Here is a 121896-nt window from a genome sequence, read left to right on the forward strand (position 1 = left end):
GGCTGAGTTGTTGTTGCAGTTGTGGTAGTAGGTGTTGCGGTTGAAGTAGTAGCAGGTATAGTACTTGGTTTTACAGTAGAAGGTGTTGGACACTCACAACATTTGAATTTAATCTCATAATCAAAACACTCTTGCTGAAGTCCTTGTTGTTTGTTGTTGCATATAAGACCCACATTCTTATTGCAAGTCACAGCTTGTCCCACATTGGAGATGGCAAGATGGGGGTAAATAATGGCTCTGCACTGGACTTCTTCTGGAGCTGAGCAAATGTGATAACCAGCAGAGATTACTTTCTGGATGGATTCAACATCCCCACCACTAGGGCCTGGTGTGGGCTCACCAAGATTGATCCAATTTGACCAAACACATTTCATATCATGTCCCCCAGGGCATGGTCCAGCTGTAGGTGCCCTGGTGGTGGTAGTTGTTTCAGTGGAGGTTGAAGTAGTTGTTGTAATTGGCCGAGTTGTTGTTTCAGTTGTAGTAGTAGGGGTGGTGGTCGTAGTAGTAGTTGTTGGTGGCTGAGTTGTTGTTGCAGTTGTGGTAGTAGGTGTTGCGGTTGAAGTAGTAGCAGGTATAGTAGTTGGTTTTATAGTAGAAGGTGTTGGACACTCACAACATTTGAATTTAATCTCATAATCAAAACACTCTTGCTGAAGTCCTTGTTGTTTGTTGTTGCATATAAGACCCACATTCTTATTGCAAGTCACAGCTTGTCCCACATTGGAGATGGCAAGATGGGGGTAAATAATGGCTCTGCACTGGACTTCTTCTGGAGCTGAGCAAATGTGATAACCAGCAGAGATTACTTTCTGGATGGATTCATCATCCCCACCACTAGGGCCTGGTGTGGGCTCACCAAGATTGATCCAATTTGACCAAACACATTTCATATCATGTCCCCCAGGGCATGGTCCAGCTGTAGGTGCCCTGGTGGTGGTAGTTGTTTCAGTGGTGGTCGTAGTAGTAGTTGTTGGTGGCTGAGTTGTTGTTGCAGTTGTGGTAGTAGGTGTTGCGGTTGAAGTAGTAGCAGGTATAGTACTTGGTTTTATAGTAGAAGGTGTTGGACACTCACAACATTTGAATTTAATCTCATAATCAAAACACTCTTGCTGAAGTCCTTGTTGTTTGTTGTTGCATATAAGACCCACATTCTTATTGCAAGTCACAGCTTGTCCCACATTGGAGATGGCAAGATGGGGGTAAATAATGGCTCTGCACTGGACTTCTTCTGGAGCTGAGCAAATGTGATAACCAGCAGAGATTACTTTCTGGATGGATTCATCATCCCCACCACTAGGGCCTGGTGTGGGCTCACCAAGATTGATCCAATTTGACCAAACACATTTCATATCATGTCCCCCAGGGCATGGTCCAGCTGTAGGTGCCCTGGTGGTGGTAGTTGTTTCAGTGGAGGTTGAAGTAGTTGTTGTAATTGGCCGAGTTGTTGTTTCAGTTGTAGTAGTAGGGGTGGTGGTCGTAGTAGTAGTTGTTGGTGGATGAGTTGTTGTTGCAGTTGTGGTAGTAGGTGTTGCGGTTGAAGTAGTAGCAGGTATAGTACTTGGTTTTACAGTAGAAGGTGTTGGACACTCACAACATTTGAATTTAATCTCATAATCAAAACACTCTTGCTGAAGTCCTTGTTGTTTGTTGTTGCATATAAGACCCACATTCTTATTGCAAGTCACAGCTTGTCCCACATTGGAGATGGCAAGATGGGGGTAAATAATGGCTCTGCACTGGACTTCTTCTGGAGCTGAGCAAATGTGATAACCAGCAGAGATTACTTTCTGGATGGATTCATCATCCCCACCACTAGGGCCTGGTGTGGGCTCACCAAGATTGATCCAATTTGACCAAACACATTTCATATCATGTCCCCCAGGGCATGGTCCAGCTGTAGGTGCCCTGGTGGTGGTAGTTGTTTCAGTGGAGGTTGAAGTAGTTGTTGTAATTGGCCGAGTTGTTGTTTCAGTTGTAGTAGTAGGGGTGGTGGTCGTAGTAGTAGTTGTTGGTGGCTGAGTTGTTGTTGCAGTTGTGGTAGTAGGTGTTGCGGTTGAAGTAGTAGCAGGTATAGTAGTTGGTTTTACAGTAGAAGGTGTTGGACACTCACAACATTTGAATTTAATCTCATAATCAAAACACTCTTGCTGAAGTCCTTGTTGTTTGTTGTTGCATATAAGACCCACATTCTTATTGCAAGTCACAGCTTGTCCCACATTGGAGATGGCAAGATGGGGGTAAATAATGGCTCTGCACTGGACTTCTTCTGGAGCTGAGCAAATGTGATAACCAGCAGAGATTACTTTCTGGATGGATTCATCATCCCCACCACTAGGGCCTGGTGTGGGCTCACCAAGATTGATCCAATTTGACCAAACACATTTCATATCATGTCCCCCAGGGCATGGTCCAGCTGTAGGTGCCCTGGTGGTGGTAGTTGTTTCAGTGGAGGTTGAAGTAGTTGTTGTAATTGGCCGAGTTGTTGTTTCAGTTGTAGTAGTAGGGGTGGTGGTCGTAGTAGTAGTTGTTGGTGGCTGAGTTGTTGTTGCAGTTGTGGTAGTAGGTGTTGCGGTTGAAGTAGTAGCAGGTATAGTACTTGGTTTTACAGTAGAAGGTGTTGGACACTCACAACATTTGAATTTAATCTCATAATCAAAACACTCTTGCTGAAGTCCTTGTTGTTTGTTGTTGCATATAAGACCCACATTCTTATTGCAAGTCACAGCTTGTCGCACATTGGAGATGGCAAGATGGGGGTAAATAATGGCTCTGCACTGGACTTCTTCTGGAGCTGAGCAAATGTGATAACCAGCAGAGATTACTTTCTGGATGGATTCATCATCCCCACCACTAGGGCCTGGTGTGGGCTCACCAAGATTGATCCAATTTGACCAAACACATTTCATATCATGTCCCCCAGGGCATGGTCCAGCTGTAGGTGCCCTGGTGGTGGTAGTTGTTTCAGTGGTGGTCGTAGTAGTAGTTGTTGGTGGCTGAGTTGTTGTTGCAGTTGTGGTAGTAGGTGTTGCGGTTGAAGTAGTAGCAGGTATAGTACTTGGTTTTACAGTAGAAGGTGTTGGACACTCACAACATTTGAATTTAATCTCATAATCAAAACACTCTTGCTGAAGTCCTTGTTGTTTGTTGTTGCATATAAGACCCACATTCTTATTGCAAGTCACAGCTTGTCCCACATTGGAGATGGCAAGATGGGGGTAAATAATGGCTCTGCACTGGACTTCTTCTGGAGCTGAGCAAATGTGATAACCAGCAGAGATTACTTTCTGGATGGATTCATCATCCCCACCACTAGGGCCTGGTGTGGGCTCACCAAGATTGATCCAATTCGACCAAACACATTTCATATCATGTCCCCCAGGGCATGGTCCAGCTGTAGGTGCCCTGGTGGTGGTAGTTGTTTCAGTGGAGGTTGAAGTAGTTGTTGTAATTGGCCGAGTTGTTGTTTCAGTTGTAGTAGTAGGGGTGGTGGTTGTAGTAGTAGTTGTTGGTGGCTGAGTTGTTGTTGCAGTTGTGGTAGTAGGTGTTGCGGTTGAAGTAGTAGCAGGTATAGTGGTTGGTTTTATAGTAGAAGGTGTTGGACACTCACAACATTTGAATTTAATCTCATAATCAAAACACTCTTGCTGAAGTCCTTGTTGTTTGTTGTTGCATATAAGACCCACATTCTTATTGCAAGTCACAGCTTGTCCCACATTGGAGATGGCAAGATGGGGGTAAATAATGGCTCTGCACTGGACTTCTTCTGGAGCTGAGCAAATGTGATAACCAGCAGAGATTACTTTCTGGATGGATTCATCATCCCCACCACTAGGGCCTGGTGTGGGCTCACCAAGATTGATCCAATTTGACCAAACACATTTCATATCATGTCCCCCAGGGCATGGTCCAGCTGTAGGTGCCCTGGTGGTGGTAGTTGTTTCAGTGGAGGTTGAAGTAGTTGTTGTAATTGGCCGAGTTGTTGTTTCAGTTGTAGTAGTAGGGGTGGTGGTTGTAGTAGTAGTTGTTGGTGGCTGAGTTGTTGTTGCAGTTGTGGTAGTAGGTGTTGCGGTTGAAGTAGTAGCAGGTATAGTACTTGGTTTTACAGTAGAAGGTGTTGGACACTCACAACATTTGAATTTAATCTCATAATCAAAACACTCTTGCTGAAGTCCTTGTTGTTTGTTGTTGCATATAAGACCCACATTCTTATTGCAAGTCACAGCTTGTCCCACATTGGAGATGGCAAGATGGGGGTAAATAATGGCTCTGCACTGGACTTCTTCTGGAGCTGAGCAAATGTGATAACCAGCAGAGATTACTTTCTGGATGGATTCATCATCCCCACCACTAGGGCCTGGTGTGGGCTCACCAAGATTGATCCAATTTGACCAAACACATTTCATATCATGTCCCCCAGGGCATGGTCCAGCTGTAGGTGCCCTGGTGGTGGTAGTTGTTTCAGTGGTGGTCGTAGTAGTAGTTGTTGGTGGCTGAGTTGTTGTTGCAGTTGTGGTAGTAGGTGTTGCGGTTGAAGTAGTAGCAGGTATAGTACTTGGTTTTACAGTAGAAGGTGTTGGACACTCACAACATTTGAATTTAATCTCATAATCAAAACACTCTTGCTGAAGTCCTTGTTGTTTGTTGTTGCATATAAGACCCACATTCTTATTGCAAGTCACAGCTTGTCCCACATTGGAGATGGCAAGATGGGGGTAAATAATGGCTCTGCACTGGACTTCTTCTGGAGCTGAGCAAATGTGATAACCAGCAGAGATTACTTTCTGGATGGATTCATCATCCCCACCACTAGGGCCTGGTGTGGGCTCACCAAGATTGATCCAATTTGACCAAACACATTTCATATCATGTCCCCCAGGGCATGGTCCAGCTGTAGGTGCCCTGGTGGTGGTAGTTGTTTCAGTGGTGGTCGTAGTAGTAGTTGTTGGTGGCTGAGTTGTTGTTGCAGTTGTGGTAGTAGGTGTTGCGGTTGAAGTAGTAGCAGGTATAGTACTTGGTTTTACAGTAGAAGGTGTTGGACACTCACAACATTTGAATTTAATCTCATAATCAAAACACTCTTGCTGAAGTCCTTGTTGTTTGTTGTTGCATATAAGACCCACATTCTTATTGCAAGTCACAGCTTGTCCCACATTGGAGATGGCAAGATGGGGGTAAATAATGGCTCTGCACTGGACTTCTTCTGGAGCTGAGCAAATGTGATAACCAGCAGAGATTACTTTCTGGATGGATTCATCATCCCCACCACTAGGGCCTGGTGTGGGCTCACCAAGATTGATCCAATTCGACCAAACACATTTCATATCATGTCCCCCAGGGCATGGTCCAGCTGTAGGTGCCCTGGTGGTGGTAGTTGTTTCAGTGGAGGTTGAAGTAGTTGTTGTAATTGGCCGAGTTGTTGTTTCAGTTGTAGTAGTAGGGGTGGTGGTTGTAGTAGTAGTTGTTGGTGGCTGAGTTGTTGTTGCAGTTGTGGTAGTAGGTGTTGCGGTTGAAGTAGTAGCAGGTATAGTGGTTGGTTTTATAGTAGAAGGTGTTGGACACTCACAACATTTGAATTTAATCTCATAATCAAAACACTCTTGCTGAAGTCCTTGTTGTTTGTTGTTGCATATAAGACCCACATTCTTATTGCAAGTCACAGCTTGTCCCACATTGGAGATGGCAAGATGGGGGTAAATAATGGCTCTGCACTGGACTTCTTCTGGAGCTGAGCAAATGTGATAACCAGCAGAGATTACTTTCTGGATGGATTCATCATCCCCACCACTAGGGCCTGGTGTGGGCTCACCAAGATTGATCCAATTTGACCAAACACATTTCATATCATGTCCCCCAGGGCATGGTCCAGCTGTAGGTACCCTGGTGGTGGTAGTTGTTTCAGTGGTGGTCGTAGTAGTAGTTGTTGGTGGCTGAGTTGTTGTTGCAGTTGTGGTAGTAGGTGTTGCGGTTGAAGTAGTAGCAGGTATAGTACTTGGTTTTACAGTAGAAGGTGTTGGACACTCACAACATTTGAATTTAATCTCATAATCAAAACACTCTTGCTGAAGTCCTTGTTGTTTGTTGTTGCATATAAGACCCACATTCTTATTGCAAGTCACAGCTTGTCCCACATTGGAGATGGCAAGATGGGGGTAAATAATGGCTCTGCACTGGACTTCTTCTGGAGCTGAGCAAATGTGATAACCAGCAGAGATTACTTTCTGGATGGATTCATCATCCCCACCACTAGGGCCTGGTGTGGGCTCACCAAGATTGATCCAATTTGACCAAACACATTTCATATCATGTCCCCCAGGGCATGGTCCAGCTGTAGGTGCCCTGGTGGTGGTAGTTGTTTCAGTGGAGGTTGAAGTAGTTGTTGTAATTGGCCGAGTTGTTGTTTCAGTTGTAGTAGTAGGGGTGGTGGTCGTAGTAGTAGTTGTTGGTGGCTGAGTTGTTGTTGCAGTTGTGGTAGTAGGTGTTGCGGTTGAAGTAGTAGCAGGTATAGTACTTGGTTTTATAGTAGAAGGTGTTGGACACTCACAACATTTGAATTTAATCTCATAATCAAAACACTCTTGCTGAAGTCCTTGTTGTTTGTTGTTGCATATAAGACCCACATTCTTATTGCAAGTCACAGCTTGTCCCACATTTGAGATGGCAAGATGGGGGTAAATAATGGCTCTGCACTGGACTTCTTCTGGAGCTGAGCAAATGTGATAACCAGCAGAGATTACTTTCTGGATGGATTCATCATCCCCACCACTAGGGCCTGGTGTGGGCTCACCAAGATTGATCCAATTCGACCAAACACATTTCATATCATGTCCCCCAGGGCATGGTCCAGCTGTAGGTGCCCTGGTGGTGGTAGTTGTTTCAGTGGAGGTTGAAGTAGTTGTTGTAATTGGCCGAGTTGTTGTTTCAGTTGTAGTAGTAGGGGTGGTGGTCGTAGTAGTAGTTGTTGGTGGCTGAGTTGTTGTTGCAGTTGTGGTAGTAGGTGTTGCGGTTGAAGTAGTAGCAGGTATAGTAGTTGGTTTTATAGTAGAAGGTGTTGGACACTCACAACATTTGAATTTAATCTCATAATCAAAACACTCTTGCTGAAGTCCTTGTTGTTTGTTGTTGCATATAAGACCCACATTCTTATTGCAAGTCACAGCTTGTCCCACATTGGAGATGGCAAGATGGGGGTAAATAATGGCTCTGCACTGGACTTCTTCTGGAGCTGAGCAAATGTGATAACCAGCAGAGATTACTTTCTGGATGGATTCATCATCCCCACCACTAGGGCCTGGTGTGGGCTCACCAAGATTGATCCAATTTGACCAAACACATTTCATATCATGTCCCCCAGGGCATGGTCCAGCTGTAGGTGCCCTGGTGGTGGTAGTTGTTTCAGTGGTGGTCGTAGTAGTAGTTGTTGGTGGCTGAGTTGTTGTTGCAGTTGTGGTAGTAGGTGTTGCGGTTGAAGTAGTAGCAGGTATAGTACTTGGTTTTACAGTAGAAGGTGTTGGACACTCACAACATTTGAATTTAATCTCATAATCAAAACACTCTTGCTGAAGTCCTTGTTGTTTGTTGTTGCATATAAGACCCACATTCTTATTGCAAGTCACAGCTTGTCCCACATTGGAGATGGCAAGATGGGGGTAAATAATGGCTCTGCACTGGACTTCTTCTGGAGCTGAGCAAATGTGATAACCAGCAGAGATTACTTTCTGGATGGATTCATCATCCCCACCACTAGGGCCTGGTGTGGGCTCACCAAGATTGATCCAATTTGACCAAACACATTTCATATCATGTCCCCCAGGGCATGGTCCAGCTGTAGGTGCCCTGGTGGTGGTAGTTGTTTCAGTGGTGGTCGTAGTAGTAGTTGTTGGTGGCTGAGTTGTTGTTGCAGTTGTGGTAGTAGGTGTTGCGGTTGAAGTAGTAGCAGGTATAGTACTTGGTTTTACAGTAGAAGGTGTTGGACACTCACAACATTTGAATTTAATCTCATAATCAAAACACTCTTGCTGAAGTCCTTGTTGTTTGTTGTTGCATATAAGACCCACATTCTTATTGCAAGTCACAGCTTGTCCCACATTGGAGATGGCAAGATGGGGGTAAATAATGGCTCTGCACTGGACTTCTTCTGGAGCTGAGCAAATGTGATAACCAGCAGAGATTACTTTCTGGATGGATTCATCATCCCCACCACTAGGGCCTGGTGTGGGCTCACCAAGATTGATCCAATTCGACCAAACACATTTCATATCATGTCCCCCAGGGCATGGTCCAGCTGTAGGTGCCCTGGTGGTGGTAGTTGTTTCAGTGGAGGTTGAAGTAGTTGTTGTAATTGGCCGAGTTGTTGTTTCAGTTGTAGTAGTAGGGGTGGTGGTTGTAGTAGTAGTTGTTGGTGGCTGAGTTGTTGTTGCAGTTGTGGTAGTAGGTGTTGCGGTTGAAGTAGTAGCAGGTATAGTGGTTGGTTTTATAGTAGAAGGTGTTGGACACTCACAACATTTGAATTTAATCTCATAATCAAAACACTCTTGCTGAAGTCCTTGTTGTTTGTTGTTGCATATAAGACCCACATTCTTATTGCAAGTCACAGCTTGTCCCACATTGGAGATGGCAAGATGGGGGTAAATAATGGCTCTGCACTGGACTTCTTCTGGAGCTGAGCAAATGTGATAACCAGCAGAGATTACTTTCTGGATGGATTCATCATCCCCACCACTAGGGCCTGGTGTGGGCTCACCAAGATTGATCCAATTTGACCAAACACATTTCATATCATGTCCCCCAGGGCATGGTCCAGCTGTAGGTGCCCTGGTGGTGGTAGTTGTTTCAGTTGTGGTCGTAGTAGTAGTTGTTGGTGGCTGAGTTGTTGTTGCAGTTGTGGTAGTAGGTGTTGCGGTTGAAGTAGTAGCAGGTATAGTACTTGGTTTTACAGTAGAAGGTGTTGGACACTCACAACATTTGAATTTAATCTCATAATCAAAACACTCTTGCTGAAGTCCTTGTTGTTTGTTGTTGCATATAAGACCCACATTCTTATTGCAAGTCACAGCTTGTCCCACATTGGAGATGGCAAGATGGGGGTAAATAATGGCTCTGCACTGGACTTCTTCTGGAGCTGAGCAAATGTGATAACCAGCAGAGATTACTTTCTGGATGGATTCATCATCCCCACCACTAGGGCCTGGTGTGGGCTCACCAAGATTGATCCAATTTGACCAAACACATTTCATATCATGTCCCCCAGGGCATGGTCCAGCTGTAGGTGCCCTGGTGGTGGTAGTTGTTTCAGTGGAGGTTGAAGTAGTTGTTGTAATTGGCCGAGTTGTTGTTTCAGTTGTAGTAGTAGGGGTGGTGGTCGTAGTAGTAGTTGTTGGTGGCTGAGTTGTTGTTGCAGTTGTGGTAGTAGGTGTTGCGGTTGAAGTAGTAGCAGGTATAGTACTTGGTTTTATAGTAGAAGGTGTTGGACACTCACAACATTTGAATTTAATCTCATAATCAAAACACTCTTGCTGAAGTCCTTGTTGTTTGTTGTTGCATATAAGACCCACATTCTTATTGCAAGTCACAGCTTGTCCCACATTGGAGATGGCAAGATGGGGGTAAATAATGGCTCTGCACTGGACTTCTTCTGGAGCTGAGCAAATGTGATAACCAGCAGAGATTACTTTCTGGATGGATTCATCATCCCCACCACTAGGGCCTGGTGTGGGCTCACCAAGATTGATCCAATTCGACCAAACACATTTCATATCATGTCCCCCAGGGCATGGTCCAGCTGTAGGTGCCCTGGTGGTGGTAGTTGTTTCAGTGGAGGTTGAAGTAGTTGTTGTAATTGGCCGAGTTGTTGTTTCAGTTGTAGTAGTAGGGGTGGTGGTCGTAGTAGTAGTTGTTGGTGGCTGAGTTGTTGTTGCAGTTGTGGTAGTAGGTGTTGCGGTTGAAGTAGTAGCAGGTATAGTAGTTGGTTTTATAGTAGAAGGTGTTGGACACTCACAACATTTGAATTTAATCTCATAATCAAAACACTCTTGCTGAAGTCCTTGTTGTTTGTTGTTGCATATAAGACCCACATTCTTATTGCAAGTCACAGCTTGTCCCACATTGGAGATGGCAAGATGGGGGTAAATAATGGCTCTGCACTGGACTTCTTCTGGAGCTGAGCAAATGTGATAACCAGCAGAGATTACTTTCTGGATGGATTCATCATCCCCACCACTAGGGCCTGGTGTGGGCTCACCAAGATTGATCCAATTTGACCAAACACATTTCATATCATGTCCCCCAGGGCATGGTCCAGCTGTAGGTGCCCTGGTGGTGGTAGTTGTTTCAGTGGTGGTCGTAGTAGTAGTTGTTGGTGGCTGAGTTGTTGTTGCAGTTGTGGTAGTAGGTGTTGCGGTTGAAGTAGTAGCAGGTATAGTACTTGGTTTTACAGTAGAAGGTGTTGGACACTCACAACATTTGAATTTAATCTCATAATCAAAACACTCTTGCTGAAGTCCTTGTTGTTTGTTGTTGCATATAAGACCCACATTCTTATTGCAAGTCACAGCTTGTCGCACATTGGAGATGGCAAGATGGGGGTAAATAATGGCTCTGCACTGGACTTCTTCTGGAGCTGAGCAAATGTGATAACCAGCAGAGATTACTTTCTGGATGGATTCATCATCCCCACCACTAGGGCCTGGTGTGGGTTCACCAAGATTGATCCAATTCGACCAAACACATTTCATATCATGTCCCCCAGGGCATGGTCCAGCTGTAGGTGCCCTGGTGGTGGTAGTTGTTTCAGTGGAGGTTGAAGTAGTTGTTGTAATTGGCCGAGTTGTTGTTTCAGTTGTAGTAGTAGGGGTGGTGGTCGTAGTAGTAGTTGTTGGTGGCTGAGTTGTTGTTGCAGTTGTGGTAGTAGGTGTTGCGGTTGAAGTAGTAGCAGGTATAGTACTTGGTTTTACAGTAGAAGGTGTTGGACACTCACAACATTTGAATTTAATCTCATAATCAAAACACTCTTGCTGAAGTCCTTGTTGTTTGTTGTTGCATATAAGACCCACATTCTTATTGCAAGTCACAGCTTGTCCCACATTGGAGATGGCAAGATGGGGGTAAATAATGGCTCTGCACTGGACTTCTTCTGGAGCTGAGCAAATGTGATAACCAGCAGAGATTACTTTCTGGATGGATTCATCATCCCCACCACTAGGGCCTGGTGTGGGCTCACCAAGACTGATCCAATTTGACCAAACACATTTCATATCATGTCCCCCAGGGCATGGTCCAGCTGTAGGTGCCCTGGTGGTGGTAGTTGTTTCAGTGGAGGTTGAAGTAGTTGTTGTAATTGGCTGAGTTGTTGTTTCAGTTGTAGTAGTAGGGGTGGTGGTCGTAGTAGTAGTTGTTGGTGGCTGAGTTGTTGTTGCAGTTGTGGTAGTAGGTGTTGCGGTTGAAGTAGTAGCAGGTATAGTAGTTGGTTTTATAGTAGAAGGTGTTGGACACTCACAACATTTGAATTTAATCTCATAATCAAAACACTCTTGCTGAAGTCCTTGTTGTTTGTTGTTGCATATAAGACCCACATTCTTATTGCAAGTCACAGCTTGTCCCACATTGGAGATGGCAAGATGGGGGTAAATAATGGCTCTGCACTGGACTTCTTCTGGAGCTGAGCAAATGTGATAACCAGCAGAGATTACTTTCTGGATGGATTCATCATCCCCACCACTAGGGCCTGGTGTGGGCTCACCAAGATTGATCCAATTTGACCAAACACATTTCATATCATGTCCCCCAGGGCATGGTCCAGCTGTAGGTGCCCTGGTGGTGGTAGTTGTTTCAGTGGTGGTCGTAGTAGTAGTTGTTGGTGGCTGAGTTGTTGTTGCAGTTGTGGTAGTAGGTGTTGCGGTTGAAGTAGTAGCAGGTATAGTACTTGGTTTTACAGTAGAAGGTGTTGGACACTCACAACATTTGAATTTAATCTCATAATCAAAACACTCTTGCTGAAGTCCTTGTTGTTTGTTGTTGCATATAAGACCCACATTCTTATTGCAAGTCACAGCTTGTCCCACATTGGAGATGGCAAGATGGGGGTAAATAATGGCTCTGCACTGGACTTCTTCTGGAGCTGAGCAAATGTGATAACCAGCAGAGATTACTTTCTGGATGGATTCATCATCCCCACCACTAGGGCCTGGTGTGGGCTCACCAAGACTGATCCAATTTGACCAAACACATTTCATATCATGTCCCCCAGGGCATGGTCCAGCTGTAGGTGCCCTGGTGGTGGTAGTTGTTTCAGTGGAGGTTGAAGTAGTTGTTGTAATTGGCCGAGTTGTTGTTTCAGTTGTAGTAGTAGGGGTGGTGGTCGTAGTAGTAGTTGTTGGTGGCTGAGTTGTTGTTGCAGTTGTGGTAGTAGGTGTTGCGGTTGAAGTAGTAGCAGGTATAGTAGTTGGTTTTATAGTAGAAGGTGTTGGACACTCACAACATTTGAATTTAATCTCATAATCAAAACACTCTTGCTGAAGTCCTTGTTGTTTGTTGTTGCATATAAGACCCACATTCTTATTGCAAGTCACAGCTTGTCCCACATTGGAGATGGCAAGATGGGGGTAAATAATGGCTCTGCACTGGACTTCTTCTGGAGCTGAGCAAATGTGATAACCAGCAGAGATTACTTTCTGGATGGATTCATCATCCCCACCACTAGGGCCTGGTGTGGGCTCACCAAGATTGATCCAATTTGACCAAACACATTTCATATCATGTCCCCCAGGGCATGGTCCAGCTGTAGGTGCCCTGGTGGTGGTAGTTGTTTCAGTGGTGGTCGTAGTAGTAGTTGTTGGTGGCTGAGTTGTTGTTGCAGTTGTGGTAGTAGGTGTTGCGGTTGAAGTAGTAGCAGGTATAGTACTTGGTTTTACAGTAGAAGGTGTTGGACACTCACAACATTTGAATTTAATCTCATAATCAAAACACTCTTGCTGAAGTCCTTGTTGTTTGTTGTTGCATATAAGACCCACATTCTTATTGCAAGTCACAGCTTGTCCCACATTGGAGATGGCAAGATGGGGGTAAATAATGGCTCTGCACTGGACTTCTTCTGGAGCTGAGCAAATGTGATAACCAGCAGAGATTACTTTCTGGATGGATTCATCATCCCCACCACTAGGGCCTGGTGTGGGCTCACCAAGATTGATCCAATTCGACCAAACACATTTCATATCATGTCCCCCAGGGCATGGTCCAGCTGTAGGTGCCCTGGTGGTGGTAGTTGTTTCAGTGGAGGTTGAAGTAGTTGTTGTAATTGGCCGAGTTGTTGTTTCAGTTGTAGTAGTAGGGGTGGTGGTCGTAGTAGTAGTTGTTGGTGGTTGAGTTGTTGTTGCAGTTGTGGTAGTAGGTGTTGCGGTTGAAGTAGTAGCAGGTATAGTACTTGGTTTTACAGTAGAAGGTGTTGGACACTCACAACATTTGAATTTAATCTCATAATCAAAACACTCTTGCTGAAGTCCTTGTTGTTTGTTGTTGCATATAAGACCCACATTCTTATTGCAAGTCACAGCTTGTCCCACATTGGAGATGGCAAGATGGGGGTAAATAATGGCTCTGCACTGGACTTCTTCTGGAGCTGAGCAAATGTGATAACCAGCAGAGATTACTTTCTGGATGGATTCATCATCCCCACCACTAGGGCCTGGTGTGGGCTCACCAAGATTGATCCAATTTGACCAAACACATTTCATATCATGTCCCCCAGGGCATGGTCCAGCTGTAGGTGCCCTGGTGGTGGTAGTTGTTTCAGTGGTGGTCGTAGTAGTAGTTGTTGGTGGCTGAGTTGTTGTTGCAGTTGTGGTAGTAGGTGTTGCGGTTGAAGTAGTAGCAGGTATAGTATTTGGTTTTACAGTAGAAGGTGTTGGACACTCACAACATTTGAATTTAATCTCATAATCAAAACACTCTTGCTGAAGTCCTTGTTGTTTGTTGTTGCATATAAGACCCACATTCTTATTGCAAGTCACAGCTTGTCCCACATTGGAGATGGCAAGATGGGGGTAAATAATGGCTCTGCACTGGACTTCTTCTGGAGCTGAGCAAATGTGATAACCAGCAGAGATTACTTTCTGGATGGATTCATCATCCCCACCACTAGGGCCTGGTGTGGGCTCACCAAGATTGATCCAATTTGACCAAACACATTTCATATCATGTCCCCCAGGGCATGGTCCAGCTGTAGGTGCCCTGGTGGTGGTAGTTGTTTCAGTGGTGGTTGAAGTAGTTGTTGTAATTGGCCGAGTTGTTGTTTCAGTTGTAGTAGTAGGGGTGGTGGTCGTAGTAGTAGTTGTTGGTGGATGAGTTGTTGTTTCAGTTGTAGTGGTAGGGGTGGTGGTTGCAGTAGTTGTAATTGGCAGAGTTGTTGTTTCAGTTGTCGTAGTAGGGGTGGTGGTCGTAGTAGTTCTTGTTGGTGGCTGAGTTGTTGTTTCAGTTGTAGTGGTAGGGGTGGTGGTTGCAGTAGTTGTTGTTGGTGGCTGAGTTGTTGTTTCAGTTGTAGTGGTCGGTGTGGTGGTTGCAGTAGTTCTTGTTGGTGGCTGAGTTGTTGTTTCAGTTGTAGTGTTAGGGGTTGTGGTCGTAGTAGTAGTTGTTGGTGGCTGAGTTGTGTTTTCAGTTGTAGTGGTAGGGGTTGTGGTTGCAGTAGTTCTTGTTGGTGGCTGAGTTGTTGTTTCAGTTGTAGTGGTAGGTGTTGCGGTTGAAGTAGTAGCAGGTATAGTACTTGGTTTTACAGTAGAAGGTGTTGGACACTCACAACATTTGAATTTAATCTCATAATCGAAACACTCTTTCTGAAGTCCTTGTTGTTTGTTGTTGCATATAAGACCCACATTCTTATTGCAAGTCACAGCTTGTCCCACATTGGAGATGGCAAGATGGGGGTAAATGATGGCTCTGCACTGGACTTCTTCTGGAGCTGAGCAAATGTGATAACCAGCAGAGATTACTTTCTGGATGGATTCATCATCCCCACCAGTAGGGCCTGGTGTGGGCTCACCAAGATTGATCCAATTTGACCAAACACATTTCATATCATGTCCCCCAGGGCATGGTCCAGCTGTAGGTGCCCTGGTGGTGGTAGTTGTTTCTGTGGTGGTTGAAGTAGTTGTAATTGGCCGAGTTGTTGTTTCAGTTGTAGAGGTCGGGGTGGTGGTCGTAGTAGTAGTTGTTGGTGGCTGAGTTGTTGTTTCAGTTGTAGTGGTAGGGGTGGTGGTTGCAGTAGTTCTTGTTGGTGGCTGAGTTGTTGTTTCAGTTGTAGTGGTAGGGGTGGTGGTTGCAGTAGTTCTTGTTGGTGGCTGAGTTGTTGTTTCAGTTGTAGTGGTCGGTGTGGTGGTTGCAGTAGTTCTTGTTGGTGGCTGAGTTGTTGTTTCAGTTGTAGTGGTAGGGGTGGTGGTTGCAGTAGTTCTTGTTGGTGGCTGAGTTGTTGTTTCAGTTGTAGTGGTAGGGGTTGTGGTCGTAGTAGTAGTTGTTGGTGGCTGAGTTGTTGTTGCAGTTGTGGTAGTAGGTGTTGCGGTTGAAGTAGTAGCAGGTATAGTACTTGGTTTTACAGTAGAAGGTGTTGGACACTCACAACATTTGAATTTAATCTCATAATCAAAACACTCTTTCTGAAGTCCTTGTTGTTTGTTGTTGCATATAAGACCCACATTCTTATTGCAAGTCACAGCTTGTCCCACATTGGAGATGGCAAGATGGGGGTAAATGATGGCTCTGCACTGGACTTCTTCTGGAGCTGAGCAAATGTGATAACCAGCAGAGATTACTTTCTGGATGGATTCATCATCCCCACCACTAGGGCCTGGTGTGGGCTCACCAAGATTGATCCAATTTGACCAAACACATTTCATATCATGTCCCCCAGGGCATGGTCCAGCTGTAGGTGCCCTGGTGGTGGTAGTTGTTTCAGTGGAGGTTGAAGTAGTTGTTGTAATTGGCCGAGTTGTTGTTTCAGTTGTAGTAGTAGGGGTGGTGGTCGTAGTAGTAGTTGTTGGTGGCTGAGTTGTTGTTTCAGTTGTAGTGGTAGGGGTGGTGGTTGCAGTAGTAGTTGTAATTGGCCGAGTTGTTGTTTCAGTTGTAGAGGTCGGGGTGGTGGTCGTAGTAGTTCTTGTTGGTGGCTGAGTTGTTGTTTCAGTTGTAGTGGTCGGGGTGGTGGTCGTAGTAGTTGTTGTACGTGTCTGGGTTGTTCTTGTTTCAGTTGTGGTCGTTGGGGTGGATGTAGTAGTAGTTGTAGGTTTCTCGGTTGTTGTGGTTTCAGTTGTGGTAGTAGGTGTTGTGGTTAAAGTAGTAGTTTTAGGTCGATGAGTTGTAGTTTTTTTAGTTGTCTTTAGGGGCATTTTAGTTGTAGTAGATGATGATACAGTTGGTAAGGCTGTGAAAGTAGTGCTTGTTGGATTCAGCGTTGTGTCGCATTGTACTGTCTTGCAACATTTTACTTTTATTTCATAATTTAAACATATGGGGGGATATTGTAAGCTGTTCTTACACAGGAGGCCTACTTTGTTATTGCAAGTTATGTTTTGTCCTAATTTCTCAAGGGGGGTTGATTCATAGTGCACACCCCGACACTCCACTGCCACTGGATTCTCACAGATGTTATATCCTTTCTGGATGATATGTTTGATGGTTTCATTGTCCCCACCCTGAGGACCATAGTCAGGGTAGTCCGAGTTTATCCAATTTGACCAGAAGCATAATGTTTCCTGACAAGGTGTTCCTGTAACATGTTTTGTTGTGGGATTTGCAGGTGAGGTTGGATGTATTGGTGATGGAGTAGGCTTTGTTGGACATGCACTATAATCACAACACAGAACTCTGACTTGGTAGTTAAAGCACAAGGCCAATGGCCCCGACTGGTCTTCATTTCTGCACATCAGCCCCTTAGCTATATTACATTCCACAATCTGTCCCACATTGTCAATTGTGACATTAGGAAATTTTTCAGCTCTGCATTTGATTTGACTTGGCTTATCACATATCTTGTGTCCAGCCCTTCTAATCTTTTCATAAGTTTCGTCGTCTCCTCCTGGAGTTCCCAGTGTGGGGAAGCTGGAATCATACCATGGCGACCATACACAAGGATTACAAGTGACTGTAACTGGTTCTGTAAACACACATAAAACGGACAATGATTAAGTAGTAAATCTTGCATTATATAGCTGATTACTGTATGTCTTAAATTCCAAAATGTTTACCTTGACCATACATACCTGGTGTGGTTGATGTAAAAACAAACGTGGTTGGAGACTGGCTAGTTGTAGTTGAAGTCACAGTGGGCAATTGTGTAGTTATGGCTGGTACTGGGCATGGGTAAGACTCCTTGTCAATGGTGCCATTTCTACCACATACTGCTGTCATGCAGTTACCATGTCCATCTGTTGTGTTATAGATTGTTCTGCCAGAGGGATATTTGTTTCCATGATATGTGCAACTACAGGCTGTAAAAAGAGAAGATCTTTAATTGACATTTTCACCTCACATACGCTTTTTTTAAACCAATGATCACTCCAAATCTTTGCTTACCTTCATTATCGTAACGACATTTGATGGTCATTGAACTGCATGTACTTAAAGAGAGAAAAACATAAAATTAATAGTCAGATTAGATTCTTTTGTTTAATTTGTATTTGAACCTCCCACAACATTACATTACATCGATTAGCACATGCAAGATATGCAAAACCTACCATGTATAACAGTTTTTGGTTGTTGGCACTTTTTCACCGTTATCATAGTGTTTCCCCTCTTTATCATAGCAGCCACATTGTTCTTTTACGACACATGTCATTGTATCCTCATCAAAGTATGACTGAGCAGTGGGACACTTGGGATAGCAACCTAATTGAAAAAAACAACATCTATTCATACATTGCAAGAGAGGGTACTTTATGGCATTTTTTAAAACCAGGAATACCACCCTTTGAAAGGGGTTAGAATTTCATTTACCCATTCAATTGTGGTGGAATGATTGATATTATTAAGGAAATTATTATATGTAACGGTAAAATGTATTGATGTCGTCAATTGTCGATCTTGATAATCCTTATTTAAATTTCATTAACAGATGAGGTCAAGTTATAAAATCCTTATCCTGTACCTTCAAGAGGAGGTATCTGTGTGGAGCATCTGCCTGAAGGGTTCCGGCAGGTTTTCATACAAGGAGATCCACAAGGCATGTAGTGCCATTCACATTCACCAGGGGGATTGTAGTAATCACAGAAGAGAGCTGAAAAAGAGAAACAACGAATCCAGTTTGCGCATGTGTCAGGCTGGATCTGATGACCTAGATGTGTTGGTGTACATAGCTTTATATTTACCTTTGTACTTGACAGACATGGTACTTTAGTAAGAAATCACAACATTGACATTTTCATGACAATTATTTTGATGTGATTATTTAGCTACTTATGTGTTATGTGAAATTATCTAAAATAGACATAATTCTAAATTAAAATTAGCTCACCAAGAAACCTCTCATCCTGATTACTTACGGCAGATTTTAGGGGTTCTCCATCGTAGACAGACACCAGCTTGATTACACGATTCAGCATAAGCAGCCACAGCAGTGCAGAAACACTCGCAGTCTCCACCAGTGTCACAAGCACATGAGTCGAACACACATGCTTCATAGTATGGAGTAGGATCCACCTGCAGTGTGTGTTGATACATTTGGTGAGTTCAGTTTAGTGTTTAGTAAAGAGCAACTCTACAACACAAAATGGAGGAAAGGTAGCACTTCCGTTTGTTGACATGCAAATAATCTAGTTTTTATTCTACTGCATTTACTGTATGTAGCATGTTTAGTCAGTGTTGTGCAAGTTCACACAGAGTTGGATCAAAGTTCAGTTCATAAAGAATAAAAGGAACTGGTTCATGTTCATCATTCACAATTTACACAGTTCTCTTGGAACCCACATCAACAAGGTCACATTCAAAATCAAGTTTTGAAAGTATGGACATGCCATACCTTTTTTTAACATGTGGAAGCTCAGCTAAGCGCCCATGACAGCAATTTTCCCCCAAACCAAACACAATTCAAACACAATGCACATTGAACAAACACACAAAGCAGGTACCAATGAACATGCTACTTTATGCTTATAACACAAGCCCAGCATCCACAGATTGCACTTGTACTGGTAATTTTGTACTTGCCATAAATACATCTCTGCAGTTTTACCCGTTTATTAGGAATGTGATTGGGTGGCTGACCTGTGGCCACTCCCTATTTAGAATGGCTTCTCATTAGCACAAGATATTTGCCTGATGAAGGTCTAGTACCGATATGTTGCAGCCTAATTGATCACTGATTGCAAATTGGACAATGTGCGGGAGCTCTTTTCATAGTTTTTGATCTACTCGTCGCTCTCCTATGCACCTTTTCCGCCACATGGGGGTGCAAAGCCTTCTTTAGTGTTAGAATAAAATGTGGCTCAGATAAATTGTGCTATGGATTGCCAAAGATTATGTGCTACAATTGCATGATTTCATAGGGGAAATTCACTCTAATGGTGTAAGATTTTGTTTGGCAGAAATTAAACCTGTCACTTTACGCTGTCGTAAAACGGCAGCGTCGTTTAGTCCGGCGAGAGTAAGCGATTGTCACCTTCAGCAGTTGCAAACTGATCCCTTTATTTGACCATTCACCAAAATATGAGCATATTCAATGGACGGTGCTCTTTTGGTGCGTTCATGCACCAGACATGGTATAATAACTAATTACGTTACAAATCTAAATTTTTGTACAGAACATATGATATGCGCAGATTAAATGACACAATGTTAAGGATAAAATTGCCCAACAGTATATTAAATTAAATAAAACACCACAAATATGTAAAGATTAAACACTAGAAGTGCCTTGTTGTCCAGTATTACCTCTACCTAGTACTTTTACTTGTTGGATTTTGTCTTGGTGATTGATTTTTATCTACAGTGTTGCATTAAATACATTTTCCACCTAGAATGTGTGTGCTGATAAATGAGTGAGGACATCTATTTATGATAATATCTAATGTAGCATAAAACAGAACCATGTGCAAGTACAGTCATGCGTTATGTCAACCTCCCTATTAGCTTATCTGTTTAATAGAGTGGAGCATTTGGCCTGAAGGTGCAAAGAGAAAAGCTTAGTCTAACATGGTTATTATTATTATTATTATTATTATCATTATTATCATTATTAATATTAATATTATTAATATTATTATTATTATTATACATGAAAACTTGAAAGTGGCGCTGAATGTAAAGTAAATGTCTTTTTAGGATCCTTCTCTGAGCACCATGGGTGTTCACATGAAATTTCTGCAGTCAGATTGAGAGCTGCACAGAGTGATCTGTGTTGGAGGGACAGAACTGAAAAACTGGCTGACATGTGCATCATTAGACCCTGCTACTTGCAGGACTAAAACAGAAGAAAAACTTATCAACAAACTTAAGTTAAACAACAACTTACAATAGAATGGCAGGTGGAGAAGACATCACTCTGTATGATGCTGCACTGTTTCTGGGCCCACGACTGTCTGTATGGGTTGTCTGTGCAGGGGCTGTTAATGCTCTGAGCATCAGGGCAGCTTGGTAAATCCTTCCAGCTGTTGCCAAACACCAGTGGGCTGACAACCGTTGCATGGCACCTTGTAGTGAAGTCGTTATTTGCATTGTTGTCATAGCTGCCACAAAGCCCACACACCCGACCCTGAAAAAAGAAGGGCTCCTTATCTCATGTTGTTAAACACAAACAAAGCTCATGTTTTTTCACATTTCGACCAGAGCCTTCATTTACACCAGGGTTACCTTATATTTTGGGCTGAGCTTGATGAACAAGGTGGTTTTCCTGTCCCACATGAGAATGAGTCCATTGTTGGCTTCAATTACGAGGTAGTTACCCATAGTGCTATAACGGAATGGAGGTGCCTCTTCATTTCCACTTGAAAGCAACCTGTAGTTTCCTTCTGTTAGAATCAGTTCTGCACTCTGCACAAAAGAGAAGGAAAGGATTATGGTAAGTGTGTGTGTGTGTGAGTCTGTGTGCTTTTGTACAGCTATCTTTGTGAGGACCAGTTTGAGTCTACAACCTACGGAGTGAGGACATTTTGGGAAAGTGAGGACATTTTGGGAAAGTGAGGACCTTTTGGCCGCTCCTCACTTTGTGACCCCCCTTTAATAGACTGTTTGGGGGCTAAGTTTTAGGGTTAGGGTAAGAACTATGTTTAGGTTAGGTTAAGTGTTAGGGTTAGCGTTAGGCATTTAGTTTGGATGGTTAGGGTTAGGGTAAGGGGCTAGGGAATGCATTATGCCAATGAGTCCTCACTAACACACACACACACACACATGTGTGTGTGTGTGTGTGTGTGTGTGTGTGTGTGTGTGTGTGTGTGTGTGTGTGTGTGTGTCTCACAGGTTTAATGGCAAAGGATGTTAATACTTTAGTAAGTATATGTTTTAATAACTTACCCAAATTTATAAACACATGTTTTTCATTTGTAATTATAGGTTATTTAGTGTAGCTTGATGAGACATGTTATCCTTGTAGAATTAAATCAACACAATAACTTGTGTAAGTAGTAGGTGTAAGATGCAGACAGGGAGTGGCTGTACCGGAACATCCGTGCCGAGTATGGGCTATAACTTCCAGATCCAGACTGATAAACTGGTGATGTCTAACCTACTGGACGTCGTGGTGGTCAACAAACAGCAGACAAAGGCAGTTGTGATAGATGTAGCGATTCCCAGGCAACAGTAACATCAAGTAGTAACATATTATGTATTACATAATACATAAAGTATAAAGCAGTAGGATGTGACCAGGACTGAAGGGCTGAAGTTACAATAAGGGCGGATAACATAGAGGATAATACATACGGGTACAAGTATGATACTACAAGTATCTGGGTGTCCCACATGAGAACACAAGATCAGTCAAAACTAAACACCTCCACAGGGTAAGACAGGTGCTGAGAAGCCAGCTCAATGATAGGAATAAGACCCAATGTCTCAACCTGTAAGCCTGTTTAGTCATCTGTTACCCACTTGGAATAGTAAGCAGGCCACAGGAGAAGATAGATGCCTCCAAGGTCAAGACACAAAAATCAAATTGCATGGAGGTTTCCACCCAAAGTTCAGCACCCTGAGACTCCTCAGACAAAGAAAGGAGGAAGGGCGAAAAAAGGGCATAGTAGAGTACCACAATCCAAGGTCAAACAAAGAGCATCCATGAATACATAGGGAAGATGCCCTTACCCCAGGATGACAGTCAAGAGCGTGGGTCAGGCTACAGAAGACAGAAAATGATGAGGAGGAGGGGAAAATAGACGATCTATGGCGGTAATGAGCGTGCAAGTGCACTAAGGTCATTCTCACATGCAACAGATTCTGAATGACTGGTACACAAACTAAAGTGTAAAAGAGAAGTTCTCAAATAAGGTAGCTTGCAGTAGCGCGACAGCGCACGCAGGAAGTAGTGCAGCAAATAGCGCTGCACACCAAGTTAGAGATGTCATATGATATTATGAGGAGTATAGGAGAAAAAAAAAGCTAGAGTTGCAAAAAAGGTGCAGGCTCCACATTATTATGATAAGACATTAAACATTTTTCGATTTATTATGAAACTGTGGCGGGACAAATTAGAATATGGCGGGCAGCCATAGTCTAGATAAATATTGGGAAACACTGTTGACAGATGGAGGAAGTGGGTGACATCAAGGCCAGTCTGAAGGACATCACAGAGGCGGCTCAAGAACTCCGAAGAACTAAATCAATGGAGGCTGCCACAGGAGACTCAAGGGGCAAGCTGTGCAAAGATACCACTGAGACTGTCCAGCACACAGTAGCAGGGTGTAAAATGCAAGTTGTGACAATGCACCTGAGAGACATAACCAAGTGGCTGCATGGGAATGTGTACAGGAACATCGGGAAAGCCTAAGTGCTGATGGGACCCACATCTGAAAGTGGCGGAGAACAACAGAGCTACGATCCTGTGGGATAACCAATAGCTGGCTAACCAACAAGACATATGGGTCGGATGACAAGGAGCAGAAGACAGCGCAAGTGCTATGTGGCAATCCCAGCTGACAGTAACAGGAACAGGAAGGAGCCCAAGATGAATGTCGAGAAGTTCCAGGGGCTGAAAGAACAACTTGAACACGTGGAGATGACCAGAAGTGCAAAGTCCAAGGAACAGAGAACCTTACAGTCCCAGGCCTATGGTTGAGGACCCGAGCTTCAGGAAGACATGCATAGACAGTCAGAGTAAATATGTATATGTATATACTGTAAATCTAAACATCTTCAAGAATCTACACTTCTACATATGTCACATACGTTTATTTAAGTCAAGCTATATTGATTTATTCTATCATTGTGCCAGCAGTTTTTTTTTTCTTATTGATTGTTTACCTCCAGAAAGATCTTGATGGTCTTAGAGCAGGTGGTTCCTGTGGTTCCACACGGAACATTCTCAGTGATCACCCTGAAAGTTCCATTACTCTGAGCGCTGCCACAGTAGTCCTGAGGAAGGGGACACCCACACACGCACACACACAAATAAGTATATTATCTCTTTATTCCTGATATTCACCCTTATATTTCATTTTCATTTGAATAAAATTAATATAAATCTACATGGGCACTTTGTAGAGTGCATACGTCTGCCAAGGCCCAACAGTCTCCTTATGAAACCAAATTTAAATTAAATTCACTAGATCTGGATTTTTGATTATGTTCAACATACTAATCCCCTTTAGTGACAGCTCATTCTTCATACTTCCATCTTTCTGTTTTTCAGCAGTTTTTCTGGCACAGTCATACCTGAGTGAGAACGTATTCACAGCTGCCATCAAAGGTGAAGCGCTTCTGATCAAAGGTCATGTAGTGTCCAGCACCATACACAGAGCAAGTCCCATCACACTGATTGGTTGTACAGATCCACTTTCTGTCTTTACAAGTGCTGTGAGCAGATACACAACAGATGGAATCACGATTATAAAAGGCCTTTTTGTGTTAACATGTCACAGGGGGAAACCTGTCACGTGTTTCTAGCTTCAGTGTCTCAATCTACTTGTGATTCACTTACCAGGTGTTGCAGTCCACCCTGGTGGTCTCTCCAGGCTGGTAGGAGATCCCATTGTGATCACAGAGACAGGCCTCTGGCTTGATGCAGCGTCCTTTACCATCAGATACCAACCCAGGTGGACACATGCAGCCAGAGACACACCCTGTGGTCATCTGGAAAGGAAAGTTAAAATGTACAGTCCACAGTCAGCTTTCATTTCTGCTCCAGCAGAGACAATGTTGAACAACCAGTAGAAACTATTTATCTGTGTTCGCATGTAAATAAATCCTTTATGTTGGGGAACAGGTGACTCACACAGGCCATGTCTAATGTGTTGCAGCTCATCTCACACTCAGTTCCTTTTGCAGCGGGACCATTAGCAGAGCAGTTGAAGAACGCCATGGGAGGAGCACAGGTTCCTGAGAAAAGACAAGTCTGAAATTACTTTACTGTATTTCTAAAGTGAATTTTACTTGTCAGGTTATATTTAACCTGACATCACCTCTGTTTTCCTGATTGACGGAACTGATTGAACTTTTATGCTTGATTAATTGGCTTTTAAAAATATTATTAAGGCAACTACAATAATCTTTGACATGAAAATGAGTCCAATGAATAGCCATCATAGACACTTTTCCAGTAGGCCTAACTGCTTACAGCTGTACTAAGCACAGTGTTACTCTGTTAGATAAGTCACTGTCAGGAAGTAAAGTAGCTCTCACCTTTAGGCGGCTACTTATCAGGTGATTCTGTGTCATGTAACTTACCTGATTGTATTTCTCCAATGCAGCTGAGTTTGCCCTTCTTACAGGTGCTAGTGTAAAAATTACAACAAATATACATATATGTTAATACACAAACATAACCTTACAACACACTGTTTAAAACCCCAACAGGTCTTTGAACTACAGGGACAGAGATTCAGTCATTTTTATTATGATCAATTAAATGAGACAAACTCTTTAATTATATACAAGTCTCTACTCCACATTTTACTGCTAAAATACATTAGGGACTGGGGCTCTAAGGCTACCAGTAGCACAATAAACAAGCTTTGTGTGCGGTTCGACCATGTGTGGCCAATGTGGGAATTTGAGGTTATACAAAGCTATTGTGCAACCGCTATAAAAACAACCATTTTCAATGCAAATTAGCCTAAATCTGCTCAAAAAGTCCCTCATCAAGTCAGTTTTCAGGCTAGTGTCAGCAGCTTTCAGCCTTTTATCTGTTTTCTTCTCTCCTCCTCTCTGTGTTCACATATACGATATAATTCACATCAAAGCTGCTCTTATTTGCACATCTTTCTCTTTCTGTAGAATGAAATAGTGACTGAAACATGAACCATTAAGATGATATTTTTAACAGAAGTCACTTCCACATTGATCACTTGACTCAGAGCCAAAAGGTTTTTCTAAAGCCGCTAGATTTGTCAGCAGATGCTTTTCTGATAAAAAGAAGATCACTGAAGGGTTCTGTAACGTCAGTAAATCTGGTTAAAACACTACCTGTGAATACCTCTGGATGATGAGAAAAAAATGAAGAAACGTTTCGCGCCAATGCGGAACCATCATCACGCAGTTATGTGAAATTTGTTTGACCAATGTTGTAATTTCATCACTATGTCTGTCACTGACACTTCCTGAACTTGCTCTTTTTGCTAATCTGCCAAAAACTTGTGAAATATGTAATTTTCATACCACATGACTCCATCCTTGTTGACCACCTCTCCAGGAGACACCACAGAGCCTTTGTCGTAACAGGGACAGGCCTTAGATGGGACACACTTCCCAGAGTCATCCAGGTAGGTTCCCTCTGCACAGATACAGCCGTCGATGGGTGGGAAGGAGAGGTGGCAGCTGAGATCTGTGGTGCTGAGGCAGCGGCAGGTGCGACTGCTGGCCGTGATGTTGTAGGAGTAGACCATGCTGCTCGGGCAGGAGCTGGCATATTTCCCTGAGGAGGACAAACCACAGGATCAGTGAAAAACAAAGCCTTTTTGGTATAGTGCCACAGCAGCATTTTATTTGTACTTGTGGGTTCATGTGGGGCCACCCTGCAGGACCAAGGCAACAGCATGATTTCCTACAGGAGATGATTCTTATGTGTTTACTTCTATCAATATCAACATCAGATGCAAATTTAGACTACCACTCAACACTTTCCTGTACACTTTTGTTATCAAAATGTGGCCCTGTGTCTCTGATTTAGTCGGCACTGGTATGTGCTGCAGATTCAACAAGACAAATTTGGTGTAAAATCTGCCACTGTGGAGTGTTTTTATGTATAAACATACTGTTTGTGTGTGGGTGGGTGTGTATCTGTGTGTGTGTGTGTGTGTGTGTGTGTGTGTGTGTGTGTGTGTGTGTGTGTGTGTGTATCTGTGTGTATCTGTGTGTATCTGTGTGTGAGAGATAACAAGATGGAAACAGGAGCCCTTTGATCACCAATGGTATCATGCTGCTCTCTAGTGGACTTTCAGAGTACTTTCAGTGCTTTTCTTACTGCCAGTAATCATAGATTACAGCAGTGGTCCAGTGTTTAGAGGAATTTAATTTAATTCTCTGGTTGCTGGTTCAACTCCTGCTTGCTTTTGATATTATAACTTAGTGAATGTTTCAACATTTATGAAATTAAGACAGGAACCCTAGTAGTAGTCATAATCAAACTGCTTTAACAGAGGTTTGAAGAACAGAAGAAAACTTCTCAAGGGCTATCTGGTGTGACATGCTATAAAGGAAAGAATTGTGAGATCAGTTATGAGTGGAAAAACAAACAGTGATTCTCCTTTCAACCAGAATCATGCCGCCCTATAGGTCAGTTCATCGCTCCCCACTACTCACCACAGATGGTCTTCCTCCAGCCATTGATCTGGATCCCTGCAGATGCACAGGCATGCACATAAGAAGAGACTGCAGCACACATGCACTCCTCGCTTTTCTCACAGTTACAGCTGTCATACATGCAGTTCTGTGAGGGGACAAAATAAAGAAAGAGCAGTGTGAGGAGACTGGTCTGGTTGAAGAAGACAGACATGAGTAAAAGTCGTAGCTGTGAGAATTGACCTCTTTGTAAGAGTCAGGACTGATCTCTTGGTGGCATGGGGCAAACACTCCCTGAGGATCACTCAGCATGGAGCACCAGTGCACAGCGTACTTTTCTGTCAGCGACACACAAGACCAAAATAAGTCAATCCGGATGAAACCAACGTGCTCACAGACAATCAAAAAGAGTCAGACCTACCATTGTCCAGACTAAGACTGCAGGGGTTGTCAAAGCTCCTCTTAATATCTCTACAACTGCCATGTGTCTTCCAGCTGTTGACAAATCCAGCTGCTGTGGATTCTGGAACACCACTGAGCTTCAGGAAGTCGTCAGCTTGGTTATTGTTGAAGTTCCCACACAGACCTGCAGGCAGACACTATCATGTTAACAACATCACCTAAGCCTTCATTTTACGATACAATTAAATTATTGTGATCAAGTCACTACAGCTTCATAATTGTTATGCCTTTCTGTCGAAGATTCCTCTTCTTTCCTACTAAAGCACAGAGTGATTTAAAAAAGTTTATAAATGTAAATACATAAAACAGTAAAATTGTTCACCTGAACCATCAAAGAAGCTCTGCTAACTCAGTGGTCAACACATTACATTCCAATGAACTTCTTCACAATAAAAGCAATAAGCCGATTTGGCATTGAAACCATTTAATGTAAAGCAACAACAGTAGAAACAGCATCAATTACTTGCAGCTCTGATACCACAGATCATGATCATTAAAGATGAAAATGAGGCTGATATCTGTATATATATATATATATATATATATATATATATATATATATATATATATATATATATATATATATCGCACCACATCAACTATGGTCTGAATGTAAAAGGAAGCATATAGACCTGCATATTAGGATATTTAGAGATGTACGTCCTCATAAAATAGTTTTGTTCATCACAACACAGAGGGAGTAATGAATTCAACTAATAAGATCAAAGTTTCCAAATGTAACTGCCACCATAAATAAGACTTTTATATTAAACTGATGAACACATAGTCTAAGGTTATAACAGTAAATAAGCTCCTCTGACCTTGTGGAGAAAATAAATACTGAATGAATATATTAAGGGAACCAGCTCTACAGGTTGAATAACCTATGTCACAATCCTTTCTGTCTTTACACCCACTCTTGATTGCATTTATCTTAGAAGTAGAGAATGTGCATTTATGCCTTCCTTAAGTCTTGCTATTTCTTCCTCTAATGGATATATCTGTTGCTACTTATGTTGTAATACAAACTTTAAAGGCTGAAGGAGCTGCTTGTGTTACTTGTCTTGTGTTTTTCCTTTTTCATTTATACATATGCACAAACAGGATTCATTAAAGAATATCACTCATTTCTGTAGGGTGTTTCCAGTCTGAGAGCACATTCTGATTGTTTTGATGCACATACCACAGGTCTTGTCCCTGTAGTCACTGCCCACTCTAATGTAGAGCTGCATGATTGGCTGAAGCTGCACTTCCAGCAGAATGCCGACAGACGTCTGGACCAGCAGGTAGAAAGAAGATGCTCTGAAGGCCGAGATTCCGACTACAGGTACAGAGAAAGGGACAGCGTCTGTTATAAGGGTGGAAGACTGCCATATGCATCTGCCAATTTGGCTAGTGAGAAATACAATTTGCAGTTAGAGAATATTAGATATTCGAAATATTGTTTCCTTCATGCTCTCATTATATCTGGATTAAAAATGATCAAGCTGTTTGGGACAACTGTGTAGAAACAGCCACTGGATGGTTATTGGAATCAGATACTGTAGAAACAGGAAAAATATGATTGTAAATGAATTTCATTACAATTATTATCAAAATATGTATTTTACCATAGAAATGACTTTTCCTGGAGAGTAAACACTAATAGGACACACACTAACGCCCTGTATCATCATGTCATCTCTGTCCCTAGCAGGACCCTGCACCACCCAGTGACTTTAGTTTTGTACAGTGTGTGTGAGTAAACAAGCAGGACATAAACAGAATTATAATGACAGCTCCAACCACTGTGTGGCAGATTTAGTGTTCTCACGAGTTGTTTTACTTTAAAGAATCAAATAACTAAACTATATATACACCAGACTAAGTGATGCTGTGTGTTATTTAAACATGTCGGGGGTGATTACAGATCAGAGGAGTCTCTCACCAGCAGAAAATGGTAACTGAGCGTAGATGCCGTTCACAAAGACCTTGCCACTGGGCTGGATGGTGATCACCTTTATATGAAAGGAAAATGTTATTAAAATATTCATATTTTGGGTCTGTCTTCAGGGATTAAAAACAACAAAACAAACAAGTCATGCAACAATACACAACTTTGATAAATATAATTCATGTAAACATGACATTAACTGATGAGTGATCCAACTCGACCTTCTTACAAGATTGCAGGATAACTTAAAAAATACACTGACTTACATTTTCAACATTCATCCCTTTTGTATGCTTTTTACAATGGTGGGTCCCAAACAAATCAAACAAAACACAATGTCAGGTTTTCCTTCAGTGATATAAATCATGCTGAATATATTGTATATAGGAACAAAAATATTTTGGCACTCAGTAATATTGTATTTGGACTTGGACCTTATTATTATATTCAAGTATAAAATAAAATAATAAATGTACAGCTTCTTCGTTTTCAACAAAAAAAATAAATAGTAACCTCACAAAGATACAGTTGTGTGTGTGTGTGTGTGTGTGTGTGTGTGTGTGTGTGTGTGTGTGTGTGTGTGTGTGTGTGTGTGTGTGTGTGTGTGTGTGTGTGTGTGTCATACTCACATTGGTCGCTCCGGACAGTCCTAGAGTAACAGACTTGAGGCAGGTTTCACTGTCAGTAAGTCCGCACTGTGCCAGTTCTCCCTGTACCACAAACTGGGTTCCATTGCAGTCCTGAACAGATAAAAAGCTGCTGTTCAACTTCTGAACTCAAACAATATGTCTGCTCTGCAGAGTGCAAAGGAAACCAAATGCCATTAAAGTGGGTTCTTCTTGCTTTAAATTTCAATGCTATTGGAAGAGAGGAGGACTGTTGTATTACAGCTGTGTGTGGGAGGAGGTAGGGAGAGGATTATGACCAGAAGAAAAGTGGGTAATATTTATGAAGTATGTGCTTCCTCTGTATTTCACTTTTTTCAATTAGCCTAGTAGTGCAAAGTAAAACAATTTACTATTCCTTTGACTAATTTGTTTCATTGTTGAACACAAACACAAACAGCTCATATTATTAACTTCCTCTTATTTAATAATACACAATACTACCGTAAATCCATCCATTATCTATACTGCTTATCACTTAAGGGTCTTAGGGGGAGCTTGAGTCAATCCCAGCTGACAGGGTCAACATACAGAGACAAACAACATTTCACACTCACAATAACACCTACAGTCAACTTAGACGGTTAACCTAACCCCAATCTGCATGTCTTTGGACTGTGGGAGGAAGCCAGAGAAAACCCACACAAACAAGGAGAGAACAGTGCTAACCACCGTGCCACCTAATCTAAATTAGGTTTAATTTAGTTGTATTAGTTGTTATAGCCCTCTCAATAAATGTGGTCAATCCCTTTGCCTTTTTCAATATCTAAATGAAGTGATTAAATATATGGGATGGTACAGAGATGACAAACATACCTCCGCTCTCTTGATTTTAATATTTACATCTCTTTATGCAACCATCTGCCTATGACGATTTTAGCTGTTTAGGCTTGTGTATGTGTGTGTTTGTGTGTGAATACTACCTTAGCCAGAATGTAGGAGCAGTCCCCATGGAAGGTGTAGTCTTTTCCATCAAAGGTGTTGACGTGAGCTCCTCCCTCCACAGAGCAGGTTCCTGGGCAGTTCTCCTCCGCACACGTCCACTCACCACTCTCACAAACACTGTCAGCACAACATAGTTTAATCTTAACTGCTAGTGAAAAGTTAGAAATAATTAATATGCAATCATTTGCCAAAACTAGGTGGCACTACCCTGGACATACAGTCTATAAGGCCTTTAAAACACACACACACACACACACACACACACACACACACACACACACACACACACACACACACACACACACACACACACACACACACACACACACACACACACACACACACATGCATATTGTATATCATACCATTTTTTGCAGTTACTGGAGTAGGACTCTCCAGGTCCGTAGATCTTGTTGTTGTAGCTGCAGGAGCACTTGCTCAGTGGAACACAACCTTTGTTGTTTAAATCATCCAGCACCATGCCTGAAAGTGATCAATGCATTACTTTGTTAAAGCACATTGAGTGTGTTTGTGTCTGTGAGTGTGTGTGTGTGTGTGTGTGTGTGTGTGTCACTCTGCTGTACCTGCGGGGCAGAAGCATCCATCGATACAGTGGTTGTCACAGGTGTGGCTGGCCTCTGGGTTGGAGCAGGTATCAGCACAGGGACTTCCACACTCCTTGTGCTCCATATTGAGAGGACATAACTTCCCTGTGAATACACCAGATTCTTTCTCACCACTTGACTTACATAACCTCTCAGATAACATTCACATGGCTGCAGCCTTGTTCCTGCCCTTAAACGACCTGCCCACATGTCTGAAGTATCCTCTCCTCAGCTTTGAGCAGGGCTGGGGTTGACCTCATGAATCAGTTCACACTTTCTGACCTCAGTGTTCCATTAATGAGCTGCTAGCTATTAGCTAGCAGCTCATTCCATTAATGAGCTGCTAGCTAAGGAAGTGAATGTGAGATATAATAAAAAGAACAATAGTACAAAAATATACAGTGTTTTATATCTATATTTTAAAAATGTAATATGTGGATGTGATATTCAAACCCAAGATGCAGCATTTTAGGCTTGGAACGTTCAGGTTGTGTCGCTTTTATACTGAGCAACATTTTGGATTGCGTTGTTTGAAATATGCGTGATGTACAATCACTATTAACTGACAGTGCAATCAGAGTATTTGTTTGTGTGTGTGTGTGTGTGTGTGTGTGTGTGTGTGTGTGTGTGTGTGTGTGATGAGTGCACTCACAGCAGAGCTCTTGGGACCTCCAGTTGTGGGGCTTGCCACCAGCATGGACGCACTGTCTGGAGAACTCTGACACAGTGTTACACAGGCAGAAAGGGTCTGCATGTTCATCTGTGCTGTTGCCGCATTGGCAGAGGTCAGTGGTGCAGGCAGAGGTGAAGGCGTCAACATCCAGCAGACTGTGACAGCTGTTGAAGGCCGGCCCCGTGAGGATTTGCTCACACAGAGGTTTCTGCAGGACAGACGGATGGATAGGCAGACAGACAGGGATGGACACAGAGGAGGCAAACAATGAAGGTGCAAGATTAAACACATCTGCCACAGTCAAAATTGTGACAAAAGGTTGAACATATTGTCCAGGGATAAACCTGTAAAGTAACTGAAAACTAAAACTATGAGCCACTCTTGAGAGAACTCTTCAGCTGATATACTAACAATGTTGTTGTTCAAGTCATTCAAATAAATAAGATACTGGCCATGGTACAACAGTGATAAAAGTGTAGTTTTGTGTAGAATGACTTGATTTCCATATATATATATATTTTTTTTTTCTCACCATGTCCTTGCAGCTCTTTATTGGTTCCTGTGTGTAGTCGGAGCAGCTCTCAGTTGGACCGTCCATTTTCCAGAAGTTGGCAAAATCCACATGGGAAATTTGTACACCTGTCAGGAGAATATCACAGTTAAAGTCTGTGGACACGACTACACTGGCCAACATGTTCAAATGTGTCACAGCGTACCGTGACTGTAGAACTCGTTGTATAGCTGGAGCCCATTAAAGTCTCCACAGAGACCACACGTTTGGTTCCTGTATTTCTCATCTAGCTCCACCTGAGAGGACAAAACCACACACACACACCAGTACAGATTAAAACATACACAAATAAAATTAAAAATAAATAATACTAACACAGATACACACACGCAAACAAACAGAAACCCGCAAAAATAAAACTGCTGATTAGTTGATCTTACAATGGCACCTGTTAAGTGTGAGCAGTCATTTCTTTAAGTTGTTGCGTTGGAAGCAGGATAGATGAGCAATGATCTGAGCAAGTCGACAAGAAGCTAGATGTGTCGGTTGGACAGCTGGGTCAGAGCATCTCCAAAAGGATGTATCTTGTGGAATGTTCCTGGTGTACAGTGGTCAGTCTCGACCAAAACTGGTCCAAGGAAGCACAGCCAGTGAACCAGCAACAAGGTCCTGGGCACCTGATGTGCACAGGGAGCAATGGCTGGCTGGTGTGATCGAGTCACACAGGAGAGCTACTGAAGAAAAAATCATGGCTATATGACAGAAGGCTGCAAGAACACAATGCATCACGGACTGTTGCCAATGGTGCCGTGTTGCCATGTACTGGTCAGAGTCCCCATCCGACCCCTGTCCACTGCCAACAGCATCTACAATATGCACATGAGCATCAGAACTGGACGATGAAGCAGTGGAAGAAGGAGACCCTGTCTGATGAATCATGTTTTCTTTTACATTGTATACACGGCTGGGTCCATGTGCAGCCTTTAGCAGGGGAAGAAATGGCAGCTGGGTGCTCCATGGGAAGAAAGAAAGCCCGCTGAGGTAATGCGAAGCTCTGGGCAAAGTTCTGCTGGGAAACCTTGGATTCTGGTATTTATGTGGATGTTACTTTGACATGTGATGTATCCCCTGGGTCCTGTCACTCTGCAAGAACTGATGGTTTGAAGGAATGGTTTGGGGAACATGACAATAGACTTCAAGGTGACTTGGCCTTCAGATTTCGCAGTTCTCAATCCAACCAATTGTCTGTGAGATGAGCTGGAAAAACAAGTTTGATTCATTCAAGGCCTCACCATAAGATGGTGTCTGAGAGAGAGCCACAGTTCATCTAGTAGAGTCCTGCCTCAAAGGTTCAGGCATGGGGGAGACCTACAACAGTTGTGGCCAAGGAGGTAGAGCGGGTTGTCCACTAACCAGAGGGTTGATAAACTCGGCTCATCTAGTCTGCATGCTGAAGTGCCCTTGGACCAGACACTGAACCCCAAACTCTCCCTGATGGCTTTGTATCAATAAAAAATGTGCTGCACATAGAAGCAACGAGTTGTTTATAAGACTAGTTGTTGATTAGAAAAGTGCTTTATAAATACAGATTTCCATAATATCAGGCATATGGTTTAAATGCTGTGACTGATCTGTTTGTACACATAAAGAGTTATTTCTGTGCAGTCCAATAATCCTACCAGAAAAGAGTCCTCCTCGTTCCAGGTAGCAAACAATCCCAAATTTGCTTTGATTTTGATGTAGGTGGGAGTTTTTTCAATAAACACTCCTGAGTGACTGAACGGTAAACTGGCTCTGCAGGAAGAAGAAAAAAGAAGAAACACAGATTATTTTGGATCTTAGGTGTTTTCTAACTTTTGTTCAAAGAGCCAAAGGGAGAGTGTGTGGATCTATTATTTGTATCTACAGTAACTGTGTGGAAAGGTATAAATGCATTGAGTGGTAGTAGACATCCATATTCTTTGGAGAAATGTACTTGAGTTTCTGACTATACTGTTCTAATTATTATCACTTCAGGCTTGAGGCAGTTCTCAAGATCAGGATGAATCAAATATCCCAAAGCATAAAGATGTTTGTTTCCAATATTCCAAATAATAACAAGATTTAATAAACTACTTAACAGATTTATCAGATAACATGCTGTTGTTTTTTTTCCAATTGAATAGATTATGATATATTATCAAATATTTACCATCCAGTCTGATGCATTAATTTATGCAGACACAGTGTTTAGGGCTTTTTAACTCACTCTTTCCCATCAACGACCACTGAACCATTTGAGAGCTCCACCATTGAACCGTCCAGCTTCATCATGATGTGCTTGATGAGGGGATGGCCTTTAATCTCCTCTCTTCTTATCTGGATGTTGAAGTCGCTGTAGCTGCTCCTGCATGAAGAGGTCAGGACGTAGTTGCAGGTGGAGGGCAACTGGAAAACGTCCCCATCAAAGGCCTTGAAGTGGAAGTTTCCCCATGTACTGCAAACCTGGCCATTGTGGATGGGACTCACACCTAGAAAGAAAAATCAGGACGTGATGCCACAAAGACTAAGTAAGATCTTTGTGTTAATGTGATGGAATGCTCACAATTTGAAATAGTTCACAGTTACAGCAACAAGCTCACCTTTTATTTTTCCAGACATCTGGGACATGGAAGAGAACATGTTCACCGCAGACTTTGCCTCTGTTGAAAGAAATAAAAACATTTGTTCAGTAATCAATGATCAAATATAAAACACCATTAAAACACTTTACTCTAGCAATATTTGAACAATTAAATTGTTGATCTGTCCAATGTGTTGTATTTCCCAGGCTTCCTAATGGAGTGTAATGCATGTACCGCTGTGCCAAGCGGCGGCGATGGCAGACAGGGTCAGCCATAGCAACCACTTGTTCGTCATAGCCATTTGTTTCTCCACAGGAACACTGAGGCTGATGGGAGGGAGGTCCAGGTCTTTATACCGTGGGTTGAGCTCTTTGTGCGGCAGGTGAGGGAGTGGCCTCCTCTTAGCTTTACATGGTGATTCATGACGGCTGGTCCTGCCCTTTGGCTGTGGCCCATTCCTTCACTCGCACCTGGTATGAAGGTTACTGAGCGTGAAAAGAGACGCTCACCTCACGTCTGTGATGCACACAAATAGGCTCCTGAAGGTCAATGATGATATATATTGGTGTTTTTTCTCTTGTTACTTCTGATGTGTTGTTGATGCATAACTTTTTGTTTACATTCATAATACAGCAATGAAGTAGAAATATGGTCCAACAAAATATAACATTAAATAAACTATAATATATAACTTATTCACAAACCGTATCTTTGTCATAATGTTTATTTTTTTATGAAAATAAAATGAATTTTTCTGCACAAATGCAGTTTCAAATACTTAATTTATGTGATAAAATCCAAAATTATGGGTTTGATTATCATTTAACAAAAACTGTATTTATATTTTACATTTTGTGGTTCTCCCAAAATATATCCCTAAATATTACTGTTTGTTTTATATATTTGTTTTGTAATACATTAACCATGCTTTGTGATCACAGGGTCACAAAGCATGGTTAATGTAATGCAAAATAAAGGAAAAAGACCTCATACTATAAGAAACACAATCACATTGACCAGTAATAATAATAACAATTTGCTTTATTTATAATTAGTTATAAACTTTATTTAAATGGAACCTTGCAAAACACAGTTACAAAGTGCTTCACAAAACACAAGGGAAGGCAAACAATAGGAAACAATTAAATATAATTGGAGTGTTTGCTTTGCTTTGTCATATTTTGACTCAAGCGATAAAAGCTTGAAAGTATACAAGGTGTGTTCAGATCTTTTGTTCTCTTATCACCAGCAGTCATCTCTAACAATAGCAAAGACTCAGCAGTGACTCACATGAATGGAGAGTGGACATTACTTAAATTCACTTCACTTCATTACAGATCCATTAGTATTGTTTTACCGTCCACCAAAATGAGATAGTGTGGCCAGCTGACGTGAGTCTGCAGTGTGCCTAACGCTCATTGGGTGTAGCCATAGACACCGCAGCACTAATCATAAGCCGTTATTAGCCACAAAAGTCCTGTGACTTTCATAGCAGAGAAATCACACGCATGACAACAGCTCATAATAATGCCTCACCCACAAAATATCAAAACGTCTGACTAACTAACTATTAATGACCATCCAACTTATCGGCTTTACACTAGGCCTGTGTACTGGTAATGGCCCAGGGAAGTGCAGTGCCGAATTTGGTGTGATTTTGATACTTGATACGTTCAATATTAATACAATTTGAATAAACAGACAAGGAGCCATCTGTAGCCATCAGTGGGGGTTGGTTATAGTGCCTTCAGACTGTGGACCAAGTTGGACATGTCTTCTTCTACATCACTGGATAAACCTCAATAGCGGTCAACAACTGGGTCAAACCAGGGGTCAAAATCACCGCCTGATCATTTTGATAGCTTGATCATTTTTATTCTATCATATCAGGCTGAGACAGACAGATTGACCATTGATGGGTGCTAATCTCTGTCATGGCAACAACATTCGTAGAATCACTTCCTTTATATTGAGCTGAATTACAGAGCTTTTATTTTGCAGTGTTGTGAACTTGGGTCCGAAGATTCTGTCAGAAGTCTGAAAGAGCCAACATGCAATGTTTGAAAGAATTACAGCAGTTTAGTAAATCATTCAAACTTAAATATAAACCATGTACATGAACAGTAATAAAATTTAGTTTCATTTTATGAAAAACATTGAACATAAAATCCTCATTGCAGATAAAAGAGGTGGGATGAACACAAAGTTTCTAACTTCAATCACCATAGACTGTTTATAATATCTCCACACAAAATCCTGCACACGAGCAATAAAAAGTGACAGTATATTGTAGAACTGTAGCATTAACTCAGACCAAAAATACAGTCCATCCAAACAGGCAGGTTTAGAATGACCACGGCACTAGTCATACAAATAAAGAAATATAAATAATAAACAAAATCAACAATATTTTAAGACACACAGGGTTATACTTTCTAAAAAAAACATTTTGTTTAGGTGAATGATATTTTATCATCGTGGTGAGATTAAAGGCCTCTATAGTTTCACATTAGTAATGTGTAAATCTAGTGTAACACCCATAGACCGTATATAAAAAGGTAACACCTCTGAAAAGGTGGGTGTAATTACGAAATAATGTGTATAAGCTGTATGGCTTTTCTCTCGAGCAGCAGCTACTGATAAATTAAATCATATCACAGTTAAACAGAACTGAGGTCCATCCAGACAAATTAGTATTAACCTCTAGCTGCTACCCTGTGACTCTACTGCATCAAACATGAAAGCAGTGTGAGTGTTGTCAATCAATCAAATTGTATTTATTATTATTAACAGGGGAAAGAAACGTAAAAACCTCAGAGAGAGAGACACATGTGAGGGATCCCTCTCCCAGGACAGACAGAGGGGCAATAGCTGTCGCGTGTAACTGAGAACATCAACAAAATAAATTGAGAGGAGTATCAATGTTTAATGTGTTTGTGCATGAGGAAATGTCAGAGATGAAGGGAGCAGTAATGACATTTGTAATGATAGAGGTATTGTCAGTAATGGTAGAATATGTGAGGAGGTTATATTGTAGATCTAATCAATCTAGTTGTTGTGTCACCATCCACCATCCATTTTGTGAGTTTGGTACTTGGTGTTGCTCAGTCCCTGCATGCTGCCACCGGGAAATATCATCAAAAACATGAATGATGACAAAAATGTTTTGGGCCACTTTTGGACCATGATTCAAATTTTGATTCGTACATCAGTAATTTCAATGAAACTGTCTGTTATCACCTTTGTTTCTCTCCCTGTCAGATATCGAGAGAGACTTTCATCACCAGCAGGCTTGATTTCTGGAATGCTCTCTTTATACCTAAGGAATCTATAAACAAGCTACAGATCATTCAGAATGCAGCAGCATATGTAATAATAATAATGCGAAACCTAATTCATATAACACTTTTTTCAACAATGTTACAAAGTGCTTTGCAACTAGAAGTAAAACCAAAAAATGTAAATGAAAGACAGAGCAGTTGACTAAAAGGACATTGCAATATGAATATTAAGCAGTAACAATGAGTAAAAAGGAAAATAAAAATAAATAAAAACGGTTAACTAAAAGCTAATCAAACATTCCCAATATAATATAATATATAATAATAATATTTTAGTAATAATAGGTATAAATCTATTTGAAAACTAACAGGGAGCCAGTGTGGAGGCAATCATAGTGGAGTACCAATCAACATTTTATTTTATTTTATTTCTCATTGTATTGTTGTATTGTTGCATTTTATTCTATTGCTGTATTTTAATTGTATCTTGTATTGCAACTATATAAATACAGTATGATTTGATATTGTAATTGTTTTAGTACCTTGTGATATCATGTTTGTCCTAGTTTTAAATTATCATGGAGTAACATACATTATTTGGAAGCTGCAGACAATGAATTTCTTATTCAGCATTCTATTGCAGAGACTGTAATGCTATACATCATGTCCAGATAGGTGGCTGAGTGGGTAGAATATCCATAACACACCTCCATAGGGATCAGCACATCTGCCTCAACTTGCCCAAGAGTCATAAAAGTAAAAAATTATTTCAAGAAACTTCTCAAACCAATAAACAATAGTTTAAGACACACAGGTGAAAGCACACAGTTAATTTAATTGCATAACCTTTAATATAACTGTCTGAGAAGAGATGAAGATGAAGAAGCTTTTACCAGATTAGCAGAGCTAATAATTCAAACATACAGTTATTATTTGTTTTAAACCGGAATATCATGTGGTTTTGATGGTCGTCACGCATCAGTAATTGTGTGTCGAGCTCAACCTTGTGGGGCGGCTGTGGCTGAGAATGTCTGCAGTTCGATCCCAGTCTTACCCATCTTAAGTGTCCTTGGGCAAGATGCTGAAGCCCGAATTGCCCCTCATAGCAAAAAAAGGTGCTGCTAATAGATGCACTGTATGATTGTGTGTGAGAATGGGTAAATGGCTAACTGTGCTGTAAAGCACTTTGAGTGGTCATCAAGACTAGAAAAGCCATTTGATGAAATGGGTGAGGGGCTGATTGAGTGAAATAAAGCTAAAACCTTTAAACAAACCATAGTTGGGACGCTCAGGCATTGGAAACCACTGCACCACAGGTTCAAACAGCTTCAGAGCACACAGAGCAAACATGAAAAATAGCTGAGAACAGTGAGAGCTGACTTAAAAACATGTGGGAGAGGGCACCCATAACAAGGAGCAAGACTGTGGCGTACTAGTGGAAACTTTGGCCTGGTGGTTTTGCTAGAGGAAAGGTCAGAGGGGCATCAACATCATTCTGTGAACTAGGCGATACAGGCGATCATAGCAGAGGTGTGAGCAGGATGACAGATGAGTTGATGTGATGTGAGACATGGATATTGAAGATTCCTCTATTCCACAAGTTCTCTGACAGAGACTGTGACAGAGTAAAACTGAAAGGCAAATGCAGCTCTGGCTCCTGATGTTACAGTGTCTTTAGGCAAGATGGTAAATGGTAAATGGTCTGTATTTATATAGAGCTTTTCTGGTCTTGATGACCACTCTACTTGTAGCAATTTTTTTATGAGGGACAATTCAGGGTTCAGTATCTTGCCCAAGGGATTGGATCTCTCTTATTAATTGTTTCCAGGAGAGACTGACAGAGTCAGCTTTACAACTAAACACTAGAAGTGTCTAGGGTTTGCATAAGGACCAGCGCCGATGTTTTAAAAATCCTCTCTCTAAAACCACCACAAACTTACTGTAAACTGAAACTGCTCAAGGAAACAAAAACTGATCAAATTATTGATATATTGACAATAAAATAGCAGATGCAGCATAAAGAAACACACGTATATGTGAGGAGACTTTGAATGTCACCTCTCTGATGGGGAAGGAGCTGGAGTTGGTGCGAGAGGTGGACACACGAAGCACTGACTCTAGAGCAAAACCCCTGGAGAGGGGATAACCTCAGGGTATGAGGGGACACAGGCTCGTGTCAGGCTGCTGGGAAGGGGGCTCCAACCAACTGTTGAGATCCAGCAGGAGCTGAATGTCGAACACTGGACCAACTCCTTACTTTTCCAAGATGACTGTTGGGGTCATGGGAGTTTGCCCATCTACATATGTTTTGTGGACTTAGGCAGCTTCACAGAAAGGGTGGGTTTTATGTAGGAGGCCCACCAAGGCCATGTCTCAACTCTTTTAATTGAGTATCACAGTTTAAGGCTGTCTGGGCCAGTGGTCTTATTTGGTTTTGGTTTAAGAAGACTTGTAGCAATTGTCCTCTGTAATAACTATTAGTGTCTCTACAGGGAGGCTTTTAAACAACTCATCACATTCTGTCCTGTCATCAATGCTGTTAAATCTACAGTAGAAGTGATTCATGTCATCAAAAAAGGTTTGACTGTTATTTACTGAAACATCAATGTATTTACTGGTTCTGCCCATGAGTGTCCCACACCCTCCTAAAGGCACAGTCACACACACGACATTCGTCTGCATTTGTGTATGTGTAGCTGTCTAGTTATATTGCCAGTTAAAAGTGTATCCTCTAGTCTGTTCTTTAAGTCAGTTTTTGCCTTAGATCATTTCTCCCTAAACTCACTTCTTTTTCTATACAGTCACCAGTTACCAGAGCAGAGCAGAAAGCAGTCTTCAATTGTTTTGACACCCATGAGTTATTATTATGGAATATTTTCAGTTTTGTTTTAGACACAGTGTCCTCACAAAATTTACTATAGGACATAATATTGTATGTGGGGTCTTCTGCATCTTGGAAGGATTTAAAGAAGAGGTCTCAATCCGTTTCCTCAAAGCCTGAGATGTTCTTTAGATTTGTCAGACCACACCTGTATTTGCTTGGCGACGTGGTTTCTCTCTTTTCACAGCTTTATATTTGGGCAAGAGGTGGTAAACACTGTGGTCAGATTTTCCAGCGGGTGGCCTGCTACCCTCTATATAAGTATTGGGGTGATTGAGAATCTGTTCACATATTGCAAAGTCAATTATATGAGTTAAAAACGTTTTGACCAGAAGAGCACGTGAGTGTATCACTGTAACTCTCTGCTATGATATATTACATAAATCACTATGGCTGTATCTGATTTCACTGACATACAGTCAGTAGGTGTGAAAAGCACTTGTAATTGCATGTTGCTCTCTGTTAAGGTTGGAGTCGTTGAAGAACAGCCAACACAGTTTGTCCTTTTTCATGAAGGGTTAGTGAAATGCATAGTCTTGGGTGTGTAGGATACACCTTCAATGCACTTTTGGAAATGTAATGAATATACGGTAAACTTTAGTGAATCTTGTAGGAGACAATATGATGAGAGAACCTTATCATCTCATGGGGCTTTTGGAAAAAGCCATGTGATCATAACCGCTGTGTGTTCAGAGGTAGAGTCGGCGCCGACTTGAATGTAATGTGAAGAAGTTGCTCAATATTGAGATTTTCTGAGTCAGCCTGACAACACATAGAAGTCAGAGTGTGTTTGGACTGCGCTCGCCTCCCTTAACCAACAGTGATAACTGGCCTGAGACTCGGGTGGTTTGGGCCCAATCATAAGAAACCTGCTCCTGTGGTTTGACCTGGATGATTTTGGAGAAACTTGAATGTAATTTTTAATCTATCTGAGGTGACACAGCAAATATTTGCTAAGATGAAAATACGGCTCTTAAGCCTAAATCATATGTACATATTTAAAAAAGCTTCAGAGGTAACACCCCTTTATATCATCCGGACTTATCTTTCATGATCAAATAGTTAAGGAATTTAACAGGTCAGTTTAAACGTATAAGTATAAACTCATTATGTGAATTAAGGTTTGGTGTGACGTGTTGGATGGAACGTATATAGTACTTTAGTACCCGGTTACAATTGGCTTTTTGCAGTGAGATAATGGTTAAATGTTCTGCAAATGTGAGAAAGAAACCTGAATTCGCCAGATAGATTCATCCACGAGAACAATTTGCCATATCAACTGATAAATAGTTTTCGAATTGGCTTTTCAAACACATGACATATGCATGACCAAGGACTGCAGACAGTGAGAGGAGCATTGCAGCAGCTGAATAAGCAGGGATCATGATACACAGTGAAGCATTTTTGGATTTAGAATAACTTCATCCATAATAAATTAACCATAATCCTGGAAATCTGATCATTACGCTCAGATACACTCATGCTGCAAAAAAGTATCTTCAATCAGTGCTACAGTTAGAATAGAAAAAAAAAAGACAGTCAGGGGTCTGGAAAAAAACGGATTACTGACCTGTAGAATGTTTATGCAGGAGCCAGGTTACTACTTTACATTTGAATGTGTTCCTGGTTCCTCCAATTGATCCTTTTACTTATGTGCATTAAGAAGACCAGCTTGCAGTTCCTTCAGTGAATGGAAACTAACTGATATAAGCTGTTTTCAGACATGCAATGAACTCTGGTGATCCTCCAGACTGGAAGAGGCAATGTGAGAACACATCTACATTTAAATAAGAAATGCTCGCTTTTGTATCTGTAAAGACGTTGGCGAATAATTAGTTAAAGTCTACCAGAGAAGATGGAGAAGGCATTAGATCTGTTGCCTAAACTTCTGGGAGCTGATCACTTTCCCCAATGAAACAAAGTAGACCGAGCTCACCGAATCGGCCTCCAGAGAACCGTTTTATTTCTCTCATGGTCTGAGGAATCTGTCCCACCTCTTCTAGACCTATATAAAAATGTGGGAAGCTATCAGGGTATACTATAAATTGGCAGAAAGGTGAATTTATGCCTCTGAATGAGATCCTGAGTTTCTCTGTATACTTCCGCTTAAAATACTGACCATGTAAAGTACCTGGGAACCACTGTTCCTATGCAATCAGACCTGCTTTAAAAACTGAGTTTGATTAATAAACTTGATACTGAATACTGGCGAATACTTTCCCTGTCAATGACTGGCAGAATTAATGCCGTACAAATGGAGACCTTGCCAATGTTTCTTCATTTATTTTTAAAACATACCTATTTTTTGGCCAAAGGCTTCTTTAAAGAATTGGATTCAATCATCATGTTTTTCATCTTTGTAAATCTAAAGATTCAGGGGGACTGGGTTTACCTGAGTTCCGACACTATTACTGGGCAGCCAATGCCTGAGCATTTGTTTACTGCCAGGAGGCATATCCTGAAGAGATTAATGACACAACCCCATCATGGTTGGCTATAGAGCAGGATTAGTGGGGGTTCCCTTCCAGTGCTACTGCATGCTGCAAAAAAAACGCTCAGGTCATTTAAAGGGATTGGTTTTATAGTTTAAAAAAAAAAGTAAGTTATGGTATCAAATAAAGAAAGTGTTCAATTTATCAAACACCTCTACTTTATCCCCCATTTGTTATAATCATGCATTTCTCCCTTCACAACGAGATGCTGTTTTTTTCAATTTAGAGGAGGAAAGGTCTTGCTATACCATCAATGAATAAGAATACCTAAATTTATTGTCCTCAGTTGCTAAGCTTACAGCCAGATTTGTGCTGCAGTCAACAGATTTTTTCAGATATCTGCAAATCAGGAACTATGTCAGAGGAAATATTTCACACTTTGAAACTTATAATTCTCACGATGAACTTCAGTCCCTACTGACAGCTGAACCTGATACCAAAAAAGTGGTCTCTAAGGGCCTGATCACCTAAGATCCCAAATAAAGAGTGCTAAATCGCGTGTGCATTATAACAGATTACACGTTTGGTTGGTGGGCATTTTGCAGGTGATCTACTAAAAATGATTGCGTAAATGATAACAGGTGCAAACATGGTAGAGGCAGTAGTATTCAAAGAGTGTTTTGCGTGCGTTACTGGTTTCAGCCATGGAGCATTACGGAGAGCAGAGCGAAATTTAGTGCCATGGGATTGGAGGTGTTAGTGGAAGAGGCAAACAAAACATGTTGTTGAGCTACAGCCAAGAAATATTAATATAACTCAAAGACACTATATGGAAACTACTTAACAAAATTCTCAAGTACTAAACAAGTACTTCAGAATTGTCATTGAGGACAATACTTGAGTAAGTACTTAGTTACTGTCCACCCATATGAGCAATAATCATCCCTTTGCTGCAGTCGTTGTATGAGCAACACTTTCCATCCAGCACAGTGGCAGAGATAACGCTGTATGTGGTTTCAATTGTTTTAGAGGTGTGACTTGGTGGTGCCACCCAACTCAGAGCAGCACTGCTTCAAATCAATTCATTGTTTGCCTCACCTAAAATTGTTTTGTTGTTCAGTGGTGACGACAAGAAGAAATGCAGGAACAAGAGAAAAACGTTTTTGTATGCCACCCCACTAACCCAACGTTTAATACCAACGGATGATTATGTGTGCACAGTACACAGAAGCAACAGGTATGGTTGAAGTTGGCGTGCAGCAGAGATAAGGCTGCTGTATAGGAGTATGAGCTGTTATCGGTGTGTATCAGGTTAGAGTGATAGCTCTGGGCGATGCTGGGTGCTGCTGTTTGTTTAGCAGGAGGGGTGCCGGACAGGGAGGATGACTGTAGCAGTGAGAAACCAGAATAAATCTGAACTTATTTCAAATAGAATTCAGGAAAAGCACAGGTGGAAACAAACATTATACTTGACTTACCTGTTCAGTACACTATACCCAGGAAGATGGTTTGTTCTGCAGGGAGCACACACTATTCTCTGGTGGAGGTTTTAGAGAGAGGAAAGATGTGGACAGAGATGATTATTTAAAGAACTGCAATTATATGTAGCGTGAGCAAGGATGAACATTTGTTGCAACAACACTACCTGGGGGACGGTTTCAGCTGAAAAAGAAAAGAACTTTATTTAACAAAAATAATTACCAATTCAACAGTAACTTAAATGTAACACCAGGAGTAATTACAGATAAAATGAGTGAGATAAAATTAGCACTTAGGCAGGGTAATGAGGACAGGGCTGGGGCTTAGGTGGCAGGGAACCAAAAATGGGAACGGCCCATAAATGAACCCTTGACACTGCAGACCAACAGAAAAAGGGATCGTGAGGAAAACACCACCACCAGGGATTGGGTACCGCCTTAGGCCCACAGCACCGGTCTACAGAATCGTGTTGCATTCACTTGAAAAAAAAAAAAGTTCTGTTTTTCTGAGATAATTATCTCGGAAATTCCGAGATAAGTTCTGTTTTTCTGGAAAAAAAAAAAAACACAACCTCTGTTTTTCCGAGATAATTATCTCGGAAAAACAGGAAAAAAAAAAAAAATTAGAAAAACAGAGCTTTTTTTACATGCTTTTATTTTGAAAGTGAAGTTCCTGTATAGACGCGGACTTACTGTTATGAATCTGTAACTTCACAAAGGAAAGGTTTAATGTTTTAGCGACCCTCCGAAGAAAACACGGTGTTGTTTAGGGAAGTTTCAAATAAACCTGAAAACATCAGTTGAAAGTCTCGACCATCTTTCGGGGATATGCTGCAGATAGATAAAGGATAGTTTTCATTTTTGTCCATAATTCAAATATTTCGTTTGTTAGTGTAAGCTATTTTATTTAGTGGCTTTATTATGGAAGATTGATGTGTAGTTCCTGTTATAAGCAGGGTGTTGGTTGGGACTCTTGTTTTGAAAGGGGTTCTAACGGAAGAGGGTTCTGTCGATAGAGAAGTTTTGAAGTGTGAAGGAAAGTAACCGGGTGTGATGTCCCGAGTCAATAACCATCTCTCATGTCCTTCTTCGGCTGAGGCCTGTGACAGTATAAGAGAACAACACGCTCGGCTACATTAGTCTTTTGTGGTTCACTGTTATTTATACAGAAGGAGAGTCTGACAGTTTGAAGCGACGCTATACGTCATGGCGCTAATACAAGAAATCGTGCCAAACAAAAGACTGTCTAAGAGCAGCAGCTACATGCAGCCCGCTGAACAAGGGCTCTGTGCGAAACGTCCACGCAACATGTAACTTCATCAAAATACTAGATTACAATTATCTATTGCGTATTGCATACGCTTCCGTATATTAGCGCCATGACGTATAGCGTCTATACAGAAACTTCACTTTCAAAATAAAAGCATGTAAAAAAAGCTCTGTTTTTCTAATTAATTTTTTTTATCCCTTTCAAAAAAAATTAATTAGAAAAACAGAACTTATCTCGGAATTTCCGAGATAATTATCTCAGAAAAACAGAACTTTTTTTTTTTCAAGTGAATGCAATACGCTTCCGTACTACGGTAATCTATCTATCTATCTTTCTTTATTTCTTTCTTTCTATAGAGCATACACTCCAGTGCGATAGGTGGCGCCACACAGCCCTCGAGGTGGTTCGTATCCCGTCGTTAAGGTGAAGTAAGAAGAGCTCTCAGGCTTTGTTCCGGTCAGCAGCGTGTGCGCAGTTTGGTTGCAGAAATCCGAAGTTATTAACGTGTGTTGTATCCTTCGACATGGTGAAGTTATCTGCGGAGCTGATTGAGCAGGCCGCTCAGTACACCAACCCTGTGAGAGACAGAGAGCTGGATTTACGAGGTTAGCTAAACTTTCTTCATCGCTACCTCGTTAGCTTGGTGAGCTTAGCTTGATTTGGCTAAATGCAGGCCCGCGCTCCATTCAAAAACTGAGTTGGTTGGTTAGGCACTTTGTGACTTGAGCAGCAGAGTCTGTACTGTTCGGCTGAGTTACGCTACATTACTTTTTACCGTGTGACTGTTAGCAGTAGCATAGCAATAGCTCAGTGACTGAGAGCAACCCCTCCACATGAGCAGATAATCGGGTCTGTGAGCTAAAGCACTAGTGAGTCAAACACCGGGATCCACGGGGAGTTCTTCCATAAAGCAGCGAAGTTACATGAGGTTTCCATCAGGTGGTCCGTGTAACGTTATCGAGGTACTGGGCCTGCTAGTGTTAGCATAGCTCTCCTACATGCCCTCCACCAAATTGCATGGAGCTTGTGTGGAAGTGTTGACTGAGAGCTGACGCCAGGGACCGTCAGTAAAGCACTGTCTCATTGAAACGTTACCACGGTTTCTCATTGCCAACACTTGCTATTAGAGGATACTAGAAGTTTTTTTATAATATATTAGATAAACACGGTTTTCAGTGTTCCAATTAATGTGACCCTGGTCTAGACACACCCACTTATATTAGGGCTTGAAAGTGTACATGTTATACTTGAAACAGATCTGTGCCAACTTTAAAATGTATTGAGGATCATTCGAAAAAAAGGCTTTGAACTAGAGGTGTGCATCTTAACTAGCCTCACGATTTGATTAAATTCAGATTCGATTCACTACAATGTATCGATGCATTTCAATGTATCACAGCCACAATTATGTTACTGCAAATGGTGGCTTTTTCATCAGTTAATACAATCAGTCAGACAAACATGAACTTTTTTTTTATTTAGAAAGTGCTTTTAAATGTATAATAGACTGTTACTTCTACAATTGTGCTGTAATTTACAAAATATGGTTTTCAATTCAAAAATCAGACTACAACTGTATCAAGGTGGCCCTGTCTGGCCCCCCCTGGGCAGTGCCACTGAAGTGAGGCGCATTACTCCGCTGGTCAACAAGTGACTCTGCTCCTCTGTTGTTTTCTAATCATCACACTTTAGAACTGATCTCATAAAAACGGCTGAATTCATATTTATGTTCCTGGATAAACGGGACGTCACTTCTTCTGCAAGAGTTCAAACACCGCGCTACGTCGTAATCGCAGGAAGAACTTCTGTCTGCTGGAGTGTGTGCGCGTGCATGCATGCTCTTCTCTTCACACAAACTGATAATTACTTGTATTTTGGTTATTAATCAATGATGTCGTATCGTGACTCTGGATCATCCCGCTCACTTAACGATGTCCTGACTACATACAACAAGTCTTGTGTTGTATGTAGCGGTGCACGGTGTGTTTAAACATGTCTCATAAACTCTAGAGTGACTCAAACTAACAAAGTAAAAGTCAGCCCTGTACGTGTCCTAATAATTTGTTATCAGTGATGTGTTAATTGTTTAAACTGTAAAAGTGAGCGCATGTCAGCGGTGTGCTTCTGTCCTGATCCTGAAGCAGCGCTGATTATGATGCAGCGGTGGGACATTGCTAAAACAATGAACGTAGCAGAAAACATAAATCGATTATGTTCTATCACTGCATCGATGCAGTCTTTCAAGTCAGCATCCGATGCATCTAAGCATCGAGAAATTTCCGAACCTCTACTTCGAACATCACACTCTCTGTCTAAGCGGACTGAGCAGTCTTTGTTTCCATCATACCTTTTCGTTGTGCCCAAAGTTTTTTACCTGCTGCTGAATTTTATAACTAAGGAGCACATGTGCTGAGGAGAGTAATCATAATCATGTATTTAAAATGTACACTGTAATTCCAATGCAGTTTTCAATATGTAGTCTACAATGGAAAAAGTGAAAACTGATTAAGCAAGTAAGCCTGGCTCATCTATATTTTATTAGATGATAGAAAATGTCCAATGCTTAATAGAAATTATGAGCCAGGATAGTACATTTATCATAGCTCATTGATCTTTATAGATAAAATTAAATGTCGTTTTTTTTTCTTTTTCTCCATAGGTTATAAAATCCCAGTGCTCGAAAATCTCGGAGCAACTCTGGACCAGTTTGACACTATTGACTTCTCTGATAATGAAGTCAGAAAACTGGATGGTTTCCCTCTGCTCAAAAGACTGAAAACACTGCTAATGAACAACAACAGGATTTGGTAAGTTACGGTTGCATCCTTGTGTAAAACAAAACATGTTAATCTTGAATAATCAAATTTACCACTCCTTGTATACCCTTTTATACAATGTTTTCTCCAGTCGTGTAGGTGAGAATCTGGAGCAATCGCTGCCGAGTCTGTCTGAACTGGTTCTCACAAATAACAACATTCAGGAGCTGGTGAGTACATTTCAACAGCATTTCGTGCAACAGAACAAACTCAACTTTTTGTATTTGAAATTAAAATGTTGACTGCAACATATACGCTGAAATGCTAGAAAAATTGGAATTCTTCCACAGTTTGATATTCTTGTATTTTGTTACTTCCATGGTGATCATTTTTTCTCATAGCAAAATTTTTACAAGTAATTCAACAAAACCACAGGCTCCAAAGTGTAGATGTATTTTAATGATGTTTTATTGGGTTAAATGGCTTAGTTTTAGTTTCAATGGTATTTTGTATAAAATATCACTCATCTGGACCAATGCTCTTTAATGAATCTCTCCTTTTATAAGTTTTTTAATTAATTTGGTAACTTTGCCTCAATTTTTAAGTGAAGTGAAATGTAGTGCCGGGAGGCAGGGCTGAAGACATGCCTGTGGTGGTTTTTTTGTTGTAATGTCATTCTTTTCTTTTTAAGGGTGACTTGGACCCTCTAGCCTCAGTGAAGACATTGTCCCTCCTCAGGTTAGAATCATCAGTACTCAACTCTGTCTTGTGCACTGCCTTATTATCATTGTACATGTTCTTAATAATTACTTAAAATTCCAGCCTGTTAAGGAATCCAGTGACCAACAAGAAGCATTACAGGCTCTATGTCATCAGCAAAATCCCCCAGATCCGTGTGCTTGACTTCCAGAAGGTAAAGCTTAAGGTAAGTGCAAGTGACCGGGTATATTGTGCCTATTCTTCAAAGTCAGATTGTAAATGTTATGTAATGTGGGGACATTAAGCTATTGACCAGTCCTCAGTGACTTTATTACAGTATTGGAGATGGAGGCTAAAAAGTACAGTACAGACTGGTTAACTTAAAGGGGACATAGCATGCCCATTTTACCACAAGTTGATATGGTTCCTTGGGGTCTTAATGAAATGTCTGTAACATACTTTGGTCAAAATACCACAAGGGGGGAGGCGGGGGGGTGGGCCAAGGCCATGTAGGGAGACTTCCAGTGCCTTGTTACGACACAAAACCCAGGAAGCTCAATCGAGTCACTCAAGCATGACGTTTCTGACTTAGAGGAACCATAACAAAACGCGCAAGTGTTTTTTTTCCCAGAGTTTTTGGGTTGGTAGACATGCCAGATACCCACATTAACCTGTAGAAGCACTAACAAAGTGGAATTTGCATGCTATGTCCCCTTTAAACTTTGCACTGGATACAAATAATGAGTTGTGGTGAATTGTGTTTTTTCCTGCCTGGCCTTGTCCCCCCTTGGATCAAAGCTCAGTGTGTGATTAACAAAGGTTTTCAATTAAACTGTGATATCATCATAGGAGCGCCAGGAGGCGGAGAAAATGTTCAAAGGCAAACGAGGTGCTCAGCTTGCAAAGGATATTGCCAAGCGAACGAAAACGTAAGATAAAAGTCCACATAAGACAGCAGCTCCTCAGAACCGCTGGATCCTGGCTGGTGGAATGGGTTAACTAATCAATAAAAAACACTGTCAAAACTTGTATGTTTGTGTACTTCAGAATACACAGTGATTGACAAACATACAGGAATTGGAGGAATCTGCTTTATTTGTTCCCCTCTGGCTATGTTTAGATGGTCCAGCTCAGTATTTGGATGGCAAATATTTCTTGTTCTTTAGCACATTCAATTTAAAACAGCTGCACTGACTGGTGAGTTGATAATAAGCTTTCCCGGATCGAGTTGTTTGTTTCTTGTCAACTGTCAAGAGAAGACCTCAAACAGGCCAGTTTTCAGTTCATAAAATCAGTGTCAGAATTCTGGGACAAAGTTTATTTGGACCAGTAAAACAACCTTAACCAAAATAATGGGAAGAAAAAATTGTAAAGACCAAAGGAACTGCTCATGACCTTAAAGCGACCAGGCAGTATTTATGTTAAATAAAGTCACAACTACATGACTCTGCAGGAGCTTTTTAATTTGAAACGATGGCCACGGGAGAGAGAGAACAAGAAGAGAAATAAAGGCAGGTATTAAGGGGCAATGTCAACAATAGCATTACAGCTGTTTATTGAACAATATACCCGAAAACATTTCAAATTCAAGAATCAAAATTAATTTCTTTACTTGATCAAGAGCACACAGGTCTTTCTATGTTATATTGTATCATTACTATTTTAAATTGAATGTGCTGAAGCTCAAAGCCTTTAGAGCAGAAACCATGCAACTGTCTAAATACTTGCAAGGATTAAAGTTTCAAATGACTTCAGAGTATTTCATAGTGCAAAGAAATTAAACAAGTGGAACAAAAACAAACCCGTCAGTGGAGGTGATTAAATATATAAATGGGCCCCAACCCTATAAACCTAAAGCCAGTAGCGTTTACCACAGTGTTGCTCAGGACTGCTGTCTTTGGACAATGTATCAGTTTATTTGACTTAAGAAAAGACACTACACTTGAGATTGACTACACTGGTTGAGAGGTCAGAGGTGCTGTTTTTGTCCACATTGTCTAAAAGAGGTGTGTTACTTTCAGATTCACTCCTGGAGTGGCTGCGCAACTTGAGAAGAAGAAGACGGGGCCGTCTCAAGCAGATGTGGAAGCTGTCAAGGTTCACTTTGTTCATTTGAAACTGATGACAATGAGTTTTGGGGTTGTCAAGATATCAAAAGCAGATTTTTTTTCAAATGTATTATTTGCATGACCCTGTCATAGAATATGACATGGGTCCACCAAAAATGCAAATCATCTTAATGAGACTCTAGCTTTTTCTGTAGTTTTCTATCACATTTGAGTCTTCCTCTGAGGAAGCTTTACTGAGTTACTCAGTAGTCACCATGTGATCTAATTATTGAAGAGATTTGTAATTGTTTTCTGGTTGGGTCACCTTTGACCTCTTAGACCATGCAGTGATATATTTTTTTTTTTTATGTACAGCCAAAGAAAATCCTTAATCAAAGACTGGGGTTACAAACACGTGAAGACAATCACTCAGCTCAATAACTATTGTACAGGGAAATTGCAGGATTTAAAGGGGTGAACAGGATTTGTCGGATCAGTTCAGGCTGAGGTTAACATGAATGTGTTTGTATTTCAGAACGCCATCGCCAATGCTTCATCATTGGCTGAGGTGGAGAGGTTGAAAGGGATGCTTCAGGCGGGACAGATCCCAGGCCGAGATCTAAGACAAGGTCAGTGTGGACCCAGTGCTATTTCAGAACCAAACTAATACTGCAGCCCTAACAAAGTAGTAGGTTCTGAATGGTACTGGTACAATTTTGTAACACTTTTGGAAAAAAAAAAAAAAATTTAACAAGAAGACTGGGGTCAGATACTTGTGCCTGTTTCAATGATCACTGTCAGATAAGGAGATTATTGTCATACATTTTTCCTGTGTCGTGCCCGAGTGGTATGACAGACTACATACTGCTAGTCATATGTTTGCAAACTTTTATGACATACTTTCGTTGCCAGTAAGGAAGCGCTCGCAACTGACTTCCGATTAAACATGTTTGGATGCCATAAGGCGTCCCAGATATGGTGTTAAATAGTGTCCATTATGACACATTACATGGGATAAACAATTGATTTGTTTCCTAACTGATATCATGTAGTCTGACCCCGGCATTAATCCTGTGTCATTGAGCTCCGTTGTTGTTAAGCTTTTAAGAACACATCAGTGAGATGCTCAGTTCCATTGGCTGACATGTTTTGTTGCCATGAAGAAACTGGTTCATTTCCACAAAATGTCCTGCTGCAGCTACTGCTCACTACAGCACCTAGTGTGGATTAAAGCCCAATCCCATTTCACCACTTGGCGCTAGCCCTTCCCCTTCGTTTAGCTCGTTCCTGTGCATGGGTAGGCTGTCCCAATACTTGCTTGGACAGAGGGGTAGGGCCAAGTGTTAGATCCGTACAGTCTTCGAAACAGAGTTTTTTCAGACCCACACTTCAAACCGAGGGCTACGAGAATTTCCCCAAATGCCTTGCGAATCAAGCTGGGAGGGACCGACAAGTATAGCAGGACATATAAGGATTAAAAAAGTATGATTGTAATGTCTTTATTTAATATCATTTCAATGTATTACGGTCATTTTTTTCACAACGGTAACAAAATCTCCACCGTTAGCATGCTAGCGATCTTTTTTTTTTTGTGGCATGATGTTCCCATATTTTCACATAATTTCAAGTCGCATCCCCCTCTTTGAAGAAACACAATGCACTTGATTGAACCCGCGTTTAGCAGCGATGTTACTGAACTTAACTGCTCCTCTAATAACACAGCATCCTGGCAGGGTTGCATACAGACCACTGCTAGCAGCTTGAATCTGTTTGCTTTTGATTTATTGCTGAAATAATGCCGAGCATCCAAGCTATTCAATTTCAAATGTCATTGATTCACCTGCATTAGCATAGAAGTTATTGGATATTATAGGCTTGTCACTTTAGTAACTGCAAACAATGGCATTGGTTTATTTAAGATCTCAACCATGTTTTTACGATGACATCCCCGGGCAAAACTTTTTGTCTCGTCCATTTACATTGACAATTACTGATGATTTTCTTGAAGGGCTGTCCCAATTCGTAGGGTAAGATTTCAACCACGACCCCTTGTAGCTCCGTTTCATGGGGCAAGGTAACCCTCAAAAACAAGGTGTAGGGAGAAGTGGTGAAATGGGATTGGGCCTAAGTATTAAGAAATTGACGAAGAAAACATGGGATAACTTCAGCCTTACCCGATTGATTTGATTTGTTTATCAGTCTCATTGTATTTTGATAGATGGACTAATAAATCTATTTGTTTTTTAAATCAGGTCCAGGTGAAATGGTGGAGGAAGAGGAGGAGGAGGAGGAAGAAGAGGAAGACACTGAACAGATGGAAACACACATGGGTGGAGATGCTGGAGAGCAGATGAATGAGAGAAATCCAGAGGATGATGAAGATATGGTTCAAGAGCCACATGTTAATGGTTCCTGAAAACCCTGAAAGCATTTTTCGTTTTTTATGTTGTGAATTTCTTGTGTTGAACGTACATTTACCAGGGCTGGTTTTTTATTTTGTAAAATGACCATTAAACAAATTTTGAATATTTGAATTGGGACCACTTTCTTTATGAGGCAGCCATTGACATTCCAAGCTGAATGCAATTCACTTATGTGGACTCTGTCCAATATTTTAAAATGGTATTGCACTGGATTGAGAGAAGAACTTAAGCCATAAATTCCTGACATTTTCTCAATAGGATGGATCACATCCCATTTACCATTGACCTTAAAATACAACATGTCTATCCATTATCACAAAATAGCCTTGAGATCCAATCACGTTGCTGAAGAATGTGTTCTGGTGTGCTACTAATAGGTCCAGGTATATATCTATAAACATATATAGATATATCTATATATATCGAAGCTGAGGGCCAGAGGACTGCCCTATTGCTTTTTGTTTGGTTAATCAGGAAAATGAATCCCTTTTTTGATGGCTTGAAGATACTCGAAAACTCACCAAAATGCGGGCGCCTCAGGCCTGATAAATGTATGTATTTGAGTAATTCGAAATGGGCCTGCCAAAATAAGTGAATAGCAGCCATAGCACCACGAATGACCGACATGTGCAAAAATCCGTAGTGACGTGTCATTTCATTACGAACATAAAACTCTTGGATCGATATGCTAGACCAAACAGGAAATTGGCCATAAGTGGCAATTTTTAACCATTTCCACGTGTAGTATTTGAACGTAAATCAGATCAACCCAAAGGTTAAGCTGAAAGAATAGCACTTGTTTGTGACTTCATATTTAACTCCACCCATCCTTGTCAGTTTGATTTAATGTCGCAGTGTCAGTGGTCATAGATTCCTTTGATGTCTTTAGATTGTTGCAAAGGTGAAAGATTTATACGATCTGAAGAGAAACAAGAGTTAGTCTGTATGTAGTGATAGCATCGCCTACTGCCAAAAGAAGGTAAGCCTCGTTTTACAACTTTAATTCGATTTACATAAAAATTTTAACCGTGTGGTCTACACACGGGGTTACGGGCAGGAAGTGACGTGTTTATCCTTCCCGCGATGCACAAAACGCACACCACACGTAGACGTTTCGCCAAGTCCCTGTTCGCTCTTCCTCGCGGCCGCATCAGGTCCCGAGATCGCAAGTGGTCGGGCCCTCACAGTGCAGCTCGCAGCCCGAGTTAAAGATGTGTCCCTGATAGTCTCCTGATCATCACTCCAGTCCTGTAGGTGGCGGTAAAACGCCTTTAACAGATATAACAACCGTCAACAATCCTCGAAGAAGAAAGGTAGCAAGTATAAACTGACCACGTCACGTTTCCTCTGTTTTAGTTCGATCAAATATGGTGGACACGGGGACTTGTCCATAACACAAGTGACCAAAGAGCGGATAACGTTGTGTATACGACAGAGAGAGAGTTAGCGAGATGGATGATGTGGAGATCACAGATGAGGGAGGATATCACGTGGAGAAAGAACCGCCTAAGAACCAGGATCTGACTTCACTGAGCCTGACGGGTTAGTTCACACTAGACCGGAACACTGTGTTTACTGCTGCCCGGACATAACTTCAGATTTAGCGAACCGATGAGTGGTTTAGTTATCGTAAACAACAGCATGCTGATAGTTAGCACAGCTTATGGAGACAAACACCAGTTGCAAGCTGAAGTAGCTGTTAGCTGATGGCAGCTCGTCTCCCAGTGTGAAGCTAGCTGTTAAAATAGTCATGTCTTTGTATGTGTATCTATGTGTCCATATTACCATACTGTATCTATTTAAATACACAGCCATATATACCCATACATATATGTACGTATACGTATGTAAACATGTATGTCTGTGTCCTAATATGATGTTTGTGTATATATATATATACACACAATTGTATCTTCATATGGACCATTAAACCAAGTTTCTAATGTGATATATCAGAGATATTCATATTTAATAAACTACATATATCTGATATGATATATGTTAGTTAGAATCCTGGATGTGTTTAATTAATTAGGTCAGTAATTATCTCAGATTTTCATGCTGTAGTTTTTATCGTCCCAGTTTCTTTTTATAGATATGAACCTTAGTTTTAATATTGATTAATATGCATCTAATGTGTTTTCTCCTCATGTACAAAAACAGCGGGAGAGCTTCTGTCCCAGTATGGTTGGTATCTGCTACTGGTGTCTGTGCTGGGCTACCTGCTCATCCAGTACCTGAGCAAGAAGAGGTCCAGCCAGAGCTCCCAGAGCTCCACCCCAGCAACACCACAAGGTGAGAACCACACATCATGTGATACATAAAGGTACAAAGCCAAAAGGTCTGATTAGTCAAATGTAAGTAAATCAAAACAGCATTCCATGTACAATGTAGGGTCAAAGAATATAAAGAAATATGTAAATATAACTTTAGCGTGTTTGCAGTAGTCTTTATAATAGTTTCAAAAATCTATTTTGACTTCCTCACATAGTACATGCTCTTGTTAACCAGAAGAGCACCAGTCAGAGACAAATAGATCCTGTTATCAGTTTCCAAAGTGACTGGGACACTGTTCCTGTAATAGCTGTGTGGATATTGTTTGGATACATATGAATCAGTAAACATTCTGCCTAAGGTATGTTAATTCAGTTTTCAGTGCCTGTAACCCATTCTCCATGTTCATACTGCCTGAGTCTTTTGCAACATGACTCGTCTTCCTCTGGCAAAAAATCTATTTTACCGTGAGGCTTCCAATTGAGTGGGTCTCTTCCTTCAGGTGGTCACGTGCACATCTACATGACTGAACAAATCTCATTCATTATTATATTATGATCATTATTTACAGTAGATTTTCACTTCTTCCCCTCTGAACAAGTTGTCCCTTCCTGATGTCTGCCTGTGACACCTACTGTACTTAAAACTTGTTTTAGAGAATATCAAAGTTGCATCTATAAACTGATGATTTGCACCACTGTTACATCTGTGGAACATGTCAATGGTTTATTTCAAAGGGATTCACTGTTTATTAGTAAAGACTCAATTTTATGTGTTTTTGTGTGCTTGTTTGTGAAGATTCTGCGTTTGTGGCAAGAAGACAAGAGGCCATGGAAGCAGCCCGGAGAAAGATGCAAGTGGAGCTTGATGCCAAGGCAGTCCTCTTCAAAGAAAAACAGAAACAGGTGCAGTAGTGAAAGAGAGATGATGATGTTGTGTGACTGATGGACCTTAACTCATTGTATTCTTCAAACAGCAAGAAGAAGAGAAGAGGAGGCAGAAGATAGAGATATGGGATAGCATGAAACAGGGAAAAAGCTACAAAGGAAATGCCAAACCCCCTCAGGTGAGTTTCCACTTTAATGATCTGTAACTTTGTTAGAGCAGGTTCTTTAATCTGAGGCCTCGCTCACTTCAACATTATCAAACAGAATTCTTAATTTTCAAACCCTTTGATTACCATCCACACAACAGACCATAATGAAAACTATCTCACCTTTCAGTTGGATACAGAGGTAATAATAACAATAATTTATACAGCACTCAAGTTCTTTACATGGTTGAAACAGGATAAAGAAATGTCAGGAAATAAAATTATACAGAAATAAAACATCAAAATACAATTAAAACAATAACAAAATTCATTCAATAGATAAGGCAGTATGTCGGTAAGAAAATTGTGTATTAGGATCAATTAAAGGCTTAATTACTTTAAAGATATGCTGCTGATTCTGTAGCTACAGATCCTCAGGGAGGCTCCTCAGAGCTGAGGACTTCAAAAGCCCTGCCACCTTTAGTCCTGAATCAGGTCTTAGAAACAGAACAATACACTGATGTACTTTATACAAGGACGTCAGACTTTAAGTTTTAACTTTTAGTTGACTCTGGCTTGACATGGCATGAAAACGTTATACTGTTTGGTCTCAGCCGGTCAGAGAAATCTGACATCACTTCATTGTTTTCTTTTATAGTCGATCACACACTGACAAACAGCACTGACCTGTTTCTGCTGTAAAATGAATACTTCACTTCAGTATAAAAAAGTGATGATCAAAGGGTTTTATGGTTGTCAACTTCATTCTCGCACATCAGTGCGGTCATGATGTGAGTCCCCCACTGTTGTATCTGATGAATACATCTCTCTGCAGACCACCGAAGAGGCCAGCTCATCAACCACAGCGCAGAAACCAACGACGGATAAGAAGCCACTTCGCAGTGCTGGTATGTACTTCACAGGACAGCAGCTGGAACACACTGGAGCTTGAAATGTTAAAGAGAGGGAGAGCTCCAGTAAGCTCTTTCTTATGTTGTTGTTCAGCACAGATGGAAATTGGCCAGTTCGTTGACAATATTATCATCCCCACTGTCCCCAGATTGCGTACATTTGAAGAAGCTGATATTTTGTTCTGACTGTCAGATGTTTGAGTTCAACATCTGAACTTAGTTTCTGACCTTAGTTTTTGAGGGATCAGTGTAAATGCTTAAAATGCACAAGTTGTCAACCTGTGTGGAAAGAGAGAATCACCACAGTAACTCATGATGGGGAAATACTGAGGTTAAAGAGGTGCTAGTTATACTGTATGTTGCTAGTTCCTACTTTTTGTTTTTCATACAGTTTTTTCATTTATAAGAAAACCGTACATGCCCTGTGATTCAACACAATGTGCTTGAATGTAAAGGACCATGTACCAATTCAAAATATGTTGCTGTTTCTATACCAACAACAAGTTCCAGCTTCCACCCATTTAATCTGTGTTTTCCTCTTTTAACAGACACAGTTTATTTACCTGGTTATTTCCTCAAACATCTACTTAATCATGTTGGACCTATGTTCAACAGTTAGCTAAAAGTGATTTTCACTGCTGGAAAGAGGGCATTTCTTAAAAGGAGGTCACCTGTGTAGGATTAGACCTGCATTTATTTTCAAAACTAGAGAGAAAACAGAGGGGCAAAAAGCATTCACCCTCCTTAGACTTGCGCTGGATTTTCCAATGTTATGTAATAAAGCTACTTTTCTTTCAAATCCAGAGGAATTTCAGTATCAGGTTTTCCCTGTCACCGTTGACAAAACAACGAGCTGGACAGATTGTTTTGGAGACTTCCTTTTGGCCTTCATTGAAGGCGGGCGAGCTAAAAAAAAATCACCCTCTGGTCCAAACCATATTGCAAAAGCAATTTAATCCAGTGGCAATGGAGGGAAGTTAAATTCCATTCATAAACTTGCACTCTGTACACCAGACTGAGCAGCAGTGTCTCTCTGCCCTGGGTGAGTTTTAAGGCTAATTCAGTGATGTCACAGTGTACTGACTCACTAGGAGTACACGTCTATGTCCCTGAAGCGTGATGAAGAGTTAAACCACTAGAGGTCAGCAAAGGCAAAATTATTTAGGTGATATTGTTGGATGATGTTTTTGTATCTGAAACAACTGATTACACCCTCTGCTAATGCCAGTCGTTTAAATAACCCCAACCCTTAAATAATGACTGTGTTTGTCTTCTGTGTGTGTCTCCTACCCCATTTTCTTTTCATTCTGTTGTCCTGTGTCTCTTTCAGGCTACAACCCCCTCTCTGGAGAAGCAGGAGGCTCCTGCGCCTGGAGACCCGGCCGGAGAGGGCCGTCATCTGGTGGATGAGGTTAAAGAAGGTCAGAGACTTAGGTCTGCGTGACCTTTGACCTCTGACATTCTTGATGTGCACACAGGCTGATTGAACCAAGCTGACAACGTTATTAAACCCACACTTACATGAAGATTTTTGCTCAGTTAGCGTTATTTTAACAGCACATGCCTTCTGTCCTGCCTGATTTCCTCCTGTTTGATTCTCATCACTGTTATTTACTCTGATCTCTGTGCTGCTGTATTGTTTAGCATCAAAGATAATCTTGGATTATAACTTTTAAATTTCAAATGAATCATGGAGTTGAAAGCTTGTAATGAAGCCTAACCTGTAAATGGTTTTTAACCACCTGGTTTGGCTGAAGATGTTTACAGTCTGTGTGCTGCCTGATATATTTTAATAAGTGTGTAACAACATAACTTTACAGTTTCTACTACTACAGCAGCTGTAGCTGTTGGGCACTGTTAGTTATACGCAACATTAGATTCAGATTATATAGTTACATTTTTGATCAATGTAAATGGAAGGAGGGTACATCTATCATGTAACACATGTTTCTGCAATAAAAATGTCCACAAAGAGTTTGAGTGTGTCCACCTGAGATTCTCTGAACACCTGAAGGTGGGATGAGGGTGCAACATGCTGTGGGGCTTTTATAAAGTCTTTGTAAGCTTTAGTTAAAGTGAATTTATCCAGGAAGTGGAGCTGAGGCTAAGATCTGTGAACGCATAACATCAAAGTGGGCAACTGCCTTGGGGCTCCAGATTCTCAGGGGCACACAGGCCCCATGTTTATGATGGTTTACAGGAGCCCAGTGGGCTTGTCTTGTGAACAAGTTACAGTTTACATCGTCTGGTTCCTTCAGATCTGATAAACATGTTGAAAGCATTTTCTTTTCTCATAAAACATTTGCAAAGCAGATTTTTCTGAAATTTGGCAGTAATTTTTGCACTTATGATTACAAGTTAGCAGTTGTCTAACTGTGGATTCTTGCACAGATATCTTTGTGAGGACCATGATGAGCCTACACCTTACAGAGTGAGGAAATCTTGACATTGTTGGTCCTCACTCCCTGTCCCTATTTCAATGGACTGTTTGAGAGTGAAAACTTAGGGTTAGGTTTAGAATTAGGTTGGGGTCAAGCATTTAATTATGACATTTTGACTGGTCGTCACAAGTTCAAAGGCTTGTTTGAAGGTTAAGACTTGGTTTTAGGGTTAGGGTTAGAATTATGTTTAGGGTTTGGCATTTAGTTGTGATGGTTAAGGTTGGGGTAAGGGGCTAGTGAATGCATTGTGCCAATGTCACTAAAATAGAATGTGTGTGTGTGTTGAACACTGAAACCAAAATATACCTGATATTTTGTGTCTAAACCTGCAACATTTACTGAAATGATAAAGGCCTCAAGCCTGTCTTGAAGGGGGCTATAATTAGTAATAAAAGCTCATTTTAAGATCCTCATTATTTCCCAGCAGGCCTAAAAGCCGGTATTTCAGTGGAGGAGTACTGACTGTTCTCTGTGGCTCGAGGCAAAAAGCTCCAGTTTCATTGTGTCAAATAGTTTGTGATAGTTAAATTAAGTGCAGGTTTGTTTCTGAATCTGGCACACTTGAAGCCCAATGTGGAGTGAAAGGACAGAGTTAAGAATGGTTGTGTAATCTGGGGGCTCAGGTTTTCCAGGACAGGAGTTCAGCTTTCTCTCTTTGGCTCGAAGCTAAATAAAATAAAGATGTCATGTGTGTTGTACTGAGTGCATGCACAAAGACCTGGAGACATACTGTACAAATCACTATCACTATCACAGATATTATTAATGGTGGCAGCCTCTTGGATGAATGAGTGTCTGTAGCTTCAGTTTATTTTACAGTTCATTCCAGTGGTGAGGCTCATGTTACTGGAAGCCAGTCAAGTTAACATGATCAACTCAACTAAAGGATCTTTAATATTATAGCAATTTAAATGGCATAACCTTTATTAATAAGAACCCAGATTGTCAGAGTTGAATGGCACAGTGGCGTAAGTAGACTTATTATATCTTTCTTACTAAATTAACATGTATGTAAGATGTATGAAACTGATCCTCTTCAGTTTCATCAGATAAAAACGCAAACAAATCAGAAGCAAAGTGTCTATCGGTCTCAATACTTGCTGACTTCCCTGTCTGTGTCTTTCTGTACACAGACCTTTTATGGGATTAATAAAAAAAATACTATATTCCAAAACGTAAGAAAGATTGAAACTCTGTGTTTGAAAGCATGAAATCTAATAAAAGTATTTTGTATGACTGAAACTATGTGTTGAAGCCTTGCATAATGTTGTCTCTGCAGGCAATTCTTTGAATTTAAGTTTTCCTTCTTCAAAACTGCAGTTCTCTTTTTACAGTGTTTCTCCAACACTACATAATTTGCAAGGTTTCAAAGCTGGAAAACAAACTGATGAACTGGGAGAACAGTGACATGTTTGAAACTCTGAAAATGAAGACATAAAACACTGGACACTAATTTTCAGAAGCCGATTAATCCACATGTTCTATACTGAGTGTGTTTGGCAGCAGGACGGTGTGTGTGAGGAATGAAATGAACTCCAGCTTGTGTTTATGGTGATGAATAAACATCTCGCACAGTGCATGGACAGGCTCATTGATGTAATGTTGATTGTTATTGGACAGCCATGCACATAGGATTAAGATATATTAGGCTTTGGATACATGCACAACACTTGTTGGTGGCAATAAAATCATTCAAGTCTATTGCGTTTGTATGCAAGGAGAAAATGTGTAATACCACCAGGTTGAAAATGTTGAACACGTGCCAACAGGTAAGCAGACAAGTGAGATCCACTTGTGAGAAATGCCAACACGTGGTACACATAACACATACTTGATGTGTACTTACCCTGCTGCTCCTATGAGTATAACCCACAATTTGTCGCAGTTGGCTGCTTCATAGCAGTCCAGGTGATGGTGGTAATCCACCTACTCTGAGAGTCCCAGCTGCTTTGTAGTCTTTGTAGCCTCCACACTTTGCGATCCCCTCGTATACCCGGCATTTCCTCTGGGTTCACTTTGAACAGTCTTGATTGTACAAAATATGTCAGAGACTTCCTTGTCAGTTGTTTTGACACACCTAATGAGTTTAAGCATTTTTAAAAGTTTAGGTCTTTTTTCATCTGGGTTCAATTTAGAGACGCAAAAACTAAAATGAGACAATGGTTTGTCACCACTAATGGATGGCTTCCATTTTGAGAAAATTAACAGAACTGTTGGATGGCATTTTTGCTGTTTACCAATATTAATAGATTATTGTATTAGGTTTTTGTGTTAGGCATTTAGTTGTGATAGTTAAGGTGTGTGTGTGTGTGTGTGCACACAGAGGAAGTACACTATATATATGACAATCACAGACTGTGACTGGCAGTGTTGATGATGGTTTGAAGAGAATATCACACAAGTTTGACCTATTTTGTCAACTTGTAGTGAACCAACCCTGTGAACATCAAAACTTAATCGGATGGGTTAAAGGTTTTGTGTTTGTATGGTTAGGGTTAGTTTTCATGCTTATAATATCAAGGGGGAAAAGCATGAAAACCATGGGAACCACAAGGGGGCGCTCGAGACTAGAGAGCAGGCTGAGAGCCATGCTACGTTTGTGGTCGCTCGTGTGATGTTAATCCATCATTTAGCCAACAAGTTAGTTCAAGTAAAGAAGCAAATAGTTAAATAGAACAGCTCTGAATTGTATTGATTGTGGATATTATGTAATACTGCTTTCTATTGTAGTTTTCTGGGGGCGTAGTACTGATCAGTGACCAAGAATAATAGATTCTGGACTTGCTGGATGATTAAAGTAACATTAGAAATGAATACAGTTAAAAAGAAGAAATTAGAACTATCTCAATCCGAATCATCTGCATTTGACTGGATTTGTAGTTGCTCACAATATTTTTACAGTCCCAAAACTAGTGGTTTGAACACCATTGGCATGTTTTATCATTGGTTGTGGTAGTGTTGTTGCTGAGGTATTGATGTTGTTATCAATATACATGATTTTGTGTTTGTCACAGAGAGCACCTCCAGTTTTCAGAAATACCATCGTGTGGCAGATGTACCCAGTGTTGGACAATTTCCCCACACCCCTTGAACGCAGCAGCGCGGGGCCAATGGTTGGAGCGGATTCACGCAGCCAGCCAGTCAGGGCGCTTCTACGGAAATGCCGTTGGGTCAATTCGACGTTAAACCGTTTCGCGAGCAGCGATCAGGACAGTCTGAATCCTTCCGACGGCGAAATATGGCGAAGACGGGGCCGCTGCTGAAGGCAAAGAAAAGAGCTGGTGCGTCTGTCGAGTGGCGTTGAAGTGAGCCGATGGTGGAGCCCGACGGGCGGTTTGATGAGCAGCGGGCAGGGCGACGGTGGGAGAGCGGTTCAGGTGGCGGCTTCAAGGAGACTGCTGTGATGCTACGTAGGCAACTGGAAGAAAAGGGCTTTTCTACCATGAGAGAGTGTGTGTGAGCCCGGTTTTCTGGAGACACGGCAGCTCTACCGATCCGCTCCTGTTGCGTTACTGTCGTTCATTTATTGAGTTTTTGAATTCAGTTCACCGGTTAGTGTCTTTTCCGCTGTTTAGGACACAGCGGGGATCCACGGCGAGCTGGTGAAGTTTTGGGGAATGGCAGGTCGAAGCCGAAGAGCATGGTTTAGTGTTCTGCTGGGGCTGGTGGTCGGGTTCACTCTGGCTTCCAGACTCATTTTACCCAAAGCGACCGAGTTGAAGAAAGCCGGACAGAAGCGGAAGGCGAGCCCCGCCGGCTGCGGGCTTAACGGGGCTCTCAGGAAGGAATACGGCGGAGTGTTATGGCCACCGCAGGATAACGGTTCCCCGGCGACCGAGAAACCTGGCTCCAGGTCCAACAATTTCCTGTTCGTCGGGGTCATGACTGCCCAGAAGTACCTGAACAGCCGGGCCGTGGCAGCGCACAGGTACGTGGTGTGTCGGGGATCATGTCTCCTCTGTGGAAGGTAACGGTCCAGCAGTGTCCGTGTGGCCGTCACTCAGTCACCTGGAGGGACGTCGATGAAACGATCAGGCAGCTAGCGGGCAGCTCCAGTGCTGCACACCGCTGGCAGTCAGGGTTTCTTCCTTTCAGAGGGAATTCATGAGAAAAGACGTTTAAGGATAGTGCTACAGTGCCCTCAGTGTGACAGTACCAGGTACACTGTGCACTGTCATGAAAGATATTCAATTCAACTTTATTTGTCGATAGATTTTAACACAAAGGGCAGGAAATCCACCTAAGAATTACAGAGGTAAAAGTAAAAGGCTGTGCAAATATTTAACAAATTCTCAATTGTTAAATAAAAAAATATCAAACTTAAGTGAATAAAAATAACTCAACCTAAAAGCATATTGTTTATATTGCATCACAGCATATATAAACTCCAGGAATTAGATATAGATACTCAATTTTTGCCGCTGCACCATTCTATCCAATGCCTTTGAGATTTTGTCTTGTCCCTAATCTAAATTTATTCAGTCTCTATTTGACAGTCCAAGTCCGGCTTGATTTATGACTAAAAAGATTAATTGATTGTTAGAGCAACTGTTAATTGATAGCTTTCTCAATGACTACTTGCACAATCATAATGGAGCTCTTTGACCAGAGCTGGACATAATGAGTTTGTACTAACTGACCTACTGGCTGGTCAGTGGAACTGGGAGAGGTTAAGCTGGGCGACCTGTGAAGTGTCATCTCTGTTCTTGTGCAGCTAAGATAGTATATTGGTCTTGTGGTCCTACATGAGGACTACAGGTCTGCGAGGCAAAATGATGCCAAACCAGGGCTTCTCAAACCCTTCTCACTTCACAGCTTCCCAGAGAATCAGAGTTGTACTCAATCAGTACTCAATCAGGCATTCTGACATTTCCACTGAACATGCCATGGGACCTCAGGCCTCAGACTGGTCATTTTTTACTCCTGCACTAATGATACATGTTAAAGCCTCCTAAAAAAACTGGTGTCTCCCGTATAAAAAATATATCAAAGTACAACTCAGAGCAGCAGATATCCATAGTGTGAGTCAAATGCGAGTTTATTGCTCCTTAGTTTCACAGTACTGTGTTGGAAAACAAACAGAAACAAGGTTAACGATTCAGTCTCCGTGTAGAACATGACTAGTAAATCGTTTCATGTTCAGGTCAGGCTTTCTGGTCATGACGCTGGTGGAGGGCTTTGCAGAAAAGGCATTCAGCTGGAATGTCTGATAACAAAAGCCTAGTCTGATCTCCATTAAAGTGTTGTTCCATTCAAGGAGTTAGGATAATTGTGATTTCACAAAATATAAATATAAATTGAAAGAACTGCAATTTGTTTCCATGCAGATATGAGGGTACATGGTACTGTTTACACCAGAATAATCCTTTAAGGGCTCTACCGATTTGGATTTAGGCCTAAACCTTCTTTCAAGACTCTGATGCCAACAGCTCCATTGATGTTGTGCAGGAGATTATTGTCCAGTGAATGTCTTTCTCTGGGTTTCCACCAGATTCACATAACACTGAGAACAGGGCAGTCACTTTGGAGGGGTCTTGGGGAGTGTCCCCCACCCATTCCCTAAATAGAAAATGTGTCTGTGACAGCCCCAATTTGTTACACATATTGTGTGTTTGACTGGTAAACATGTGAATTATTGTAAAAGAGAGTTCATCTTCTTGTGTTCTCTAGCCCACACGCTCTGTAAATAGCTATTCATATTTAAGACCACTCAACACTTGTAATGAAGACCCATTCAACTTTATTTTATTTATTTATGTATGGACACCTTCACATGCCACAGTTGTCTTATTTTTTTTTCTCTAAACATCAATACGCTCTTAATTAGTGAGAAATGGTAATTTTACGGAGGAACATGTTTTTAATCCATGTTTTATTTGATTTAACTTTGCGAAAAAAACTGCGACTGAGATCATGTGAATCTATTGAACCAACTCAGCCACTGTCACCTCTGGCTCTATATGAGCAGTGTGCAGGTATGATACGAGACGGACCAATCACTTTGTTACTCAGGAGAAAATTACTCAACAACAGTGTTCTCAACCAAAACTTTAAACATGTGGAAACTCGTGTGTATTACTGCAGGAATATCCATTACATCATATCTTATTTTTAAACATGATTTATGACATCTTACATTAGTTTGCATAAATGGTCATTGGCAAAAAATACAATTTACCTATACAACTTCTAAAGAGATAGTCCTTCAATATATGTAATACATATTTTTTAGTCTTAAAAATGTGTTTAAACAAGTGTCATTTGTTAAATATCTTTTCAAACAGCTTAAATCCATTTTTTAACAGTATTTTTAACTTCACCACTAAAAAAACTGTCAGGTGGGGTGGCACAAACAAATATCTTTAAAGATACAATCTGAAGACAATCAGTTGTGCCACCTAACAACCAATTCTCTATTAAAGTTTTACAATAAAAGTAGTAAATTGAACAAAAAGAGGACACTTCGGTTAGATCACATTCCATCCACAGCAACTGGAATAGGCTAGAGTGCAATAATTGGATTGTTGTAATGGATTCAGATTGAACTAGTTTTGGTCATGTCTTTGTTTCATACATGAAGCATTGTAGGAATTTAAAAATGTAAAATGAGTGTGAGGCTGAGGCACAGCTACATTTTCCTCACATGCCAGAGGCCTGTTACTGTGACAACATTGTCTGTTTTACTGTGCGTTTGCAGGGCGTCCTAGAGATGGCTCTGCTGTTAAAAGCGCAATGAAAATAGACATAATTCATTAATTTGTTCATTCATTAAGCCCATTAACGTGTGTGGTGTGTATGGAAAATGCAGCTTTTAGTGGACTATTTTTAATGTGCGATTGTCAAACTGCTGCAACCTGTTTTCTGATGTGGCTCTTATAATGAATATGTCCCCTCCCTGTGCAATCAATCCAATTCATTATGTGTTTGTCGTAGGTTATTTTGCTAATATTTGTCAAACACTGAAGAAAACTCTGTTCTCGACATAACCTCTCAGCTGAGCGCGCACACACACAGACACTCAACGTGAGCATGTGGGGGCGAGACTGATACAGACAGGCAGGCATGTGTATGTGTCTCTGTCATCATGCTTGTGTGGGTTTGAAGTGGTCTTAAAATGTACATGCTTAGTAAAGCGTTAATCACAACTATTTTATTAGAATCAATAATTAATATAGTAAAGTATCCAGCTATACTTCAATGAGCAGTCAGCTGTTTGGCCCGCAGCCGGTGCTTATACGGATAGCTTTGCTTTAATGAATGCTAATTTTAGGTTTTAATGGAATTATCATGTGGGGTAAGAGGGAAGTGCATTGACAAATGGTAATTGTTGGTCAAGTTGTTATCATCTCCTTCCATGACTCTTTGTCACATGTTTGATTGACAAACCCCTCCTGTAGTGTCTGAGTCTGGGGGTTTGTTTAGTGTCTCTTGTCCATAGGATCTGTCCGTACTGTCGAGGTGGTAAGAGAGGTTAGTTTTGTTTCCGGTCTGTTGTGGGGACCAGTCTGAGGCATTATTTACAAGTACAGTTTTCCTTTCTGTGTCAGACTCACTATACCCAAACCACATCCATGTGACAGAAGCCGCTCCTCTTTTAGTTCCAGACTTCTTGTCTTGACTGGTCCTTCTCCTGTTCAAAATGACTATGTTCTGTGTCACGCTCAGTCACTCACTCTCCTCCATGTTTCTTTGTGTAATCTTCATGCATATTCACTCCCTACATCTGGGTTGTGTGGAAGTGTTATTCAAATGATGAAAAATGTTGCTGTAAAGAGGCACAACAAATAGAGCATAATATGAAACGATGAGATGTTTTTCTAACGTCATTGCATTTGCATCATTATATTGGACAGGCCTAATGCAGCATGGGTATATTCTTTTATTTTTTATTCTTATTCCCACACTTCCTCATTTTCCAGAAGGGGTTTGATAGAAAGGATTGTCATCTCACCCTCAGATCTGTGAGGGCTCTACTGGTCTTCATGGTTCTGTAAAAAATCCATTAGATCGAAATTCAAGGTGTACTTTCTATACCCTTAATACCGCCCACCCCTACTTGCAGTCTTTTCTGTAACTGTAAATTCAACAATAACCAGGTTTTCTGTAATGTAACATCAACACCACATGCATTTAATCACAGTGCAAACATTACTGTGTCTAGTTGACGAGGGGTCTGTGTCACGTAAATTTAATCATGACATTGTCCAGAATCTTTGACCGTGCAATCTGTACGGTAATATGCACATGACCACTTGAGTATTCAATGTTTGTGTCTGTTTTGGGGGTTATTGTTGTGGGATATTGCATGTTACAGATTATGCCAGTTGTTTATTTGAACTTTTTTTTGACTCCATACGTGTATTTGTTTGTCTTGTTTTCACAGGACCTGGGCACAATCAATACCAGGTCATGTGGAGTTCTTCTCCAGTGAGGGCTCTGACACCTCCATACCCATTCCCATCGTGGCTCTGCGGAATGTGGATGACTCGTACCCACCCCAGAAGAAATCCTTCATGATGCTTAAGTACATGCACGACCATTATCTGGACAGGTACGAGTGGTTCATGAGGGCTGATGACGATGTCTACATCAAAAGCGAGAAGCTGGAGAGCTTCCTGCGCAGCCTCAACAGCAGCGAAGCCATCTTTCTCGGCCAAACGGGCATGGGGGCCCGGGACGAGCTGGGGAAATTGGCCCTGGAGCCTGGGGAGAACTTCTGCATGGGGGGGCCAGGGGTCATCATGAGCCGCGAGGTCCTCAAGAGGATGGTGCCCCACATCCGAGAGTGTCTACAGGAGATGTACACTACCCATGAAGATGTGGAGGTGGGACGGTGTGTCAGGAGATTCGCCGGGGTCCAGTGTGTCTGGGTCCTATGAGGTAAGATGGTTTTTATTTGGTTTTTGTATCATGTTTTTCATGTCGTTGACTCCACATCCAACTGTAATCCAACAAAATGAAAGACTTGATGACACTGATGTTGAAATTGGGACTGTTGAGCACGAAATGCGTTCAAACTGTGAGTTGAAAGGGGGCGTGGGGTGAGTTGACCAAATAAACTTTGTAAGGTGAGAGGGAACATGTGGAAGTTGGTCATAGTTGCTTATTTGTTTGCTTACCAACACAACGCAGTGAGCTGCTTTGAGCCAGGTCATTACGTCACCATATACGTCACAGTAGTGTCTGCATCTCTGATTTTCTTGGAACACAATATATCGTCTATTGGTGATTGGCTCAGTCATTGTCTGTGTGTATTTCTCTCTTACTCGCAGACATAACTGACACCGAGCTCACTTGACATCTCTGACCCGCTACAGTTAAAATGTTAATTGTTTGTTACCACTGCTACAATATCAACACTGATCATCACATGATGCCCTCCTGACTCTGCCTCACTCTCTTCCTCTCTATATGCTTACAGAGGGGTGAAGTGAGATCCGATCACAAGTGGTCTCAACAAGAGCCAGTTCTTTGGAACACAAAGACTGGGTTCATGTTTAGACCTGATATTAACATCTGTCCTGAGTGAACCGATCACAACAGTACAGCTCTAAGTCAAGTTCATACCTGGCACTAGAGCGTGCCCTGACTGCATCTCCAATCAGCACCAATCAAGATCTTCCTCACCAAATGAGCTGTCCACTTGTGAACAGATCACTTAGGACAGATGTTAATATCAGGAGTGAATGACGTCTGAGTCAAATGTAGATTGAGATACACTTCTTTAGATTCAGGTGGGACTTAAATATTATTAGAAAAAAATATGCCAGTTCTCAGAACTTGCCAAAACCACGGTTTCTTCAGTATTGCTGCAGTTAACCAGAGGCTGCTAATTTGGCATATCTTCAAGGGGGCCATTTTACCAAACGGTGAACTAATATAGCTTGAAAGATTTGTTTTGTTGTATAAAATATGTCTTTGGCCATGCAGAAAGTGGTTCTGTGCAAAGATTTTTAGGCACTTTAGAATATTTAGCGAGGTTTCTGATTGCTCCCAGAGTGACTGAGTGTTTGAACCAATTGTTCTCTGAGAGGTAATCGTGATCCTTGTTTCTCTATGTCGGCCCTGACCTGTGGGCTGACCTTTAACTGAGTCACAGTTTATAGAAAAGCATTCCATTGGCTGGTACACGTTGTCCTGCCTGCACTATTGTGTGATGTTTACACAACAAGGTTTTGTGTTGTTTAAATATATGCACGCACGTATCTTATTTTTCTAATGGATTGATTGCCCACACATAAATCTTTCAGAGCACACACACTGCTGACATGTGCAATTACAAACACGCAACTTAAGTTCAAATCAGTCTACATGCAGTGTGATTTGAGTTAAGGATGGAAATACCCTGGAACTGACATGTGTTCATTTCAAAGAGTGAAGTGTATTAGTTGTGATTTCTCATTGGGGGCTTCTTCCTCACTATAAAGTTTCACTCTACGTTCAGTTTATGTTACTCAGCAGACAGCTGATTTTATGGCATTCAGTCATAGTTGAGACTCGTGCGAGAGTTGTCATTGTTGGCCACAGGGAAAGTTATTAAGGCAGCGCTGCACTAACCAGATTGACCCACATCGGCGGCAACACGCTGCGACGAGTTAAAAAAGAGGCTTGTCATCAGAGAAGGGGTTTCTGTTTGTACTCCGGCTGAGTGTTAACCTGTTCACTGACATGTCTGGACTTGGCTCTGCTGGAGGCCTGTTGCACATATGACCGCTCCTTACAAGAATCACGGCCCTTTGAAGCTCATGCAAATATACAGTGATGTTGGACTCTAATGAAGTGACTGTGTGAGGTGGTAGAAGATCTGATCTGTAAATGAATCAATCATGATTTTCTCAACTTAATGCCTTGAATGTAGACAGTAAAAAGATGCAGAAGTGGGTAAACACTTTGTGGTCCAAATTAAATTGAAACTGCCAATGTGGCTATACAAACAACGATGAACAACTTTTATGGGACAAACATAAGATATTGAGGTTAACAGTTAAGCCGGGATGCAGTTTTTTTTCTACATGGCACTTAATGTGGTGGAGAATCACAGGATAAAAATAAAACCATCATAAAATGTTAATGGACTCATAAAAATGAGAAGCAGAGCTGCTATCACAGTCAGGACTGAAGAGCAGATTGATGGTGCTGTATTAGTATTTCACTGCTGCCTACAACAATAAAAGTCTCTTCCTTTCTGACGGATCTGCTTATTAAATGTGTCATGAGAGCCTTGAGCACAAAGCTCCCTGTTCGACTGCATTTTATCCAAATCTGAAATCTGATCTCTAGCTCACATTACAACAATTTATATCGCTACTAATGTCTTATGTTTATTTAGGGCTGGGCGATATGACTTCTAATCCATATCACCATTATTTTAAACTTTTACCCTGATTACGATTAATGATTTAATTAGATTTTTTTATTTTTTTATAACCCGACAGTTCATGAATGCTCACATTGGGGAAAGTATTAACCAAATTAACCGTCGTGAGCAAAATTAGGTTGGTAAGAGTTTATAAATGCCGGTTTTCGATACATTTTCTCTTAATTGCCCAGCCCTATGTTTAGGCATGTAGAGGGTTCATCAGTTGTTCACTTGGTATAGCATATCAGGAAATGCAGAGTTCTTTGCATTGAACAACAAAAATACAAACATGTACTCTCAAATAAGGTAAACAACATTATCTGATATATATTTATTTGTTTATCTCATTTCAGTAATCATTAATTTACATATTTCTGTCACTGCAATTGATATGATGTGGGAATTAACTGGTTCTGATGAAACAGAGGAATGTATGAGTAACGGAAACTGATGTGCTCACGTTGATTAAATCACAATATCTGACATCCTCCCTTCATGCAGGATGTGGTTGACACTAAAGTGTCGCCATCAATCATGACGAACACATTTGGGGAATCCTTAAACCAAGTGAACTGTGCGCATGCTGTGTTGCTGTAAATCAGATTCAGAATGTTGTTTTTTAATGATTCATTTGACCCTTGAATAAAATGAATGGCAGCTCTTCTTCTGGAATGTGATGGGCTGTATTGAATTTTGTTGTCATTTCAGCCTCTTTTTCAGACCGATCAGTAGTTTCCGACCTTCATTGCCACTGCTATTCCATGACTGCAGTCTAAGTTTCATGATGTAGTTGGGCTTCAAGAGTTTTTCAGTTTGAGTTTTAAGTTGACAAGCTTAGTTTGCCACACAGAGAGCAGTACGCACAATACATGAAACCCCTTTCTTTGCAACATCTCCTGGTCAGAAGTGTGATGAGGGACTGTTGTTGTGGGTCTGAATCATCTTTCACTTGTCACACAAAGGGACAAGAAAGAGGAAGAGCACTTACAGACCAGACACAGGGAGATGACATGCTGCACAGAATCAGATAGATTTAACATCATCATTGTCCTTGTCTCTGACTGTTGACCATGGAGATCATGTGGGACATCTTTAGCCGCAGGGCCGGTAGAGGGTGGTGGGCCTGCCACAGTGTGACTGTAAATTCCTCTTCTCCTCCAGCGGGCGCTATATGAGCTTGTTGCCATGGCAGCAATGTCCCACTGTAATGATGGAGGGTTGTTGGGAATGAAAATATCTCTTCTCAAACATGGGAGCAGCGGCTTGACAAGTTCTAAATATAGAATCACAATAGTCCTGTTGGTTCTGTCACCAAACTTGGTAAAATCCTTACATTATGAAGGGCCTTTCCCAGCACGCATTGGACAAGAGGCATTTGGAGAGAGGCAGGCACACTGGATTGGGTGCCATTCTTTACAGGGTGAACACACAACCAAACTGCTTATCAGACGGTCAGATAGCTTTGACAACCCCCTCCCAATATAGCGTGAGATAAGGGAGGGGTGGTCTGTCTCACGGTTTCCAAATTGAAAATCCGACATTCTCAGCCCCTTCATGTTGAGATTGGCCAGCTCTGCGGAGAGAAGTGCCAAATATTGAACTTCTCTCGAGGTTTCCTTTTCTTCATGTGTTTGACAGCTATTTGTGAATCTCTTCATGTGTATTATCGTGTGCAACACTATGAATGACTCCCTGGAGAGACTGACTGAAAATGTGTTCCATTATACCCATTTTTAATGATATCCCAATTTCTCCATCTCTCTATGATGGCTGCTTTTTAATCCACCTGTGAGTGTGGCCGTTCAGATCAGCTGTAAACACTAGTAATGTCTGCACAGCATGTCTTCCAAACCAGGTCTGACATTAACTGGCCTCCAGTCACAGTGTTTAAGTGGATTGGTTCAACTAATGCAATACATTTTAACCAGTGACTGACAATGATTGCAGCCACGGCTTAATCATCTGCTCAGTGTCGTCCGAACAGCTGTGTCTCATAAGTTCTCTCCACTGTAAGGATTTGACTGGTCAAATTTGTATTTGTTGATCTCCTTACATTTTTTTAAATGAAAACATTGAAGGAGCAATGTGGTGAAAGTCTACTGGCAAATGTAAGTGAATCTCTTGTTTTGTTTCTCTCTCTCTGTGTGTGTGTGTGTGTGTGTGTGTGTGTGTGTGTGTGTGTGTGTGTGTGTGTGTGTGTGTGTGTGTGTGTGTGTGTGTGTGTGTGTGTGTGTGTGTGTGTGTGTGTGTGTGTGTGTGTGTGTGTGTGTGTGTGTGTGTGTGTGTGTGTCCCTGTCCAACACTGGACAGCCTCTTATCACTCCTGGCATGTTCTAAAAGCAAGCCCATTTGTGGCTTAAACACAACTAGATACCATATAGACAATACGATGCTATTCATTGTAATTATTCTGTAAAACCTGATGTTTCTGATCATGTTTTAGTAAGAAATATATTTAAGGACAGAGTCGTAGCTTTGAGGAAAGATTCTAATGTTCGAAATAAGAAAGTTAGTCACGATGCATGTTTGATTGCTTTAGTCAGAAGAACGTTGGGACCTGCAGGCAAGAATCACACAGCAGAAAAATGCATGAAAGCCTATTTTAGTTTGTTTTTCTTTCTTTCTTTTTTAAATAGTTTTTCCAGTTTCAGTGTGTCAGCTTTCAGAGGGCTTATGTCTCTAGTCTCGTCATGCTTGCTAATGCTAGACCAATGCACAGGAAGTCAGCCGCCCACACTCACACTGAAAAGTGCCTCAACATGCCCTTATCTCTCTAACTGTTTGGCCTGTGGCTGTGTCACACACTCTTGATGTCACTTTCAGTAGAATTCTGTAGCGTGAGAAGCCGTTGGCTCTTGAAGTTTTTTCTCCACTGTAAGTTCTGACCACTGGCTTGTGTTTCATATACATTTTTTGTCAAGTCATGTTTTCCATAGTTACTGTAATAACCATGAACCTCAGCCATTGTTATGGAAAAGAAAAGGAGACAAAATTCAACATGCTTCACCCTGGGGTTTTCAAACTATTACCTCCACCAAGGAGGTGAAGTTTTCATTGCCGTTTGCAAAAAACTACTGAACCGATTTTATTGAAACTTGGTGGAAGGGTGGGTATGAGCCAATGAGTCAGTCTACACTCAAACATCCACTAAGGCATATTAATTCAGTTTTGCAAATGTTTATAAAAACCAAAAACTGAAATCTCTCGTTGACAGGTATTTAGAGCCTTTGGCTTTTCAACCTGTGTGGCAGTTTGCATTTATTTGCTGTAATTGTCCTTGGGACATTTTGTTAGTTTAAAAAATTGGGGAGAAATACTATATTTTGAAAGAGAATATGTTGCATTGATTTATTCTACTCATACAGTAGATAAGTGGCAGATTGGCAGCTGTGGCTCAGGGGCTACAGCGGGTCGACCCAAATGTTGTTGGTTCGATCCCCTTCGGCATGCCAAAGTGTCCTTGGGAAAGATACTGAACCCCAAATTAAAGGTCAGGCCTCTTATATACTCTGAAAAGGAACTATATTCCCACACATTAAAATCAGTGGCCACCAGTGGCAGATCATCATCCATCTTAAAGTGGGTCTTAAATCCCACCTTGTCTACAGCTTTAAACGCCACCATTTCTTCAGACAGAAGGTTACCCAACAGTCATTTCTTCTCTGCTTTATTGCGTTAGATGATATGTGTTTATGTTACAGCGCCTCGTGAGATACGGATGTAGTTGTACTGATCCGTGTGAAACATGTTTTACCTCTTGAAGTCGAGAACAATCCTTTTTTGACACCTGCTCCTCGTCCCCCCCACATCTGGCTCATGCTGAATTGCTTTTCAAATATATCATGCACAAAAGAGACTGTATGATAGTTGTGGTATAATTTAGCCAATCCGCAGAGACATTCTGGTAGGCAGTCTTTCGTTTGCCAATATGAGTCTCCACCCCTCATCACTATCTTTTTAGTAATTAGAGGATGAACCGTTCTGTGTGCATCTGTGGACTGTATGCATCTGTTCTTTCTTGTTGTGGAGAGCAGCCCAACATGTGGTGACCCTCGTGTATTTTCAGACATCCTGTGGCCTGCGTCTGTGTGCTTCTCCTCAGTCTCCTGTGTTGTGCTAAAAGTAGGCCCCCGCGAGCGAGGCCCAATGAGCAAATAAATGTTTACACTTACGCTTCAAAAATAAACAGGGACGGAAGGCCAGAGTGCTGAATTAGCATGAATTGCAGCACTGCAGCATGAAGTGCAGGCTGTGTGTGGCTCCAGCTGCAGAGAACTGGTTTGCAGTATGGGGACGTTTAAGTTGGTGGGGGGTTGAGTTAATGAGGCAGAGATTTCATAGGTCTAGAATCCATGACTGGAACCCGCGGAAGCCTTTATTGCGGCTATCATATTTAACAACAAAAAGATTGTGTCTTCCTCCGTATTATATTGTAACCTCTTGTTTTGTTTGTTCGTTTGAATGATGAGCTCTGTGTTTTCACTTGGTATCCAACTCAGACGATGTCAATCCAGAGTCCTTACACATGCAACTAGTTCCATTAAGGGGATAGAAATTTAACATGATGGGCTCATGTCAGAATTATCTCGTAGACATTGTCACCTGTAACATTTCTGTATTTTTCAAACATGGCTTCTCTGAACTGAATGCTGTCAGATTAACATACAGGCTGCAGCCAAAGATTAAACACACGAAGTGCCTTTCTTGTTCTGCCCTCTGAGAGCACTGTAATACATTTATCTATTAATTACCATCATCCAGAAAAAGACAATGAATCCATATTAATAAAGCTCAGTAAATTAGTCACTTTTAATTTGCTGAGTCCCGTGTTGCTCCAGTCACAGTGATTCTGTTTCAGTTGTGTTGTACTACTGAGAGAATTGATAAAGTGCGGAAATGAAAAGTAAGTGTTTAATGAGTGATTAATCAATGATAAGATGATCATTAGTCCTATTATCAAATAATAAATAAAACCCCAAAATGTACTATACGATGAATTGTAACCTGGTAATAAAGCCCAGTGTGAATATACACACACACACACACACACACACACACACACACACACACACACACACACACACACACACACACACACACACACACACACACACACACGAATATCGTTGTGAACTTGCAGAGGGGAGTTATGGGTAACTATTTATCACAGGATGTGTGTCAGCAGACTCACAAAGACGCGAGTTCCCACACATCTCGTTATTTTTATCCCACTTCCGTTTTGATGAAGGCTGGTAAAACCCACGTGAATATACAATAGATATACAGACAGCAGAGTGTGCTCACATGCACACAGACAGAGTTATAACATGTCTCTCTGACAAAAAAAAACACATTCTGCCAGGACTGTGCTTGTAAATGTCTTGTTCTTGGAGAATATGATTTCAAGACACGAGTCATACTCCAGGGAGACGTAAGAAACTAACATCCCCTCTCTGACCGAACCATGAATCACACACCACTCAACGCAGCTCTTCTGTTTTCTGCATGGATGTCAAAGGGATTACAGAAGTAGTGAAAAGCTTCATAGCATCTCCGACCTGTGATGTCACAACTGCCATGGGTTGATGAATTTATTGACACCATTCTGGCGTGCCGCAGCTTGCAGTTCAAGACTTGTTGAAGACATACATGAATAAAAAGAAGTGTCCTACAGGCTGAGACATGCAATAAAAGTTGTTAAGAAGACTTTGTTCTAATAATGTTAAGTTATTGTTGCATGTTAGAAACAGGGACATAAAACTATGACCCAGTCCCTGCTCATATCCTGTATGGTTCTTATCAGTCAGGATTGGCAAGTCCAAAACCCAAATCCCTGCTCTTATCTTTACCATTATTGTTTCTCATTCATAGTATTTTCTGTATCTAAGCAACTAACTGCAATGTAGACAATCTGTTTCCTGTTTACACTGACACACACATGCCCAGTGTACGTTAATGGTCACATGGTACGTGTTTTCAGCTGTGTTAGTATTGATGGAGATTATAACTGATATGGAGCTAAAATACTCATGTGGACTGAGATGATTTTAGTTTAAAACACAGCATATTACATACAATATGGATGTAGTGTCAGAGGCCTGCTGCGACCCTGTGGCCTACTTTATTGTAGGAGGTGATAATGTCCTTGAGGTGAGCAGTAGCCTGCTTTCCTCAGCAGCACTGAGACCATTTCATCACCACCCTGCATGCCAGCTGAAAAACAAGCTCCAACACAGCTAATGGGAATCACAAGGCTGCATTGCTGAGAGCTATGGGTCCACTCCCTAATCCTAATTTCTCCTGAGTGGCCTGCAGGCCTGCCAAACCTGCGGCCGACCCACTCACTGTGCACGTGCTGCATACGCTCTCATTCTGCCAACAACAGAGCCATTGTATTCCTGCCTTATGGACACTTTTCTTCAGGACTAAATGCTTCCCCCATTTCTCCCTTTTCTGTCTCATTTTGATATGCACATATTCTTATTAATTTGCCTCTCTTTCACAGCCTGCTACACTTGGCTTCATATCTAATCTAATACACATGTTCCCTGCGTTGCTTTCCCCTTAAATCTTAGAAGGGATGCAAGGGAAGGACTAAATAATCCTTAAAGCAAATGTTAAAACATATTTTGAATTAAACTTCATGAAATGAAAAATGTGATCCTGTGTGTGATTCTTCTTTTATCTCATATTTGCCAAATATATGTCAAAAAATCAATATCATAGTATTTTTTACATCTAAATCTTTTTTTTTTTTTCTTCTTCCTGTAAACCAATCACAACTCTTTGATGACTCATCCTGCACCCAGGGGAGTTCACTCACTCTGCGTCCAATGATCATGCTTTCTTGAATTTTTTACTTCCTCAGTGACTTTAAATTCTGCCAGTTACCAACGGCTGCACAAGGACCTACGCTGTCCTATTCATCGGTTAAATCCACTGGTGTAGGCGAAGGTGGTGGCGAGAAGTCCTCGACAACAGAGAGCAGGCTGTTGTCATGACTCTCCATGTAGAGCTGCTAGTTAGAGTCTACTCTGCCGCTACTGCTACTGCAAACACCCATTAATATCTGCAACATTTCACTCCATGGCTTCATGTTTTTACTCGACACAGAATCAAATAACACACGACATCCGTTTCACAGGGTCTCAAACAAACTCAAGTTGTGTACATACACTCTACAGTGTTGCCATTCCTGCAGAACTGTACTGTAAATTGTGCAAGATTTCAAAGAGGCTAAATACATGATGCTTGTTTTCGGTCAATTTGGACGATATTTGCTTTACAGTACAGTGGTCCAGTATGTGCTGGTGGAAATACCGACAAGATGTATGCAAAGCCAACTGTTGTAGCTGCTCAAGAGCAATTCAATAATATGCATGTCCTGCATCAATTTTACAAAAGTATCAGCATTGCTCCCTGTTCTAGAGAGAGTTAATTGTATTAGATTTTATTATTTACTATTACCCCCCCCCCCCTGTTTTACTTGTATTTATTGTGTAATGTGTAATTGGGCTACTGTAATACCTGAATCAGGATCAATGAAGGATTACCCATCTAATGGGAATAGAGGTAGAGGAGGCAGACCACACACACCCAACATGGCTTCAATAATCAATCAGCCTCACAAACGGTATATGCCACTGTGTAGAACCTGAGTATGTGGCTGAATAATGCTCAGTGCTGAGTTTAATCACTGAGGGAGTGTGCAGATCATCCTACCTGATGTGTTCGTGGGGTTTCTTACTCGCTGCTCTTCTGTGAGGTAACTTGTGTTAAAAAGTATGATACACAACCCAGAGAACAAACACAAATCTCTGACTGAATCTTTCTTGTGTTCAGATTCCACCGACTTTTTATTTAGTTTACTTGTTTGTTTTGTTCTCTTTTTTTTCTCGATGTGTGCATGAAGGGCTCCAGTAACCTTTTCTTTCATGTACTTGGTTTCCCGATTGACTGGTGCTTTACGGCTGAATCAGTTGGCGTAAAGGCAGAATTGAAAGAAAGCAGCAGTGCCACCTCCCATTCAGACTGACTGTCCAGGCATGATACTGCAACTGGAGTGGAAGTTTGTTCAATTTGAGACCGCGTCATTTATCGTTTAGGTTGTTGCCCCAAACAGCTTCTATTTCCAACACCTTTGTGTCCTGGTAGGAGCTTGTGTAAGAGCATGATGAAATTAACACACTCTGTAGCTGGAAGCACTCATCGCAAACTGTAGTTACTGTCATTCACCAAGTAAATCACAGTTCCCTCTCCCAGCTGTTAGACTGGCCTTTATGATCGTATAAAATGATGGTTTGTTGAAATCTGGAGTTCACAGTGGCTGCTGATAAAAAAGCAGGTGAGTGCTGAGTGATTACTGTGAATGCTCTGATTATTACTTTTAAATAAACAAGCCGATGCTTTGTTTGTGGTGACATTGTTTTGTTTTAACTTTGAATAGCATATCAACATAACATTGTGGTGATGTTCGCTCTGAGTGAGACAGAGTGGCGAGCGGGCTCACCACATAGAGGAGCCCCCATCCCACCCCCCAAACCTATTCCTGAGAACTTAGAAAGGCTCTTGCAAAAGTTCAAGGATTTAGACAGAGTTTTTACAAAAGGCAAACATCTAACTGGCCTCAGGTCATGTGGGGCAGGATCATTAAAGTTTGACGCATCAGTCTAAAAACTGCTATAAGTGAACATCTGTCATCTGCTCCCTCCTGTTTGGTGTCATACTAGAACACATTTGTTTGTTCCTTTTATTTATTTATGACCTTTATTGCAGCAGGAAGCTTCCTTTCCTTGCATTATACATAATCAAGACTTGAGATTGAAATGGGTTTTAATGTAAATGCAGAGGTGTTTCACTTACTACAGTATTTTATGCGAAGTAAAGAGGCTAAATTAGGTTACGGTGGACACATTTTTTTTGTGCTGTGGAAAGCTGGAGTGCAGTGAATGGGAGTGTTTGTCAATGACTGGAGCCTAGCCTGAATCAAAGTCTGGTACAAAGTAGGTTATCAGATCATTGTTGTGCCACTTTGATTGTGTCGCTTTCATTATGCTTGAATTGCAGAGAGTATCTGGTTTGCAAAGTGGTGAATGACTGTTGTGTGTCTGTTGTTAAGATGTTCCAGAATGTTTGCCAATATACCTGGGATGTGGTGGTGCCCGATGTGAGCAATATGCAGAGACTCATGTAGTTAAGAGGAGGGAGTGTACGACAGCTTATTTTATCTAGCTACAATTTACAGATGTCAGATCGGTGCTCAATCGGCAGTAGTAAATCGGTATGTGTAAGCTCTTCAACGACAGGATAAGAGAAGCTTGCTGACTCGTCCCCTGAAACGACAAGGACTCCAACCCAGTGACAACCCCTAGCAAACTCCAGCAAATCAGAGCGCAGGGTTGGGTGAAATTGGTGAAGGTAAATGTATTGGTGAGGAGTGCCGCTTGTATTAACTGCATCAGACTTGGCTCACGTTCGGAATGAAAAATATACAAAATATCTGTTGGGTTCGGGTCAGGCTCAGTTAGTTTTATTGAGCTTGCAAAAAATGCGGCCTGAGCCGCTCTCTTGTCTTGACAGTTTTGTGTGACCCCCCTCTCACCAGTCAGTCGTATAGTGTGAACACACAATGATTGTAAGACTCCCGCCCACATGTCAGAGAGTCGTGCCACCAATGTATCAGAAGTAGTCCCCACTCCGTTGCAGAGCCCTTACGCAAACACATTGGAGGCTTCAACTGAAACACCACTCAGTCACTTTGAATGGGGTGACGTTGTGCTTTGCCAAACTGCATTGTGCTTCCGTTGATTCGCTTTGCTTGCACTGCATGCAGATTGAGTCTGAACCTGCCCATCAAATCAAATTTAAACAAATACTCAAGCGCAGGTGTTACACAATCAACTCATGTTGATGCAAATACAGGTCCTGTCTGACATCAAAGGTCAGGATGAGCCCAGAGAGAGGAAGAAGAGCCAGCTCTGCTCAACTCTGAGTCAGCTACTATGGTCACATACTCATCGAAGCGAACCTGCTCACTGGCAGGTTTTTGCTGTATGTACACTGAAGTAAAAATAAGCCATCTGTAGCACCTTACCCACCCACTGGTTGTTTTTCTATAGTAATTTTCAGACACGACCTGCAGGTAAACTCCATAGCCAATTCTACAGATTTTACCTGCAGTTTGCCTTTCACACATGCACAACACAGCGGGATGTCTTCTGCACAGACGTTTCACAATATCATCAAGTCCTACGCATTGTTCAGGCGAGAGGTGGAGCAGCCGGGTGCAGCAGGCACAGACAGGAAGCAATTATTACACTCTGCTGGGGAGATTTTCTTTACAACACATAGTTGTCGACTCTTATCACCACAAACGGTCTTGACAGCTTTGTTGGTGTCTTCTACATGTATGACACCGCTTTTTCACCCTGAGATATTTGTTTTCTTTTTGTTTTGTTTTTATCATTTTTGCGGCTGTCGCGTGTTAGAAGCGTCATTAACCCAAGTCAGCAGAAACAGTGGAGCCTCCCACTTGGACATTCTCGTACACACATGCACCTCCTCCGGAGAATATACGGAGGAACGTTGGAGTTCAGTGCATGTCTGAAAGCAGCTTATAGGGGATTAGTCTACTGTAGTGGCTCGCCTAAATAAACCCTATGTATATAACACAGTCATAATTTGTCTAGAAGTTAAACCCAAGCTACTTGAGTGTCGACAGTCTGTCTAGAATGAACAACCTGTCTCCCCCCAAAAAATACTCTTAAGTTATACAAACGATCAATAGTAACATAATTCCTATCAGAGGTGGATTGTTGGCTTGTTTGGCTCCCAGCACCAAGCCAATGTCTATTTGATGTGGCAGCGTTCAACATGGGAGTGTGTTTAAGAAACATAATTGCATTCACAGATATCATAGGGCCTCAATCGGGACCAACTTGTATGAACAAATCAGACCTCAAGCGGCTCATGCAAGTGATTCAAGTTTTCTCACACTTTGAATTTTGTCTCCAATATGAAAGAATTGCTCATCTGAGAGTTCTGTCTGTGAGTTTTAGGATGGAATATGAAAATGTTCTTGCACGTGGGCCATCATGCCCTGCTTCTTCTTGAAAATCTTTTCTCCAGGCCACTTCCTTAATCCCAGGCTGAGGTTAACCCCGCTGGGCAGGCCTGGCCCAATCGGTGCAGCCAGAGAGCTGGAGCTGCAAAGCAAGCCAGGCTCCTCCTCTGAGTCCAGCCCACTGCCAGCTCATGCTCCTGCTTTCCTTTTGTATACCACCTCCCTTTTTTTCTTCTCTAATTATATGCTTACCAACTCTGCCAGGACTGTTGAAGCAGAATGCTGGCTTTTATTTTTTCCCTCTTCATTCACAGAGCCACAATTTTTACTTCTATACAACATTCATATATGTAAAACCGGTTTATAAACCAGTTTACATGAATTGGGATTGTTTTTACCTAATTTGTCATTAGGTATGTCAGACATATGTCAGACATGCATTATATTACCATTCACAGAATCGTCTAATGATAATCAACACAGGACAAAGGAGTGCTCCTATTAAATCTATTACCAAATATAATATATATAATATGTTTATTCTATTTGCAACCTAAAAGTATGGAAAGAGCAATCAACTCATGTATGTGTCTGTGCGTTTGTTCCTTCACAGTTTTTAGGAAACCAGCTTAAACAGGTTATCCAGGATTATTAGACAGCTTGGAGTGGAGGCAAAGATATTCCATATCAGGCTAGATGACAGCTAGTGAATGTATCTAATGTCATATGTTACTATCATGTCTGATACGATGCACTTGGATCGATTAGTGCCTTTGTCGTGAACAGACTGGTTCAATTGAGTTCATTCTTTCATTACCACAGTCATCATACACGCTCCCTTTGGAGGAGACACTCGAGGAAGGACAACCACTCTTTTCCCTTCAACCAGCCCTCTTTTCTCTCAAATTTTTTGTTCTCCTCCACTTTGACAGTCTGCGCTCTCCTCCTCCCCCTTGTGCGTCTCTTGTGCCCATACGCTTTCTCTTCTTTCCTGTCTGCCTGGCCAAAGCTGCTGGCATTTACTGGCACTCTCTAAAGCTCTCTAAAGCTCTGCCACTGTAGGCCTTAGTCATGCTCCCGCCGGGCACTACCTCCTCCTCCTCCCGCTCATAACATTTTTCATTCTCCCTCCTTCAACTGTGACAAAGCCCTGACAAAAAGGAAAACCATACGCTAAGCACCGGCTCTTGATATTAAGGAGATTTATAGAGAATGTAAAAGCAATTTAACAACACACTGACACTGGACAGACCATGGGTTCATTCCATAGATATGAATAATGGGGGACTCTTCACAACAGTCTAATCCAGGTTGTACTGATACTGTAGTTGAATTGCAGGGGACATTTAAGGCAAAGAGTTGATCAAGCCATTCTGGTAAATGGACTTGTTAAAACCCTGGCCACAAGCCTGATGGGAGGGCCAGCCTCTCCCTGCCATCTGCTGACTGCACAGTCATCCTCTGTCCACAACCAGGTTTCCCTGCTCCTTCTCTTCATATTCCTACATTGAGAGAGAAGTTGTGATGCACAGACAGGATTCCCAAATTGAAGCAGTAGTTGTACAGATGGATGATTTTATTACCTTCTAAAGAAAAAAGAGCAGTCATTTTATATTTGTTTAGTGTCTACAAATCCCATGAAAGAACAAAGCAGCAGTGAAGGTTTCCTGTACTGTATGTGCATCCAAAACCTGATTTAGCTGATCTGTCTTTGCCACAGAGCTCCTCTGTCGAACAACTGTTGCACTGTGTAATATATTTCTTCCAGGAAAGTTAAGGGCATGGCAGTTTGTTTTAAAAGCATCTCCACAGACTAATAATGGTGATCACTTCCAGTCAGCAAGCTTTAAATCCCACCCTTTAGAGAAACAGACAACATTCATACAAACTGATTTGAAAGAACAATTCTGCAATTGTAGCATCTTGAGATGCCTGATGACATAAATGTTCACAAACCAAAGTGCTAGCACATTTTTCTGTTTCTAATTGGAATTTCAGCAAAATAACCTGCCTATCACATAAAAGTATCTTTAGTATTGTGGCATTTCCTTTCCTCTGAATTAAGTCATGTCTAGCTTGCCTGATCTGACTGATCTCTTTCTTATGATTAGATATGTCACTTTAGCTTTTTCATGCCAAGCCATTATTTCCTTGTAGAGGTGCATGCAGACTGGCCACTGGTTATCTCCCAGTGTTTGGTGTTTACAGGAGGATTAGCCCATTCAGTTTGGTTAATTGGGTGGAGCAGTTGTCAGCTCCATGCTGGCTCGGCCTGGCTGCCATTACTCCTCATTATGTGTCTCTGTGTCAGTCTTTTAATGTCCAGGCCTTTTTTTAAAGGTTTACACTATATCCCAAACTAATCAATCACCCTGAATTTCTTCCACAGCAGCTCAGCCTGTAGAAAATGAAAACACTGTACAGTTGGTAACAGTGAACTTTTAAATATCTGTTTATACCCATTACAGTGGCATAGCGTTAGTATTATCTCTTCCCCTAACCTGACTTTTTACAATTTTATCATCAAATCCATTCTGGTTCTCCTCTGCCTCTTTATTTTTCTGTGCCATTACATGGGGGCATATTTATGAAGGATTCGCTGGCCTGTGTATTAAATGCCCATATATCGGAGAGTTTTTTGCACAGGTTAAATGACCCAATAAAAGCTGTCTGAATGCCATGAGATACATGAAATATTATGTAAAATCAAGAGAATGTAAATTCAGAATGTAAATTCAGAATGTAAATTCAGACAGTTGGCTACTTCAAACTTCCTCTCGTACATATTACCTATATATCTTTTATATATATATATTAGACATATCATCTTGTAAATGGAAAGTAGTTTATGGTTGATTTTTACGAAGCCAAGTGTGCACAAGTTTTAATCACTGCAAATTTTCTAATTTATAAATGTATACTAAGATCGGATCAATGTGATCAAAATGACTGGTTCAAGACATCACAGGTTAAAAGCAAATAAACGTGAATACTAAATTTTCTGATCATATAGGCAATGTTGTGCTGAAAACCAATTGCCAAATATTGGCATGCTATACATTTGAATGTGGTATAAAGGCAAAATCAGAAGCATTCAAATTTTCCAAAATAGCCTGCAGGACTTCTTGGGGTTAATCTGATTTACATGAAATGACTCTAAAAAGGATCTGATAACAGACTGATGCCTCTTGTGCATTTTTGCAAAGAAAGGATAGATAGAAAATGTTTCCTGTTGCTGAACGTACACATTGGTTTGAGGGAAGACTGGCAGTGGGAAGTCGGTGTGTATTCTCCCTACAAGAGGAAAACTGTGATGTTTTAGTTGAATAGTCTGATGTCAGCTGAACATAATGAATCATAATATACAGTACATTATCTCAAGGCGCTTTACATAGTTCCCACCATGAGCAAGCACTGTGGAGAGAAAAAACTCCCTCATTAACTGGAAGACACCTTTAGCAGGGCCAGACTGTGGGCGGTTATCTGCCTCGACCAGTTGGGGTCAGCAGAAAAATGGAGAGGAGAGGTAGGTGGAAAAGAGGGGAGAGAAGGGGGGTGCGGGGGGCCGCAACACTCCAGGATTTTGTCACATTCCCCAAACCCTGACTCATCTGGATATGGATAACCTTCATGTTAACATTGAACACTGGGTGAGAGAGTGAGAGGTTCACATATCTACACTGTATCAACCAGATGGTTGCAGCTGCTCTGCCTTGAGTGTGTTTGCAAGTGTGCATGTACGTGATTACACATCTGGTGACTATAACAGTGAGTGAATCTGTCATCAACTTAAGCAGTAGTGAGTTTATTCATGGATGCGATGAGGGTCCACATCTCAGGCCTGTGCGTGCGTGTTTGTCCTTCAATCACTGGGCAGGCAGGGGGTCCTGGGCAGGTTTGAACAGCTGGCAGCATATCTACAAGCTATTGTCCCCTGTTCTCCTCCACTCTTATTTTACTAATTTTGTGTATGACCCTAAACAAGCTGTGCTAGTTAAAAGTTTAAAAGATCATCTCTTAACTTCACCTCAACTCGACCATGTCTAATCTCTAGTAAACACGACCCTTTGATGTAAAAAAGGAGCAGAGCTTCTGAAATATGTCATATGTCAAGAAATAGGTATCAAGGTCCAAGGTTAAAATGACTAATAAATTAAAGTGTGGTATCAACAGCTTTGCAGCTCATCTAACGGGTACTGCTTATAATACATGACCCACACACATCCTCTCATCAGCTGAAGTCTTTACCACACTGTAGGACTGCAGCTCCTGAAAAGTGGGTGGAACTTCTGCATAATACAGACATGTGTTTTGGGAGAGGCCCCACAGGCACTTTTACATATTGCATGTGTTTGAAATGCACTGTCTCAAAGCATCAAACATAAGCAGATGTAGTTTTCATGATTTACACCATCAGCTTCAGGGCTCAGGGCTTCAACAGGATCACTGGAACGTTGCCACTTTTAAATCTGAGGGAGGGAGGAGAAGATGAATACTCCTGCATGTGTCCTCAAGTAGTTGAAGGAGCTTAGAAGCAAAGCAACAATCTCAGTTGTGTGGAGGTGAGAAGCTGTAATCTTATTGACATAACACTCCGGCTGATGTTGCTCTATAAAAGCTGATACTGTTGTCACTATTCCAGAAACGTTACCCTTAACGATTAATGCAGAGTATCTAGAAAAACCAATTAACACAAGTATTGAGATCAGCAGTTTTCCTTGTCATTTATTTTATATTTTCCGTTTTCTGAGTGGGCAGCTTATTTTCTGTAATTGTCTGATTTATGTATTTAAATATTTGCCATTAACCATCATTTTGAGGAGTATGTTTAGTCTTGTTGTATTTTCCAAGTACACAGTTTGTTTGGGGGTTTTCTAGGGGGAGGCATCAAACCTGGAATGTAAAATATGTTAGTTGTTCCAGCATGGGCATCTCAGGTAGTTGTGATGGACCTCAGTCAGTGACTCACACACAGGTCATAGTGACAATCCACCAAGGTCGAATTTTCATTACTTCACACTGTATGATTGACCTAAAAGCTGCAACACAAGGTAAAACCTATAGAGTCTTGTATTGCCGTCTGTTATCATTGTAAGAAATGTATCTGAATTTCTGAATCACATCTTTCACAGAGAAAATTCACTTGGTTTAATGGACAATGAAACCGTGTGAAAGAGCTAAGTTGATGTTGTCGAGATTCTTCTCAAATCAGATCAACCTATAAAAACAATTTTCTCCTGGAAAACTAGGATTTAAAAAGAAACTCGCACAAGCAAAGTAATAATCCGTCAAACAGTCTCTCCTGATATTTATTAATGTTCGGTCATGCCAACTGTGTGGGTGGATAAATGAAAACCCACCAAAGGCTTAAAATGTGCAGCATGTGAGCAAATTAGAAATAAAAGTCCCAGCCTATCATCTTGAATCAGGCAATATTTGTGCACCCAGCTTTTATTAAAACAGGCAGCAAATTACCATCTTTAGGCGTTAATGATGAAACTGATATGAAAATGTATTAGTGGATTGCTGGAAGCAAAAGTGGTAAGCATCCCTTGCCTCCACAATAATTCCCATTAATTAAGTATTCCACAGCAAAATATGATTCAAAATACATCCGTGATGGAGCCTGTTAGAGAACAGAAAACACTATTCTGCCACATTCCTGCATCCTAATATTTTTTACTCACACCCTGTCATTGAAAGCCATCTCTCTAAAGCCGTTTTCAGACAGGAACTCTGGAAAGTCTTCAGACAATTGGGTCCTTTTGTCAGTTTGCCTTTCATATATGAAGAACATAGCAGGCGATTCTCCCATCAGACGTGTTTACAGCAACAGAAAAATGTCACGTTCAGGTGAGGGGTGGGGCAGCATGCAGGTGGTAGGACATAACATATAAATTCCGCTGCAGAGATCACAGCCCTTATCACCAAAGGGTCAGCATCTTTTACGTGTATGGCACCTCTTTTTTATGATATATAAGATATATGTATTATTATATTTTTTTCAGTTCAGTGTTTTGTTGCGTGTCATCGCCCACTTGCTCATGATGACTCCTCCGGATATAATCCAGTTTTTACTAGGGGGCTGACAGGAGAAAGTCCAGAGCCTGCCTGGCCAATTTACCCCTTAGCCCTACCACTTGGCCCTACCCATTCGTTTTGCACGTGGCCGTGAAGGCGTAGTATTGTCTCATTTCTACCCCATGTGATGTAGGAGTAGTGACAATATAGCTCTTTAAACACCCCTAGAACCGTAGTGTATTCAGGACCCCGTAAAAATGAAGGGGTAAACAAAAATTCCCATTTGCTTTACGGACGGACAAAGTGAATCAATATGGCGAGCGCTGCGGGTAAAAGTGCTCATAAATGTAAGTATAAAATTTAGCTAAATAACCATGCAACATTTTTTAAAACTTAAATATCTTATTTTAATCCAGTAGCAAATGAAAATGTCATTGAATCGTTGTGACAAGCTTTTCAGGAAAATCGTACTTACGCTGTTAAAACAGGCAAGTCTGGGTGAGAATAAGAAGTAACGTTTGTTACTCCTGTTTACTACCCGCACATTTTTGCTAACTTCCCCACTCATGTTTAAACATTTTTACTGGTGTGCAAAAGTTTCGATAGACCGGACTAACGTTACATTAAATGTCACTGTAATAACATTGGTTGGCTGCTGATCACGTAGCGAGTGGTGTCCCAATTCCTAGGGAAGATTTTCTAGCCCTACCCCTTGTGGCTCCGTTTGGAGGGGACACTACCCAGCGAGGGGCACTTCATATCTAGGGGTAGGGTAAGTCTGAGATTTGGCGTTCTCACATACGGAAATGGAAATGCGGTTGACTCCATATTAGTTTGAAAACTGCAGGAAGCAATTTAGTCTGGACGGGCAGAAACAGAGATGTTTGGAAATGACTATGTAGACACCTGTTGATTGGATAGTTTCGGTCATAACGTAGCCTTCGCTGAATCGTCAGACTCCTATCACATGACCCCCTTCGAGAAGAAAAGTACTGATTTTACATTTTACAATTATGTAACTGCTTAAATGTGTAGGAAACAAGCTGTTATTCAAGCAATCTGCAAACAATAGTTTGTGCATTTTCAGGTTTGTTAGTATGGACTGTGATACATTTGAAAATACTTTTTGAAAACGTAGTAGTATGGATGTAGTCCTGGTGTGAAATGGTCAACAGCTCTTCCACCTTGTCCTCAGAGCAGACGACCAGCTACTCTTCTACCTAGCAGATAAACCAGATTTAAGCTCTGTTGCTGACGTTAGCCTACATCAGGGGCTGCACTAACCAGTAAGCCATAATCTTTATCCATCCATGCTAGGATATATTTGCTTCTCTGTATGTCAATCCAGCCTCTTGTTCTGGTTCTACATTTGAGCAGACTGGAAACTGAGTCTGCAGAATGGAATCTGGATGTGAATCTTGGCTCACCACCCCCACACTCCTCTACCCGAGCCCTAACGCCTATTTAATGATGGTCTGTCAGAAGCCATTGTTCATTTGCTGTGTCTTAATTGACGTCTTAATGCCCCATCACTGTCCAAACTGGAGGAGCAGGGTCTTTGATTGCAAGACTGTGGGCTCGCCTGCTTTTTCAAAAATCATGTATCAAATGGTTCAAGTCAAATCTGGTGTTATTTCTTTGTGGTCAGTAATATAAAAGGGACATATTATGCTTTTGGGGATTTTCTCTTAATCATCTACTATTGACATGTTAAGATATAATACATAAATATAAGGTATAATACAACATTTCACTCAGCGGTTCAGCCACTGCCTCCTGCCTGCTGGCTGGCCATGATTGTTGGTTATGCTTCTACTAAAGAACGGGGAGCTTCAAATGTATTAGTCCAGTTTGTTGATTCAGAACCCCAAATTGTAAGTCCATCATAGAATATTTTTTCCTATGTGGCATTTTATCACTAGCCTACACATAACTAGCTAGTTCAGTGAGCAACTGTGGTGGTCTCTTTGTGTTCAAACTGTACTGTGCCTGCAGAGATGATAGTATGATAGTAGCTGCTTGCTGCTGAGTTCAGCTCCAGACGGTCACAGTGTAAAGCAGAGGCCAGCTCCCTTTCTTCTTCTCACCATTTGTCATCATGTAATATAGCTATTAGAGTAACATTATTTCTATTCTAATGGAGCAGCCCTGAAACAGAGTTTGAAAGCAAAATTAACAAGTTCTGTGGGAGCAAGAGGCGTAAGGCTGTCTGCATTAATTTGTAAAGTGGTTAACTGTTCGTTAGATTTGTTTCCGCCCCGAAGTTAGCAGTCTACCTAATGCAGACTTTTGATCTTGGTGCTGATGATGAATTGAGGATGAAATTAGTCACTGATCTCAAAGAGCCATTGATGTGTTTCCCACGTGTAAAAAGCCGTGGCTCACTTTTCCCCAACAGCATTTACACACCCTGCACTGTTGAGCTGTGAAAAAAGAGGTCTATACAGTTTGAGTTAACTGATTCATGTACAAGACCTCTTTGTTTGGAAAAGAGGCTACAGCTTGTGAACCTGAAAATAGTCTTGTAATTTTTCCTTCCTACAGAACATCGCAGCAGGAGCCCTGAGCTGTCGTTAAAGCATGTTAACAGCATGCATTATGATGCCAGACAGACCCTGTAGCAACAGTGTCTGCAGAACAATGTTGTCCATGGAAGCAAAGAACAAACATGCCGGCAGGTTAATAATTGTAAAAAAATATATACAGGTGAATAAAAGTGCAGTGTATGCTCTAAAAGATATATAAATAACATATTTCACAACATATAGAAATAAAGGAAAGTAGCAACAATTTAATCACATGTCACAGTATATCAACACTGGGAAGGGTCCATGTAGAAGTTATAGAAGAAAAGTATTAAAATGTCAGTTACTATTAACTGATCACATAAAAAGGAATATGTTGTATGCTCTGAAAGCTGCTTCTCCACCATAAGTTCAGTTAGGGTGAGCAGGTATCTGAATTGTGGTTTTGTTCTTGTAATACATTAAACTAAGTGACACCACACATTCAATTAGATGCTTCTCCTCAATTAAAGACCAAATGTTTAAGTTGCATCCCACATGTCCTTAATGAAACAATATAAAGTACAAATAAAACCATGTTTTATAAGTTATCTGATGGAAGCTCATGTTTGAAGGTGGTGTTTCTGGGCCCAATAAAATTACCTCACAATATGAGAGACCACTGGATAAGAACATCATCCCTGGGAGGTATCGGGGCATCCACAGGTTGATCAGTCTGACGTTCAGCCCTGAGAGCTCCAGCTGACAAAACTGTACTATGAAAGCATTGCACAAGAAACCCGTTGCAAACAGAACAGAGGTCAGGGGCATGGCCGAGCTTCAATAGGAGCCCTGAGGCTGGTCCATTCACCTGTGCTCAATGCATCATGGCACCCATCACAGTCAATCACAGCGGTGTTGTTAAGCCTCCAACATCCAATTAGGGGAGATTACTTTCTAAGAGTCTTACAATGACCATACAGGTCCTCACCATGTGTTTCCTCCTCAGACATGGATCACAGAGGAGCTGGCGCTGATACCAAATCATGTTCAAATCACCATGGCCTCTTCCCTGCATGCCATATGTTGTTATGTACAAAGGATTGAACATTGGTGTTTGAAGGCATTTATCAGATGATTCTTGGTGTCACTGTTTTTACTTTAAATTGAACCCTTATTTGTAGCTGCAAGTATCGATACGATTATTGCACACCACACACCAGTCTTGTAATTTCTCATGAAGTGAAATAGTGTGTTATAAGTTTAATTATAACCATCATTTATAAGTTTTGCTACTATTTAATTGTCAAGGAGTTCAATCTGAAACGGTTCATCCTCACATTGAACTATTTTCTAATCATGTCTGCTTCATCAAACCTATAACCAGGATCTGAATGATATGAATAAATACAGAGTTATGGTGAGAGAGAAAGAAAAATAAACAAATTTGAAATAGGTTGTCGTGTGAAGGAGGGCCACTAAACAATCAACTATCTGGTTATCGGACAAAAGACTAGACTTCGCGCATGGTCAGCTGTCCTGCAGATTGATACTTGATTATATTATTATACTGTCAAATTTTATGGCTTTTGCCTAAACTTCTTCAATAATAATGAAACAAACTACACTTGAAGATGTATTTTACATGCTGTGTCTAAAACTGTAGTATTGACTGAGACAGCTATGATAGAAAACTGAAATTCTCTTAAGAAAGGACACCATGCTCTGCAACTTCGAGGAAAAGGCTGCTGCATGTTCTTTTTCTCTTCTTACTTCCCATCCATTTTAGGATTGCACACAGTAATTTCTCTCTTTTAGTCAACATTGAGTATGCGGCCATCTTGTTTAAATATAATATTATTGGGATGGTCGGTGGACTCCTCACATGGCTGAGGAGTTGATCTGAGCATAAAAGTTTCAGATTTTCAGAGACTGGTTGAAATGTGTAGTGTGAGTTAACACAATGCAGATTAACACTACGATTGCCCAGATTTAAACCCCTTCATGAGAACATAAAAGAGCCTGAAGCCGCTAAACCTTTGTTTACGAAGTGTGCTTTTCACTAAGACAGACCAGATGATGCTCTCAAGTGTGTGAAAACGACACTGCTTTGCAGTTAGCACTGACAGGTACTGACTTGATTCCCGGTTCATGCTTAAGAATTGCGAGCTGCTCTAGCAAAACTAGATCTGGCACATAAAGATAGCGGTGCAGGGAAAATAGCATGGGATCCTTTGGTCATGAGCCATTGGACACCCACACACCGGCTATAGTTTGACTCTGACAGCTGCAGCGGTGCCAGGATGTGACCCAGCTGGATCTTGTGTACACTGGGATGTAAGGATAAAATCTGCTGTCACAACCCACCATCTGTGTACGGATCTTTAAGTCATTGTTGGCTTTACAGAAATGATGCCGTATTGAGGCTTATACCATGAAGAGCCATCAGTCACATACTTCACTGGATAAGGCTGTAATAATGGGGCATGCTGGCAAAGGAATTCATGTTACTTCCTACTATACCAGACTGTTTGAAGACATAATTTCTGAGAATTATCACAGCCAGGGTTTGTATTGCTGTTGATCAGTGCTGCATCAAGCAGTGCCCCACCGTCACATCAGGTTTCCTCGTTTACAGGAAGCAAATGAATCCAATAATTCAGTTGTAGTGTTGCTCTTCTTTGGAATGTGTGAGTGTCTGATAAGTACAAGCCCAAACAATGCTGTCCACAAGGTGGTAATTAACTAATGACAGGTAAAGACCACTCGTTGCTTGTGATGGTATGAAGCCAGAGGAAGTGCTTAGGTGAAATATTTCCTCACTTCAGGTTCGGCAGTGTAATAACCAGTAAGGCAAAAAAATGGAAAAGAAAATTCTGTCATTTAAATAAATAAATAAAAGATCACAGTTGCACCCGATAGTCACTTGTGAGGCTCCTAAACAGTCTTTTGTGACTCAGCTGACCACTGTCGTTACCAGGACCATCAGTGCTTTAAGGGAAAGGTCTCCACTGGTTAATCGACTTGTGACAACCCTAGTGTGACAGATTACAACAGATATTTTACAAGAAAAGACATCTGTAGACCTCTTACTTTGATCTTTAACATTAGATCTTTTGATCTCCCCTCAGTTTCTGAAAAAAAAAAACACACAAACTGTGTGTGTGTGTGTGTGTGTGTGTGTGTGTGTGTGTGTGTGTGTGTGTGTGTGTGTGTGTGTGTGTGTGTGTGTGTGTGTGTGTGTGTGTGTGTGTGTGTGTGTGTGTGTGTGTGTGTGTGTGTGTGTGTGTGTGTGTGTGCAGATTAGAATTGTTACATTCAGACGCTGCCAGAATACCTCATTAATGTTATCAATGTCCCTTTAGGCATTGGGATTACACCTGAAATGTTGCCAAATAGACGCTTTTTTTCTTTTCACTTTGACACCAATCTTTTGCCTTGTTGGTAAACTCTTGTCATGTGATACGACTCCACTATACTCTTATGTGACTCTGCTCTACTGCTGCATAGAGGGACGCCTTCTTTTTTATTATGGTAGTGTCTGACTAAGCATTGATGACTGGTATTTTGCCAATGAATATCTTATTGGATGAATTAAGGCGCTACTGTTAATATGCAAAAATAAACCAAATGGCTTTATGTGGGACCACTGGAAAAGTTATGTATTAGGAACAAGCCTGAACACTGTAACCCCAGTATTCTGACTATACCGCAACAACCCTAATTTAATCATATTTATTTTCTGTAGCTAATCTTCAAATTACTGTGCGTCTCCTCTGGAAAATCTCTCCTGTCCGGTTTATTAAAAACAGTGGACCATTTTCTCTTGTTGTGGGATTACTGTGTGCATAAAAGCCTATCAATATACTAGATATACTCCCTCTTATTCATGTAGTCCATTTAAACAAAAAAAAAGACATTTAATCATTGTTCCTTCGTTGGATTTACTTGTCCAGATATTGTTAGTTTAGTATAGTCCTCTCACAATACATGTCTAGAATAGGTGTGTGTGTGTGTGTGTGTGTGTGTGTGTATGTGTATGTGTATATATATATATATATATATATATATTTAAATTGACAATACACGTAGAGGCACAAACATTTATTTCACTGAAAATATTAGGAAAATATTAGGTGAGGTGTACACAGTATAAGGTTTTTTATGCTTTTTATGAAATCCACAGTCTAAGAAAGATAAAATTCTACAATTATTGGTTTTGTTTGTCACTGCAGAACATCTGTATTAAATTAGACTAAGGAGCTCTGGATGATCTTGGCCCAATCCCAGAACGTCTCTGCTGAGGCATGAAGGTCACATTAGGTAGATAGATGTCCAAAGTGTGTCAGGATTGGAGAAAAAGTATATAGGGGTTTTAGAGTGTAAGGTGTGTGCGTTCATTCATACACACTTAAAGGAGAAGGAATTCCTTGCTGCTTATGCAGAGTGCGGCTGAGGGATTAGAAAGCAGCCTTTGTCTGTGAGCTGCAGCAGGTTGGAGCTGGGTGGAGGGCTCAGGTTGCTGCTAAAGGAATGACTGGTGAGGTGAGGATGCCTCAGAGAGGGCCCAGACACAGGAGGACGATTGTCCTCAGTCATGCTTCAAAAGTGCTTTGTGTAGTATTTCCACATCCATCAATCAATATCTTTCATTCATTTTTAGATGTCAGTGTATTTACTTTTTACATATAAACCTGCCTGTGATTTGCTATGAAATCATTAATCTGGATTGTTCCACATTAGTCATCTCCTGCAGACAAATAACTGCAATATAATTAGGAACATAGCTGCATGATCATTCACATATAAATGAACCTTGTTTTTATTATTTGTGTAATTGTTTTGTGATTTCACTTTAGTGCCTATACCACAGTTCTCCAGAGCTGCAGGTGACATCCTTAGTTCTCTTGTTTTATCAATCAAATAGAGATAATCACTATAAAATGATATAAAATCAAGTAAAACAGTTCAACCCCACAGCGATTTCTACAGAAGCAGAATAATTTGGGAAATTATACATTTTCAGTCAACTAACCCCTACATTAATTGAATGTTTTTACTATTCACAATGAATGACAAATCGTTTCTATTTCAAAGTTGTTATCAGCAAATTTGTCCGGTTTTACTTGATTTATTAATTTAGAAACATGTTTAGGAACAATCAGCTAACTGTCAGTCTGAGCCACAAGGGGATTTAATACCATGTTTTTCCACAATTACGAATACAAATGTAATCAAAATCTCTTAATTCCCTAACTCTGCCTGTAGAATGCTAGCACTGTGTGAAACATAGACAGACAGCTTCTAATATGAAAGGTTATGTAAATGTAAGGGTGTGATGCATCATCGTATTTTCCTCACCAGGGTCGTCTGGCCCTCCGGTGGCACTCTTGGAAATGGGTTGGAAATAGAAATTATGATTTCTCATAGAACTGTTTTCAATACATCGGTTTCCAACACACCCGCTGATTTACACTGCAGTGAAAACTGTGTCAAATATCTTAGCAGAACAATACCCTTTAATATGCACACACTCAAAGGTTTCTGTAATTATGCTCCAAATGTCTGGTGCTGTTTGCACAAAAGTGGATGTGCATAATTGTGGTTCGACAGCACACGTTATCACTCGTGTTAGAGACTGAAGAGATAACAGATACCTGATGCCTTCACACGGCTGTATAGAGAGTCACAGAGTAAATGCCTTCCCTATAGGCCTATGACTGTTTTAGAGAAGGCAAGAATGACTTTTTTTAACCTTTATTCTGCCCAGCTGGCATTTATACTATAATCACAATAAAAGCAAAACATGAATAACGGGGTGTGTTTGATTTCAGAGAGGAAGCTTATTGTTCTGATACTGAAACTGAAGTATTAAAGATTACAAGCAAGGCGAACAGCAAATTGCAATTCTTGGCTCTATGCTTGCAATACACCACTGGTTCAGCATCACTGCACCCTCTACTGCTCCTCCCCTCCCACCGGGGCGCATGGTGACTCACAAAGGAACTGAACCGGCACAGCTAAAGAAATAAACTTTGGTAAAATTCCCTTGAGAATGAGGTCATGACCACTACGCGATAGCTTCTTCTCAGTCTGTAATAAAAAACTGGCTGCTGCCATATTTGTCACTGATTAGTCCAGAAGTGGGCTGAGTGAATGGGGTGCTAACATGTTTTCAGGTGTTAGGGCATTGAGGTGCAAGGCTGGCAGTGCCGCTGAGCAGAGCACACTGTCTCAAGGCTACAGAGCCAGGCCGTCATGCAAAAAAAAAAAAGAAGGCCATTCAAAACCCTTTTTGAGCATGGGACAGACTTTTCCCAGTCTGAGGATGTGATTCATCATCCCGCTGTAGTGTTGGCTGAGTGAGAGGCTGACAGACAGTACCCTGTGGCTGCTTCCAGGATTCTACACTTGGACAGTGTCAATGCCATTACTCATTCATTTGTTGTGGTCATTTCTCTCTTGGTCTGACTTATAGTTTTATTTGCATTAGTGTAAGATTTACTTGAGGAGTTACATCGCTTCTTCAATAGCTCTGGAGAACGACACCAAATATCCTCAGTCACAGACATGTCAACAGACAGCACAGCAGGCTGGGCAGCAGAGGGACTGCAGTGCCCTCAGGCCTCCTGCCTTCACATCCACTGTACAAAGACAGTGAAGGAAGAAAGCAGCCTGTCTAAACTTGCAGAAGAAGAATGTTTTTATTTTACGTCAACACTTGAAAACGTGACAAGACGTCTATCCCGACATGTTCCCTCACTCCAGCAAATGTACCCATCCACCACTTCCTCGGCTCCCTGCTCTTTTCTCTCCAACCTGTGCAGACTGTCTAGAAGTGACGCGTTTTTTTTCCATCGTCTCACTCCACTCTCTCTCTCTTTCACTCGCTCTTGCTCTGCCCTGCCCTGCTTTCCTCTGCTCTCTGCTTTCCTCAGCAGAAATAGTCGTCTCACCAAATCCACACAATGTGACGAGGCAAACCCTCAAACCCAACACTTGAGCTTCTTTCAAAATCCAAGGCATCCTGGCTTTCAACTTCTTTTCTTCTTCTGTTCCTATGTGGAGAGAGAGGGAATGCTGCCAAGCATAGTCATTTAACAGTTATAGTGCTCGTGGTGATGGTAGTAGCTGTAGCTGCAGTTTGAGTGGCCTCACACCTACCCTCATTTTCATTATTTCACTACCAAGCAATCACTATACTGTGGTTCATTAACTGAGAACTGCCTTGACATTAGGATAGATATGAGAAACACATACATAAATAAATATTTAGTTTTTCTTTATTGAACTACAACCCAGCCAGAAAGAGAGGCAGTGACAGGGTAGCTTTTTTTAAGTTCAGGTGGCTTTTCTTTATTTCAATTTGTGTTTAATCTATGCTTGGTTACTCACTATTATTAAGATTAATATATGGTGTAGAAGTTATTTTTAATGGGTTTTTTTGCAACTCTCTTCACTCTAACTGTTAAGCATTTTGGGGAAAATTCAAATCACTTCTCAAATTATTCAAGATGAGTCCAAGTCTCAACTTTCTTGTAAAGTAAGTCTCAAAGACAAATGCTTGTATGCAGTAGGCTCTTAGCCAAGTCATACGCCTGGGATCTCCATCAGCAAGTGATCCTCCATCAATGAGTGATGTGATGAAATGTGGCGCGTGCAACTACCTCTGCTGTACTTGACATAGATCTCTTGTTCAACACTGTCCTGACAGGGTTCTTTCTCCTTTCTGGTGCACGCCACAGTGCTGGATTTTTTTGGATGAATGGTTGAGAATGTGTGTGAACGTGAAGTCGTGTCAGACTGTTGAAGCATTGCTTTCTTTGTTAATGGCTTGAGAAGCAGCATGAAAGTCAGTCTGTCCTCGGGTAAGACAAGATATTGTCCCACTAATCTGCTCCAAACCGAGACACATTTAATTAGACTTGGAGATGAATATGATTGCCATGGGAGGAGGTGGCCTCTTTTCTAAGGAAAGTAGCAACAAATCAACTTAACCCATCGTTTCCATTTTTAAGGCGTTTTCTCAGACCAGGGATAGGAGCTGTTGGCTCAGAATCTCTTTAGAAAGGAAGGATGTTAGAATGGGCCACTGTGGCTGGTACTCCAATAAAACGTTGTGCAGCTGGTCCTTTTGAGCAAAGACTAAAACTTCCCTTTCATTACCTGCCAGTGCCCTCATTTCTTCTGCAGTGAGACAGTTTCTTTATATCATTATTACCACACTTGGGATAGGGTTATCATTTCTAAAACCATTATAGCAACTCCTTCTCCGTGTGTGTGTGTGTGTGTGTGTGTGTGTGTGTGTGTGTGTGTGTGTGTGTGTGTGTGTGTGAGTGTGAGTGAGAGACACTATGCCTAATCAAAGGAGTTGACTGTTGCCGAATTTGTGATACTTTGGATGAACAAGTTGATCGGACTCCTGCTGAAAAAGAGAGCTTAAAAGGGACCAGTGAATACACACACGCACACACTGCTGATAACTCTCCTTGCGTGCCACACTTCCCCTTAAGCCAGTCAGTTTCACTGGCTCTTCTCGTGTCTCTTTCCCTGAGAGCCATTTCACACTGAGGCAAAACCACCATTCCTCATTCGAGGCGCTGGAACCGAGCTGAAAGCCATTTGATGCAGGCTCAGAGTACCAAATGCAAACAGACCTAAACCATTTTGTGCATGACTTTTTGCTTAAGTTGTACCATGTCTGCATGGCCTTCGCCCTGTCAAATCGCTGGGTCCACGTGGGTGTCACTTTTTTAACAGCTAAGATCATCCTGAAAGCATCCTAAAGAACTCCTCCTTAACTCACATGGCAGTTCTGAAAGGGGGTTGTCATGTTTAGGATGCACTGGACATTTGGTTCTGGTAAATTCAGTATACAATTAATCTTAATGTGTTGACGCACCCTTGTCATCTAGAGGAAATTCCACTTTTCTGGATATTTTTCTTTGTGTTTTCCATCATCTTATCATTTCTAGCTTTAAAATCAAATTCATTCTACAGTGCAATAAAGTATGCAAAAAAAGAATACCTTATTAAGACAATGCATTTCTTTGATCACAGCTGCTATTAGAGATCTGCTCAGGAATAATGTGATGATTGTGCACTTTCTGAACTGTCTAGATCATGAGGCTAATTTGCGCTTCAGCCTCGAGCAGAAAATAAATCATTACAGTACATTTCCATGATGTGCTTACTTGACTTGAGCTAAGCAAGAATGAATATTGGATTTACATTCATCAAGTGGACAAAAACAACTTAATAGATATATTTATGGATATATATAAGATGGAAAGGAATGCACTGACTCTATCTTCTCCAACAACAATGAATGCTGAGAGGAACTGGCACTTTTGATTTAATGTCGGGCACTTGCCATGACATTGATCATAATTAGATTGTATCAAGCTAAAATGTCAATCTAATAACGCAACCCATTTGGGTGTACCAGACCGAAGCAAGTCATGGACCGAAAGTTCCATACCATTACACCTGCTGTGTGTGTGTGTGTGTGTGTGTGTGTGTGTGTGTGTGTGTGTGTGTGTGTGTGTGTGTGTGTGTGTGTGTGTGTGTGTGTGTGTGTGTGTGTGTGTGTGTGTGTGTGTGTGTGTGTGTGTGTGTGTGTGTGTGTTTTGTGAGCTCTTTTCCTAGTTGGCACCATAAAGATAGTACAAAGCTCTGTAAATCCAGTTAGTGCTAGCACCATCCCCTCCACAGCCATCCATCCATCGGTGCTGCCAGGCAACCTCCTGCCCTTCACCTGGGCTCTGATGTAAGAGTGTCCACACAGATTACGTTCCTTCCTTCTGAACTGTATGTCGAAGGGACTTTCAGAAGCCAACGATTTGACATTCACACCCAGTCTTGCAAATGCAAGAATTGCAAAAATTACTCTCTAGATGTTTTGATTTGTTATACAACTAGTGGGTCTTTTAATGTGAACAACTGAGTGCAATGCTGCAAATGTCTTTTTGGATAGACTGTATGAAAATGTGCAGTTGTCCCCATTTATATACAATATTGCGTCTGCCTCCTCTTTATCATGACCAGATTTTCAATCTTTGAATCACTTTTTGAATCATACTTTTCTGTATGAATCAACCATAACATATTTGATTTCCTACATAGTACTTGTCACAACAGAGCTTGTTCGAAAAGTGGTCACAGTTCTGACTGCACGTGGAGATATTTGAGTTCCCAGGCCAAGACTTTACACTTCTGTGTAGTGCTTGTCCCATGGCTGCTGGGACGAATCTGGAGTGATCCAAAACAGTTGCTGCTGTATGTGTCAGTGATGGCATCTGGACCATGAGCCATAACCACCAGTGTACAGCTGTTGTCCCATTTACCTGGGGGTCAGGCGGCCATGCTGTCGGTGGGATCAAACAGGGACAAGGTTGTAATTAGTACCCTACTCCTGCTACACCCCCTGGGCGGGCCACAGGATTGGGGGGAATGAGTGATCCCTGTATACATTTTTTAGCTTTGCAGCTGAACTCACAAAACACTGGACCATGAGAGACTGCACCAGCGCACTGCTCTGCAGTTTTACCAAGGTTCCTCTCCTCATTGTTACCCACAATACCTCTACTCTCTTCACATCCACAGGTCACACTCAGGATAAGCAAGATGTTGCATGGACCTAAGGGCATAGGAATTTATTAACATCCTTAGTTTAGCCTCAGTTGTGAATTAGTTACATGTCTAAACACATCAGTGACAGTACTGATAGAACATTATTAGGAACAGTGAGATAAATATTTTACATCAAATATGACAGATTTTGTGGAAACTTTATTTACACCAGGAAATGATTTGATTGTTAAACAAATATGAATGTGTATATATATATATATATATATATATATATATCAGTTATAAGTAATCTTTAATGAATTAGTAGTTTCCATGTGCATAGTAGTGGGACAGCTTGGAATTTCCTTTGGCATCACCGCTGTATTGTTTTTCTTCATGACTGTGTTCATCATACGCACATATTAGTAAACTAGTTTTTCTTTCTTTGTTTACTCCAAACACAGTGGAAATGTGAAACGCTCTGCCTGCTCTTACTGCCTGCTCTTACTGTAAGCGAGGATTTGTGTGTGTGTGTGTGTGTGTGTGTGTGTGTGTGTGTGTGTGTGTGTGTGTGTGTGTGTGTGTGTGTGTGTGTGTGTGTGTGTGTGTGTGTGTGTGTGTGTGTGTGTGTGTGTGTGTGTGTGTTGCAATACATTTACACTGGAAACATGACAAACTGCCCAAGCATTCTGTATGGAAAACCTCCAGCCTTCAAGTGACATTTTGCTTGATTGGATGTTGTTGTCCCAAAGGGTGTTTCGCAGCCAGAAAAGAGTCATGTATTTAAGGAAAGTGTATTTATACTATTCAGGTCCTTTTCTAATTTAAGAATTGGCAGTAAAGTCCCAGATGTCTTTTGAAACATTTTTTATCAGGTCTCTGTAGTAGAAAACTCAACAGTACAGTACTTGCCTTAAAAGTGCATAGGCTTCCTGAACATGTAGCAAATGCACTAAATGACCAGAAAAATAACATGTGACAACAAATGTTTTTGAAACTTCCACTTTTCTTGTTCATTTTTTTGTTTCCAGGGGACAGGCTGTGCATTGTGATGTTTCTAACATTTTCACCACCTCATTTACATACACGTAAGCAAGGCAATAAAATATAATGCGCTCCAATACTAAGCATCACAGTCCGTAATTGTAGTATTAATGGTTAAATTTGACTTAATCGCCACGTGAACACTTTCTAGCTAAAGTAGCGTGACGGAACTGTCTGACTTGTGCACTCACCACGATGCGAATTCCATTTACGATCTGTTACTTTTTACCATGACCATGACCATGATCTTTCCCAAACTTAATCCAAGTAGTTTGAGTTTCCTAAACGTAACCATGCCTTCCAACATATTTAGCAAGTGCTGTTTCTTGCTCTTCCTCACCTCAGAGATTTGAATTTGGAATGGAGGGATTGTTTAGGGCAGGGACTGAGGTGCAGATTATAGGTTTACGTAAACATATTCACTTTCTGTCACTGATGTGTGAGTAGAAACACTTGTCTCCAAGCTTTTCTACACCCACATCCCTGTTCCTGTCCTTCCTCCAGCTTCCTTGGGCGGCGTTCACTAAATGATAGCTTCACGGACCACCAGGACTCCACAAGTATGCTGCTGCCCACCACACGACTATAATTACCTTCAACAATAAAAAAAAAAGAGAAGAAAAAAAATGTGACCAATATTGGGTAGTTTTTCCCTTCGCTTTTATGGAAGGTTTTAATTTAGCCCTTTGCTTTGATGTCAGAAAGGAGTTCATGCTGCGGATCCTCCCATGGTCAGCTTCTCTGTAGGCACACAGACATTAATGAACCAGCTGTCAGCTGCTGCCTTCTTCTATTCATGATGAGTGACTGTCATCTACGTTTTTCCCCTGTTAATAGGGTTTTTGGGGTAGTTTTTCCTTACTCTTGTTGAGGGTTAAGGGCAGAGGATGTCACACCTTGTTAGGCCCTATGAGACAAATTGTGATTTGTGAATATGGGCTAAATACCAATTTTTTCTAAATTTATATTAGATTTTTGTGTTTCATATGTGAAATCGGACTCAAATGAAGTGACAGTCCTCGAAATGAGCTTCACGCATAAAAGTGAAGCTATTCTCTGGACAACCTGAGATCTGAATGGGAGGGACTTGGCCTCTCCTGGTAGTGGACTGGTAAATTTAGGGGAAGGGTATATTCAGAGAGAGGAGGTAGGGAGGTGGAATCCCCTGTATTGTGGTGCCAGAGTGCAGACTAGGAGAGGCTCATCCCATTGGCCTGCTGCCCCTGTCACACTCCACTGATTGTATCTGTTCTGAGTCCTAAGATTCCACCACATCATGCCGCCTCTGAACTAAAGACAGGCTTTCTGAATGACCCGCTATCCCTCCTCTCACTGTCACCACACCAGATTGCTCCCTAAAGTCCACACGTGTTTGTACTGCGTAAGAGCTCCAGCATCAGAAGAACCCATTTCAAGGCAAAGCCAATGACCCCTCCTTAAGGGACTTGCCTTTATGTGTTTATCTTTGACAGGATAATTTTAGTTTGTTTTCTTAAACACGAGAAGAAAGTGTATCAGCCCCTTGAGTTTGTTTGATTTTTGGTGTTTGTGTTGATCTATGGTGTGGCATCAGATCTTTTGGTGGATTCTCTGAGCATTTTGGTTTTGTTCATAAAATGCTTTGTCAATGTCCATACCGTAAGTTCTTTGTTGCTGTGTAGCAACAAGATAACGGAACTGAACATTACATTATTCTCATTTTAATGGAATTAAATAGTTTACAGTCAAAGGGAGACAAAAACTGGATGTTGAATATTAAGGGATAGTCAAAGTATCACATCATCGTGAACTGGGTCTTAATTCTGTTGTTTCGTCCATGGTTTCTTTTACAGTAGTGACACTGTAGTCACCATGTTTAAAGCTGAGATCTGTGAATGCAGTAACAACAAATCAGACAGTTTAAGCAGTAAATTAATCACAGAGTGTAAACAACTCTCCAGGTTTGAAATTATCACCCAAACTGCCTACAAGTTACAACTTTAAAAAGAGATGTGGAAGAAGTCATGTGGAATAGTTTCCTAATTCCGAATATTCATTTAACTCTGGTTCCTCAGTTAGTTGATGTGAAATAAAGCATCAGACTGGCTGAATGGAGGGTAGCCGTTAAAACACAGCCTTATCTAGACGGAAGTGTCTATTTCTGCTTTTGCTTTGTTGAGATCATTGTGGTTTTGATGTCCTCTTTTGTTTTTCCTCCCTCTACAGAATGCTAGTGTGACCAGTTTGAACAAATAGCTTTACACATCTCATCCTGCAATCTGTGTGTATGACTGCACTTTCAGCAGAACTGTTCACTGTGTGCACAACATATTCACACACTCAGGCATCACTGCAGTCACTCATGCTGTGACTGGTGCTGATTTATAATAGCACAACTAGTTTTCCAAAACGTCAAGTTCCAACAAATGCAAACTGACATGAAGAAATCCTTGTATCCAGTGCTTTTGTGATACACTTGATATGTGATGCCATTACAGTAGCCGAGACGGGCTTGGCTTTGTGTCTGAGGGCAGGGGATTCACAAAGAGAGACATTTAAACCATGGCTCCAAATTAAGTTTTTAGGCTCTTGAGATTTTCCTGTCTGTTCTATGGCAGTTGTCTGAGCTTTGTGTGTGAATTCTTTGCCAAAGGTAGAACAGCTGACATCAGCTCTTAATTTGTAGATAATGATATTGTGACAAAGGCTCTTTTTATTCAGAGTTTCAGACTGAACCATGAAAACATTGGTGTGGTATCCTATACGTACAGATGATGTTAGTAATGGTAGGGTGAGCTGTTGCTGCATCATTAACTGGAACTTTAGAGATAAGCTTTCTATGTTTTTCATTTTCTCAAAAGCTCTCTGTTGTTGTTTCGGATATGATATCAGCTGTCCCTCAGTTCTCCACTGATAACCCGTCTGTCCATCAGCAAGATTCCATTTTGGCACAAGTTAATTAAAAGAGAAACTGCTATGCTTAAGGCACAGTGAAGCAGATGGCCAGAAGGTCTTTAACTTCAGTTATGTGACATATTTTCCCATGGAACTTAATATGTGGGCAGGGTTTAGGAGATAGATTTAAATCCTGCAGATGTGATAGTTTAATAAGTTCAGCACATACAGAGCTGAAAGATGCAGATATGATACAGTCGACCTCTTCACATCCCTCCACACCTGCCTCACCTGCCTTTTTAGACCTGAAGGAGGAGAGCATGGGTTTTAAATTGGGATTTACATTCACCTCCTACTATGACAGTGCCAATCAAATCACAAATCTCAAGATGAGTCATCAAAAATATTACTACAGGAAGATGGGAAGAATTCTGAAAAAACTCACATATTTAACACATGCAACAAGAAATATTAGGACAATTAACACGTGTACACAGTCCTAAAACTTGGAAAATGTATTTTTCATTTCACTTGCGTCTTTAAAGGGTAGAGACTTAGGGTAAGGCCATGGTCACCAGATGCTGACATCTGGTGAGGACTCGCATGAGTCCCCCAGGTGGGAGGATGTTTGGTTGTGATGGGCGGATGAAGCCTTATCGTGTCCCTGTCTGTGTCAGCCCACCAGATCTATGAGCCACTGCTCTATGCTGTCGTTGCCGTGCTGGATCTTAATCTGCCGGGCTCATATCTGCAACTGAAACCTGAAATGAACTTGTAATAATGGGCAGTTGAATTATTTTTCAACAATATGTAACAGATGGTCTTGTGTAACAAACACAGCAGGATACACACATACTCACACAGAGCCGGAGAATATGAAACCTTCGTTCAGGACAGCCATATTTTTGCTGCAGACAAACATGTCATTTTAATGTATTATTTTATAATTATGAAAAATAACAATTGTACAACCCTTCTTTGTTTTCCATGATTTGAAGGAGATAAAGTTTAAGTCATGATGAAAAACACTCAGCACAATCAGAAAGTTCACATCTGTAGGCTCTTTTTTTGGGGAAATGTTATCTGCTGCTTCAGGGGAGATCTGTGGGAGTAGCTGGAGGAATCCACATCTTTAAACCTTCCTCCTTTTCCCAGCAGCCATTTGGTTTCTTGATATGAGCTTATGGAGTGCCTTGATGCACACTCAAAATGACTACAGCATTAACCTTTGTTCAGCTTACTAATTATTTTACCAATCAAAAAAGATGTGGTGGATGTCTGAGTCAGCAGAGTGAGAGTTCAGGTCTTTTCAAAAACATGGTTCTGACAAATAAAGTCGGCAGCCTCTATTGTGGATTTAACTGATTTATGTGCACACAGTCTGACCTCAGTGAAACATCTCCCTCACAGTCAGAGGTAGAAGCATTAGGCTTGAAGCATCAGTGTGTCAAACCTCTGTTCTTCCCCCAAGGCCTCTCTGATCATCTGTATTGTGTTTTCATACAGCTGAATTCTTCCTATAGCTGCTCTCATTTTCTCATCAGTCTGTTACTTATGTGAGGAAGAAATAGTTTGGTGATGATAGTTAATCACAGATCAAATGTCAAAATCTCATGCCACCGCTGCTGCGTGATACACTCACATTAAACCTCTTTCCTGTTCCTCTCTGCAGTGGTCTCCTCTACTGTGTTGTAATGCAGCCAAGTTGAACATAGTTATTCTCATTTACGTGTTTTCTGCCAGACATCGGAGCTGATCAGAGAGACACAGTGATAGTGATGATTTGGTCTTGGCATCTTATTGTTAACTAAAAATCATAAGAAGCTGCTTGTTGATCAAATCTATGGGATCCTAACACTGAATCATGAGGATCAGGACAGGATGGATGTTGATTATATAGTGTCTGTTATCTTAGATTCATTTCCATAACTGCAGCTGTTTTAGCTTGTGATCGTTGGCTCATTATTAACTTTTGAAGAAGAAAAAAATATCTTACAAATGAGGAACCTCGCTCATGAAATGTTTTTAGGGACTGTTTTTAACTTACCGTATGAAGAACTAACGAAAAGACGTTTTTCTTTTTAGTTTTTCAAATGCAATAGCAATGTTTTCCAACTTAAAGTCAATTCAGAGAGAAAGTCCAACAGAGTTAGAATTTGAGATCAGTCTAATTTCTCAAAACTAAGACTTCATTCACTTCATCAAAAACCCGTTTTCCCTTTCTTGACTTCACTCTCCTCTGTAAGTGAGTAAAGTAACAGAGCTTATCTCTCAACCCAACCTGGGAGTGTTAGCTGAAGAAGGCATCTGGACAGAGGGACTGGCCGAGGGAACAAAGGGCCTTTACTTCTTCCTGTCACCCAGTTCTTTCCAATCTTAGTGAACACAAACCAAATGGTCTGTTCATATTTCCCCTTTTATTGGTGCTCTCAGCATGGTGGAGTAATAGCAGTTTTTAAATGAGGCTCTCCAAAGAAGTACAAAGTACAAATATACTGTACACACCATGAAGCTCTATTCTTCGTCATTTATTTCACGTTGCACTGCCAGGGAAAACCCTCTGTGTCATAAGGGAATCAAAATGATCATGACTGGTTGATTCTCCTACTCCTACGTAAATGTCATAACATTTACATTAAGTCAAACCTTTCCTAACTTCCTAACCTCCTCCCACATGGCACCTTTTCATTTTGAGGCCGCATTCACACGGTCATTAGCTCTGCATGTAGTAACACATCCCTGCTCACATGAAATATCACTGTCCAAATCTTAGTGAACACAAATGGTCTTTTCATATTTCCCCTTTTATTTGTGCTCTGAGCTTGGTGGAGTAATAACACCTCATTTCCCACGGCAGTGCTCTTTCGAGGTGGTCATCATCTTATTGTGATTTACAACACCTCACCTGACCGAAGTCATCACAGTCTGATATCGGATTTATTTTCATATAGACTTTCAAGCAAAGCTTTATTATACTGCCAGATGTTTGAACAGGGTTTGGCAGGATGTTCAGAGTTACAGTGATGTTCTCACAATATAGTAAACAAGCCAAGTTACCCCTCTGAGCTAATATATGCTAATTACACTAATGATGGATTGCAAATGTGCAAGCTTTTCTGCAGACACTATAAAAGGAGACAATGTAATACTAGGGTTACGTTGTAGCACTAACGGGCCCGAGCACAGGCATTTTGAGGCCTGTTGCGGTTAGTGGAGAATGATGGTTGTAAAACAAAGCTTACTTGCTGTTGCCAGTAGGTGGCGCTATGACACTGAGGAAATATTGACACAGAGCTGTTCAGGCTTGGACTCTAATCATGTGACAGAAGTTTGGTGGTGATAGGACTATGCACACTGGAGTTATGACAGCATTGTGTCCTTTGGCGAAGGATGATCCTTCGCCGCACCGCAATGTTTACACAGTTTGAGGAAATGTCACAATTCTGACCATGGTCCAATGACTTGTCTCAGCTCATTTGATCTCTATATTGTTCAGCAGCCAGGAGCAGTGCATCAAAGTATCAAACATGTCACTTCCTGTAGCCAGCAGGTGGCGCTGTGATTTTAAGTCATGATTTCTGTGTAGATGTCATCAGGCCGGGACTCTTGTCTTACATGTCTAGTTTGGACTCGATTGGACCATGTATGTCCGAGATACAGAACCTCATGTTTTGATGGCGTGTAATCAAACTTTGATGCCACGCCACGGTCACACCGTGTGATGAAATCAAATATACCATGGTAGTTTATATCTCCATCTTGTTGAGATGACATTCCCAGAAGTTGAAGTTGATCAGATGAAAGCCCTACGACAAGTTCGTCAAAGTAAAAATGTGGAAAATGGCCATTAAAGTCAAAATGGCGGGCTTCCTGTTGCTTTTTTCCAATTGCACCTCTGACCTTGTTTGTCTGGTCATGATACACCTGGGCTACGATTTTTGTGAAGATTGGTGAAAGCTAACTGAGGGGCTTTTCCTTAGATGGCGCTGTTGAGCCATTTTTCCACGCCCATTTCAAATTACTCCAGAATACAATTACTTTTTGGGGTTTTGAATTCCCTGCAAACCTTGGTAACAATTTGAGCATGTCTAGGCCCTGAAAAAGCCCCAAAAGGGAAATACAAATCCTTCGAAATACAATAGGGCCTCCCACCGGAGGTGCTCGGGCCCTAATTAAAGCGCAAACTTTGACGCCATGCCACGGTCACACCGTGTAACGAAAAATCAATCTTTGAGATAGTTTTCATCTCCATCTTGTTGTGATGACACGCATTTCCATATGAAGTTTATCTGATGAAAGCCCTGGGACAAGTAGTTTAAAAGTCTTATTCTACCTCCTGCAGGCTGTCAGATACATTTATAGGCAAAGTTATATGAATTAAATTAGTTAAATTTCTACATAATTTAAGACCTGAAATCCTACATATACGTAACACACTACATAACTGTGAAAGTTGAGGTTTAAGGTAAAGGAAACAATCCCTCACTCAAAATAAACGTTTAAAAGGTTTGCCAGTGTGGAAACAGTGGAGTGTGTAGCTGCTGGAGGAGGGGGTGGTGTTACTCAGTTTCCCAGTAGACATTTCTCTAGCTGGTCTATAAACTGGGGATCACTGCCAAGGTGTTGAATCATCACGACCAGTGGTGATCCAACATGACTGTGGAGAGAAGGAAATCAATAGTAAATTCAGCTGTCAAAGGTTTTATGTACTAACATAAAATGATAACTGTTTCCCTCTGAGAACTTGTGCTACTTAACACTGTGATTTTACTCTGTGCTATTTTATTATGCTGCCGGTCAACACAATAGTCACCAGCAGCACCACTAACCTGGATGAGACAAAGCAACACAGAGAATGGATAGGTAGATGGGTGCAGTTGAGACAGTGTAGTGCAGCAGGATGTTAGATAAAGTGAGGAAGTGGATACCTGTGGTTGTGCTGCAGTGAACTGACAGGAACATGTCAGTGCTTGTGTCATATCCCTAACGGCATTTCTCCTGAACAGCACCACAGCCTGCCTGCCCACACTGCGGCTTTCTTTTAAAAAAGTGATTTAGAAAATAAATCATGTACGTGATGTACGTTTTAACACTAGCTCTGCTGATGTAATCCGAAGCATACTGAGAAGGAAACAATTGCATTTCTCTACAATGCTTTTTGTATTTATGTGCTGAATGAAGGGAAATCAGAAGCCGTAGCTCCTCTAAATCCTAGAGGAGATACAAATATTTTCAGTTCAAATAAAATATTTTTACCTTTTGGCCAGTTACGATGAATTTCTCAGTGTGAGACACTTGATTTTTGTTCTCATATCTTGCCTGTTGTCTTTCCAATATCCTGACCTAGCTCTGTTCGAACTGCACCATGTTTTTGTTTGGTTTGGTTCATCAAATTCAGGCCTCAGCCTCCAGTATCTCCTCTATTCTCATGCTGCCCGCAATCATTTCAACGCAATCTCTCTTCTCAGATATTAGATTTCTCTATCTACTTCAAAATAATTTGACCCTGCTTTTTTGTCCATGTTTTGAACTGGATTGGCCACGCTGTCTTTAAAATGACTGGACAACTAAGGCATTTCTGCTAAATTAAAGCCTAGAACCACAGGATCTCTTGTTTGTCACAAAATGTTACAGAACATATAAAAATACATTTTGTAGTTTAACACAGACATGAAAACAACATTTGGAACAGTTCTAAAGTAAATAAAGTCTGTAATTGCTTTGTGCTAAAACCATGCAGTTTAAGAGAACAGTTCTTAAATGAGGCTTTGCAAAGAAGAAGCACAAATATAATGTCCACACCATGAAGCTCTATTCTTTGTCATTTATTTCACGTTGCACTGCAACCTTCTGTGTCATAAGGGAATCAAAATGATCATGACTGGTTGATGCTCCTACTTGTCGTAACATTAACATTAAGTCAAACCTTTCTCAAGTTCCTAACCTCCTCCCACATGACACCTTTTCAATGTGGGGCCGCATTCACACGGTCATTAGCTCTGCATGTAGTAACACATCCCTGCTCTTAACATAATTGGGAATTCAGAATCATATTTCTTTCAATCACTGGTACATGAATCATCACACACCCACCAATGCAAGTCAAGTCAAATTTGATTTGTATTGCCCAATATCAGAAAACAGGTTTGACTTAAAGGGGCTTCATAATGTGTACAGCATAAAACACCCTCTGCACCTTAGACCCTCAAATCAGATAATGAAGAACTCTCCAAAAAACTGTTCTCCACCATGAAGCCCTCACAGAACAGAAACAAGTAGGAAAGCGCAGACAGCAGTCGTCGATCTCACTGAATGAACACTCTTTATTTTATCTTGCATGGCAGCACAGAACATTGCTGATCATTTTGTTAAGGTTTCACTTTATATATTAGCTTTTATGCATAACTTGTGGAAGAATTCCAGTCTCTGTTTGGCACCAGGGTGTTTCCAAATTCTATCTGTAGGAGCCACCTGAAGGGCACATGGGTGAATACAGCTTGACCTGTAGGTCCCTGGTTCTACTCTCAGCCAGCAGAACCATTTCATTTCCCTACGCTGTCACCACACATTAGCATGATCAGTTTATTCATGTACCACCAAGAATCTGTAGGTTAAGATTTGAATTGATGCACTTCTAATTTTGATGTAGAGCTCAGCTTGACAGTCTAAATGAACAGCTCTCTGTGGACTGTACAGTCTCACTCACCACCAGTTACACACAGGTTACATGGCTAATGGTGATAAAGTCATCTGGTGTCATGATGCTGTTGGTTGTACAACCTCATCCCATCAGAGAGATCAATACCAGACCTATTGTTGAGCTGCCTCATGTGTAAGAAGCTTTTCCTGGAGTTGAGAAATTAGTTTGGACAGACCACCCTCGTTTACAGAGCAACCAATTACAGCAGTATAATGCTGTCTCCAATTAGATTTGCATGGCCCGTTCAGAGGCAGGCACAGCCTATTGTCCCGCAGATTAAACCCAGCCAGAGTGGCAGCCATGCTGCTCTTCTGCTCTCACCCTCTACTCGGACTGAGCCTCAGGCTTCACTTCCACTGCCCTTACATACCCCCCTTACTGCAACAGTATGTACATCCAAACACGCACACGTGCACATTGTGTTTTGTGTTGGTGGGTGTCTGCTAGTCATTTAACACTGGCTGACCACTGCTTGTTCTTGATGTTAACAGTTTTTCTTATTAAAGACTAAGAAACAGACTCTGAATATCTGTAATTTTTAACCATACATTTTAAAGATGTACTCCAGCAATTTGGTGCTGGACTTTCACAAAGTTAGGGGACTCAGTAGACAGATTAGGAAAAGAATGGTTAAGATTGAAGCAGCAGCAGCTGAGGTATACTGACTTTTAATCCTTAATCACTCCATAATGCAACTCAATAGCATATTTTCATCAGTCAACACCCTTGTCTTTTAGAAACCAAATATAGCAAGCTTTCTGTTATAAATGTGTAGTCCTGACGAACAAGCCATATATAACCCTTATGACGTCACAATGACATCATCAGGGGTCATTTTATCAGACTTGACAAAAGTCATCCAACAAAGATATTACACAACTGTTTTCACAGGCTGATTGGTATTAACCATTCCCAGTAAACAGATCTGGATGTGTGAGATTATTGGAGTGCCTGGACATTCCAAGTAAAGGGAAACCTTTAAGACGTTTATTCTGTCACTTAATGACAACTTAATTTCATTTTGAGATCATTTAATTGCCCTGGCAAAAATTATCTTTCAACTTTTCTATTTCAGTTCTAATGTAAATTCTGTTTTCTACAGGTTTTACACATTTTAACAGTGTCTTTGACTGCCATAGACGATTGAACGTTTTTCATTGTTCCCATTGAGCAAGTTTTTTTCTATACTTGGCAATAAGGCTAATCGTGTTGTAAAGTTGTAGGAGTTACAAATCTCACCGACAGTGGTATTGCATGCGAATGACAGTTAGAGCACTTGGATGGAGGATTTTAGAAAATAGATGGTTCATTGATTTTCAAAAGGTTTGTGGACTCCATTAGTAAGAAAACACCCAGGCAGCACACTCAAAATGATGTCATGTAGTTGTTGTGGCACACCTTACTTGAATACTGAGGAGAACATTGAATAAACACTTTGAAGTTGAACTTAACAGCGAGGAGGAAGTACTCAGGGAACCAATCCCAGTCACAGATCATCTTTCCTGTGTCTAATATGTATTAAATAGTAAACCAAGATGGTCTTTGGTGTTTGGTTTCCTCCAGCAGGATGTCCTGGGTGAGTCTTGAGGGTTGCCAGACTGAGGAGCGATTCTCTGCAGAGAATGAATTTCCATGCATGTGCTTATGGTGTGGAGCAGTGTTTATTTAGGGCCTGAACCCCTGCAGGATAATGGTATCATTTCACCAATGTAATCACAGCACAGACTCTTGTTGTGTTCATTGGTTTGGCTTCTCCCTTCACTTCAGATAACTTTGTCATTTGCTGTGTTATTGGTTTGATAATACTGTTTCTCCTGCTTGTTTTGATTATTGTGTTTTTATTGACTCAGTTAAAAGTATGGTTTACGTAATGGGGTAGTGGAGATATATGGTGGTGGATTATGTTATTACCAAACTGAAAACACATGTAGATCTGCAGTGTCCTTCCTGATTCTGTCCGTGGTTGTCTCAAATATAATTTATTATACAGTGCTTATTAAAAATTAGTTCAGTTCTGAGCTTGAGATCTTAGAGTAGCCCTTCTGCTTATCACCCCAAGCGCCAGCTTCTAACTTGTGACTTACCTTTGTCTTTCTTTTGTTAGAGAACCATTCTAGTTTCTGTTGTGAGGTCAATGACTGTGAATAAATTGCGCTAATGAGTCGTAGGTTGCAGTGATGACCGCAGATGTGGAGGTCATATAATTAGGAGGCTTGCTAACGACGGCGAAGCCACAGGAGGGAGATAAACATCCTGACCAATTGGCTGTCAGCTGATGACCACTGGTGTTAACCTGCTGGATACAGTCTGAGCCGGCACATAGCGCTTCCCCCGCATCACTATCAGCTGAACTGCCTGGGAAAATACTGTGGGAAAGGCAGGGAAACACTGTCACCCTTTGTCCCATGAATAAAAGAAATCTAGGCGGAGGCAGGTGGCAGCAGCTGGAAGCACAAGCAAAGGCTGCAGCAGCACAAGGTTAAACATACACAGACAGGGAGTGACATGTTTTCAAATGATTTTATCTTTAGAGTTAATTAATACTGTTTATCACCAATTATAATCTCAATCATCTTCTGTTATGCTCAGTATCAGTTTATTTAACCCACGAAAAATTGCAAACTAGTCCGATCAATGACAAAATTCACATCCCTCGCACAAGCACAGTAATAATCCAACAGTCCATATATTTTCAGTGTGTATTCCCATGGCAGCTGCTTGGATGAATATATGAATATACAGCAAAGGAATTTACATACTTACAGCACTTGAGCAAACAGGTATTAAGTTCTAAACTATTTCCCTCTAATTCAGTGCTTGTGTCAGATATTATAAAAGGCAGCAGAAGTTGCTTAGGTTAAATATAGAAATGTGAAGAAAAGTGGTGAGAGGATCCCCGCACTCACAAGCTCTCGTGACTTCATTGGTCATCCCATAAGCCTAGGAGGTCAGAAAAAAGAAACTCTTTTTCTTGGCCATCATAACATTTAGAGGTCACCTCTGTCTTTCTCCTTCTCTCTGTTCCTTTCACATATCAAATGCCAAATAGCGTGGGAGCAGGCAGCTCTTTCTATAAATGCCGTAAGCAGCATTGACATAAAAGTCACCTATGTGTGACAAAAAACCACATGACACTATCAAATAGATGAAGCTGCCAAAAGTTGTGTATTCCTTGACCAAAAATGTGTCCACACAGATATTGTCTGATAAACCTGCAGATAGTGCTTTCTGTTTGAAGGAATACTACAGTGGAGTTTTGGATAGTTATTGCACATGCTGCAGCCTGGTTTTTGAAGTAAAGGCTGACCCCTCACCTCTGTAGGCACAGCTAAGCTCAGTGACTTCCATTAATGACAAGGTTACAGTGTGTTTTGACTGGCAGGCTGGCTTCCCTCAGGTACAGAGGGACACAGGTTAAAGCCATGGAAAAGCAAAGAGTTACTCTGGCAGTTCCTGCGATCGTATTCGGCTTCAGGTATCATTTTCCATAGCTCTTAGGCACGTCCTGTCTCATTCCTCGTATTGCTTTTCCCTGAGGATCAGGCTTGTGGCTGCATTCCAGAACCTTCCTCTCAAATTAGACTCTCTAGGGGCTGCAGCCGTTCTGATGCTCCCTTCATTTGGAGGCAACGACACAAACCCAGCCTTCTTGACCACTGTTTAGATCCTGCCAGCAGCTCCCAAACAGCTGTCCCTGTGTTCACACTTTCCGCCTCCTGCAATTTGAGGAACAGTAGGTTTGTAAAGCTCCAGCAGGTCTGCCGTTAGCACTCACACACTCACTTGTTGTCAGCAGTGGTGCTGTCCGAAACACTCTTAATTTGGAGTTTGCATCAGCAGAATACATGAGAATATTAGTTAAGCTCAAGTGTGTTTACATGCACATAAGCCCACATTGTGCAGTGTGTTAGGTTAGAGATGCACTGATATGGAATTCCAGGCCAGATAACAATAACTGATCTCACAAATGCAAAAAATGTAAAGAGGAGAATACATTTTAGTGAGGTTATGGAATATATTTATTTATTTTGAATTTGTTTGTAATAACCTTATATTATTTTTCAATAATGTAAATTGCTACTTTCTCCTTGTTAAAAAGCCTGTATAAGCAATAAAAAACATTGTTTACACACAGTTAGAATAATGAGGGGTTACCTTAAGACATTGAAGTCCATTCAGAAGAGAATGTGTGAGCGTTTTACAAAGCGGGGCCAACAGCCTTGTGTCATCATCCATCCTCTTCTCTTTCCTCCCTCCTGCTGCTGCTGCTGATGTGAGGAGACTGGACAGGCGCTAGTGACGGCAGCAGCAGGGACGGGTCGATCTCAGGCTCGAGGTTGACAAGAATTCAGCTAATTTTCTGACGGATAGCCATGTGGGCTCCAATCTTACAAATTTGAGCCTGTTCATATAGCAGCTTGATTTTACATGCTAAATGAGTTTGCAATACAAACCAGCTATGGATGAGGAGGGTTTTGCCTGCCGGCAAATTGGTTGTATTACTGTTTATATTGTGCTTGTTTGATAAATTGCTCATGTTGTCTTCCTTACTGGAGGAGTTTATTGAACTTTAAGACACCTAACATCTCCATCACTGACTCAAGTCAATTTCCTGCAGTGACACAAAGAGGAAGGGGGAGCAAAGGCCAAGATGAAAATATCCCTAAAGCTCCATATTATGGATGTTATTACTCTCTTACCTTTTATTATCGGAACCAAAACAATAATTAAATGTTTTTATAACGTCTGTCACTGATTAAACGAATCCCCAGTTTTGAACAACATTTTCAAGCTAAAATTCAATAAAGCAAGTCGACTTTATGGTATGTGTTAGAAAAATGTCTTGAAGTATGTTCAAAACAGTTTGGGCTGACCGCACAAAAACAATCTTGAACTTCCATTGTTCCAAATGTACAAGAAGCTAACACTAGTGTCTCCTGTCTCTACAGATGCAGCAGCTGTTCTACGAGAACTATGAACCAAACAAGAAGGGTTACATACGAGATCTCCACAACAGCAAGATCCATCGCGCCATCACCCTCCACCCCAACAAGAACCCTCCTTACCAGTATCGCTTACACAGCTACATGCTCAGCCGCAAGATTGCAGACCTGCGCCACCGAACCATTGAGCTCCACCGGGAGATCGTCCAGATGGGACGCTACGGAGCAGCTGAGCCCAGCCGAGATGACCTCCAGCTCGGCATGCCGCCCTCATTTATGCGCTTCCACCCACGACAGAGAGAGGAGGTTCTGGAGTGGGAGTTCCTGACGGGCAAGTACCTGTACTCAGCATCTGACGGTCAGCCACCCCGCCGTGGGATGGATTCCTCCCAAAGACAGGCCCTGGATGACATCATCATGCAAGTGATGGAGATGATTAACGCTAATGCCAAGACGCGGGGCCGGGTCATTGATTTCAAAGAAATCCAGTATGGCTACCGGAGGGTCAACCCTTTATATGGGGCAGAGTATGTGCTAGATCTGCTGCTGTTGTACAAGAAGCACAAAGGAAAGACCATGACTGTTCCTGTGAGGAGGCACGCCTACCTGCAGCAGACCTTCAGCCAGATCCAGTTCAGAGAGGAGGAGGAGATGGATGCCAGAGCTCTGGCCAGCCACATTAACAAGGAGTCAGACTCCCTCTCATTTCTGTCCAACTCCCTCAAGATGCTGGTGCCCTTTAAACTTGCCACCTCTGGCCAGGACCAGAGGGAACCAAAAGAGAAGAAAGTGAACATCTTGGTACCTCTGTCGGGACGTTATGACATCTTTGTACGCTTCATGGCCAACTTTGAAAGAGTTTGCCTGATCCCCAACCAGAACGTCAAGCTACTGATTCTGCTCTTCAGTACAGACAACAACACAGAGCGGGTGAAGCAGGTGGAGCTCATGAGGGAGTATCACATGAAGTATCCCCGAGCCGAGATGGAGATAAAACCTGTTACTGGCTCTTTTTCCAGGGCTCTGGCTTTGGAAGTGGGTTCCTTACATTTCTCTAATGATTCGCTGCTCTTCTACTGTGACGTTGATCTGCTCTTCACCAGTGACTTCCTCAAGCGATGTCGGGTCAACACCGCCCTGGGGGAGCAGAGCTACTTCCCCATCATCTTCAGCCAGTACGACCCTAAAGTGGTGTATGCTGGAAAGGTCCCCAGCAACAACCACTACGTCTTCACATCCAAGACAGGCCTGTGGAGGAACTACGGCTTTGGAATTGTTTGCGTCTACAAGGGAGACTTGGTCAAAGCAGGAGGCTTTGATACCTCCATACAGGGGTGGGGATTGGAGGACGTGGACCTTTTTAACAAGTTTGTCCAGTCAGGGATTAAGTTGTTCAGAAGTACAGATACGGGGATAGTACACGTCCACCACCCGGTCGTATGTGACCCCAACTTGGAGGCGAAGCAATATAAGATGTGCCTGGGCTCCAAAGCCTCATCGCACGGCTCCACCCAGCAGCTGGCAGAACTCTGGCTGGAGAAGAACGACCTCAGCTTCAGGAGACTGGCGAGCAATAACGGCTCAGTTAGGACTGTGTGAAGATTAAGAGTCTTATAAACTGATCGTGAATATTCTCTGTGCTGAATTCCTCTTCTTAGTGGTGTTTTCACTACCTAATTTATTTTTTACTGAAACGAAAGACTTAACATGGATATCTTTTGAATTTTTTTTTTAAGAAAATGAACAGAAACGCCACGACGAACAATTCATAGAAGCAGTCTGGGCCCTTGTATGGAAGCACAGGCTTTGATTGTTGATTGAAGGAATATTAACGGATATTCTTGTATGAGCCTGATTACAAAGGGGGCCAGAGGCTCTTCCAGCCTGTTACATGTTATCTGTCAGGGCTATGGGAGAAGCAGAGGCAGGGCTCATTAGTGTGTACCTCAGTGAAGTGCACCGCCAGGGTGATAAATACTCCATTTGTCTTGTTCGCAGAAAACAGATGAACGTTTGTCTATGTACTTTCAGACCAGCAGTGCTCGAAAAACTGACTCAACTCTTGATTGTGAATGTTTACAAAAGACTGATTCCAAACATTTCATCAATGAAAAGTCCAATTACAGCTATGTGAGTAATTACTAAGGGCCATTTTTATTAGATTCCTTTGATTTACAATGGTTTTCTCTTCCATTTGCTTTTAAAGTTTCGTTAATACAACATAACACTGTTACTGTTTTTGTATTTTTCTTTATTATTAATTTCTGTGAACCCAACTGCTGGATTTGATATCTACAATTCATCTTTTGCTGTCTAATTTATTGAATTTTGCAGGCTCCATTTTCTACTATCTGACTGTTTAAATATGTATATTGGAAAGATTGTATAACCATGTCAGCTGTGGGATAGTTTTTTATTTCATGTACCTTTTCCTAAACTCATCATCACCAAAGAGTTTTTGCACAGTTTGCTTTAGGTGTCATGTTGCCTGCGCGCGCGTGTGTGTGTGTGTGTGTGTGTGCGTGTGCGTGTGTGTGTTCGTCTGTGTTCGTCTGTGTGAGTGTGGGCGGCTGGGTGGTGTTTTGCAGGCACAAACATGAAACTGGCTGCATAATGGAGAGTAAACACAAAAGCTCTAACTAGCCCAGGCCTTTCTGATGGCTGAAGCGGGAACCAGTCTGTCCTTTAATCCAGTGGGTTGAAATGGGAGCAGCGCTCTGGTTGTTCAGCTCATGTCACACATCGCCATCTCTCTATAAATTACTTTTTTTTATTTTTGAATAATAATAAAAAAAATGTCTTGTGGCTGGTCCCAGTCTAAGTCAGAGCTGATTCCATGAGCTGCAATATGAAATCCCACGGTCTGGTGCTGTGTTGCAGGTATGAGGGTGGTAACATTTCCTTGTGAAAGACCTGATTCACTGTCCCGTTCGTGCCTGAGTTCCTCACGGGCAGGTACTGTACGTTGTAGCACTCGATCAGGTTAATGCTCCTTTTCCAGCATTGCAACAAGAAGAAAGGCTGATTTTAAGACTGAAGTAACAGGATCAATGACTGTGCTGTCATCTTATTTTTGTTTTTTTCTTTGACTTTTGTAATATTTGTTCTTTCAACCCTGTCCCACTGGACAATGTTTTCTATTTAAGAAATAAAATGGGGAGAAAAGTATCAACATCTGCTGCTTTTGTGGTATTTTTCATTCTCAGTTATCACCTGCCAGGATGATGGTCATCACAGAAACAGAAAAAAGAAAAATGACTTAGGAGATGAAAACCACAGTGCTAAGAGAATGCAACTGCACTTACACTTGTCTTTTTTAACGAACTTATGTTAATAAAATATGGACGATAATTACAGTATCAAACCCAACCCCTACAGTTCATGTAAGGTTTCCTGTCAAACAGAATCACACCTCCTAACGAAGGTTCCACAGAGAAAGTAACAACAAAATAGACATGGTTGTAAATAAAAACAAAACACCAGATTGGAATGTACAAGGAGAGTAAGTTAAGCTATTAAAATGATTAAACAAAAATAATCAATTGAGCAAGGGGTCAGATTGAATAGGTTCCTGTCGTTTTAAGCTGAAAAAATA

The 121896-nt window shown here is 41.2% G+C and overlaps 5 protein-coding genes and 1 long non-coding RNA gene across 9 annotated transcripts; 3 read left to right on the plus strand and 3 right to left on the minus strand.

The window, feature by feature from the left end:
- Positions 1–10833: 10833 nt before the first annotated feature.
- Positions 10834–12230, minus strand: LOC117759377 (mucin-5AC). Its single transcript, XM_034581460.1, has 2 exons — positions 11052–12230; positions 10834–10941 (listed from the first exon to the last, which is right to left on the minus strand). The coding sequence occupies exons 1-2, from the start codon at positions 12228–12230 to the stop codon at positions 10834–10836; spliced, it is 1287 nt and encodes a 428-aa protein (XP_034437351.1).
- Positions 12231–15459: 3229 nt separating this feature from the next.
- LOC117759378 (mucin-5B-like) lies at positions 15460–35590 on the minus strand. The gene is made up of 31 exons (XM_034581461.1): positions 35530–35590; positions 35314–35373; positions 34941–35202; positions 34372–34486; positions 32898–32988; positions 32714–32820; positions 32161–32389; positions 31488–31613; positions 31269–31386; positions 30882–31020; positions 29923–30033; positions 29288–29357; positions 28544–28681; positions 27320–27484; positions 27142–27236; positions 26920–27046; positions 25777–26032; positions 24847–24893; positions 24395–24498; positions 24101–24252; positions 23836–23974; positions 23425–23535; positions 20824–21003; positions 20486–20725; positions 18519–18675; positions 18125–18253; positions 17715–17865; positions 17551–17594; positions 17238–17465; positions 16389–17131; positions 15460–15567 (listed from the first exon to the last, which is right to left on the minus strand). The coding sequence occupies exons 1-31, from the start codon at positions 35588–35590 to the stop codon at positions 15460–15462; spliced, it is 4803 nt and encodes a 1600-aa protein (XP_034437352.1).
- An 11464-nt stretch (positions 35591–47054) lies between these two features.
- On the plus strand, positions 47055–54670 carry snrpa1 (small nuclear ribonucleoprotein polypeptide A'). 3 transcript variants are annotated; one of them, XM_034581700.1, is made up of 9 exons: positions 47055–47242; positions 49297–49444; positions 49545–49623; positions 50085–50131; positions 50216–50318; positions 50942–51021; positions 52114–52189; positions 52676–52769; positions 54393–54670. In XM_034581700.1, exons 1-9 carry the CDS (start codon positions 47161–47163, stop codon positions 54554–54556), a joined length of 873 nt encoding a protein of 290 aa, XP_034437591.1. In that variant the 5' UTR covers positions 47055–47160; the 3' UTR covers positions 54557–54670. The 3 variants fall into 3 exon arrangements, 2 of the variants coding, with proteins under 2 accessions (XP_034437591.1, XP_034437590.1); XR_004613496.1 differs by having other exon boundaries at positions 47058–47242; positions 52114–52293; positions 52577–52769; XM_034581699.1 differs by having other exon boundaries at positions 47058–47242; positions 54390–54670.
- On the minus strand, positions 51086–54659 carry LOC117759537. The gene is made up of 3 exons (XR_004613501.1): positions 54649–54659; positions 53343–53348; positions 51086–51221 (listed from the first exon to the last, which is right to left on the minus strand). It is a non-coding gene; the product is annotated as an uncharacterized LOC117759537 (long non-coding RNA).
- Positions 54671–55870: 1200 nt separating the features above from the next.
- On the plus strand, positions 55871–60756 carry selenos (selenoprotein S). 2 transcript variants are annotated; one of them, XM_034581707.1, is made up of 6 exons: positions 55871–56105; positions 56727–56858; positions 57636–57742; positions 57814–57903; positions 58706–58778; positions 60112–60756. In XM_034581707.1, exons 1-6 carry the CDS (start codon positions 56015–56017, stop codon positions 60189–60191), a joined length of 573 nt encoding a protein of 190 aa, XP_034437598.1. In that variant the 5' UTR covers positions 55871–56014; the 3' UTR covers positions 60192–60756. The 2 variants fall into 2 exon arrangements, with proteins under 2 accessions (XP_034437598.1, XP_034437597.1); XM_034581706.1 differs by having other exon boundaries at positions 55874–56105; positions 56721–56858.
- A 3517-nt stretch (positions 60757–64273) lies between these two features.
- On the plus strand, positions 64274–121473 carry chsy1 (chondroitin sulfate synthase 1). The gene is made up of 3 exons (XM_034581661.1): positions 64274–65150; positions 69606–70102; positions 118308–121473. Exons 2-3 carry the CDS (start codon positions 70034–70036, stop codon positions 119898–119900), a joined length of 1662 nt encoding a protein of 553 aa, XP_034437552.1. The 5' UTR covers positions 64274–65150; positions 69606–70033; the 3' UTR covers positions 119901–121473.
- The last annotated feature ends 423 nt before the right edge of the window (positions 121474–121896 follow it).

Source organism: Hippoglossus hippoglossus, chromosome 3 (genome assembly GCF_009819705.1).
Source record: "Hippoglossus hippoglossus isolate fHipHip1 chromosome 3, fHipHip1.pri, whole genome shotgun sequence".
NCBI lineage: Eukaryota > Metazoa > Chordata > Actinopteri > Pleuronectiformes > Pleuronectidae > Hippoglossus > Hippoglossus hippoglossus.

Coding starts and splice junctions, on each gene's coding strand:
- LOC117759377 (XM_034581460.1), bottom strand. CDS start 12,230: ATGAAATGTGTTTGGTCAAATTGGATCAGTCTTGGTGAGCCCACACCA. Junction 10,942..11,051: donor CTGTGACTTGCAATAAGAAT/GTGGGTCTTATA, acceptor TGTAAAACCAAG/TACTATACCTGCTACTACTT.
- LOC117759378 (XM_034581461.1), bottom strand. CDS start 35,590: ATGACGAACAAGTGGTTGCTATGGCTGACCCTGTCTGCCATCGCCGCC. Junction 32,989..34,371: donor ACGAGGAGGACTCTTTTCTG/GTAGGATTATTG, acceptor TTGTCCTCTCAG/GTGGAGCTAGATGAGAAATA. Junction 17,595..17,714: donor ACCAAAAACTGTTATACATG/GTAGGTTTTGCA, acceptor TCTCTCTTTAAG/TACATGCAGTTCAATGACCA.
- snrpa1 (XM_034581699.1), top strand. CDS start 47,161: ATGGTGAAGTTATCTGCGGAGCTGATTGAGCAGGCCGCTCAGTACACC. Junction 50,319..50,941: donor TCCAGAAGGTAAAGCTTAAG/GTAAGTGCAAGT, acceptor ATATCATCATAG/GAGCGCCAGGAGGCGGAGAA. Junction 52,770..54,389: donor AGGCCGAGATCTAAGACAAG/GTCAGTGTGGAC, acceptor TGTTTTTTAAAT/CAGGTCCAGGTGAAATGGTG.
- selenos (XM_034581706.1), top strand. CDS start 56,015: ATGGATGATGTGGAGATCACAGATGAGGGAGGATATCACGTGGAGAAA. Junction 56,106..56,720: donor GACTTCACTGAGCCTGACGG/GTTAGTTCACAC, acceptor CCTCATGTACAA/AAACAGCGGGAGAGCTTCTG. Junction 58,779..60,111: donor GAAGCCACTTCGCAGTGCTG/GTATGTACTTCA, acceptor TGTCTCTTTCAG/GCTACAACCCCCTCTCTGGA.
- chsy1 (XM_034581661.1), top strand. CDS start 70,034: ATGAAGATGTGGAGGTGGGACGGTGTGTCAGGAGATTCGCCGGGGTCC. Junction 70,103..118,307: donor GTGTGTCTGGGTCCTATGAG/GTAAGATGGTTT, acceptor CTGTCTCTACAG/ATGCAGCAGCTGTTCTACGA.